At 52.6% G+C, this 140,839-nt stretch overlaps 3 protein-coding genes across 4 annotated transcripts; all 3 read left to right on the top strand.

Annotated features, from left to right (window-relative positions):
- The first annotated feature begins 21,378 nt into the window (after window positions 1-21,378).
- IFFO2 (intermediate filament family orphan 2) lies at window positions 21,379-71,923 on the top strand. Of its 2 annotated transcripts, XM_036853761.1 has the most exons (9): window positions 21,379-23,559; window positions 56,524-56,584; window positions 57,864-57,959; window positions 59,129-59,269; window positions 60,626-60,765; window positions 64,845-64,965; window positions 65,102-65,194; window positions 66,126-66,256; window positions 67,474-71,923. In XM_036853761.1, exons 1-9 carry the CDS (start codon window positions 22,904-22,906, stop codon window positions 67,577-67,579), a joined length of 1,545 nt encoding a protein of 514 aa, XP_036709656.1. In that variant the 5' UTR covers window positions 21,379-22,903; the 3' UTR covers window positions 67,580-71,923. The 2 variants fall into 2 exon arrangements, with proteins under 2 accessions (XP_036709656.1, XP_036709664.1); XM_036853769.1 differs by lacking the exon at window positions 59,129-59,269 and having other exon boundaries at window positions 22,281-23,559.
- A 1,899-nt stretch (window positions 71,924-73,822) lies between these two features.
- On the top strand, window positions 73,823-105,219 carry ALDH4A1 (aldehyde dehydrogenase 4 family member A1). The gene is made up of 15 exons (XM_036868844.1): window positions 73,823-73,927; window positions 83,653-83,746; window positions 84,469-84,561; window positions 90,567-90,614; window positions 91,451-91,606; window positions 93,162-93,311; window positions 93,390-93,464; window positions 94,586-94,773; window positions 97,209-97,282; window positions 99,767-99,963; window positions 100,094-100,141; window positions 100,934-101,086; window positions 101,850-101,971; window positions 102,882-103,000; window positions 103,723-105,219. The coding sequence occupies exons 1-15, from the start codon at window positions 73,866-73,868 to the stop codon at window positions 103,833-103,835; spliced, it is 1,692 nt and encodes a 563-aa protein (XP_036724739.1). The 5' UTR covers window positions 73,823-73,865; the 3' UTR covers window positions 103,836-105,219.
- Window positions 105,220-114,142: 8,923 nt separating this feature from the next.
- TAS1R2 (taste 1 receptor member 2) lies at window positions 114,143-135,859 on the top strand. The gene is given in 7 exon segments (XM_036831771.1): window positions 114,143-114,324; window positions 116,728-117,033; window positions 119,741-120,497; window positions 122,705-122,914; window positions 134,347-134,470; window positions 134,932-135,354; window positions 135,357-135,859. Coding segments are annotated over 7 exon segments (2,505 nt in total).
- The last annotated feature ends 4,980 nt before the right edge of the window (window positions 135,860-140,839 follow it).

Here is a 140,839-nt window from a genome sequence, read left to right as displayed (position 1 = left end):
CTCACCCCACCATCCCCTGTACAGACTTTTCTCATCTGTTACAGCTCCTATAAAACTTCACTGGCTCTCAGTCATTTATGGTTCTGCCTCTTCCACCCCATCAAGGGCACAGCCAATGTCCTGTCCTTTCTGTGTCCCTGGTGTCCTGCACCAAGCAGGAGTTAAGACAGTGTCTGCTGAGAGGATTGACCGAGGGCTTCTAGAGGAGAGCTGGGTCAGGCCAGCAGGGGTGGTACCCAGAGTGCCATTAGTGGAATCACTGGACTGTGGAGAAGAAATCGGAACAGTGGCCAGGAAGCCGAGCCAAGGCCTGAGGTCAGGAGAAAGTAGGCCACACTCTCAAGTGGAGGGCTGAGAGGGAGACGGATGGAGAGGCTGTGGGAGTGAGGGGGAAGGGGATGGTGCGGGGGCGGAGCCGCGTGGTCCAGGACACACGTCTTTGAACACTGAGCTCCTGGCAGAGTGACTCTGCTGTCACCTGGTCCTCATGCTGGGGAGGGGCACAGGCTGCTGCGAAGTCCTTTTCTCTCTGGGGATCATAGACTTCTAAAGGAAGGAGAGATGTGAGGAGTCCCCCAGCCCCTTCATTTTCAAAGAACCAAACATTCCACTCCCAACAAGCTCCAAACAGCCTGTAGGGAATAAGGTCAAATGCGGATCTGCAGGTGGCCTGCAGTGAGGCCAAGGGCGGAGCTTAGGGGTCAGGCTGCCTGTCTCCCCAACAAGCTGTGGTGCTGTGGGCTAGCTGCTCTGCCTGAGCCTCAGTCCTCTCATCTGTAAAAGGGGGATGATGAAGAAGACACAAAACCCAATTAAAAAATAGGCAAAGGATTTGAATAGACATACGTCCAAAGAAGATGGACAAATGGCCAATGAGCACAAGAAAAACTGCTCAACATCCTTAGTCCTTAGGAAAATGCAAACCACAACCACAGTGAGATACAACTCACACCCACTGGACAATAACAAGTGTTGACAAGGGTGTGCAGAGTTGAAACCCGGGTGCGTTGCTGGTGGGAATGTGAAATGGAGCAGTTGCTTTGGAAAAGCAATTTCTCAAAATAGTAAACATAGAGTTAGCATATGACCCAGCGATTCCACCCTTAGTTATCTGCTTAAGAAAAATGAAAACATACATCCACCCCAAAACTTGTATGTGAATATTCATAGCAGCATTATTCATAATGGCCCAAAATGGAAACAATTCAAATGTCCTTCATCTGGTGGATATAGAAGCAAAATGTGGTATTTCCATTCCATAGAATATTATTTGAAAATAAAAAAAAGATTGAAATATTGAAACATCTACAATATGGATGAACCTTAAAAACATGCTAAATGAAAGATGCTAGCCTCGAACGATGACACGTTGTATGATTCCATGTATATGAAATGTCCAGAACAGACAAATCTATAAAGACATAATATAGATTCATGAATGCCTAGGGCTGGTGGGAGGTGCTGTTTGTGGGGAAGCGGGGAGTGACTGTAAATGGACAATGTTCTAACATTAGATTGTGGTGATGGTAGCCCAACTCTGTAAATATAATAAAATACATTGAATTGCACCCTTCAAATGGGTGAATCTTGTGGTATGTGAATTACATCTCAGTAAAGCTATTTAAAAAGAGGGAAACAGTGATGTCTGTTCTGCAAGGTTGTTGTGGGGACTGAGTGAGAAACCGTGTATATGGTACCCGAGTGCCTGGAGCATAGCAGGTGCTCGTAGCAGATGCAGTGGATGCCTCCATAGACCCGCATCCTCACTACTCCACATCCTCACTACTCCACAGTGCTCTGACCCCACTTCCGGCCACTGCCCCTCCAGGTCTCCACCTGGGGGCTTTCTCATGCCGCATCTGTAGTAGGCGTGAAGTGCTGGGGAATTCACAGCTCCCTGCCCCCAAGATACACTAGATGATAGACAGGAGTTAGTGCATAGAGACCCCAGATTTCTCAGCTTGGATTCTACACTGGCTCCAGAATTTCCCCATTGGGATTGAGCTCTAGCTGCCTGCTACTACCTCCCCATTTCCTGCTCATTTCCCCACTCTCCTACTGGCATTTCCTGGGATCACCTCCCCAGTAAACTACGTGTTTAGGTACATGAATCCTTGTATTGGGTCAGCTTTTAGGGGTGCCCTGTCCAAGGCAGTGCTTCCCAGCACTGTGATTATGGTCCCACTGAGGCTGATCCAGTCTCCTGACCCAGCTGGCCCATCTCCATCTGCTCCCAGTGTGCTGTACAGCCCTGGGCTCTCTACTCTACTCCACTTTGAGGAGGGAGGACCTTCCCTGGAAGGAGCTGAGGCCCAGGGAAGGAAAGAGAGGGACCCAAGGATTCTCCAGGTAATGATAACTAGGTGGATTGAAGATTATTTGGTGCCTGGCACTACATGCAAAGCACTGCCCATGTATTATTTAATCCTCACAGCAGCTCTGTGCTTCGTTTGACTGAGTTGAAAACTGAGGCTCAGAGAGGTGAAGTGACTTGCCCAAGGTCACACAGTGTTTAAGTTGTGATATTTGAATTTGAACCCAGGGCCTGAGCTCTTGGCCATGGTACTACCCTGCTTTTCTTGGAGCCCTGCTAAGCAGCTGACCCACCTCCTTTCCATTTAGACTTATGGGGACTCTGGTTTAGGGGAGGTTTTGGTTTGCTCTGCCTGCTGTCGCATTGGCCCTGAGCCCAGCTGTAAGAACACCATTCAGATGTGTCTTTGGTTGGCTGGGTTTTTTTTTTTTTTTACAGATTTATGGTGGGGGGAGCCCACTCTCAAGAGAGAGCCCGGGTGCTGGACGGGGAACAAGGACGCTGGTGTGGCCTTCTTTGAGGTCCCAGTGACTCATGAACAAGGCAAGTGTCAATCTGTTTCCTGGCCCATAAACCAAGTTTATGGGGTACACTCTTCGGATTTGCAAGGGGCTGGAAGGGCTGTTGTGGAGATAGCTCTCAGGGTGGCCCCGGGGAGCCTGGGGCCTGCAGCCCTGGATTTTGGGTCAGGGACTGCTGTGAGAAAGCAGACTTACACCTGGGCAGGCTGAGTGCCACCCCTGGGGCCAGTTTGCTTTGATCAGCTGGGAGCACGGATGGGGGAGGAACTGATGAGGAGGAAGGTGGAGGGAACTCACTTTTACTGAGCACCTAACCCCGATCTGCTGTATCGGGCACAGGACAGTCATGGAGACAAAAGCCGGTACCCGCTCTTGCAGAACCCCCATCACTTGGAGGGCAGGGAAACAAAGAAACTGACAATCACAACCACAGCGCAGTAATAACATCAGACGATGATGAGCCTCCTGTGGGTAGAGGCTTCCCAGGCTTTATCTCATCCAATCCTCACACCGACACCAGGCGCAACCTGCTGTCACTGCCCCCATTTTACAGGCAAAGCAGCTGAGGCAGAGCAAGGCTCATTCAGTTGTGCAATGACACAGAACTAGAGCTGAGAAGAACCAGATTTGACCCCAAGCTGTCTGGCTCCAGAGTCTGCAGGCTAAGCCTCCCCTTCTACTGCCTCACCAGGGGCAGGAGGCATGCGGGAGCCCAAGGGAGGGAAAGGTCTCCTCTGTTGGGGTGGGAGTGGGGTACGCAGCGGTCTCCATACTGATGTCTGGTTGTGGCTTTGAAGGACGGGTAGGAGTTAGGTGCAGAAAGGAGAGGGAGGGTGTTCTGTCAGAAGGAATAGCCTGTGTATAGGTAGGGAGGCTTGAGCTAGCATGATGGGTGTGGGGAATTACAAGTGGTTCAGTACTGCTGGAGCATAAAGCAGAAGCAGGGGAGAGGTGAGGTGAGGTCATACATAGACCAGGAGCAAGGCGTGGAAGACCTGTCTTGTTCTGCTAAATCATTAGGACTTTGTATAAGACACAGTCCCTGCCCTCCAGGGCCTTTCCTGAGCTTGCGGAGATGAGCCACATTATCAGGAAATGATGAATAATCCACCACCATGCAGGGACCAGTGTGGGGAGGGCAAAGGAGGGAGGTCTGCCCTGGGTCCAGGAGGGATGGGCCGTGGGGGAGACTTCCTAGAGGAGAAGCCATTTTGCTGGGTTTAGTAACAAGAAGAGGTGTCGGAACAAAGATGCAGAGGCTGGAAAGAAAGTACCAGGTTTATCTGGGGGACATGAAGAAGATGAAGGGGTGGAAGAAAGATCAGCAAAGCATATGTGATGTTCAGCCCTGCCCACCAAATGCCCCTTTGGAGTCTGACCTGGGTTCAAACTCCGACTTGCTGCTGACTGGCTGTGTGACCTTGGGCAAGTCACTAAACCTCTCTGAGCCTCAGTTACCTTCTCGCCTGTGAACTGGATGGAAACAAATGATGAGGGATTGACTCACTCTGGTACCATCACCAAGATCTTGGCCATGTCAGCCAACCACCTTCACCAGGGGTCAGAAAACTTTTTCTCTAAAGTATCAAATAATAAATATTTTAGACATTGTGGGCTATTTGGTCTCTGTTGCAACTACTTAACTCTGCCACTGTAGCGTGAGAACAGCCATAGACAAAACATAAATCAATAAACATGGGTGTGTGCCAATTAAACTTTGTTTCTGGACTCTGAAATTTGAATTTCATATATTTGTCACGTGTCACAAAATATTCTTCTTTTTTTGAATCTCCACCCCCTTCCCCAGCTATTTAAAAATGTAAAAACAGGGCTTCCCTTGTGGTGCAGTGGTTGGGAATCCGCCTGCCAATGCAGGCAGGGGACATGGGTTCGAGCCTTGGCCCAGGAAGATCTCACATGCCACGGAGCAACTAAACCTGTGCACCACAACTACTGAGCCCGCATGCCACAACTACTGAAGCCTGTGCATCTAGAGCCCGTGCTCTGCAACAAGAGAAGCCACTGCAATGAGAAACCTGCGCACCGCACTGAAGAGTAGCCCCCGCTCACTGCAACTAGAGAAAGCTTGCATGCAGCAACGAAGACCCAACGCAGCCAAAAATAAAAAAAATAAAAAATAAAAAATAAAAAAATAAAAAAATAAATAAATATGTAGCTCATGAACCATACAAAAACAGGCAGTGGGACAGATTTGGCATGCCGGCCACATTTGCAGACCCCTGACCCAGACTATTATTTCTTTAGTACTTTCTTTAGATTCACTTTGTCCTACTTAAATAAATTCATTTGAAAAGGAAACTTTACATCACACCAACACCACTTAACATGAATAGAAAATGACCATGAAAATAACATCAAAAAGCAAACTAGGGACTTCCCTTATGGCGCAGTGGTTAAGAATCCGCCTACCAATGCAGGGGACACGGGTTTGAGCCCTGGCTTGGGAAGATCCCACATGCCGCAGACCAACTAAGCCTGTGCGCCACAACTACTGAAGCCCAAGCACCTAGAGCCCGTGCTCCGCAACAAGAGAAGCCACCGCAGTGAGAGGCCTGCACACCGCAACGAAGAGTATCCCCTGCTCGCCACAACTAGAGAAAGCCCACATGCAGCAACAAAGACCCAACACAGCCAAATATAAATAAATAAAATTAAAAAAAAAAAAAGCAAATTAGCGTAATTAAATTTTCACATGATCCAGCCCAAGGGCCCAAGCCTGGGGCATGTTCTGTGTGCATAAAAGAGACATAGAGAGGTGTTAGGGACAAATAGAACAAGACAGACTTTCTCCTGGTCAAATTCAGGAAAAAAATATGGAAAAGGAATGAACAAGAGGGTATCTCATTATATAAGTCAGTGTTTAATGCTGCATCTTGTACGGCCTAACATCTTCCTGTGGGAGGCGACATTGATGTAATCCCAGAATTGCCAGTACGGTGCCCGGCTGTGGTACTCTAGACCGCTCATGGAGGCATGGTGTCCTGAGTTCTAACTGGGGTCTTTTACTATAAGGGGAGGAAAAACGCTGTCTCTGATCTGCCAGTGGGGCGTGAGTCAACCTTTATAAGTGTTTTGAAATCACCTGTTTCAATCAATGACAAGGTGATGGTCAGTGCAGGGAGTTATTATTGTTAATAAAATACTAATCAAAATAACGGCGATGAATTCTGGCTGATGACAGGTTAGTGCCCAAAGGTCTCTGAGCATTGAAAAGCATCATTAAAATAATAATTAAAATTGCAGCAAGAGTGAGTCAAGGTCATGAAAGCAACTTAGGCCCAGTGGAAAAGGCAACAGAGAAAGACTCGGCATCTCACCTGCCCCTCCAGGCAGAGGCCTACGGGGGTGCTGCAGAAGGCTCGTGAAGATGAGATAGTCAGGCTGTTGGGATTTGTGAGGCCCCAAATGAGATGATGACTTTTGATGTGGGGCCTCTCACTGGGGGTTCCTGGACCTCAGTGGCCTCATCTGAGAAATGCAGATAATAATACTTCACGTGCAGGAGAAAGAGGGCCGGACCAGATGAGCCCTTGCGGTCGTGTTCCTGTGCTGTCAGTTCTTCCCTGATGTGAGACTCAAATCCTGGTGCTCTGGTCATTTCACTGGCCAGGTGCTCTCCACCTGGGAGAAAATATTTAACTCAGGGGTTGCAAACTTGCTACCTGGGGGCCAAATCTGGCCCTTAGATGTGTTTTCTCTCACTGGTGAAGTTAAAATTTATAAAACAACATAATAGTACATATTATGAAGTAATAAAAACAGGCAGAAACATACACAGTACATAATTATATAGCTCAGTGAACTGTCACATAGCAAACAGCTGTGTAACCACCAGCCAGGCCAAGAAAGAGAGCATGGCATGGCAGGCCCCCCCCCCAGGACCCCCTCGTGTCTCCTCCAATCACTTGACACCATTTAAACATTTTTTTAGTTTGACCATGTGATATCTTTTTTTCTGACACCAAATTATGTGGGTTCTTTTTCACACCAATTTTTCAACATCAACTAAGTGTCTAACAATTCAGTTCAGTTCTGACACTAACTACTTGGAATTAGCACAGACCCCACAAGTTAAGGGCTCAATCCCACAAGACTGCACCCCACTTCAGACACCAATCACAAGTCCTGGGGGCCACCTGTACTTCTCACCAACTGGCTATAAATCCAGGGGTAGCCATAACCCCCTCCCTAGGTTTGATACTCACTAGAACAGCTCACAGAACTCAGGAAACAATTTACTTACATTTACTGGTTGTTATAAAGGACACAATTCACGAACAGCCAAGTGGAAGAGATGCACAGGTTAAGGTTATGGGCATAGGTTGATGAGCATGGAGCTTCCTTGCCCCCTCAGGGGGTGCCACCTTCCAGCAACTCAATGTGTTCACCAGCTCAGAAGCTCTCTGAACATGCTGTTTAGGGTTTTTTATGGAGGTTTCATTATCTAGGTGTGATTGATTAAGTCACTGGCCATTGGTGATTGAACTCAATTTCCAGCCCCCCTTTCTTTGGGGAGGGGCAGCTGAAAGTCCCAACCCTCTAATCTTTCTGGCCACCAGCATCCATCCTGAAACTATCTAGGGCTCCCCCTCCATGAGTCATCTCATTACTGTACAAAAGGCAGTAAATTACAGGGTTTTAGAAGCTCCTGGTTTAGGAACCAGGAACCGTGGATAAAGAACAAATATTTATTTTTTATTATACCACAGACAATCTTCAAGCAGGAGCAGGTAGGCTCTCTACTTTGCCACAGACCCCACCAACCCTTATTGTCTTGCACTGCCCAATTCACAGATTTGTGTTGCCTGCTCAGCCTCTGTAGGTATTTGGACTGATGATCCCTGCTTAACAGATGCTCTTTGTCTTAATAATAATAGAAACAGTAGTTGTCGTCATCCTCACCATCCTCATTATCTAATAATAATAATAATAAAGTAGCTATCAATTGTTGGGTATTTATAATATTCCAGGGACTGTACTGAGCACATCAGATACAGTATCTTGTTTAATCTTTACAGAAATCTTTCCAAGTAAACTCTTCAACTCTCCATTTTTTCAAATAAGGAAACAAAGGATCAGAGAATTTGAGTGCATTTCCCAAGGTAACACAGCAAATAGGGAAGCTGATTGAGCCTGGACGTTGAAGTGGGATGGGGTCATGTGGGGAGTGGGACCAGGTCTAATTCTTGGGGAACAGTTTTGTGTTGTGGGAATGGCACAGGTTTGGGGGTCAGATAAGCCTGGGTTTCAACCTTCAGGCCACCACCCTGGACAAGTTATGCAGTCTTCCAGGCCTCAGGCTCCCTATCTATAACTTGGGCACAATGACAGCCACCTCACACAGTCACCGTTAGGACTGAGTGAGATAAATGCTGGGTAGAAACTCCATAAATGATTCTTCACCGCAACCAGCCTAAGCAGAGGGATTGCTGGAAACCGGAGATCCCCATGGATCCATCCCATCTCTGCCTCCTTCAAGACCAAGTTCAAGGCCACCTCCTCCAGGAAGCCTCCCCAGGTTCCCAGCAGCCCCATTGTCCTTGTCTTTACTTTCAAGTTCCCCAGGACTGTGGTTTATGGGACAACATCCCATCCCGCACCTGCTGCCCCTCCCAGCCTGTTGTTCGCATTTTCTCCGCTGAATGGCTTTGACCTCCTGGAGCACTCTGGACCTTGTCATTCATCACTTTTGACCCTCTGTGGGTGTCATTGGTGGGCCTGCCTGATCCCCTCCCTGGGCAGTGGAGGCTCCTTGAGGGCAGGGGTCCGGGGGAGAGTAGACAGTAGGGTCTTGAAGACCCTCTCTCACCCCATGCCTGCTCTGGGGCTCAGCAGAGGGCATGCCTGTTGGTGGTGGACTTTGGTGGGTCTCTTGTCCCTTCTTGTCAAGGAAATGTATGGGGATGACGTTTCTTTTGCTAGAGAATATACTGGGGGTTACACACCTCTCTCATTTCACCTCCCCCGAGTTTTTTTCAGAGGGTATATTAAATTTTTTTTATTTTGGTAAACTATACATAACATAAAATTTACCATTTGAGCCATTTTAAGTGTACAGTTCAGTGGTATTTAAGTACATTTACAATATTGTGCAACTATGACCACTATCTATTTCCAGAACTTTTTCATCATCCCAAACCGAAACCCTGTACCCATTAAATAGTAACTCCTCGTACCCCTCCCTCTAGCCCCTCCTGACCACTCTTCCACTTTCTGTCTCTATGAATTTGCCTATTCTAGATCCCTCACATAAGTGGAGTCATGCAATGTTTATCCTTTTGTGTCTGTCTGGCTTATTTCACTTGGCCTAATGTTCTCTAGGTTCATCCGTGTGATAGCATGTGTCAGAATTTCCCTTCTTTTTATGGCTGAGTAATAGCCCATTGGATGTCTATACCACATTTTGTTTATTCATTCATCTGTAGATGGACACTTGGGTCGTTTCCACCTTTTGGCTATTGTGAATAACGCTGCTCTGAGCATTGATGTACAGTACGTGTTTTAGTCCCTGCTTTCAATTCCTGGGTATATATTCCTAGGAACGGAACTGCTGGTAATTCTATGTTTAACTTCTTGAGAAACTACTAAACTGTTTTCCATCATGTCTGCACCATTTTACACTCCACCAGCGGTGCATGAGGGTTCCAATTTCTCTACATCCTGGTCAACACTTGTTATTTCCACCCCCTCCCCCCCTTTTATTTGATGATAGCCAGCCTCGTGGGTATGAAGTGGTATATCATGTGGTAACACTATAATTTTTTTTTTTTAATTTTTATTTATTTATTTATTTATTTTTGGCTGTGTTGGGTCTTTGTTTCTGTGCGAGGGCTTCTCCAGTTGTGGCAAGCGGGGGCCACTCTTCATCGCGGTGCGCGGGCCTCTCACTGTCGCGGCCTCTCTTGTCACAGAGCACAAGCTCCAGATGTGTAGGCTCAGTAGTTGTGGCTCACGGGCCTAGTTGCTCCGCGGCATGTGGGATCTTCCCAGACCAGGACTCGAACCCGTGTCCCCTGCATTGGCAGGCAGACTCTCAACCACTGCGCCACCAGGGAAGCCCAAGTAACACTATAATTTTAAGGGTAGCTCTTATAGCCCCATTTTATAGTGTGGAAAACTAAGGCTTGGAGAAGTTAAATAACTTGAGGTCACATACTTGTGCTATAGGGAAGAACCTTTGTATTCTATTACAAGTTAATCACTAAAGGGATGTTGCGTATAAGCTTAAATTATACATAATGGCCCATCTCTGAGAACCCTGCCTCCCAGGTAAAGACATTAAGCTCAAATACCTTTGTTTAGCTCACAGGAAACATCCTGACCAGGCCTACCTGTGAACGACTCCAGAGGCTGACCGGAGCCAGGAAATGTTTGACTTTACTCCCTCGCCTTTTAGTATAAAAGAAGCCTGAATTTTAACTCAGGCAAGATGGTTCTTTGGGACACGAGTCCACCGTCTTCTCAGTTTGCTGGCTTTCCGAATAAAGTCGCTATCCCTGGCCCCAACAACTCGTCTCTTGATTTATTGTCCTGTCATGCGGTGAGCAGTACCAGCTTGGACTTGGTAACACTTGGATCTGGGATTTGAACCGGGGGGTTACAAAGCTCACTGTCTTCCCACTATCCCCACCACCCGACTTGAATTCCTTGAGAGTAGGGATTGTGCCTTCCTGTTCCTTTGTGGACACCAAGAAGGCAGGGAATTCTATCATAGAACCACTGAATTGTGGGGGAATGGAAAGGTCCTTGGCGATTGCCTATTCCAACCCCTCACTTTTCAGCTGGGAAGGCTGAGGCCCAGAGAGGGGCGATTCACACTTGAGTGAGCAGCAGGACAGAAACAGGTGTCACAAGCCCTGGGCCTTGACCCTGTGTCCTACTGGCTCCCCCAGAGGCGTCCAGCTTTCCCACTCCTGAGTGTTGTCTCTCCAGATGCTCGCCACCCTCCTGTCTGACCCATGGCATGGCTGTGCACAGGGAGGCGGGTCTGGACTCCAGGTCAGGTGACCAATGTCCGGGTCACAGGGTATATGAGCTGTGCCTCCCCAAAGCCTCCTCCAAAACAGACGTCAATCCTGCCTGTGGGCCAGGTGGTTTGAACCTCCCCGACAGGTAGGAGTGGTGGCTAACCTTGAATGGGACCACCAGAGGAGGGCGGAGATCTGGAGGCTCCTGACAACTGGCCAGACTAGGTCTTTCCCCCAGAAGACCCCAGTGGTTGTCTCCAAAGGAGACCAGAAGGTCCCGAGGATGGATTCCAGCCCAATGGCAGAGGCTTGCCTCGGCTGCACGGGAGGTGGGGACCGTCTGACTTTGGGAAACCAGGGGATAAAGGGAGGGGTCTGTCCATCCACTGTATCGGGGGCTGTGCAAGTCAAAGGGGCAGACTGTGGGGTTAGAGAAAGAATATGGGTTTTGGCTTTTTACGGCCCGAGTTGCAGTCCTGGCTGGACCACAGATTAGCTGTGTGACGTTTGCAAGTCATTTGAGCTTCCTGGGCCTTGGTTTCCTCATCTGTAAAATGGGGATGTGAGCATGTGCTCATAGCATCACATGAGGATTAGATGATTTCCTGTGTGAATAAAGCTGAGGGAAGTGAGTGCCTGATCTTTAACAACTGCTTGGCAAGGTGAGATATGATTAATCGCCATTTTCTGCCTGATCTTGAGCTGCTAGGATTGGGCTGGGTGAGGAGTTAAATGTTAGAGTTATGCCCGAGGTGACCTTTCCTCCCAGTTTAGGCGCTCCTGGGAGAGGTTCTTCCCCTTCCCTCCAAGGCCCCTCTGACCCCTGATTCTCCATCTCTCACTGTTACCTGTGACACCATCTCCTTCCTCTTTGCAAAAGGTCGGCAGGTGGAAACCAGTGGTGTTCCTGCTCCTCCCAGGGATGTTTTCATTTCAAGGGGTCCTTTAAAACCCCTGACAGGCTCAGGCTCAAGGATCAGGCTCTGATGACTTCAGAAGTCTTTGCGGCGCAAAATAATATTAATAACACTAATGGCCACTTATTAACCACCTACCATGTGCCAGACGTTGTTCTGAATCCCTTATGTGCTTTCCCTTACATAATTGTTCCAACAAAAGCATGAGGTTGGGACTTTTATTGTCACCCCACTTTATAGATGAAGAAAGTAAGGCACAGAGAGCTTAAGTAAGTTGTCCCATGTCACACAGTAAGTGGCAGAGAAGGGACGCAAACCCAGGCAGCCTGGCTTCAGAGCCCACTACAGCCTCTATTTAACTGAGCACTCAGTGTGCACCAGGCATGTTTTCAAGATGCTTTATACACATGATTGTCTCTACTTTCTCTGTCTGGCAATACGTTGGATTTCTCTTTTAACCCTCACACCAGCCCTATGATGTAGATATTATTGCCTCTGATTTAAAGGTGGGAAAACGGAGGCCTGGAGAGAGAATTGCTTTCTGTTGCCTCTCCTGCTATTGCAATATTACTTATAAAGCAAGTTTAGAATCAGAAGCTGCTTTGTCCTGAACACCCCTCCCAGCCAGGAACGGTGGGAGTGTCAGAAGTGGGAGAGAAGGCATTGGCTTTAGAGCCAGAGGTTAGGTAGGATCCCATCTCCACTATCGCTAGCTTCACAGCTCTGGGAAAATCCCAGAGCCTTGTAGAGGCTGGATATTTTCGTGAGTACAACGGCAGAAGTTATGCCCACCTCAAGGGCCATTGTGAGCCCAAAATGAGATAAGATGCTCAGAACAGAAGGCACATAGTAGGTGCTAACCAAATTGTTTCGTTGCCCCTAAAGCTACATCTTTCGCTCCATGTCCTCATAACACTTTGCTTGGTGCCTCTCTTGGTCCCACTTACTAGAGGTGAACTAGTGTTTAGTTATTCAGAGACCTGGGCCTGGAACCTTCTTGATGTCAAAGGCCACATCCCATGCATCTTTAGATCTTCCACTTGGCCCAGTGCTTTTTATGTTATGCAATAACTTTTTTTTCAAAGGAAAATAGCTTTTCTATTTTTCTCCTTTTAAAAGTAATAAGTGCTCATTTTAAAATGGGGGAAGAATTTGGCTTTGTCAAATGATGTGAGGCTTAAATGAGGTGATGGTGGTGTCGTCCTTACCATTGTGGCTTGTAACTCTTATTATATATGTTATATATATATATGTTATTATTATTCAGAAAACACAGAAAGGTAGGTAAAAGAACAAAAACCATCAGCTGACGTTTTGGATGTCTTTATAGATTTTTTTCCTATGTCTATACACATAGATGAACTCACAGACATAAGATGAATAGTTTAAAAGTGGGATTTTATAGTTTTTTTTCATTTTCTAATTGAAGTATAGTTGATGTACAATGTTACATAAGTTACAGGTGTACAACATAGTGATTCACAATTCTTAAAGGTTACAGTTACTACAAAATATTGGCTATATTCCCTTGCTGTAGCTTACTTATTTTATACATAATAGTTCATACCTGTTACTCCCCTACACCTGTCTTGTCCCTCCCCACTTCCCTCTCCCCCACTGGCAAACACTAGTTTGTTCTCTGTATCTGTGAGTCTGTTTACTTTTTGTTATATTCACTAGTTCGTTTTATTTTTTAGATTCCACATATAAGTGATACGGTTTTACAGTGTTTTACAGTCTGCTTTTTCACTGCAGTGATAACTGGAGGACCTCTTTCTAAGCCAATGAAGGTAAGTGTGTATTATCCTTAGGATCGCTTGAGTATGACTTCTTATGGATGTGCCGTGACGTACGTAATCAATCCCCAGTTGCTGGACACCGAGGTGATGCCTATCCTCTGAGTTGGGCTGGAAGGTGCAGGGCAGGTGTAGACCGAGGAAGCCTCTGGCTGGCTGAGGTCTCTGCAGTTACGAAATAGCCATCGGGGAAGTCACCAAGAAGGCTGATGTGGTGACTTCTAAATTTAGTTATTTATTTATTTTTGGCTGTGTTGGGTCTTCGTTTCTGTGCGAGGGCTTTCTCTAGTTGCGGCAAGCGGGGGCCACTCTTCATCGCGGTGCGCGGGCCTCTCACTATCGTGGCCTCTCTTGTTGCGGAGCACAAGCTCCAGACGTGCAGGCTCAGTAGTTGTGGCTCACGGGTCCAGTTGCTCCACAGCATGTGGGATCTTCCCAGACCGGGGCTCGAACCCGTGTCCCCTGCATTGGCAGGCAGATTCTCAACCACTGCGTGATGTGGTGACTTCTGTGGCGAGTAATTTCAAACTTGCGTTAAGGACAATTCGGGAGCTGGTCCTGTTACCAGAGTCTGGGATGAGTTCAGACGCATTCCTCCTTTTCATGGCGCTGGAAGCGGCAGGCCTACTGGGAAGAAGGGCTTTGACTCACTCCTTGCTGGCAGTCACCTCCTGGGAGGCGGGAGGCGTCCCCACTGCTGGGATGTCTGTTTCAGCAGAAATAGGACCATGAGGTCACAGAGGACCTGCCTGCCTTCCTCTGAGGGATTTCCCTGACACGTGAAAGTCTGTTTGCAAACCAGAAATCAGAGGTGAGGTACGTGGGGATTTACCTAGCTCACCTCCTAATGGAAGCAAAGCAAGCCAGTAGAGAAGCAGGAGGGTCCCCACGGGGTAAGGACTCCCCTGTCAGGCCTGCCTTGTAGTTTCTGGAACTCCCAGGGCCTCCCTGGCAACAATCCACACATCCTGGTCCCCCATGAAGCTGCAGGGCCCTCTCTCACCCTGAGGTTGGTGTGGATTTTGCAGTATCCAAGCAGGACCTGGCTTAAGGTTTCGGACCTTTGATCTCCAGGCCCTGGAACCAGGCAAAGAATCTAGCTTCTCCTCTCCAAGCTTCAGTTTCTCCATCTGTAAAAGGGGAATGAGGTCCTTCCCTCAAATTGACGAGGTCTGGATAGAATGAGTTGATCCATGTGAAGCACTTATACGATGCCTGGCACACAAACTATTTCTGCTGGAACTGATCTGAGCAGGACAACGCGAGGGATAAGCGAAATGCCACGTGTGAAGCAGAGAGAAGACTCTCAGTACCTGTTGGTTCTTGAGGTCAGGGGCCCATCTCTTTGGACAGAGATGGACATGTCGCATCACGCAGCTGAGCCCTTTGTAGAGCTTTCCGACGATGAGAAGAGCGAGGCCTGAGAGGTCGTCTCCTCTGAGAGAGGGCTGTGGGCTTTAGAGTGACCTCAGAGAGCCATCCCCCTCTGCCAGGCTCCCTCCCAGGAACTTAATAGCATTTCATTTAGCCCCTACCACAACCCTATAGGGCAGAGGTTTCATTCCTATTTTATAGATGGGGAAACTGAGGCTCAGAGAGGTCCTGTACCACACATCCAGTAGGGAGCCATCTTGTTAAGCTCTGGGCTCGAAATTGATTAGGGCACATCAAAGAGAGGGGCCCTGCATCCTTGGGGCTGGACTTCTGGCTGCACTGGCAGAGGGTGAGTGGCCTGGGACTGGGGCGACAGGGTATGGCTTCTCCTTCCCAAGGAGCTCCGGGTCAGATAGACGGTGTCCTTGCCTCCCTCAAGGAGCCCTCCCTTCTTGAGATGAGGGAGACAAGGAATTGGTGGGAATGCTGCAGACAAATGAATCTACAACGGGGAAGAGCAAGAGGTCCCTACCTATCCTGGTTTTGGGGGTGCAGAGTGGTTCTAGGGGGAAGTGCTACCCTGCACCCTAATCCTAACCCTAACCCTTAAAATAAAAAAGGACTGACTATGCTAAATATTTTTTTTTAATGGAAGTATAGTTGATTTACAATATTGTGTTAGTTTCAGGTGTACAGCAATGTGATTTTTTAATGGATTTTTTTCAGGTTATTTTCCATTATAGGTTATTACAAGTTATTGAATATAGTTCCCTGTGTTATACAGTAAATCCTACTTGTTTACCTCTGACTGTACTAAATATTAGCTGGGATTTGGAGCAATCAGAACTCTCATACGCTGCTGAGGGGGGTGTACATTTACAGAGCCAACTTGGAAAACTGTTTGGCAGGATCTGCTAACTCTAAACATACACATATCCTGCGACACAGCAATCTCATCCCTTGATTTCCACCCAAGAAGAACAAGTGCCATGTTCACCTAAAGACAGAGATGAGAAGGCTCACAGCAGCTTTACTCCAAACAGTCCCAAACTAGAAACCACCCAAATCTCCATCCGTGGTTGAATGGACAAATACATTGTGACATGTTCATAGCATGTAATATTACCCAGCAAAGAAGAAGAACAGAATGCTGCCGCACTCAACTACATGGATGGATCTCTTACAGATAAGATTGAGCAAAAGAAGTAAAAAAATTACTGTCTGATTCCGTGTACATGAGGCTAGAAAGGAATCCATGGTGAGAAAAGTCAGAACCTGATCACCTTTGGGAGGTGTCTCTGAATGGGGTCACCAGGGAGCCTTCTGTGTGTGGGAAATGAGCTGGGTGTGGAGTACCCTGGGGTGTGCATACGTAGAAATTTGTTGAGCCATGCACAGAATATTTGCTGAACGTACATTATCCCTTAATGCAAAGTCAAAACAAGACAGCAAATGAAGAAGGAGACTGCTACCAAAGCCAAGAGCTGGAGGATAAGTAAGTGCTAGCTAGTGAGAAGGGGACCAGTGTCCCTGGAGGTGGAACTAGCATGTGCAAAGGCCCAGAGGCAGGAGTGCGTGGTGTTGCTTCTCATCGTGGCTCTGGGCTCATCTGATGATGCTCCTGCCCCTCGCTTCTCTGTGCCCCTTTCTACTCGAAGGCCGCCACTGTGGAACAGGGTGGCAGAACTCACTTCAATGGCTCATTTCTCAGATCAATATTTGACTGTTCCATCTTCCGGTTGTTGAGGAAGAGGCTGGAGCCGGAGCAGGACGGATGGGACTTGGAGTTCAAAGTTGGGTTCAGAGCTCAACTGTGCCATGAATTGTGTGTTTTGGGGTAGGTCCTTCACTCCCTAAGCCTCAGGCTCCCCATCTGTAAGACGGGTCTTTAACACGTAGAGTTTCAGTGACAGAGTCAGGGTAGAGAAGATGTTTAACAGATGCCAGTCATGTGGAAATGAAGGAATAAGGCCTGAAAGCAAGGGCCTCCCCAAATTTGTGGCTCCCTCTAAAATGATCCAGCATGACCCTGCTTAGGCTTCTGGAACCCTCAGCCTTGACTTCCTGCCTCGTGGAGCTCAAACCACTCCCTAGAACGGTGCCCGGCAGGGTGCTGAGGAATGTTGACTCATGACAGCTGGTGCTTAATATATGGTCAGGTGCTGCTTTCAGCTCTGTGGACTTGTTTCATCCTCACGGTAACCCCATGAAGTACTACCATCCCATTTTACAGAGGGAGAAACTGAGGCACAGAGCAGTTGAGTAACTTGCCCACAGTCACACAGTTAATTGATTGAGCCTGGACCTGCATCCCCTGCTTGTAACCACACTGCCATACAGCCCAGCTGGCCTTCATTAGAGAGGCCTGCAGAGGCCTGGAGAAGGTGCTGGAAGCAACCAGGGCTCCCCCAAGGCTGCTGACCAAGATCAGGGATGTCCAGGCAGCCAGGACACTCTGGAGCCCTGACATCGGTGAAACCCATGCCCTTTACAAGGAAGGCAAACCCACCCAGAATAATTGTTGAGCCAACAGGTGGCTTAAGCCGCCTGTAAGCCTGCAGATGTCCAGGAGGGATGAGGCTGGGCAACATGCTGCCGAAGTCGCCCTTTCTGCCAGCTTTTTTTTTTTTTTTGACTGTTTTTATTGTCATTATTGTTTTTGGGGAGGTGAGATGGGCCATCTCAAGAATTTCCCTGTGCCTTGTAAAGGATTAATTTTCACCTGTAGCATTATGGGGGACTAATAACCACTCCCTTTCCTCTGTGCCATCATGTTTTATTGCTTTCTTTCATTTCACCATGAAGAAACCTGATGGGAATATTCTAGAAACTGCAGCCTGGGGGGTGGGGATGGGGGACTCAGGGGGAGGGCAGTTCATTCTCCCTGGCAACAGGACTGGGCTCAGATGCCAGAGAGGGCCACTGGGTGTGGGATCATGGGAGACGCTTATTTTTACCCCTGCTTCTTAAGACATTTATGGACTTTTCACACTGGCATAAGCAAAAAGAATGAAAAAAAATTATGGTGATAATAGCTAATATTTATTGAGCATTTACTTCATGCTGACTTTTTATGCATTATCTTATTTAACCCTTACAACCACCCTCCGGGGTAACTACTCTTATTAGTCCTATTTCCAGATGAGGAACTGATATGCAGAAAAGTAAAGTAAATAAGGTAATGAAAAATTCAAACTACCAAAATTTTAAGAGATTGGCAATAGAAAGGAAGGTCCTACCAATGCCATAATGTGGATGAACTTCAAAAACATGATGCTTAGTGAAAGAAGCCAGACACGAGGGATCACATATTGTATGATTCCATTTATAGGGAATGTCCACAAAAGGCAAATCTAAAGAGACAGAAAGTAGATTAGTGGTTGCCCAGGGCAGGAGGTGGAAACAAGGAGTAACAGTAAATGGCATGAGAGATCATACCAGGAGAGGTGACATATTCTAAACCTGATTTATAGTGATAGCTGTGCAACTTGGTTAATGTACTAAAAACCGTTGAAGTGGGTGGATTGTATGATATGTAAAAAAATGCCTCAATAAAGTTGTCAAACCAAGAAATGTAATTAAAATGTGAAAATCTAACATTTATTGAACACCTCTTAGGCACTTTACAGGAATTTTTTCCAGTGCCAACAGCTCATTCAGTTGTTTACCTAAACTCATCTTTGTTGAGCACCTATTATGTGCCAGGCACCATGCCAGAACATGGGGGTACAGTGGTGAACTGGACCTGGTTCATGTTCAAGATCCCTGCCCTGCTGGAAATCACGGTCTAGCAGGCGTTGGGGGGTAGGGCGGGGGTGGGGTGGAGATGACAATGAAAAAGCCAGCAATGGCAAGAGAGTGTACCTGGGGCTGTCATGTTGTAGGCATGGTGCTCGTAAAGCCCAGAGGAAGCAACCCCATTCAGACCTGGCAGGTGCTGGGAGGACAGGGAGGCTGGGACCTGAAGGATGAGGGGGTAGTTAGCTGGTGAAATGGCAGAGGGGTAGAGTGGGGAAAATGAAAGTTGTTTGACCATTCATTCATTCATTCATTCTTTTGTTCATTCATTCAGTAACTGTTTATTGAGAGCCTGCCAGGGGCCTGGCACTTTGACGGGGCAGGTGGCAGAGGCAGAGGGTATAAAGGCCTTGTGGGTGAAGTCATACCCATTTCACTGATGGGCCTCAGAGAGGTAAAGTGACTTGCCAGTTTACACAGCTGGAGCAGAGACACAAACCTAAGCCAACTTTTGTTCAAAAGCCCATCTCTGGAAGAAGAGGCCAGGCAGGTCAGACACACCGCTGTGAATCTGAGGGCCATGGGTAGGTATCCTGCTAAGAAAACCCATCCTTGATCAGCAAGTGGAGGCTGGCATCCTTCCTGGGGATATTCCTTTGTCTGTTGGAACAACCCCTCCCCCCACCTGGTGAGGACCCATCTGTAGCCCCTTTGGATTATTGATGGGGGAGGTGAGGGTACCCAGGGCTGAAGGGAAGGGACCACTGATTTCACTGTCTGGCTTGGGGTGGTACTGAGCATTGGACAGGGAGTGAGGGCCAGAATTCTAGACCAGACTTTGCCACTAATTATCTGGGGCTAGTCCCCACCCCTCTCTGGGCCTCAATTTTCTTGTCTCTAAAATGGGAGCATTGGGCTTGCTGCACTCTGAGCTCTTTCTGGCTGACATTGATGACCACGACTTCTGGCTATAGAAGTCTCAGGAACTATATGGGCTGGAAGAAGGGTGACCAACTCATCCTGGTTTGCCTGGAACTTTCTGGGTTTTAGCATTGAAAGCCCCACATCAAGGAAAACTCGATCCTGGGCAAATGGGGACAGTTGGTCACTCTAGCTGCAAGGGCATTAGGCTGGCCTCCCCTCTCATCTTGCCCACAAAGAGCAAGATACATAGCATCTCGCTTTTGCACCTATGTGGCCACAGAACTACTTTCTAGCCATTTTGTTTGTACAAATCATGTTTCTAGGACTCAGTTGAAAAGCCCTTCAAGTCCAGGTACCACTTCCTCCATTTCCTTCGGATCTCCTGGCCTTGCTCAGCCATCTCTTCCTGGTCAGGTTTCCCTCCCCTGCACTTCTCCCCCCGTCTCAGGATGGTCCGTTGGGTTGTCTGTCTCCATTAGCTCCCCCAGGGCTCCTGGAGCTCTTGCATTGCTCACGGCTGTTTCTCTAGTGTTAGGCCAGGGTCTGTGCTAAAGCAGGAGCTCAAAAAATAATCTTGGAATGTCTGGGTCTCTCCAGGCCCAGGACAGGGCTGGGTGCCTCCCACCCCACCCCACCCCTCCAGGAGGGCTTCACACTCCAATTCCAGGGCAATGTTGTTGGCAGGACAGATCCTTCAGAGAAAAGACAGCAGGGAACCACTCCCCAGGTGTGGCTTCTTAACCCTTTCTGTGGGTTAAGGTCCCTTAGGCATCTGGTGAAGCCTGTGGATCCACCTCATAATAATTTTTTAAAAATTGCATTCGGACAACAGTGAAAACAATTTTACTAAAATACAGCTATCAAAGTACTAAAAAATTTTGTGATATAGTAACATGTGTTAATACATTAAGTAAGATTTATTGGTGAGTCGAATATGATCTTAATTTCAGAGTGTGGTAGCTTAAATGATACTTTGAGATATATAGAAACTGAAGGTGAGGTGAAAATACCTGTGATTTCTATTAGTGACAAAATCACAGGGACTTCTACTTGTTGCCTGCATTCATGATCAAGGGAAATGCTGAATGCCATTTAGGGATTAGTGAAAATAAAGATATAATTCTGAGGCATGGACCTCTCAGAATTCTATCCTCATCCCCCCCAGGGTCCGTGAACTCCTGTTTTAAGGCAAAGGGTTTTGATTCTTTAGGTTAGATAAACAAGAAAATCACCAAGAGAGGAGAGAACAAAGAGTGAAGAGCAGTGACCACATTGGGTTGGGTTAAAAGAAATGTTTCAAGACAGGTGAGTTTCAGCTTGGAATGTTGGAAAGGTGAGCCTATTTTCGGAAGGGAGCAAGGAACTGGGGTTGAGGGAAGGAAACCTAGGGAGGGTTTGCTCCTGTGACTGAATCAAAAACAGCCGACTAACATCACAGCCACAACCTCACCCCAGAGCATGCCTGTGTCTCCTTTGTGTCTCTTCTGTCACTGAGAACACCAAGCCATTGTCCCTGTGAGACAGGGTACCTGCCCGCAAGCTTACTCACAAAGAAATGGAACAAACACAAAAGTTAATAACAAGACAAAAATTAAATTGCAATTCAAAAAATGCAGCCTGAAGAATGTGGAACATGTCACATATCTGGTTATGTGCACACAGTGCAAGCCGCAGGCGTTCAAAGGTGCGGGTTACCTCCCCTCTGAGGTTTGTGGTGAGGATCCAACGGGGAAATGGACAAGAGGCCACCAGCATCGGTAGGCCGGTTAGAGCATGTGTTTGGGGATGGATAGCTGTTCCTCTGGTCTCAGCGACCTCTGTAAAATCGGGATAACAACTATGGCACCTGACATATACTTAGCACTCAATAATGGGAACTACTATTAGCGTTCAAAAAATAACCATAGATGTTTGCAAACCGGTTTAAGAGACACCAGGAGACTGGAGAACTTCGTCTTTACGGTGGTAAATCTGAAAACAGATTTGAATGAATGAGTGAATGAATGAATGAATGAATGCGTCCTCTGGTGGGCTCCGCCCTCTATACCTGTTCTGCCCTCAAGCTGCCCCCCCAAGCAGTTCGATGACCCGCTCTGGGGTCAGCTGCATCTCGGCGTATGAGTGTGCGGTGGTGGGGAGGTGGTCATTCAGGGCGGGGGAGCGGCAGTAGCCCAGGCTGAGCTTGCGGGTGTCACATTCCGGGAGGGTCTTCGCTCAGTCTCCCCACTCCTGTCCCCACCATCCGTGCGGCGCATCTTTGGACCCGAGGACCAGCGGGCTCGGCATTGCCCAGCCAATCTCGGGATGACGAGGCCCGCAGTTAGAGGCGGGGGGCAAGCGGTAGAGGAGCGCTCCCGGGTCCACCGCGTGGGGGACCTGCCGCTGGAAGCGCTGCCTTATCCTGGGAAGGTCGAACTAGGCCGCCCCAGGCTGGAGTGGGGGTGGGGTGCGGATGCACCTTCGGAGGCTCTGGTTCCCCGGCTCTTCCAGGCCGAGGTCTCCCTCACCCCGTGGTAATCTGGGGCCGGGGAGTTCGGGTGGGGTGGAAGAGAAGCGGGGTCTCCTTGACAGAGGACGTGGGGGAGGGGACTTCCTAAAGGAGGAAACGAGCGCTGCCGAGGCTGCTTGCCCCTTTAAGAGGCCGGGCTGGCTCTGCGGCGGTTCCACCTAACCGCGTGCCTGGTGCAGCTCTGCGGTCTGTGTCCCCGGGCAAAGAATCCGAGCCGGGCTGGACGGCAGGACGCGGCTCAGGGGAGGGAGTGGTCCAGCCCGGAGCTGGGCGGAGCCAAAGCTGCAGACAGCGAGTCCACAGAGCCGAGAAAACGGTGGAGCCCGGGAATGGGAGGAGCCACGGGGCCGTGGGCGGGGCCCGGCGCTGCGGGCCTCGGGGACCCTGCCTCCAGCTTTGGGAGCGCCGCAGAGGAGGGCGGGGTGGGCGGGGCGAGCTTGGGGGCTGGGCCTGTGTCTGCAGTGGGCGGGGCCCGCCGCAGAGGGGCAGTGCCGGCTGAGAGTCCTCTGCGCGCTAATACCGCGGTGCCTCCACAGCGTCTCTGACAGCCCCGGCGCCGGGACCAGCGATCCTCGATACCTCGCGCAAGCCGCCGCGGCCTCCACCGCGGCCCGAGTCCAGTTCCTCGCCTCGGCGCCCATATCCGGGGGCGGTCCGGCTCGCCGTCTCTGCGGAGGCCGCATCTGGCGCGCATCTGGAACCGCCCGGCCCGTCGCGCTGGATCCCGCGCCCTCCCTGGCCCGGCCGCGCCGGGAGCCCTGCCCGGAGCTGGAGCCGCACTTGGAGCCGCGGGCCCGGGGCCCTGAGCCGCGCAGCCGGCGCATGGTGAACTCGCTGATATTCGGAGAGATGGCCTTGGCCTTCGGCTGCCCGCCGAGCGGTGCCGGGGGGACCTGCCCCGGCGCGAGTGGCGGCGGCGGGGCCGGGCCAGGGCCATCGCCGGTGACGGCGGCGCTGCGGGACGACCTGGGCTCCAACATCCACCTTCTGAAGGGGCTCAACGTGCGCTTCCGCTGCTTCCTGGCCAAGGTGCACGAGCTGGAGCGGCGCAACCGGCTGCTGGAGAAGCAGCTGGAGCAGCAGCAGAGCGAGCGCGAGCGGAGGTTGCGCTACAAGACCTTCTCCCGCGAGCAGGCCGTGCAGACCGGGCCCGAGCTGCTGCAGCCACCCGCGCCCGGCGGCGGGCACGGCAGCGGCGCGGCGGCCGGAGCCAACGCCAACGCCGCGGCCCTGGGCGGCCTGCCCCCCTGCGGCGGCTCGCAGCCGCAGCACTACGGCCGCCTGCCCGGGACCATCTGGAGCTACACGCAGGTGCGGCGCACGGGCGGCGGCGGCGTGGAGACCGTGCAGGGCCCCGGCGTGTCGTGGGTGCACCCCGACGGCGTGGGCGTGCAGATCGACACCATCACCCCCGAGATCCGCGCGCTCTACAACGTGCTGGCCAAGGTGAAGCGCGAGCGCGACGAGTACAAGCGGAGGTGAGTGGGGCCCCGCTCCTGCCCCCGCACTCCCGGCTGGCGGGGGGGGGGTCTTCCCTGTCTCCGCGACCAAGGAATGTGTGCGTTCGGGAGGGGCCGGGGGCGGCAGCTGGTCCTGGCAGGTGGGCTGGAAGCTGTGTTTGCAGAACGCCCTACACACGCTTGGAAAACTCAGTTATCTAGTTCCAAGAATGGGAGCGGGTGCTAACTATGGTGGGGGACACATCCGCTCCGTCACTGGACCAGGCACATTGTTTTGTAGGTGACATAATGACCATTGGTGTTTTGCGTGATCTCGTCTAATCCTCATGGCAACGCAAAGTGTGGGGCATTCTTATCCTCATTTTGTAGATGAGAAAACCGAGGCACAGAGATGCCGGTGACTTGCCTAAGATGGCTTGGCTAATAGGTGGTGAAGCCAGGATGTGAACTACTCCCGGCTAGTCTGTCTTCCAGTTTAGGTATTTTCCCAAGGATGTAGGAGGTGGGCTCTCCTCTGTCAATGGGTGAAAAGAAATAACTCTTAAGTAATCCACTGGCTTCTTGTTCCTTGAATTAAAAAGTCATGTGTTTAAGAATGGTTGGATCTGTCCACTGAGGCCAGGGTCTGCTGTCTTGGTCTAGCTCTGTAAGGTCCAGCTGGCTGGGCTGGATAACCAGACCTACATCAGACTGGCCACGAGCTTTTAGAAACAGCTACCTTCACCTCTCTTCTCCCCACCCCCAATTCTCATGGTTTTTTGGACCCCAACAAACTCAGCCCTAAAGGCCCACAGAAGGAGATAACCTTAGGCTGGAAGACTGGGCACTGAATGGACCCAGACCACCGTCTCTGGCTGGAGTGTGGCGCAGACTGCCTGCTGAACTGGCTAGCACATTCCTGCCCAGCCCAGATTACCTAGCTGGGAAACTGACATTGCTTCCTGCCTGCAACCTGGCTGACAGTATTGTCAAATCGGCCTTCTGATAAGAGTAGAGGGGTCTGTCTGTAGCATCTCAGGCCTGGATGGGGGCAGGGCCCTCTGCTGTCCCAGGCATGGGCAACTCTGCATTGGGAGCTGTGGCTCTGAACTTCAGGGCTTGGAGGATGCACTGAGAAGCATCTTTCCTCCATTCCTCGAGTCCTAGCGCTCACATGAGCAGAGAGAGCTGGGCATGGGTCTCCTTCCTTTTCCTCTACTGGCAGGCTGGCCACTGGGCAGGGTTCAAGTGCCAGCTCCATTACCTGCCCGTGAGAACCACTGGCTGAACCAAGTGGTCACTGAACCACTCGGAAGCCTGTTTACTTATCAGAGAAATGGGAATAATAAAATCCATCCACAGTTGCACAAGGCGTGAGTAGGCTGGTGATGCTTTTTGGAAGGTATAAAGTAATCAACTTGACATTATTAAAGATGATTGGTTTTGTCAAGCTGTCAGGGAGCAGTTGCCTGGAGAATCAGGTCTCTCATGCAGGGCCTGGCTTCCTGGGGGTAGGTCTTGGACCTAGTAGCGGGGAGACAAGCTACTCTTCTGGGCTGGTTGTTTCTCCTGAGGACTTGAGAATGGCCTGGTGCCTCGCCATGGGGAGGCCACCTCTCTGCCCCTAGTGGGCAGCTTCCTTGGGGTGGGGCAGAGAAACAGGCACTTGCTCTCGATGGTGAAACTCGGAGGGATGGGCCCTTCTGTCTGCCACTGTTGATGGTGTCGTCATGCCCCAGGCTTGCGCTGTGTTTGTTTTACTGTGTGTGTGCTTTTTGGACCTGGCTACTAAGGAGATGAAAAAACTGTGCCCAGTCTTAGAGGGAGATGGGTCGGCATTGAGCAATGCCCTGTTCAAGTTGCACCCAGGGTGTGGGGTGTGATGTCAGCTTCTGGACTGGCCTGGAATGACATGGGCGCTGCTGAGACAGGTGGAGTGCGGGTGTCTCTTTTCCCGCCCTTCTGGGGTGTGTGTGCACCTTCTCTTCCCCCATTTTTTTTCTTTTCTTGTGAATTGGGGAGACGCATCTATTCTGAAGTTGATTCAGGGCTCAAGTTGGATTTTTTCAAAGCAAGTTTACTCCCTTCTTTGAGCCTCAGTTTCCCTATCTGTAAAAGTGAGAGGAGGGTGGTCTAGAACTGTCCTTGAAGGCCCCGGCTGCCTCAGAGATGCCTTAGGCAGTTCCTTGAATATTAAATAAAAGTTAATATTTAAAAAAATGTTAAAATGGTCATAAAAGTGTGCTCAGTCACTTTTAAGTTCTTACTGTTAACTAACGGAAGTCTACTTAACATTGATTTGTTAGTACTTGGCCTCAGGTTAGAGCCTTCCCCTGCCTTCTCTTTGTCGGAAGAGTACTCTGAGATTACAAAGCAAACTGCTAAAAGCTGGTCCCGTTTGTAGCTACTAATCTGTGTGAGTCAGGATTTTCTTGATACTCTGCAGCCAAAACCAGAGAGAGAATTAAAGCGAAGGTGGACCTGTCATCCATAATCCCAGTTCTAAATGTTAATGGATCAAAATAGCCTCATCAACCTCATGGATTGAATTCAGAATAGGTAACTGTTATATCGTTGAGCCTACAATATAAATTTATACAAGTAACATTCTGTTTTTACTTGTTTCTGTATTTGGGTTTCTCATAAGAATTTTCTTTTGGGAAGAGGGCAGGCATATGATCAGCTTTTTGAAAAGCTTAAGAACCACTGGGTTAGATGATCTCAAAGGGTCTTCCCAGCCTTGACAATATGTAAATCTGAGTTTGAGCTCCCAGCGCACTTCTGATCTCCTGTTCATAAGAGAATGAGACCAAGGTGTTTACCTGGGCTCTTGGCCACTGAAGGCTTCAGATCCTTCCAGGATGTCTAGCATGGAGCCCCAAGCAGTGACCGACAGAAGGAGCCTGTGCCGGGAAAGGAAAGGTTCCAGGCTTTCCTCTGGTCCACCTGGAGGAACTCGCAGCCTTGGAGATGTTCATTCTGCTTCTCCAAAGGGCAACCTGTGTTGTGTAGCTCAGTGTTCTCCAAGCTGGGGACTTTTGGGGTTCCACCTCCATGAACTGTGGCCATATTCATGTACCACCATCCATATTATTACTTATGTAAAATATTTTATATAGCCTTATGGGGTATAATTTACATATCATAAAATTCTCCCATTTTACGTGTACAATTCAATGATTTTTAGCCAGTCCACTGAGTTGTGCAACTATCAGCACAATCCAGTTTTAGAACACTTGCATAATCTCAAAAAAGATCCTTTCTGCCCTTTTGCAGTGAATCCCTGCTCCCACTCCAGACCAGGCACCACTGATATGCTTTCTATTTCTATAGCTTTGCCTTTCCTGGGCATTTCATATAAATGGAATCATACAGTATGTAGTCTTTTGTGTCTGGCTTGTTTCACTTAGATGATGCTTGTGTGGTCCATCCATGCTATAGCTTATATCAGCAGTACATTCCTTTATAATGCTGAATAATATTCCACTGTATGGGTAGACCACATTTTGTGTATCCATTCACATACATAGTCAATAAAATGTAAATTTAAAAAGTCACCTGTGTGCTACGTCACATCATCTTGTGTGCTGTCAGTGCTACAGGATCCGTGCTTTGGAAACACCAACCCAAACCAGAGCCCCTGGCCTGCGGTGACTGGGCCCTGGCCCTGATCACTCCTGCTTTGGTTTCCTTTTGGTCCAATCAGCTCTGAGCTCTTTACCATGAGGGAAATGTGGTCACTGAAACTGTAGCCGACAAGGTTGTCAAGCATTGATTTGAAAACCAAAACAAACATCTCTACCCTGTCACCATGCAGTCATGCCACCAAAATATCCTGTTCTGAGTTTGCAAGCTGGGGGGCCTTTCCCTGGGAGATTCCTACTGAAACTAGATAAACTTTAGACAGGCAGAGAGTTTTCTAAATGGGCATCCTAGAGATCCAGACTCCAGGTCTGGCTCTACCATTAGGCGCTGTGTGACCTCAGGCCAATTCCTGCCCTCTCTGAGCCTTAGGTCCCCCACCTATACACAACACGTTTCCTTTAGGTGATCCCTGCCAGCTCGCTCTACATTTCGGTCTGTGACTTGGAGGGGCCCAGTTCAGGGCTGCTCTTTCTGCTTCCTGGGATGACAGTTTGGCCTTTCTCTGTTCCGGGCCTCCCCCTCTCCTGCCTCAGGCCCCGTGTGGTTTGGAACCAGCTGGTTTTGTTCCCTCCCCTTGCAAGTTGCTGAGTGTCTGTGCCCCTGACTCCAGTCAGCCTGAAAGTCTCGGTTTGTTTTCCCTGGAGCTTTGTTTGAGAGCCAGGAGGACCACAGTGATCATTTAGCATAGTGGTTTTCAAGTGGACTCTTTGGAGCCCTGGAGTCTAGAAGAGGGTGTCTTGGGGTGATTCTGGGGATAGTCCGGGGGGCTGACCACCTAGGATTCGGCCAACATCAAACACAGCAGCTCCATTTTCATGATTCTCAGATTAATATTCTGAGGGAGATTCGATTGGAAACCAGGGTTTTACAGTTTAGAAGAAAAGAAAGAAAGAAATCGCTGATTCAGCTGAATACTTTCCTTTTAGAGATGGGGAAACTGAGGCCCAGAGGGAGCTGACCCACAAAGCCGAGCCAGGCAGAACTTCTGTCTGCCACTGAGAGCTTTCTTTCCTGCCCTGAGGTGATGCCCGCATCATTTGCCTTCCACTGGGGCTTGGCAGAATTCTCTCCACCTTTTTATGTGTCTGCCTTTAAGCATTTTTAAAAAAGCCACTTTCAGGGATAGGAGGGACTTTTGTCACAGCTATTTCTGATCATGAGCCGGAAGCGGCTGGGCTGTTGGCCCGAATGGAGGGCTCCAAAAAGGGCTGGTGGGTGAGCCAGCTGGAGCTGGGAGGCCCTTGAGCAGGTGGGTGCTGGCCCCTAAGTGCCCCAAAGCCACAAGACTGCCCTGGAAAGCTGGTCAGAGGGCTTCGTTCCCTGCCACTTCCATTGTTTCCGAAGCTGCTGATATGGATTCTTTATTTCTGATTTTCCTGGGAGGCAGCCTGGGATGGTGGAAAAAGGGATTGAATCCCGGTTCTGCCACTCTCTGTGTGACTATGGGCAGTTGCTTGGCCTCTCTGAGCTGCCTGAGCCACTGCTTTGTGTAAAAGAGGGAGAATAACACCCCTAGGGATCGGAAAGGAGTAAATAAGCTCTTGTGTTAAGACACATGAAGCTCCCGGGACGTCTCCCATCCCAGAGCCCTTCCCCCGCCCCAACCCGCCCCTGCAATATCTGTTCCCTTCATTTACAAGGATTTCTCAGCACAGCGCTGGTCTGCCTGACACATCCATTTCAGGACCCGTCGTCGCTCTCTGTCCCGTGGAAGGCGCCTGAGATGGTGCTGGGGGCAGAGGGAGAAAGGGCTACTTCTTTGTCCAGCATCTAAGGAGGCTGTTCTTCCTACTCTTAGTGGTTGATTTGTGCCTCCGGGAATCTCTGGCCACCCTCCGCCCTTTCTTCCAACCTCCTTTAAAAGAAACACGCCCCCCGCCCCCCAACCCCGCCCCGCCTTCATTTAGCTCCTCAGTATTCCAAGTCTCTTGGGTTAGGCTGGCAGACTCTTTGGGAACAAATTTGGGAGGGCTTTTCAGAGCCTCAAGCTAGAAGGAGGGGAATGAGGTCCCAGAAAAGAAAAGGAAACAGGAAGCAGGAAGCAGGGATACAGCTGACACTGAAGATTCCTTCTCCCAGGAATTTGAGGCGGGGCTTTTGCCTTGGCCACCGGATACAGGCCCCTGGGCCCCACCAGCTTACATACACTTACACACACACACACACACACACACACACACATATGCACACACGCACGCGCTCTCAGGCTCTCTCTCCAAGCCTGTGCCTGCATCCCCACACGTGTCTGTATTTGAAAGACATAGAAGGGTAGACCCAGAACTTGCACACATCCTTTGCTGCCAAGAGATGCATGAACTTCCAAGGGAATTGATTTGAACCATGCCACGTGTCAGTGATACCGGAGGCTGCGGACTTTGCATGTGGAGTCCCAGCTTTCGATCACATTGATGAGATGCAACCCGGTTGGCGCTCTGTTTGTTTCCCAGGTCATAGATGGCAGGAGGCCCACAGCAGGGAAGGAGGCAGCCCTGTTGTTCCCTCAGGACCAGGATACGTTGCTCTCCCCTGACTTTCTTGCATCGGGCATTCCTGAGCACCCACTGCCTCCCCATCACAGGACCGTACACCCTGAACTGTAACTGCCTGGGATGTATCTGCCCCCTCCACTGACTGTAAGCTCTCTGGGGGCCGGCTCCGGGTCTGTCTTCTTCGTCTTCTACACAGAGTACCCATCCAGGGCCTGGGCAGAGTCCATGCTGAGCGAGTATTTGTGCAGTGAGGGGCACTCTGTGCCCAGCTGCTGCGTGCTGGTAGGCCCCAGTGAGGCTGGGTTGACACAATAACCGACACGCATGGACTCTACATCCGGCGGACTTGCAGCTTGTGGAGGGCAGGGTCTGGACCTGGAGTCAGGAGACCCGTGCTCCGGTCCCAACACATCAGTTCAACAGGTTTGAATGAATACCTGTCTCCTGGTGCCACATGCTGGGCCGCCAGTGCAGGAGTTAAAAGCTGAACGAGCTTGGGCTATCACTTTGCCTCTCTGAGCCTCAGTTTCCTCATCTGGAAAAGGGGGATGCTGAGATCTGTGTCCCAACATTGTGAGAGCAGTAAATGGGCTCACAGAGCTCCAGTACATTGTAGGTGGTGAAGTTCCAAGAGTTACACAGCCAGATTTCACAGGGCAGAAGGGGTGAGCAGTGGTGGCTTTGTGAGGTGGGCGGAAGTCAAGAACGGGGCTTGGACCTGGGGAGAGGGTAGTCCATGACCTTGCTGGCAGCATCTGGGGGTTGTGAAGCCTCTTGGCAGGACTGGTGCTTAGAAGAGGTGCTTAGAAGATTCCAGGCCAGGTGGGAGGCTGGTGAAGATTTCTGATGCTGCCGCCTGCCTGCCAGGGCAGTGCCCTCCCAACCCCAGTGGACACCCATGCTTGGCTTTCTGGGCAGGATGTAGTTTCTTGCTCTAGTTCTTGGTACAAGAGTAGTTGTCACCCAATACTAAATCTGGCAAATGCTTCAGATTCCCTTGAGGGCCTGTGGCCTGGCTGAGCCCCCTGGGGTGTGGCAGGGGGCAGTTAGAGCCCTGTGGAGTCTAGGTCGTGGTCCTGGCTTGCCTGGGGTGTGAGATAAGCTTCCTGTTGCCCACCTGGGAATGGGGACACTGGGAAGATGGGCTCGCCCAGTGCCCTAGGAACGCTGTCGTCTCTATAACTTTATTGGAGTGATCTGGATTCTGTGCACGCCATTTAATCTCTTGCACCTTGATGTGTTGCTCTATAAAATGGGGATAAGTTTTTTTATGCGTTCTGCTTCCCAGGGTTGTTATAAGAATCAGCTGAGGGGCTTCCCTGGTGGTGCAGTGGTTGAGAATCCACCTGCCAGTGCAGGGGACATGGGTTCGATCCCTGGTCCGGGAAGATCCCACATGCCGCGGAGCAACTAAGCCCGTGCGCCACAACTGCTGAGCCTGTGCTCTATAGCCTGTGAGCCACAACTACTGAGCCTGCATGCCACAACTACTGAAGCCCCGCGAGCCTAGAGCTCGTGCTCCACAACAAGAGAAGCCACCATGATAACAAGCCCGTGCACCGCAACTAGGGAAAGCCCGTGCACAGCAACAAAGAAAGACCCAACACAGCCAAAAATAAATAATAAAATAAAATAAATAAATTAAAAAAATAATAATAAAATAAAATAAATCATAGTGAGTTCGTAGCCACCATTAAGTGAGTACCTACTACGTGCTAAGCTCTGATGAATTCTTTAAATAAGTGAGATTTAATTATTAGAGCAATTCCAAGAGGTAGGATTGATTCTGTTCATTTTACAGATGCGAGTTTCAGAAGGGTGAAGAACTCCGCCCCAGATCTCCCAGTGAGTCCAGCCTGGGTCTCCAGACCCCAAGTTCAGTGCTCTGCCCGGCGGAGACGCAGGCTGGCTTCGTCTCGTGCGGCCTGGAGGCTGGTGAAGCTGGCACAGGGTGGAGGAAGCAGGCGGGAGGCAGGCTGAGGTGTGGGTCTCCCCGGCGCCTGTCACAATATTGCCGGGCTGGTGACGGAACAGGAGGTGGCCACCATGCTGGGAAGACTTCCGGCTGTGACTTTAGAGTAATTATTTATGACGAAGCCAATGAATCACTGGCAACGCAAGCAGATGAGCCTCCTGGGCTGCCATAGAGGGCGGGCCAGCCCCCCTGATCTCTGAGGACTGAGCTCTGGGGATGGGGAGTTCCTGGGGTGGCAAATCTAGGCTGGGAGACCTGGGGGTGAGGGTGGGGGAAGGGATGGCGAGCTAGGAACACGAATTGTTACCTGTCAGGCACTTTCCATGTGATCTGATTTAAACCTTGTGACAACCCTGCACGATGGAAACCGAGGCTCAGAGAGGAAAATTAACTTGCCCCAAGTCACATAGCGAAGCCAGGACTGGATGTGGGTCTCAGACTCTAAGTTTCAGTGCTCCTTTTGTCACACCCAGTGCCTGAGCACTCCCAGGGCAGTGGTCAGGGGCTCTCACTGCCTGATGACGAGCAGGAGAGAGCAGTAGACATTCTGGTGGCCGGAGGGAAGCTGGCCTCCACCCTGGGCTCAGGTCTGACTTTTGCTTTCGGTTGGTGCTGTGAACTTTGCCAGGTTATAGGGAACTTGTTACAGTCATTCTGTGCCTCTTGTTGGGGAAGATGAGCTTGCTGGGTGTGGGTGTCTGAGAAACCAAGGTTCTGTTCTCTGGATGGTGGCTGGGCACCCACCGTGTGCCAGGCCCCATGCTGGGCACCGGGGTGAAGCAGACACAGCCCCTGCCCTCAGGAGCTCGGTGTCTGGGGACACAGGCAAATGGGACAATGTCACATGACAAGTACCTGCCCAAGTAGTGCCTATGCATACTAGAGGCACAATAAATAGTAATTAATTTAAAAAATATTTATATACCGTGTACCCTTTGCCAGGCTCCATTCAAAGCAGTTTACGAATATTTAATTTATATGGCCTCATAACAACTCTATGAGTTGGATACTATCATTAGCCCATTTTAGAGATGCTGAAACTGAGCCATAGAGACATTGAGGGAAGCTGGGCCAAGACAGGAAGCGGCGAGCCAAGATTCGAACCCAGGAAGTCAGGCTCCAGATCCAACCTCTTATCCTGTGTGGTACCCAGGAAGGGGCATGTGCATTGCAAGCAGCTTTCCTGCTCTGAGCCTCAGTTTTCCCTTCTGTGTAATGGGGGTAATAAATCTGGCCTCATGAGGCTGTTTGGAAGATTAAGCTAAGTGATACCTGTGGAAGCATCTTATAAACTGTTGAGTGCTGTGCCCGTGGTGACTAAGTGATCGGAAGCCCTGGGCCACACCCACACTGCTGTTTCTTTTCCAAATTCCCATGCAACCTGGGGCTACTTGAAGTTCCATGAAAGGTCTTGTCCTCCCCTTGCCTTTATATCACATCTCCCCTAGATCCCAAGTCAAAGGACAAAAACCTTTGGAACTAAACAGCTCGGAGCAGAGTGTTTGTGTGGAACTTGGAAGCTGGGAAGAGAGGAGTCCAAGAGTGTCTCCACTGCTTATCAGCTCCGTGACCTTGAGAGAGTCCTTGCTTCTTTATCTGCAAAATGGGGATGGATAGGCATATTGCATGGGTGGCATGAGAAAGGGACTGAGGTGACGGCCCTCAGACACTGGCAGCTGCTGTGATGATTTTTTTAATTAATTTTTATTGAAGTATAGTTGCTTTACAATGTTGTGTTAGTTTCTACTGTACAGCAAAGTGAATCAGCTATATGTATACATATATCCCCTCTTTTTTGGATTTCTTTCCCATTTAGGTCACCACAGAGCCTTGAGTAGAGTTCCCTGTGCTATACAGTAGGTTCTCATTAGTTATCTATTTTATACATAGTAGTGTATATATGTGCCATGATGATTCTTCAGTGAGACTGGGGGTCCTGGGGAGAGGAGCAAGGGGGCACTCCGGTGGCACTGGGGCCCTGGCCTGGGCTGCGCTGGGTCGGGGCTGTCTCCGGGGCGGCTCTGAGATGCTTGCTCAGCGCTCTCTGGCCTGCGTGCTCTGACTTCAGGATGTGCAGGTGCACACAGCCCCCTGCTCATCTGCTGCGCGATGGAGAGACACCCCCGCAGTGGAGACACTGCCTTCCACCCTCTTAATTGGCATTTTTATTACTTGGGTTATTTAAGGAGTTTCTTGGCTCGCTGCCATCTGTTTGCCGTCTAGGGGGAGGGGAAGAGCTGGGTCTAAGTGGACCTTGTGAAATTCCCCAGCAGACAGGCCTCTGTCTGGGCAGAGTTGGTACATCTTCCCGGGGCCCACTGGCACCCCCATTTTGTCCCCGCCTGCTGTGGTTAATGGGAAGAAGGCCATCCCGGGGCAGGGTGTGGGTGGAGACTGAGACTGGAATAGATGTGGGGAAAGCTTGTTGCAAAGTCAGAAGAACACTGGACCAGAGAGAGAGCCTTGGAGCACTAGGCGGGACCCTGGTGGGACCCTGTAGTGCCTGAAATCCAGGGATTCTGGAAGACAGCTGAGCCAGCTTAGGGCCAGTCAAGGAAGGCTTCCTGGAGGAGACATCAGCTGAGTTGTGTTTTGAAGGTCCAGTAAGAGTGGAAGAGAAGGGGGAAGGGTGCTGCCAGTAGAGAGAACAGCTTGTGCAAAGACCTGGAGCTGAGATTGCCATGCTGGTGCACAACCCAGGCCCGGGCTGGAGTCAGGACACAGCCAGAACCTGGCCTGCCTGCTCTTTCTTCTCCCCCTTCCTGGCCTACCTCCCTCCTCATGGCCTTCTTGGCTCTCTTTGCTCTGTTTTGCTGTCTCTCCTCCTCTCTCCTTTCCCTCTTTCCCTTCTTTCTTGTTTTGGTCTCTGTTCCCTATGGCTGGAGGCAGGGGAGGGCTGTGAGGGGTCTCTGTCCCCCACCCCCGCCCAATGCCAGGCCTTGGTGGGGGGCCCTTTGTTTGCTGCTGGGGCTTTGTGAGCCCATGCGTGAGCCCGTGGGTGTGCGCGTGTGTCTGTGAGTATGGGGCTGAGAGCCTTTTTCTACCCCCTGTGGACTTGGAGGCTCCAGGGTCAGGGCCCCACCTCTGTCCACCGCAGACCCCTTGTACTACGGGCCTGGGGTCTTGACATCAGGTTGGGGGACAGGGGAGGTTGCCTGGTGAGAGGGATAGCTGCCAGGTTAGAGGTCAATGCCGTCATGGGGGCCTCAGCCTCCCCCGCCCCCGTCAAGGTCTGGGCCTATGATTAGACACCGGTCGGGGAGTGAGCTGGGGAGGCTAGGCTGCTCACCTTACCTCTCCCGCCTGACTGCCCCACCTGCCCCTTCTCCCTCACACCCGTGCCTTCCTCATACCCCCTGGTGGGCCCAGTGGGTTTGAGGCTCTCTCTGAGGTCATTTAATCCATCCCCCTGCTTCTAGGAGACGTCGTTCCCCTGTCATCCCAGATGACTAAATGTGCCTGGTGTCTTTTGAAGAAGACCTTCTGAGAGTTCGTCCCTCAGTGTTTTATCTTTTTCTCTCTACCCCCACCCACATACCCATGACCATTTTACAGATGAGAAAACTGAGGCCCAGAGAAGGAGAGCAGCTCCCTTGAGGTCACACAGCACAGTAGGGGCTAGAACCCAGGTCCCCTAAACAGGGTTCCTTTGAAACCCTTGGGCTAAGGGATCCTTCTGCAGGCTGCTGGTCCTTTAAGGAGGGCTTTGGAAAACTTCCAGAGGCCAGAGAACGTAGAGTGAAGAGGCCTTGGAGCCTGTCAAAGTGGAGCCCACACAGACTGAGCCCTGCCCCTTGGCCAGACATCCGGGTCCTCAGTGCTGCAGATGAGGCTCTCTTGGCCAACAAAAGAGACATCTGAGGTCACCTTGGGTTTGTCTCCTTGTAACAGGAGGCAATTCCCTGAGCTCGGCCTGGCGTTGGCGCCTTGGGGTGTTGACTGACTGGCTGACTGTCCTAGTGTCCCTGTCTGCCAGCCGTGTGCTCAGCTGTGCATTTCTCTGTGCCTTGGTTTCCTCTTGTATAAAATGGGATGACGAGACCCACAGGGTTGTTGATGAGCCTGGCCCACTGAGGGCCATACCCATCCCCTTTTCTCTGGGGTGAGCCCTGGAGTTAGAGGTCTGAGAACTTTGCCCACAGCGAGGAGTTGGGTGAACCACAAAGGCCGATCCCCCAGTCTTTACAAAGACCATGTTTCTTGAGTCCCCAGGCTGGGGCTGGGCCCTAACAAATAGTACGTTTGGATCTGTACACAGTTTTATATGGAAAGTCTTAATATTACATTGCAACTGGTTTGACACTTGCCTTTAAAGAAAGTATTGATGTTTAAAACATCAGGATTTATTCAAGTTGGGAAAACTGGGGTCAGAGCTCACCAGGCTACTGACAGAGCCACGATTAACCTACGCTGAGTTCAGGGAAGCCCCGACGTGTAGGTTGTTCCTTTCTGGGCCTTAAGGCATAATACACCCATGGGGAATTAAAAAGAAATTATTTGTTCACTCTTCCTCAGTTGCATTGTCAGCCTGCAGTCAGGGCCTTCACTTGGGTGGGAGCTCTGATCCTGGAGTGAGATCGCCTGGGTTCCCATCACCACCCCACACCTCAGTTTTCTCATCTGTAAAATGGGGATGACAACCTTAGCTCACGGGTTGTAAAGAGGGTTCAGTGCGATGGTGCATGCCGAGGGCTAAGTGTGGTGCTGGCCCCTGAGCTGTTATTGCTCTGTCCCTTCTGTCTCATCCTGGCCCTCACCAGCTCCCAAGGCCCCACACAGTGAGAACTGCCTCTTCCCTCCCTGTTCGGGCTGCAGAGTGGCCTTTGTGTTCAGAGCACTTCCTTTCCCCAGCAGAGCTGCCTGCTTGGCTGGCAGGGAGGAGGTCACATCCCCTGTCCTCCCCAGCAGACTGTCAGCGCAGGGTCACTGGTAGGGCAAGACCTAGCATTCGAGGCTGTGGCCAGCACAGTGTGTCACCTGGAGCCTGTGGCTTCCAGTGGCCTTGCTGGAGAGTGGTCTTGAGTGGGGAGTCTCTCTGTGTCCCTGCCTCCCTGGGGAGGGGCCCCCTAAGTCCCAGCATCCTTGTGCAGATACGGAGGCAGCCTTGGGACCCATCCCTGGCCTGAGGTCTCACTGTGAGGCAGGGGCAGAGCTGGGATTTGAACCTGAATCTGGTGGACTCTTCCAGAATAATTCCGGCCGCACTCCCAGGCTCTGACTTTCAGATTGAGGAATGGGCTGCATGTTCCTGGCCCTGGCCCTTGGGCTGAGATACAGGAGTTCAAGTCCTATCTTACACCTCAGGGATGACCGGGGCAGCTGTTCTTCCTGAAGGCCATGGGAATATGGCTCCCGGGTTCTTGTCCAGCCTACTGACTATCTCTGCGAGGCCTTGTGGGTGAAGCACCCGCTCCCAGACCTTGGCAGAGAGGTGACGTTGAAGGCTGTCCTGGCATTGTTTTTCCAGAGTTGATGTCAAGGCAGCTGGTTTAGGGTTTTGCCTCTGAGACAAAGGCTGCTTTGTAGCTTCTGCTGGGTTTAAGTCCAGGCATATCACCCTCCCAAAGTAGGAAACGAGGTGGAAGGGATTGCAGAGAAACTCTGGGAGGCTTCACTCACCCTCAGCTCCTCCAAGAAGGAAGCCAGGATCTCATAACCCCATTATACTCCTCTCACCGTTCCCCGAGCACATCCCGTGTGCCTGATGCTGTGCAAAACTTCACGGATGTTTTGAACTGCACAAGAGTCTTGAACCTCGCAAGACTCTTGAAGGGTAGCTGTGGTTAACGCCTACTGTACAGATGAGGAAACAGTCTCGGCAGGTGAAATGACTTGTTGCTTGTCATGGCCAGAAAGTGGCAGAGCTGGCATGTGCACTTGGGTCTTAAAAGATCGTCCCTGGGGTTCCATCACTGTTCAGTCTCATTTCAAACCCAGCTTTGGGAGGGTGCTTCAGGAGGTTGAGGCGCCCCAGGGGGAGGCTGGAGCAGATAGGTCTCATGGCTTTGGGGATCCGTAGCTTCTCTTCTCAGGATTCAGAGTTGGGTCACGGTGCTTGGAGCATGTGTTGCATATTTAAGAAAGTGTGTGTGGGTGTGAGCACAAGTTAGAGAAGGGGGTTGGACGCTGGAAGGTCTACAGTCATGGGAAGGTGATTCCAGGGAGCCCTTGAGGGCAAGTGTAAGGAGTCATCCCAGGGGACACCTAGGACCTTCTGCTCTTCTTTTTGAGGAATTACTCCGCTTGATCATTCATTCATCCATCCATCCATCTATTCATTCATCCACCTATCCATCCATCCATCCATCCATCCACCCATCCATCCATCATTTTTAGGGTGCTTGTGCTTGGCCCTATGCTTGGGCCCTGGGGATGATGCAGCATGGACTGGAAAGGCAGACTCCTGTCCCTAGGGAGCTCGCCAAATGACTGTTAAATCAGAGCTGCAAGAGTCCTTAGAGATGTTCGATTTCTCCCCCAGCACACACTTTTCAGAGGGGTAGTGACTTGCTAAAGGTTACACAGCAAGTTGGTGGAAAACCTAGGACTCAGAACCAGGTCTGTGGATCCCAGCCCCATGTTCTTGCATCTCTGCTGTGCTGACAGACGGCTCCACTCCTGGCTGGCAGCCCTCTCACCTGGCCCTTCCTTCCTTGGCTATTTTGATGTGTTCTTGGGCTTTTCTGGAGTCCTCTGCAGCCTCTCTCCTGAGAGACATCCAGAGATCCTGGTTGGACCAGCGTACAGGCCCCAGGCTGGAGCTGGGCCTGGCTGTGCTCTACCCTGAGATGACACCATTGTCCACTTGGAATGTCAGGTTGGCTGGGCACCCGAGTGCAGAGACTCTGAGGCCCTGCTTTGCTTGTGGACTCCAGCTTGCTGTCCCCAGAGGGTCTCCAGAGGTCATCTGTTCCTCCCTCGCCTTGAGGGTAGGACCTCTGCAGATCCCACTTAAAGGTTTTACTGCCTGGGAAGGACATTGCAGGGCCTTCTAGCATCCTTGTAGGCTTTTCCATTGGGAAATGCTTCCTGGTCTCTAGCCATAATCCCATACGCTGCATTTCCCCGTGCTTAGCCTTCCATCGAGTAGGGGAATGGGTGGGCACTGCCTGGTGAAGACCCTTCCTGAGTTCTCCAGGCAGCATCAGTCCCGCACTGAATCTCAGAAGCTTACCTTCTTCCTGCCTGAAGTTCCTCTTGACTCATATACACGCTCTCGTTGGGACATGCTTTTTGTGTAGAAAGGATCTGGCGCATCCCTCTAGGATTCCACAAGTTCCTGGGGGAGCCGGGGCGGGAGGAGGGGCAGGGGGAGGAGGTACATTCCTTCTCCTGGAGTCACGGAGCCCTCTGAGCCGGAAGTGGCCCTGGAGCCCAGGGATCACCCTGGCCCCACCTTTCCTGATGGGGAAACTGAGGCCCAGAGAGGTTGAGCAGATGTCTGCGGCCATTCAGACAGCCTTCACAGGGCAGTGCTGTTTCTGGGGTTTGGGTCGGGGAGTGGGTTTTCCAGCCTTCAGACCTGGCAGTCCCTGCCCCAGATGGGTGTCCTGGAAGCGAGGCAGCTGGCTTCATTACGCTCCGCAGCTGGGAACCAGTACCCGCCCCGCTCACTCTCTGGGTTGGCAGATTCCTGGCGGGCCAGGCCTCCCCTCAGAGCCGGACGGTGGCACCTCTTCCACTCCCACCTGCTCCGTGGTTCCCTCTCACCCCACTGCCTCGCTGACTCCCTTTTGGCCCCTGGGAGGCCTCTCACCTCCAAGGGTGGAGGGCAGGAGGCCTAGTGTTATGACAGTAATTAAGTTGCCAGGGGGATGTTAGCTCCCATGCTGGGGCAGGAAGGGTTAATAAGCAGCTCGGTCTGCTGGGGCAGGACTCCCAGCTGGTGTCCTGGCCCCTCAGGCCAACCAGGCCATCTGGCTTGGCAGACATCACACCAAGTTTCATCTGTCCCAAGGCAAAGTCACCAGGAGGAAGCCGCCTGCTGCCTTTGTGGGCCTGCTGGGGTGGGCGTGGACCAGCCGTCTGTCCCTAGGAGGCCAGGCAGGTTGGGAAAGGGCCCACCACTGGCAGGATGCCCGGGGAGGTGGGGGGGGCGGCTGGCGGAGGGAGAGCCTGAGCTCCCAGGGATGGTCAGAGCTTCCTTGTGCAGATGGGTCCTGGGACAGGCTGGAACACAGGCAGAGCGGGACTTGCACCCAGGCCCTGCTTGCTGCTCTGCCCCGGGGCTTCAGCTCACACGCTCATCCATTCATCCAGTGCATAAATACCAGTTGAGGGCCTGCATGTGCTGGGTACTTGGTATCCAAGTCTACCAGCCAGCGCCCCAGTCCCAGTGTGGGGGAGAGGGACCCAGAGAATGAAGCCTCTGAGGGACAAAATGGCACATCTCAGCCAAGCCCAGGACCCTGGACCCTGGACCAACCCCCCAGCCCCAGCAGCTGGAAGTGGGGTCTGCTCACTAAGGTGAGCAAAGTAACATGAGATGCTTGGTACTCATGATCTTGTATAATCTTCACAACCCAGTGAGGTAGATACTGTTGTTACCGCATTTTACAGGTGAGGAAACTGAGACTCAGAGAGGTAAAGTCACTTTTACCAGGTCACCAGCTGGGGCATGGCCATGGCTGAGTCTGTCTCTCTGACTTGCAAATCTTTTGAGATAAAGGGGCAGCAGTGGGGCTGTGTGAGTGGCCTCACCCCTTCCCCCAGGCTTCTCCTTCTCGTCCCTCTGTCTTGGACCATCTCCTTTTTGGCTTCTTGCTGAGTCCAGGCCAGGGAGTGTGTGGCTGGAGGACCAAGTCTCAGGGGGAGAGAGGCCCCGATTGGGTTTGAGTTGAGAAGGGAATCTGTGCTGGTCCCTTGGTGGGGCTGGGATTGGTGATCCTCTGCCTCCTCCCCCTGGGCTGGGCACCTGGCAGGATCCAGGCAGCTTGGGGATCTTTAGTGTCTGCAGGATGCCTGCAGGATCCCCTGCCCATCTGAGGGTCCTCGGGGCTGGGCCAGGCCTAGAAGAACCTCACTTCAGGGACCCCTCTGTTGGGGCCCAGTGGGGCCCAGGGTAGGGCCTCTGTGCTTCGCTCTTACAGTTTGGAGGTGATACCACTTGGGGTCCATTCTGATCCCCAGGAGACTGAGGTACACGCTCCCTGACCTTCTCCATCATGACGCCACCTGGCACAGAGAAAGGAGCCTAGGCTTTGGGGTCAGAGAGACCCGTGTTCTACTGCAGCTCCATATGGAGAGCAGAGGCAGGCGAGTCTGGTGGTTATGAGTTTGGGCTCTGGAGCCAGACTGACTGGCTTTAAGTCCTGGCTCCACCACTTCTGAGCTCTGTGACCTTGCACACGTTGCTTCAATTCCCTGGGCCTCAGTTTCCTCATCTGTAAAATGGGCATAATAATAGCATCTACCTCATAAGGCTGTTGTGAGGATTAAATGAGTTGATAGTGCCTATCACATCCTAACATTTCATATTGTTAACTCTTATGATTAGGGAACCTGGACAAGTCGCCTTACCTCTGTGAGCCTCAGTTTCCCCATTGGCAGAATGGGGGTGAGGAAACTAGAGGCTCCAATAAGGTGCTTTGCCAGGGGTGTTACTGTCGCAGAAGGTTCTCTGGGAGTCTGCTATTTTTGACCTCTCTCTCCTCTAGAGGCGTACCCCAGCCCTGTGGATGGATGGGAGGAACGCTGTGTGTGCGTGTGTGTGTGTGTGTGTGTGTGAAGTGCCCTTCCCACTGATTCACATCACGTTGAATGTCAGGGCTGCATGGTGGCAGGAGGCTGGTATTAAGTCATGAGTCCATCCCCTTGAGCTGTGTGTAGTCACTAATCCCGCTCGGGCGCGGGTGACTGCAGTCTAATTACCTGTCCCGCTGTGCCTGCAGCCTTCCCGGCCAGTTATGACACTGATGGCGCTCCACATGCAGGTGGTGCCTGCCATGACCCATCCCTTGTTGCATCAGCTGCACATATATTTGGTTCCCGGGGTCCTTGTCACTCTTCCCTCCTTCCTTCCTGGTGATTGCTCAGGACTGTCCTCCTTCCCTCAGCAGCGGCATGGCAGGAAACACACAGGCTCTGGGCTCCTGTCCCTGCTCTGCCGCTGCCTGGCTGTGTGACCTTGGGCACGTCACTTCACCCCTCTGAGCTTCGGGCTTCTCATTTACAAATGGCCTGGGCTTCTGAGCATCCCCTTCTGAGGTCCTGAGGGCCCATGTTCTGTGATTTTTTTTTTCCCCCATTACGCCTGGAGCCTGATGTGCTTGCCAATCCTCATTTAATCCAAGAGGGGGGGCATTCTCCCCCATTTCACAGATGAGGAGACTGAGGCACAGAGAGGTGACCTGCTCAAGGCTGCAGGGCCTTGGTTTAAACCCAGGATGAGGTGTGTGCCAACCCTTGCCTGGTGGGGTCTGCTTGGTTGCTGACCCCTCATTGGTCCAGGTGTGCTTAGCTCGGAGTGAGTGACATGGCTGTGATGGGGAGATGGCGTTGAGCTGCAGACCAGCAGTGCCGTGCATTTACCTGCAGGGCGGTACGGTCACTTGAAATAAACAACAGAGAGATCCAAAGTGCACATTAGGTTTCCAAAATAGTCTTGGGAGTTGCTGTTTTTCCTCAAAGCTATAAACATATCCTTGGGGTGGGGCTCCCCCAGCCTCCTGGGCACAGACCCCCTGGACCTCCAGCTTCTTGGCCTGGTGTCCAGACCCCCTCCTGGCTTCTGGATTTGAACAAGAGATGGAGTCCCAGAGGCTGAGAGCTGCTGACACCAGGGATGGGGGTTGGGTGGAGGGTCCCTGGGGGCTTGGCCAGGCCTGGGCCGAGAGGCTAAGTCCTGGGGATGGAGAGCTGTGAGCACTAACTTGCCCATCGGGGGCCCCATGAGAGGTAGGCCCAGGCGTCAAGGTGAGGGAAGGGGATTGTTGGAGGAGAGTAGAAGAGCTGGCAGGGATTGTGGAGGTTGTCTGGGAAACTGAGGCTGACGGGGAGGGGCGGGGTGGGCAGGGAGGTCATGTCCAAGGCCACACAGTGAGTTGGTGCTACACTGACTCCAGATTGGGTCTCCTAAGGAAGGCCCTGGAGGGGACCTTCCATGGGCCCTTTATCCACCGAACATTTATTTGGTGCCTACTGTGTACCAGGATCTATACTGCACTCTGGAGTTGCAGCTGGGAGCCAGAGATGGGTCTCATCCTACAAGGACTGAGTTAAGTAGAGGAAACGAACAGATGAACAGATAACCTCAGTAGCAAGTGACCAGTGCCTTTGGAGTACAGAAGAGGGGCGTTTGACCCTGACTGAGGAGCCAGGGAAGGCTTCCTGGAGGAGGGGGTATACAAACTGAGGCCTGAAGTTGGCATAAGCTTCAGAAAAAGCTTCAGAGAAAGAAATGACAAAGTGGCGTGTAGAGCGAGCCTTCCAGGCAGAGTATACAGCACAGGCAAAGGCTTGGAGGTGTGATGCAGCTTGTCAGGCCCGGGGCTGGAGGTGCCCTGGGGGATGCTGTTTTATCTTGCCCCACCCTAGCACGTGGCCACTTGCTCCAGGGCTCATCACACACCAGGTGGGAATGTCTACCCTTTTGGAAGAGAGGTGACGGGGCCCATTTCTCATATAAGCCTGATCGCCCAGCCCTTGCTCCTTGGGGAAGGCAGAGTGCCACCCAATGAGGGCGAGGAAGGACAGTATTTATGGTGGGGTCTTCCTCTACCCATGGGAGTGGCAGCCTTTTGACTAATGGGGAAACCGAGGCACAAAACAATGTTGCTGCCAAGCTGGAGTCAGGACCCAGGGACCCTGCTTTTCCTTGGCTCCCTGGGTGGCTTTTGAGCCCCATGAGAGTATAGCTTTGTCACACCCAGCGCTTTTGAGGGGCACAGAAGCCTTTTCCATGTCCATACCCTTGAGACAGTAACCCACTCCATGGAGGTAACTGGACAAATATGCAGATATGTATGTACTAAGATCCTCTTCGCAGTGTTGATTAGATTGCCAGGACTTGGGAATGACAGTGCAGGACCCATTAGATCAATGGTGCCACGGCCACCCGCTGTATCACCTGCTGGGAAGGGGGCTTGCTATGTGTTGTTAAGTGGGAAAAGCACACTTGAAAATCGCACATGGTCTGATCCCATTTTCACTATTAAAAGATCTCATACAAGAACAAAAAATCTCATAAGAAAGCACTGGGAAGGATGTGCAGCCAGTGTCAATGGCGATTCTCTCAGGGATGGAGGATTGGGTGGGTTTTTAAATTCTTTTTTTGTTTGTTTGGCTTACCTGATTTTTTTTTTTTTTCTGTTTCTTGTGTAATTGTAAAATACTCAGGCAATTTAAAATAAGGGGAAAACGAATGGGTATTTTTGTCTTAATGGCTTTGGTTTTTTTGACTGGGAGATACATTACATGATTCGAAATTTAAACGATACAGAAGAAATTTGGATGCATGCTACAACCTGGATGAACCTTGGGGACATTATGCTAAATGCAATAAGCCAGTCACAAAAAGACAAGTACTGTGTGATTCCACTTATATGAGGAAACTAGAGTAGTCAGATTCCTGGAGACAGAAAGTGTATAGAATGGTGGTTGCCAGGGGCTGGGGGGAAGGGGGAATGGGAAGTTACTGTTTAATGGGGACAGAGTTTCAGTTTTGCAAGATGAAGAATTCTGGAGATGGGTGAGGTTTACATAACAGTGTAAATGTACTTAATGCCACTGAACTGTACACTTAAAAATGGTTAAAATGACAAATATTATATTATGAGAATTTTACTACAATTTAGAAAATGGTACAGAAGGGGACAGAGTGATGAGTCTCCCTCCCACCCTGTCCCCAGCCACAAGGCTCTCCCTCTGGAGGCAACCGCTGTTTTCAGTGTGGTGGTGGAGACTACTTGCTTTCCTTCCTCCTGCCCTGGGTACCATGGGCAGGGGCAACTCGGATGAGGCCCCTTCACTGATGGGCAGAGCAAAGATGCCTTCCACTCCAAGAGCCTGGGATGAGCACCCCCTCCCATCCCCACTTCCAGGGCACGAGGCAGCGGTGCCCAGATCTTCTAGCCCTGTTGGGTTGGGGGATTGAGGACCCAAGGCTGTGGGGTGGGGCAGAGGTCCTGCCTGGGGAAAGCCCCGGAACTCGCTGTCCCTCTCGCGGTGGGAAGAGAGTGCTCTTAATTCAGTCCTGTGCCTCTAAGTGGGCACTTGGGAAATGTTTGTTGAATCTGTCGTGGGGGAAAGAAGACGGAATCTAAGCCAACAGCCAGAGGGGTTGGGCTGCGGTGGACGCTGAGGCTGCTGGGCTGGGCGTCCCAGAAACACCCCACACTCACTCACTGGTGCGTCCTCGGTGCCGGGTCTCATGCCAGCGCTGGAATGTGGCGCTGGATTGGACATGAGGGAGGTGAGACATCCTCCTGAGATGAGACAAGCCTCCAAAGACTTGTTTGACGGCCCCATGTGTCACCAGGTGTTGAGAGCAGGGAGTCTGGTTTGGTACCCGGGGATGCTGCCTGGTGCCTGGGGCCCTGGCCATCCACTCAGCAGAGCTGCCACCCCAAGCTGAGCTGCCCATTCTCCATGGCAGGAGAGACAACATAAAGACCACGTTCCGTGGCTAATCAGTGCCCACCTATTGAGCGTTTACTAGGAGCTGAGCTCTGTGCTAAGCGCGTAACGGATGCCGACTCATTTAATACACCAGCCCCACAAGGCAGGTGCTTCCACTGGCCCCCACCTTAAAGATGGGAACCAGGAGCACAGGAGGTTCAGTGCTTTGCCTCAGCCGTGTAGGGGTGGGACGGGTGGCAGTGATGTGGGCAGGTGTGTCCTGGCCAGTGGAGGTGGAACACTAGGGCCTTTCTCCACCTGGGTTCTAGGGCCCAGGAAGTGAGTAAACAGGCAAAGCAAATGCCCTGGCTAAGCGGCTCTCTTCCAAGTCAGTGACTGTGACCCAGGGGTACACATCGGTGCTGACCCCGGCAGGGTAATTTGGGGGTGTTTCCTGAGCAGCGTACTGGGAGGCATGGTAGGCAGTGGGGTTTACGGAACCGATGAGATGCGCTGACTACCGCGAGGCTGCTCAGACTTGGGAGTCAGATGGACCTGGGCCTGGAGCAAGTCATTTCACCTGGGCCTCGGTTTTCTCACCCGTAAAGTGGGAAGGATAACGCCTGGTTCACAGAGCTGTGGTCGGAGTAAAGTGACTAGACTAGCACAAAATAAGCATTTTACAGTGAAAACAAGTCCTCCCTTTCTCCAGGAGAGCAGAGTCTGATGAGAGAGGCAGAGAAGTGAATATTTACAGCACCTGGATGCCATGAGGAAGGCATGTGCTGGGGCTGGAAATACTAGGATGGGTGTAGTGACTCATCCTGGGGAAGTCCTGAAGGGCTTCCTGGAGGAGGTGATGAAGGTGTCGCAAGCCTAGAAGAGGTTGGAAATGGTGCCCCAGAAACTTGACGGTGGCCTGCACTTTGGGACACAGATTCCTCCTCACCATGAGATGCTCACTGAGCCACTTTCCTTCTCGGAGCGGCCTGCTTGGTGGGGGACAGTGCCCACTTGGGTGTGGTTTCTAGACAGAAGCACTGGAAGGACGACAACCTAACCCTCCCCCCTCCCCACCCAGAGTTCTGGGTTACCGGCATCCACAGAGCTGCCGGGTCTCTAAAGGGGCTTTCAATAAATGACACCAAAGTGGGAGTGATGCTGGGCACCTGGGCAGATATGGACACTGGGTAACTGGAACGGAAGACTGGTGTAAACAGCTGGAACCTCAGATTGGCATTGGGACAGGTGACCATGGGCACCTCTGGGGCTGGGAGAATGGCCTTCAATGCCTTGTGCCTGCTGGGGTGGCCCCATGAGAACAGCTGGGCGCTGGCTGGCGGGACCCCTCCTGCCTTAGTCTCATCTGCTGTCATGGCGGCCCTTGTCAGGACAGACTTTAAAGCCTGAGCACGTGCCCATTCATTCTTGGGGCACGTCTGGGGGCATGGAGGGCAGAAGCAGGACACTTGCTGGGTTTTGCTGGCAGTGGAATCGGCGGTGTCAGCATCTGGCTCCCTTGGCCACCCCCACCCCCCTGTGCCCATGGTCCCCCAGCCAGGTGACGGTGGCATCTAGCTCTTTCCCATCATCATCATCAACATGATGGTTATGGCAGCATAGAGGCTGTGGGGTCAGCCGGTCCTGGGTTCAGGTCTGGCCCTGTCACTTGCAGTGTGGTCCAGGGCCATTCTCCCAGTGTCTCTGACCATCTGCTGTTGGGAGGTCACGGGGGCGAGAATGATGTCACTGACTGCACCTGTCATACACGAGTCCACTGACTATTTGCAAAAACCCTGTGAGGTGGGTGGTCTTACCGAGGCTCAGAGAGGGTCAGCAGCTTGCGCCAGGTCACAGAGCTGCAAGATGAACAGCTGGGGTTTGACCCCAGGACCTTGTGGCTCCAGAGCCCCTGCCCATCCCTCCACTACACACACTGGTTTGAACCCAAAGGCTGATGTCCCAGCTGGCTTTGATACTCTATGGTTTATCAGATAGCTTTGCCGTCAGCATGGGGTGTTTATCCAGGCACTGTGGAAATTGTTTTCTGGCCTGGCTGGGTGGGCCCTTCGAGTTTATCCAGTTTGACACCATTGCATTAAGAATGGGAAAGTGATGCTAGAGGAGGGGAAGGGACTTGCCCAAGGTCGCACAGCAAGTTAGGGGCAGAGATAGGACCAGATACAGGGCTACCTGCACAACGCCGGCTGCCTCGTTGCCTGAGGGGGTGTGGGTCTGGGGAATGCGGTCCAGGGACAGGCTTGCGAGTCTCTCCCTCCCTCCTCTCTCAAGGCCTGGTGGCTCCCCGCGGAGAGCCCCAGAGGCCAGCCAGCTGCCCTGTAAAGGGTACCCGTGGTCACTGAAACAGGTAGGGAGAGTGGGGATGACTCCACACAGCTCAGCCCCGCAGTCCATTGGCCAGGCTTGCGATCAGCAACTTGCTGGGAAAATTCATTCGCCACCTCTCTCAGTTGCTTCTAGATCCCCAGAGGGGCAGGGCAGGATGGAGAAGTGTCCCTGCTTAGGTGGTCCGGGCCTTACGCACCCACCTGTTCCTGCCTCCCCCAGACAGGCGTAGGCAGGGCAATGCCAGTGATGAGAATGGCCGTCCAGCAAGGGCGCCTGTGTACCTTCGCTTGAGCTCGTTTAATGTCCATGAGCCCTGCAAGGTAGGATTGCTACCCCCATTTCACAGAGGAGGAAATTGAGGTTTCTAGCTAGGGGTAAGCAGGCCTTCCGGGGACCACATAGTGGCAGACGGCTTTCTCAGTTTGCTGCCCTTCTCAGTGGGGCTGGTGGAGGCTCCTGTAGCCTTTGATTCTATCAGGCCCGAGCAGCTCGTGGCAAGTGCTGCAGAACCAATCATGGAATGAGTGAGTGGACAAACGTTGAATCAGTGCATGCTGCCATCCCACCCCCTGCTTGCTGGTCACTGGTGATGAGGGCAGGGGCCAGCGGCCTGATGCTGTTACCCAGGGTAACTCTGGATGGCGGTGGCGTCCCTGAGGCTGTCTCCTCTTTCGGGCTCCAAGGAAGGGCCACATCCAGGGTCTGCACATCATATCCAGAGGGACTCTTAGAGATCATATTACAGATGGGGAGACTGAGGCCCAGGTGGAGAAGGGTCTTGCTGGGGTTGTGCAGTGAATTAGCAACAGAGCCGGGACTTGAACCAGGATCTCCTGCCCCCTTGCCCAGAACCCTCTCCTCCACTGGGTGCTTCCCTATGGACCCTAAACCCCCACGCACCCCGAGTATCCTTGCACAGACCTCTCCGCTGGGATCCCTGGAGGCGCCTGGTGTTTCAGGTTGAGAGCAAGTCCGTGTGTGTGCGCGTGTGTGCGTGTGTGTGTGTGTGTGTGCGCGGTGGCAGCATGCTGGGAGAGGTGCACACTTGGTACGGTGGCTGCTCAGCCCGGCCCATCACCAGCTCACAGCCTGTGCTCGGGCCTGCCCGGGCAGTTCCTGCCCGCCTGTAATGGAATCGGCTGCCCTGGTTAAGTGTTCACATTAAATTAATACCTCCTCTGCAGAGACAATCAGCTGGCATTTAATTTGTGTTTCCTTCCGAGCAACAAAGTACAGCTGGGCAGCTGGGCCTCTGATCGGCATGTCTGGGAGGAGTCCCTTCCCCGGATGAGGGGCTGGGTGCCGATGGGAGCACCGGAGTCCACAGGGAGGGGGCCGGGAGGTACCCGTGAGAGCGGGGCTCGGGGGGATGGAGGGCCTCTCCGCTCACAGGCTGGGCGGCCCGGCCCTCCTTTTACTGGAGAGAGAAGATACAGCAAAACAGATGAGAGGAGGCAGTCGGGAGATGAGGCTCCACGTGTTTCAGCGATGGGCTGCCCGGGAGGAGGATCTCCCTCAGAGAAAAGTGGGTTCTCACCATGTATCCCTGGCTCCACCCCACTCCCACTGCCCTTTTGCTCATCTGTATTTTTTTATTCTGCCACAAACAAGAACTGTTTGTGATTTTCAACAAGGGTGGTGGCATGGAATGAGCAAGTTGACCCAGTTGTGATTTTTAAGCTCTCTAGGGGGGCTCAGCAGAAGCTAAGGGGTGGGGGCCCGCCGAGTGCCCACTCTGATCTGTTACCCATCGGCTTCTGCAAAACTGCATTTGAAGAAGGGTCCCCCTGGTCTGCCTCATCCTCCAGCTCGGGTGTAAGTCTAGAGAAGGACCTGCCAGTCAGGGCCCCAGCTCAGCCCCAGCTCTGCAGCGAGGGTGGGGCAAGGCACGTCCACGCCGGGAGGGGAACGGCACCTCTGCATCTGTGGGTGGGCTCGCACAGAAGCCAGGGGCAGCGCAGAGCCCCGGGGACAGGTGGGCGGAGTGGCTCCAGCACAACCCCTGGCAGCCTGCAGCCGGCTGTGCTGCTGTGGGGTGAGCTCCCCGTGCCCGGGTGAAAATTGCCCTCCGCCCATCTGCCCTCTGCCAGAGGCAAGACCCATGCTTGGCCCAGAATGAAGTTTTCCGCTGACAGCTCTGGCCTAGCCTCACCTGAGTTTGCTTTCCATCACCTGAGTGGGTCGGCCTGGGCGTGCCGGCGGCTCACCTTCCCTGGAAAGGTGCGTACCATTCCTGTGGGGCCCGCCCAGCTCTCTGTGGTCTGGCCACTGGAGCCAGCTGTGGGATTCTGCAGTTTGAATTGAACCTCGGAGCATCAGTTGTCTGCTATGTGCCAGAGGTGGGACTGGGTGTTTTCACCCACACCACCCCACTTCATGTAGTTCTCACAACCCACCCTCGAAAGGGGTGGTGTGCTTCCCATCTCACAGATGAGGCAACTGAGGCCCAGAGAGGGTAATTGACTTTCTCAAAGTCACACAGCTGGGAAGCGGCAGGGGCAGTATTCGAACCCAGTCTCTTGCTCCCCAGGAGTCTCTAGGACTTTCTCTTCAGAAGCCCCAGGGCTATTCCAGGAGCCTAAGTTGTTTTCCTGGGGCTGCACCCACTTTCCTCTGGAGCTAGAGCCCCGGAGCTTCTTTCTGTGAGTGCACAGGAAGTGAAAAATCTGTGAGTCAGTCCCGCTGCCAGTGACTTCAGCTTGGCTTTCCGCCCCTCAGTAGGCCAGGCTTTGTGGCCCCTTTCCGGTGGGCTGTGTGTCATCCTGAGCTGATGGGGGAGGGGAGACACTGGCCCTGAGTGTTAGCTGGGGGTGGGGGCTGGCAGTGAAGCTGCCGATCCCCTCCCCCCAGTGGCTTGCAGAGACTTCTCGTCCGTCACGTGGTCCAGCGGTGGCTCCTCAGGAATGCGGGGAGACCACATCTGGCTGAGGCGGGGCAGCTACCTCCCCCTCCTGGCCACCTCCTCACACATGTGCTCCTTCTGCTAAGATGGTGGCTGAGCCCCGCCGAGATCTCGGCCGCGGTGTAGGGCTGGGGGGTCATTTCCTCTCCCCGCTCATTGCCCTGACATCCCTGCTTTCCCATCCCGGGCCTGGAGCTGTGGGAAGTGGGAGAGGGAAGCTTTCTCCTTCTCCCTGCCCGCTTCCTGCCCTGGCCCGCCCTCCCGCTGGCCTGGCCTCTCCCAGGGGAGGCTCAGGAGCCGAGTGGACGGAGCAGCGGAGTCCCCCAGCCGGGGCTGTGCAGATTGAGGATGTCCAAGGGGCCCTGGCTGGGGAGGGCCAAGCAGGGGGGCTGAGGAGTGATTGCTGCTTGGATCATTCATTCATTCAACAAATCCATTCAATAACTGTTTGACTCCTTAGCAAGTGTGGGTGGGTTTAGGTGTAGGGAGAACAGCAGTGAGCACAGAAATGGTAATTATAACCGGTTCTCCGGCTGGGGGAGCGGGCAGACCCCCAGCTTTAGACCCGACTCCTCCAATGGCTTGTATGGTGGCAGCCATCCTGTGCCCCTTTTCCCACCTAGAACAGGTGTCTCCCCCATGTTTCCTCTGTGCTCCAACAGGCCAGGGCACCTGGCCTGGGCACCAGGGTGCTACCTGCACCCACATTCTCATTCCCGATTTGTGGGCTCCGCAGTCTGAGCCCCTGCTTGTCCTTTGCATTGGCACAGAGGCCCTCCAGGACTAACCCTTGTCCAGCACTGCCGTGTCGTGGATCACACCCAGTGGATTTGGACACTGGTAAGCAGAGGGATTGGGGTGACTGAGTCCAGGGGCAGGAGGCTGGGCTGGGGCCGGGAGGTGGACCCTGGGCTCCAGTCCAGCCAGAACCAGCCCGTGACTGGGGGCCAGTCACATGACCGTCAGAGAGTGCGGGAACAGAATGGCTTTTCTGGAGCGAGCCTGGGGTATGCTGGGCTCACACTGTGTCTCATTTACAGATGGAGAGATCGAGGCTCTGAGTGGGGGAGGCAGAGCCGGGGGTCAGACTCGTGTCCTTGCACCTCGCTCCTCATGAGCGCTGCTTGGGCTGGGGGAGGGGAGGGCACTCTGCTGTCCACTCCCTGGGTGACCTGCACCTCAGTTTCCTTATCTGTACACTCAGAGGCGTGGTCTAGGGGAACTCTGGTCCCCTTTTCAGCCTTCGCTTCTGGAGATTCTCTGAGTCTCTTGTTTCTGTAAAAGAGAAACAACCCCCCCTTGCTGGCTGTGTGATTTTGGGGGAGGTGCTTCATGCTTTTGGACTTTAGCTTCTTCATCAACGACATGGAGGTAATAATAACCCGACTTAGAGGTTACTGTGAAACTAAAATGAGGCTCTGCCTGTGAAGCCCCCGAGGACGGTGCCTGGCACATCGTAAGCACTCAGTCTGTGTTAGCTGCCCTATCACATCATCATCAGCATCAGTATCACCACCACCATCATCCATCCCACCTGCTTCAGAGGCTGGCGTGAGCATCCATAGACCGAGAGCATTTGGAGGAGCTGGCATGCGTACAAGGCTGTTGTTGAAGGGTGTCTGCAGATGGGGGGAGAGTGAGAGGATGCTGGGGGGACATGCTGGGGGCGAGAGAAGGTCCCTGTGATGTGGCTGGGGCACGAGCTAGATCTGGGGCCTGAGCACTCTTTGGAGGTAGAGAAGATGGAGGGTGGTCCGTCGCTGTCCCTGGCATCGTGGGCCGGCTCTTTGGGTGAGAGCCATGCTTGATGAGATGCCACAGCCAAGCCGCCTGGGAAAGATGGCATCCTGAGGTCTGCTGCCTCAAGCCTGAGCTCAAGGAGGGAAAACAATGGAAGTGGCTTCGGAGGCTCAGAGAAGAGATGACATTTGAGACAAGCCTGGGAGAATGGATAGATTTCAGGAGGCTGAAGAGGAGGGAGGGAAAGGGGAATCGAGTTACCTCTGATTCTCTGTTTTCTCATCTGCAAAATGGGGACCATCCTTAGGGGAGGGTTAAGTGATATTTTATCTTTTTTTATTATTAATTAATTAATTTATTTTTGGCTGCGTTGGGTCTTCGTTGCTGTGCATGGGCTTCCTCTAGTTGCGGTGAGCAGGGGCTACTCTTCGTTGCGGTGTGCGGGGCTTCTCATTGCAGTGGCTTCCATTTGTTGCAGAGCACCGGCTCTAGGTGCGCGGGCTTCAGTAGTTGTGGCACATGGGCTCAGTAGTTGTGGTGCACGGGCTTAGTTGCTCTGCGACATGTGGGATCTTCCCGGACCGGGGAACGAACCCATGTCCCCTGCATTGGCAGGCAGATTCTTAACCACTGCGCTACCAGGGAAGTCCCTTATCTTTTATATGTATATGAAGGCCCAACATGGTGAACACCACCCAGAAGGTGACCAATAAATGTCCCTCTCTCCACTCCCTTCGAGAGAAAAGAATCTGGGGACTTCCCTGGTGGCGCCCACCACCAGGGAAGCCCGCACACCACGATGAGGAGTAGCCTCCGCTCGCCACAACTAGAGAAAGCCCATGCGCAGCAGCAAAGACCTGATGCAGCCAAAAATTAAAAAATAATAAAAATAAATTTAAAAAAAAAGAGAACAGGATTTGGAAGTTTTATGAGCTGGTGGGTCAGGGCGGGCAGGGGTGGATCTAAGTGATTCAGGCTGTCTTGGCCTTGGCTAGAGCTGTCTGTGTGCACTGGGCCTTCATTTTCCCACCTGTAAAATGGGGAGGAGGTTTCTCTGCAGCTTCACAGACGCTGTGTGAGCTCCTGTGCTCAGCAATGGGCCACACATGAAAGTCAGGAGGGCAAAGGCTTAAAGGACATGACATCCACCAGCCCCTGACCCATTGTAGGTGTGTCCCCTCTTGGTGGCAGCTGGCTACTCCCTGGCCTTCCTGCTGGCCTGTCTTTGCTTATGTTGGTCCTGCTGCCTGAAACTTCCATCCTGCTGAAACCTTACTCCTGTGGGCAGATCCAGATCAGGAGAGGGGGCCGTGCCTGGGAAGCAGGTTTTGGAATGTCAGAGCCCACAACTTGGTTGACCAGTTTTTGGTTAAGCTGCATGCTCCCTCTCTCTGGGCTGAGTTGCAATAAATGCAGGGCATCTGGGGCGCCTTAAGAAACATCACTCATCCATCCTTTCACCCCAGTCAGCCAGAGCAGCTGAAGGGCAAAGCTTTTCTGCACTGTCAACATTGAAGCTGGCAAAGCCAAGCTTTCCCGCTGCGGCTGGGAGGGGAGGTCAGCGTAGGCAGCGGGTTTGGTCTGTCAAGCCAGCTGCTGTCAACACACAGGGGTCCTTCTTGGGTCTCCTGGGGGCAGGTGCACTGGCTGCCCACCCATCCAGCTCTGGTAATAAAAGGCCCATGAAGTCATTTGTGCAAGCTCATCTGGGGTGCAGCTTAGAGAGGCGAGGGGGCCACCAAAGTGCCTTCTGCAGGGGAGCTCGTTAGAAATGAGCCCCACCCCAGACGTGCTGAATCCGGGTCTGCACGTGAACAAGCTCCCCGGGTGATTCCCATGCAAATCACAGTTGGAAACTGGATGCTTTAGAGCATGAGCTTGGCTTGAGTCCCATCCTTGCTGACTAGCTGTGTGACCCTGGACAAGTTACCTCACCTCTCTGAACCTCAGCTCTCTCATCTACAAAATGGGTTTGGGGAAAATTTCTTTACCCGAGAGTGTTAATGATTCGCATGAAAGCCGATGAGATGTGTACAAGGCACTGAGCCCAGTGCCTGGGACTCAGACTGTGCTCGCCAATCAGTGGCTGCTGCTACTACAGCTAATGTGTCTGGAGATCCAAAGACGTGGCTTAAGTTCTCGCTCTGAGTTGACTTGAGACAAGTTGCTTTCCTTTGCTGGGCCTCATTTTTCCCGTCTGTTCAATGGGTCTGTTGACCCCTGCCCCACCTTCCTCACAAGAAGTTTGCTTAAAGGAAAAGTGAGGAGGGGCTGGGCCTTATCCCCAAAAGCCCGTCTTGGAAATGGGTGTGTGTGGGGGAGAGATGTCCCTGGGTGCCTGCATCTTCAACCCTCACTGCCCCCTCCTCTGCTGCCCCTGGTGTTGCTGCAAGATGCAGTAGTGAGGCTGGCCTCAGGAGCCAGGCTGCAGCCAGGGCCACACCGGGCTCTCCCTTGTCCCTTCTCTGCTCAGCGGCTTTGGAATTGAGCCCCCTGCCCCACTCAGGGCAGCGTGGCCAGTAAAGATGGTTCAGCTCGGGACCTGTGTTCTGGGCCTTGGCCTCCCTTGAGGGGAGCCCCAGATGCCCCATGCTGCTGGGCGAGGTGAGGGCAGCCTTGAACTTCTCCCCACCTGGGATTCCTGTTCCCCACACTGGGCCTGGGGCTGGACTCAGTTTTCCTATTTGTACAAAGAGGGTGTTCAGTGAGATGATCCCACCTGGGTTAGATCCTTAGATTCTCTTGCTGCCCCTCCTTAGCTTCCTCTGTGTTCCTCATCCCTGCCAGGACCCCTGTCCCAGCCCCACTGCCCACTGGGTTCTGAACTCTGCAGCCCACAGAAGATCTAGGCCTGGCCGCCACCACTGGGGGCTGGTAAAGACCGAAGGGAACGGGGGATGGGGGGTGAGTGGCGAGTGTGTCCTCTGGGAGCCCTGGCCAGGGCCGTCGTGTCTCCTGTGGGAAAGAAGAGGAATTTTCCTCTGTGTGTGCAAACAGTATCCGTTTTCTCTTGCTTCCAAAAGCTGGTGACGTAACCCACTCTTCAGCCATCCCTCCCCTCTGGCCTATTTTTAGCTGGCCCCGACAGCATCCTAAAAGGCTTCCAGACCTGCCTGCTCTGAGGCCATGTAGGGAGGCAGCCGTAGGGTGAAGAAAGAGAGAAACTCCTGGTCTGTCTGTCCCAGGATGGGGGGTGGAGAAGGACCTGTCCCTCTGGGGAAGGAGGGGCATCTGGGTGGGAAGTGGGTTAGGGCTCTGATGGGTCCTGGGTCTACAGGAAGCCTGGCAGGGTTACAAGCACTCAATCTGGAGTCTCCAGCCTGGGTTTGAGTCCTGGCCCCACTTGTCCTCACCCTGACCTTGGGTACCTGACTCTGCCTTGCTTGCTTCACCTGTAACGTGGGGATCATGGTGGCACCTAGGCTAGAGGATTGTTTTGAGGATTGAATTACATCACGTAGAATGGTGCCTGGTACAAAGTAAGCACTCAGTTAAGGTGGGCTGGTATTGTTGTGGTAACTAATTATTATCATCCCATCCTGCCTCCGGTTAATGCTGGAGGTATACTCAGAGCCCCCATGTGCCTTCTCCCCTTTGTCCTTTCCTGTTCAACTTCAGCCCACGTATGCACAAACAAGATGACATATGTAACGCCCCTGGAATAGAGCCTGGCACTTAATAAGCATTAAATAAGTGAGAGTTATATTTATTTTTTGTTTTAATGTAATAAAACAGACCTGGGTTTGAAGTCCAGCCCCACCCCCTAACTAGCTGTGTGTCTTTGGGGAAGGTGTTTAACCTCTCTGAGCCTCAGTTTCCTCATCTGTAAGATAGGGATGATAGCAGCTAGGTAGGAGATGTCTTTGTTGGTTAGGGTAGGTGGTAGGACAAATTGACTCCGAGATTGCGATGGTTGGCACGATGAAATTTGTTTCTTGTGGTTGCAAAGGAGAGCCTGAAAGTGGTGCTGGCTGCAGCCTTGCTCCTGAGAGCAGCTTCAGTACCATGTCTTACAGGAACGGAAAGAGCAGTAGCATTTGTACAGTGCTTCACAGTTTGTGTGGGGGGCTGGCGGTCCCTCCTGCCGTCATCTCCCGGTGGTGCTGTGCTCATGCCTGGAGCCTGGCACCCGTCACCACCACCTGGTATCATGGGTCACCTGGCTGTCCCACACATCTAGCTCCCTAGACTGGGAGTTCCCGAGGGGCAGGCGAGGATGGAGTCGCTGCTGCACCTTCCTTGCCCAGCCCGGGGACGGGCCCAGGGTGGGTGCTGGCATTGTGTCTGAGGCTGGACTGGCCTGGGGAGGCCACCCTCTGACCACCTGTCCCTCTTGACTCTTGCAGATGGGAGGAGGAGCTCGCCAAGCGCATGAACCTACAGACCATGGTGGACACGCTGCAGGAGGTGAGAGGGCCCGACCAGCAGAGGCTCGCGGGAGAACCACGTGGCCAAGGGGCAAAGCCGGGGGCAGTTCCCAGCACAGACTGTGCTCTGCTACCTCCTGCTGCCTCAGTCTCTCCTCGATGGAGCCGGAGGCCTCTCCCGCCTCCCCTCCTTCGGGGCTGGGAAGGCACCAGCACAAGAGTTGCAGAAAAGCTTGGGCACAGGAATCCTGGTGCTGCCCCCGGCGTGCAGGAACGGACTCGGGGCTGAGTGCCCTGCAGAGGGCGGGTGGCCACATCATCAGGTGGGCTCCCAGCCCTGGCAGGTGCTCAGCAGCGGGCATGAGGACATTGTTTTGCTCTTCTGGCTCGGTGGCTCTGTGTTCTGGGCCCTGCTTCTCACTCGCCTGCTGTGTACGCCGGGCAACAAACTTTACCTTCTCGGCCTCTGTTTTCCTCTCAGCCAAATGGGCACAAGAATGGCAAGCCCATGAGAAGGCATGGAAAGCTCTTTTAAAAAAGAGCTTTAAAAGCATTTTAAAAAAATTGCCTTCTGATATTTAAAGTATTGATCCTCTAAATAAATAAATAAATAATTAATAACCAAAAAAAAAAAAAGAAAGAAAGAAGAAAGAAAGAAGATAAACACTGATCTTCTAAGGAAGTTAGAGCCAGATTAAAATAATGTCAATATGCAGAAGGAAAAGGATGAACGTCCCCCCACCCCGCTTTCTTTTATAAGAAAAGTACTTTTTGCTTTACACACATAACATGCTCATGGTCAAATACCTGGAAAATTCAGAAAAACACAGAGAAGAAAATAAAACTCACCTCCAGTTCTCCCCCCTCCACTGTTGATAAATTGGTGTGTGACCTTCTGGTCTTTTCTGTGCAGACACACACAAGCCCGAGGTGGGCATGTTTGGTTAGGCTGGCACATGTGACATTGCCATTCTGGAGATCGGAGATGGTCAGATATTTTGGCAGTTTCACGTGAATTGACCTACTACTGGGATCCCTTTTACATCCACGTTTTCTCTTAATGTCTGCCATGGATTTTTCCATACAATAAATAATCCTTGGAGAAGTGTTTTAGGCTGAGCGATGCCCTGTGCTGAGCGAGGGCTGAGTGGGGACCCAGGCTGGGACGAGGTCCTTGGCACCCCTTCCTTCCCTGGCACAAAGGCACCCGGCTTGGTTGGATGTCAGGTGTCCGGGGCTCTGGACCCAGGTGTCCATCCCCTCCCCTCCAACAGGGAGACCAGCCCCCCTAAAACCTCCCCCATCTCCATCCCCCGTAGGCAGCGCAAGAGGCAGAAGCCATCCAGGAGGAGATGAACGAGAAGATTGAGCGTCTCAAGGCCGAGCTGGTGGTGTTTAAGGGGCTCATGAGTGACGTAAGTGCCACCGACCGCCACCCCCAGGCATCATGACTTCCGCCCACAGCCATCATGCAAAACGCTTCATTCACTCCAAGGCCCCGGAGCTCGGCTTCTAGTTAGAATCCTGGCTGGCTGCGTTTGACCCGTGAGGATGACGGATGCATCGGAGACCAGGCCCCCCTCCCTGCCCCCTCCCCACTTCCGCTTCCCTTGGTCTGAGTAGAGATGCATTAATCCGCTGCTTTAACCCATCCCGCCCTCCCTGGGGCTCTTCTGATGGTCTGTGTGCATTTGCTCCATCTCCTGCCAGCTCACCACGGTGAGGGCGGGTGGTGGCCATGGGCCTCTGTGTCTGGGCACAGTGGCGGCCAATGGCAGGTTGAAGGAGACCCCGGGTCTGATCTGCGCCGGCCTGAGAGGCTCCCCGGGCCAGCGGCCTTCAGCAGGGTTTGCTTTGTAAAGTCGGGACAGGCCAGTGTGGGCATCCTTGGGACGATCGGAGTCCCTCTGAGTAACCGTGGGCAGGGGCAGCTGATGGCAGCAAGGGCCTCCTTCCTACTGGAGACCTGGTTTCCTGCCACCTTCAAGCAGCGGGTAGTATGTAGAGAGAGTCTCCACAAAGGAGAAGGAGCCCAGTACAGGTGACTCAGCCTGGAGCAGTTCTGGTCCTGAGAGGCGTGGAGCTGGGGTGGCTGGAAGAGGCCATGTGGCTTCCCCTCACCGGGGTCCAGGGGACCCCCCCCATCCTAGGCAGCCCCAACCATCAGCCGTGGGAGGAACCTCTGTGTGGGGGACAGGTGGAGCAGGCCCGGTGGGAAAGCAGGGGGGTCTTTCAGCAGTGGGACTTGTCTTTCTTTTTTCTCTGCTCTGACAAAATAAACACTGACGCTGTATCTGCTGAGAGGATGCCTTCCAGCCCTTAGGGTGACCGGCAAACACACTGTCCACTCGGCGCCGAAGCCCTAGGCTCCCACAGTCCCTCCGCCCCCTGCCCTGAACCCGAGCAGCTGGCCCGACCCTTCAAGTCCAGAAAAGGCTCAAGGACCCCCTTGGACTGCGGGGCCTCCCGCCTGACACCTGGGGGTCTCCCCACCCCTCTATCCAGTCGGAGCCTGGGAGTGCCTCCCCACCCCCATGCTTGCTCCATCCCTCGCTCACGTAACCCCCTGCTGTCCTCCCTGCAGCCCATGACAGACCTGGACACAAAGATCCAAGAAAAGGCCATGAAGGTGGACATGGACATCTGCCGCCGAATCGATATCACGGCCAAGCTGTGCGATGTCGCACAGCAGCGGAACTCGGAAGACGTGTCCAAGATCTTCCAGGTGACTAGGGCTGCCCTGCTCACCAGCTGCCACTCCCAGCCGCCCACCGCCCTCCACCCCTGCCTGGCCACCCAACCCCCGTTTTCCTCGCACCCTGCCCACGCCCCTTCCCCCCACGAGGTAGCGTTTGCCCAACCCTCTGGCCTCCCCAGGAGAACGTAGAATCAGGGACGCATAGACTCATAGGCACGTCTGACTCCACCATCAAGGCTGACCGCTTCATCCAGTGGCTGAGGACACCGCTCACCCGGGCGGGGCGGTGGGCGTGACAGGCTCCAGGACGGACATGGCAGAGCTGGGAGTAGGACTCAGGTCTCTGGACCCTCCAGGGCTCAGTCCATCCATCCACCCTGGGTCCACTGCCCTGCTTCCTGCCTCTTCCTCTGGGAGCCGGAGCTGGGTACAAATGCCATGGTCGGGGATCCCTGGCCAGGCTTTGGGAGCGCTGGGTGAGCTGGCCTGAGCCCTGGTCCACGAGCCTCAGAATTCAGAAGAGGGGCTGTTGACTCTTTTTCAGTCCCACATCGAGACTCACTCCACCCCCCCTCCCCCCGTCCAACCAGCAAGCGTGTGTGTCCCAAGCGAAGGCGGTGGGTTAGCACTGGCAAACGTCCTCCAGGGAGGGCCTGGGGGCTGGTCCAGCTGCCCAAAGGGCGTGCGTCATTCTCTGAAGGCTGCTTCTTGAGTTTTGGGTTGTGGTTTGGCTTTTGCTTGAGCCCAGGGCAGTATGGCGTGTTGTCGCTTTAAGTATGTGACTTTGGATGGAGTGGGGTGAGGTCTGGGCTTCCCTGGGGCCCATTGTCCACCTCGTGCCTTCTTGCTGCCCCTTTGCGGGGAAGCAAGGGACCATCTCAGCCTTCGTCTGGTTTGTCGTGTCTTGTCTGCTTGGAGTGGAGGAAGCTTGTTGAACCTGGGGCTGCCTGCCTGTCAACTTTGCATGGGAGCAGGAGGGCTCTGGGAAGCGTGGAGCCGTCTGCGCCTCTGTAAGGGGTTCTCCGTCTCTCTGGCTGCCTCTGAGACATACCAGGCGACTCAGTGCCCCAGTCTGGCCCGCTCTTCTCCCCACATGATGGGGCTGCCTCTCTGGTGAAGGGGTGAGCTGAGCCAGCCCAACCACCAGGCGTCCCAGGGCAGGGAAGGGTCCAGGCCATCTGTTCCTCCATCCTGCATGTCTCCCCACCTCACGCTTCCTGCTAACGCCGCCTGCTTCTTAGAGGACCCGGCATCTTTCCAAGCAGTGGCTGCCCCAGCCATGCTCCATCCATCCTGTGGGACGCCGGCTCCCTTCCCCGTCCACTCCGCCCTCCATCCCAGCAGAGCCTCCCAGTGACCTTGATCTTTTCCTTTCCGGGTCAGGTGGTCCCCAAAAAGAAAGAGCGTAAGGTGGCTTCGGACGATGACATCTCTGAGCAGGACGGGGAGGTGAACCGGTTCTCGGATGACGAGGTCGGCTCCATGAACATCACAGACGAGATGAAACGCATGTTTAACCAGCTGTGAGTATCCCTGCTGCCTGGGGGCTCCTCTCCGTTTCCCCAGGTTGGGCAGGGCCGGGGTGGCAAGCTGGTGACCTGGGCCGGAAGTAGCCTGCAGATGTTTTGTTTGGCCAGCACGGTGCTCCGAAAGAATTTGGGTTCGGAGTTTCACATTTTCAGAAAGGGTCAAATTGGTAATGGTGGTCATATTTGTGGGCAATTCTTTTTTTTTTAATTGAGATAATATAACTGACGTGTAACATTCTGTTAGTTTCAGATATGCAACATCATGTTTTGGTATTTGTATATGTTGTAAACTGCTCACCACACTAAGTCTAGTTAACATCCATCACCATACAAAGTTACAGTTTTTTTTTCCCTTGGGCTGAGCTGCTGCCCGGGTTAGTGGCAGAGTTGGGCTGGGTATGGTCCGTGGTGGGCTGGAGCTGGCTCGCACCAGCTTGTGAAAGCTGATTGTACGCATGTCTGCCCACTCCAGGTTTAGCGATGGCACATCAGTAGCTTAATATTTGCCACGATGGGAAATTGTCAGGTGCTACCAGTCTGGGCAGCCCTCTCCCACCCCTGCGGACAGCCGATTTACTAGAACCTGGCTGGGTACAGTCATCTGGGGCAGGGATGCGTTGTAGCCTTGGTGTACCCAGTGCTATACTTGCAATCCTGATCCATCTTTGGCTCTAATCCGTAGAGTATCCCGGTGTGGCTTGGGGAGGGTAGGGGTGCAGCTGTGGGCATTGGCTGACTCACCTAAGGGCCTTGAGTCAGAGAGCAGGCTGGGACCGGGTCTCTGGAGTCCACCTTTCTCCCTGCCCCACTGGCCTGCTCTTGCCTGCTCTTTCCCCTGAGCCCTGAGGACTCAGCTTTTGCCCAGGACTGGAGTCCTCCCTCTCCACCCCTACCTCTCCCACCCCTTGCGTCTGAGTCTCAGGGCCCAGCACACTTTCTGGCCTGATGTCCGTTCTCTGGAGTCCTGAGTTTCCAGCAGCAGGGCTGGCTGGATTCGAGTGCTTGCCTCTGGTGAGCCATCACCGACCTTCCAGGCCCCTCCAGGAGGGCACCTCCTATTAGCAGGTGCTCCTGCCATCATACTCATTTCAAAAGCCAGGGGCACAGGCCTCTCCTAATGCTTCCTACAGTGCTCGGGGCTGGCCTAGCATGGTAGAGTCCCAAGATCACTCTGCCCAGCCCCTTCATTGCACAGGTGAGGCTCAGAGAGGGCTGGGCAAGTTGGGACAGAGCCGGGCCCCTGACTACCGGTCCAGCACTGTCTTCGTGCTCAGAAGAGATTTCCCTCTTCTGTTTCCTTGCCACACCATCCCCACCCTGGTGACTTGTCAGGAAGACGGGAATCGGACCTGGGTGGGATGGGTTTGCCCAGCACTTACCTCTACTTGCTGTTCCCTTGAAACAGCATTGAGATGGGGCTGTGTTTGGGACTTTGCTGTTTTGAGGGTGACAAGGAGATTCCTAGACTCTCGATTCATCTTTCACCATCTCCCCCCACACCCAGTTCTCATAGTCTCATCTTTCGTTGATGAGAGGGGCTTTGGAAGAGAACCCTTGGTCGGGTCTAGGTTTTCTGAACGTTGCTGTGGGCATTTCTGAGTGTAGGGCAGGGTTGTATGCCCCAGAGACCCAGGCTGGGTTCATTTGGTTGAATTAAAGGGCTTCTTTGAAGAAATTGTTGTCCCTGGTTTTCATAAAGTCACCAGGAATCCATAGGCTGCCCAGGAAGTGGGGTGAGCTAAAAAACTGTGCTCCCAGGTGTATGAAAGGGCTTTCTTTCCAATGCTGCTAAAATGGGCACCTGAGCGTTGACAGGTCTGAACTGGGTTCAGTATCCAATTAGGTTGATCTGGTTGTAAAGTTGCCTAGTTCAAAAAAAAAACGGCCAACCTCTGATCACCCCTCCACCCTTGTAGTTCTAGCCAAGGCCACGCAGAGGGCACCAGGGCAGGGCCCTGGCCCCCTCCCGCTGACATCTCCGCGGGCTACGGGCTGAGACCCAAGCCAGAGCCCCCACCGCCCCGGGCCAGCTCCTCTGAACTCCTTGAATAATGCACCCGTGTCAGGGCTGTTTTGTTTTGATCAAAATCAGTTGCTTGGGCTTCAGGCCGAGAAGGGGAGAAATTTGCTACTTTCTCTGCACAGTGGCCAACCCTCCTGCTCAGCCCTGCCCTCCAGATCTGGGGGGAGGGGCGCGCCCTTTCTCTTGTGCAGGCAGCTTCCTATCCTTTCTAGTTCCCCATTACTCAGCTGGGGTTTCCTTCTTGTCCCAGCCGCTGGGAAGGAAGTGAGGTCAGCAGTCTAGTATGTGAGGTGGTGATGGGTCGACGACGCTTGACCCAGGGGCTCGCCCTGGAACTGTCTTGCTGGGGGGGTGGGGTGGGGGATGGGCAGCGCCTCACCCTGCAGCCCTGCCCCAGCTCTGGTCCCTGGATGCAGGGAGCCACCTGCAGGCTCCCGCAGGAACCGCTTCTTGGTGGGGAACCTGGCTCCCGGGGGTGCTCTTGGGCTCTGCCGGGTGGCTCCAGCCTGGTCCATTGTCAGCAGGTTGGGAGCAGTGCCCTGTAGGATCCAGAAAGTAGTTGAAGGAGTGAGCGTGGGCAGTGGGGAGAGCCCTGGGATGGGAATCAGGACTTGGGACCCACATCTTCCTCTGCAGCTGATTCACTGGGTCAAGCAGTTTAACTGCTGCAGGCCTCAGCCTTCCCATCTGAATAATGGGCATATTGGGCTGAATGATTTTTACGGTCCCCTCCAGTTGGGGTAACCAGTACACCTCCAGAACCCCTTCAGTCCCAGGCACACCTGTATGGTCCATCACCCTACTTCCAGTTCTAGTGAATAGGGAAGCCCAGAAATCACTCAGGCTTTGCATTCAAATCTGATTTCCAGCATGTATTATTCTAGAAGTCCACCTAATCCCTCTGAGCCTCAATTTCCTTACCTGTAAAATGGGACTAACAATCATGCTCACCTCACAGGATTGTTGTGAGGATGGAATGAATTGCATTTTAATACATGCATGGTGGCCTGTCCCGTGCCCAGCACATAATAGGTGCTTGGTGATGTTTTGATGGGCAGGAAAAAGCCATAGGAAACAGAAAGATCTGGCTTTCAGCCCTAGTTTCTTTTTTTTTTTTTTTTTAATTTTTATTGGAGTATAGTTGATTTACAATGTTGTGTTAGTTTCAGGTACACAGCAAAGTGAATCTGTTATACATATACATATATCCACTCTTTTAGATTCTTTTCCCATATAGGCCATTACGAAGTATTGAGTAGAGTTCCCTGTGCTATACAGTAGGTTCTTATTAATTATCTATTTTATATATAGTAGTGTGTATATGTTAATCCCAATCTTCCAATTTATCTCTCCCTCCCTTACCCCCTGGTAACCATAGTTTGTTTTCTACATCTGTGACTCTATTTCTGTTTTGTAGATAAGTCCATTTGTACCCTTTTTTTTAGATTCCACATATAAGCGATATCATAGGATATTTGTCTTTCTCTGACTTACTTCACTCAGTATGACAATCTCTAGGTCCATCCATGTTGCTACAAATGGCATTATTTTGTTCTTTTTTATCAGCCCTAGTTTCTGGTACAGCCTAGCTTAGTGTGGCTTTGGACAAGTGAATTATTCTTTCTGAGCTGCAGTTTCCTCATCTGTAAAATGGGAATAATAATAATACCCACCTTTCCAAATTGCAGAAAAGGTTATATGAATCACCTCAGGCATAGCAGGGGCTCCAGGAATGAGTTATTAAATGAAAGGAAAACAGTCACAAGATTGGACTCGGGAGGAAAATATCTTTAGTCTCCATTAATGAAAGCCTGGCATCTTTAGGAATATACATTTTAAATTGTATAAATAATATGTAAATAAACTCTGCATTTGAAAAGAGTTAAACTCCAAGGAGAAGGCATGTGTCCCCTTTGGCCACCGCCCCTGCCTTTTTGGATGGCCACCTGGCAGGAGCCCAATCATCAGGGCAGTGTCCCTTGCTCTCCCCTGTCCAGGCCCCTGGAGCCTGGCTCTGTTCACTCATGCCCTCCTGTGTCCCCCCCAACAGGCGGGAGACCTTTGATTTCGACGATGACTGTGACAGCCTGACGTGGGAGGAGAATGAAGACACACTTCTGCTCTGGGAGGACTTCACCAACTGCAATCCGAGCATTGACCTGCAGGGCGAGGTGAGCCGGGCATGGCTTCTTAGAGGCTGGGAGGTAGGCACCGGGAGCACCTCCTTTCCACGATCCCGCATCCCCCACTCTTTCCCTGCAGCCCTCACCGCCCAGCTAAGTTGTCCCCTCTGTTCTGTTTCCCCAGCAAGAGGAAAACCTGGGCAACTTGATCCATGAGACTGAATCCTTCTTCAAGACGAGAGACAAGGAGTACCAGGAGACCATAGGCCAGATCGAGGTGAGGCGTTAGCTTGTTCACATCACCCGGTTGTGACCCCCGAGACTCACGGTGATTAGGTGCCCATGTGGACAGGGGCTGGGAGAGCGAGGCAGACACAGGATCGGAAGTCAGGAGATCTGCTGATTCCCTGCCTAGTGCTGGGCAAGTCACACCCCTCTTAGGGCCTCAGTTTCCTAATCTGTGAATTGGGGGTGGTGATCCATGTTTGCCCCAGAGAGGTTTTTTTTTAAAGTTATTGACTGAGATGATGATCTCAAAATAATGAGAACTGACATTTGAGTGACATCAAGTGACACTGGGCACTCAGCCCTTTAAAAATACACCCTCCATGGTATCCGCATACCCTATGTATGTACCTAGAGGGACCTGGGTGCCTCCACGCTATGCAGTAGGTACTGTGTGCCCCATTTTACAGAGGAGGAGATGAGGTTAAAAGAGGCCAAGTGACTTGCCCAAGGCCCCCCAGCCAGGAACCAGCCTGTAAGCCCAGTTCTTCCAGCTCTGGAGCCTGTGTGCTGGGCCACATCTATCAGTGAGAGTCACTGCTGTTGTCACGCTGGAGAAAGAGAAGGCCAGCTCCTTTCCTGGGGGATGTATCACTTGGTAGAGGAGAAGGGTCAGAAACACGAGAGACTTCAGGACTTTTCTAATCCAATCCACATAAAGGACTGCAGGGATGCCGGACAGGGTGGAGTTGCTAGGGCTGCCCCAGTGGTTGCTAAGCAACCATTCACCTTCCAGCAGAAGTGGTTCTAGGGGCCCTGCACCAGTATGTAGAGAGCAGAGAGCAGAGGGAGGGCCCTGAGGGCGTGGTGTCCTGGGGTGGCCCCGATGCTGCCACCACCACTGAGGACGGGAGGTTGCTGAGTGGTCTGCCATGAGGGAGGATGCCTTGGCCTCCCCTTTATGCCATGTTGGTTCCTCTCAGCTGGAGCTGGCCACGGCCAAGAGCGACATGAACCGACACTTGCATGAGTACATGGAGATGTGCAGCATGAAGCGGGGCTTGGACGTGCAGATGGAGACCTGCCGCCGGCTCATCAAAGGCTCCGCAGACAGGTACCCGGCCTTGTCCTCCCTGGCAATGCAGTGGTGGCATCCTTGGGGTGGGTGGCGGGATTTGTGGGGCTGCAACTTATAGCCTGGTGGTTTCACCTGCCCAGGCCATTGGTCCATCCGTCCATCCACCTGTCTGTGCATCCGATGACTATTAGCCTCCTACTGTGTGCTAATGCCTTAACACATCTAATCTCACGTGACCGCTCACAACAACCCTGTCCCCATTGATTCAACAGCTACTGTTGAAGGCTTGCTCTGTGCAAAGCCATGGGGATACAGTGATGAGCAGAACATTCGCAGCCCCGGCCCTCCTGGAGCCCACGCCCCACTTCCTGCTGAGCTGGTGGGTGGAGGAGGTGGCCGGGGCTCACCTGTGTCCTTAGGAAGCCATTTTCCTTCCTTTCCCGTCTTCCAACGCAAGGCCATATGGGTCTGTCCCCGGGAGACTGACATGCATCAGGCCTCTTTTATTTGCTGAGGGACACCAGAACCAAGACAGAGCCCCTGCCCTCAAGGAACACTCAGCCTTTCGGGGAAGACAGATATGCTAATAATAAAATGAGATAATACACATAAAATGCTTGGCATGAAGCACAGATATGTTAATTATAATTGTTTCTCTTATCATGACGATATTCTTGCAGGCTGTTGTTTGGGCTGTAAGAGAGGGAGAGGCAGGGGGAAGTTGCGTGTGTGTGGCCCTGGGCTTATTAGCATGTCACCTTTAGCTCATTGATTCCCAGAAGCCACTGTTGTTATTTCCATTGTTTGAATGGAGGAGCGGGCCCGTAGGCAGGGAAAATAGCTTGCGCCAGGCCCCCCAGCTCAGCAGTGATAAAGTGAGAATTCAAAACCAGTGCTATTAACCACTGTCCTGTGTGGCCTCCCTTTGGGCTCTGAGTTAATTGTCCAGACGTGTGTTAGGTGATGGGAGTGTAAAAACTGAGCTTGACCTGTGGTTTCTGCTCCCAAGGAGCTCTCAGCACCAAGCAATTAGAGAGGCGGGTGCAGGGCCTCCCAATAGGTCTCTATAGCCACGTTCAACTCCTGGGCTTTGAAGATTCTAAGGCACGTGGTGCAAGGGCGGGCCTCGGGGCAGGATCCCCCTCTGAGGCTAGGTTTTCCAGGAATGGCTGCTCCGTCTTTCCAGCTCTTTGAATCCCTTCAGAGGTCCTCAGGCTGCCCTCTGATGTCCCCCATTCTCTTGTGCCTTCCAGGAATTCACCGTCCCCTAGCTCCATGGCCAGCAGCGACTCAGGAAGTACAGACGAGATCCAGGATGAGTTTGAGCGGGAGGCGGATGTGGAGCCCATGGTCAGCTGATGACTGATGTCCCCCAGCCCGTGCCTGGTGGTCTTGGTGATGGGGCCTCTGCCCGCCTCTCCCCACGGGGCCAGGAAGTGGGGCTCCAGCCCTCGCCACGCAGACTTCCTATGCCCTCCCTTCTCTGGAGGCCCCAACGGACCGCTGCTTCCTTCCTTCCTTCCGCCCACCACCAACCAGTGCCCCTTCTCCATCCCCCCACCCAAGGAATGGTGCTGTCAATTTCTATTGTTCTCCACATTACAAATGCAGACTTCTGTCCGGATGATGCAGTGTTAACTGTGCCTTTTCCCTTAAGCTGAGCCACTTTGAGCTCCAAAGAATTATTCCTAGCAGGTGTTTTTATACAAAACTCTAAGGTGAGGGTGCGGGGTGGGGGGGGGCCCTGGCGTGGTACAATGCCGTTTTCTACCCTCCCACCTGCTCCTCTGATTGGCCATAAGCTCTGCCCTCCCTCCTCTGCTGGAGTTGGACTTGGGATGGCCCACCTCCCCCCAGGAAGGAGCTGTTTGCCTTTGCGAGCTTTCCAGGCCTGGGTGGGGGAATTCCTGAGGGTTTTTCACTTACTGAAAGAGAGAAAAGATGGAAGGAGGGAGGGAAGACAAATTTTTCTTTTCTTTCTGGATCGAGTGGCAAAGCAGAGGGCCAAGGCACTGTGGGGGAAGGCGGAACCTCACTGTGTTTAAACTACTATGCAAAAAACAAAACAAAAAAAAAAGCAGCTTGCCTTATACCATTGTGGAAGGTAGACCCTCTCCTAGATCCCTGGTTTTCCCCTGGAGCTGGGAGGGAGGCAGAAGCTAGGGCGATCTCTCTCGCAACCTCTGAGGGTGAGCACTGACTTGGGAGGGAGTTTGGTCAAGGTCGTTAGCGAGGCCTGGGCCCCGTAAGGCCCTCGGCCACCTGACTGCTTGCTTTCTTGGGACCTCTGTGGGTTGGGGTTGGGGAGCGGGTCTTTTATTGCCCTGATGACTTGATGTTTTTCCCAGCCAACAGTAAGGGGTTATAGATCTGTAATTTCTCTGTGAGAAAGTCTGGAGGGGGCCAGGCCTGGTATCTACCCCCTCCACCTCGGAGCTGGGTCGGTACCGCCCGCCGCCATCTTGGTTCTCCACTGTGCCGCGGTGGCCCACTCTTTGGCCACTGGCAGGCATTGGGAAGGGAAGGGGAGGGAGCCAGCGGGGGCTGCTGGCAGAGAGGAGGTGGTGAGAGTAGGAGCTCGAGTAAGAACCGTCCTTGTTCTGCTCATGGACATAAGCTCACCTTTTTCCATAATTCCCTGATTGAGCAGTTGGGGAGTTCAGCTGAGCCATATCTCCCCAGACTTGAGAGGGCCTGAGTCAAAGGGCACTGTGTGGCGGCCACCCCCAGATCTCAGCTTGGAGCCAGCAGAGCCAGCTTTGCTCGTTTTTTAAATTTCTTTTTGGACCCACTACTGTGGGTGTGATTGCCGATTTTTGTTTTGGTTGGCCCAGGAGCTCCCCCTGGAGGTCAGAGGAGCAAAATGTGCCCAAGGACCAGAGCTCCTTGCTACCCACTGCTTGTGTCTGCAGGCAGAAGGGGAAATCTGGCCTTGTGTAGATCAGGCCCCCTGTCTTTCCTCCCAGGGTATCAGTGATCTGTAAGGACCTCCTCTCTCTTCCGTTTTCCCCCACCTGTTTTGCAGTCTTAAAATCATTGTACATAATATTCATATTATATAAATATATATATATATATATGGAGAGAGAGGAGATTGTTAGTGATTGTGTGTAATTTTATTTATCAGAACTTGGTGGCCTTTATTGTGAGTTTTTTCCTTTTTTGTTGTTGTTGTTGTGGAGGAACCTCCTGCTGTTTCCCTGTGAAAGTCTGGCTGAAAGTCTTCCATTCCCAGAATCTCTTATTAGCCAAATAGTCCCTTGTTGGGTACGTGGAGGGACGAGGTTTCGGAGGAGAGATCACCCCTTCTCCTCCTCCTCACTGACCCTTGTTCTCAAGGTTACAGGGTTCAAACATATCAGATTATTATTGTCGTTATTGTTATTGTTGTTTTAGTTTTAGTTTTATTTTAACCAAAGGTTATCAGAGCCAGTTGGGCTTGGACCTCAGCTGCTGAAAAGATTTTCCGTTTCTGGGAGGCCGGGAAACTGGCCGCCTCTCTGGCCTCCTCTGCCCAGGGTGAGGGAGGCATTGAATGCCGTGGACAGGTAGGCAGAGTGGAGGCCTGCCCCAGGTTTTTCCTCAAGGTGGTGGGAGGGTGACAGACCTATCTTTAGAGTTAAGACAGTTAGGCAACAATGTAAGTATTTGGGGGTAACTAAGGTTACCATGGTGATTGCTGTCCAATGGTATTATTTTTGCTTTCCCCCTTGGATACATAGGATATTTGTCTCTGGGGACTAGCGTACTCTGAATTTATCTGGGGAGTATGGAAATGGCAGGAGCCAGAGTCAGATGCTGGCCAGAAAGATCCGTCTTGCTGGTTTTCAATAGCTGTTCTTGCTGGGGAGCAAGGACTTGGGGCTGTTGGATGGGGGGACAGCAAGAGTGTTAGTGACCTGCCTTCAGGGTGCGGTCCTGGTTTTGGCCTGGCTGCCTCCCTCCCCACCAAGTTCTTTTTTGAGTTAGTTGCCAGTGGGCCCCGCTTGTACCCTTGCCATGGGCCCACAGCTTGCCGAGAAAGACCCCAACGCTTGCTGGGGCAGCACCAGGTCCAGTTGGGATGAACTGATCCATCCTTTGTAAAGATGTAAATACTGAATTTTGGTTTTCTATTTCTCAGCCCAGTGTCATATTGACATTGGTATTTTAGAATTGGTCTCAGATGGGCTCTCCTGTGCTGCCCTCTCTCACTCTCCTATTTTGGGGGGTTTTATAAAAAGAGAGGATTGGGGAGGGACAGGGAGAATAGCTTCCTTTGGGCTCCCTGTTTGTGGAACACACACACACACACGCTTCTCTGAGACTCTGAACAGGGAAAAAAATGATTGGCAAGTAAACACATTTTGTTTTCTTGTGGCAGTATGTCTAGAGGTCTCTGACAGGCCTGTCCATCATGGACTTAGCTCTATGGATGTAGCTCAGATGACCTTTGGAGAATCAAACCACTTTGGCTTGGGATGGGGGAGAGGGTGTGGGGCAGGGGATCATGTAAGGTGTAACTTAAGCTAAATGTAATCTATTTATAAAGCAAGAGACTCTCATCTATTTTTATGAAAGGAAAGTTTTTTTTTTTAAATCTAGGGTAGGCAGTTATGGTAGCCCAGCATTTTTCTGTGGACAGATGCATGTTGCTGCTGGATTTAATGTAATCAGTACCCCTCACCTGTCTCCGCATCCTCACCACCTACTCATCCACACCCACGAGCGGCTTCAGCAGAGTGTAGGTCACCCCTCACCTCATTTCCTTGTCCCTTGATCCCCCAGCTCCTTGGTCCTTTGAAGTCCAGGGGGCTGGGCACTTGTGGGAGTGGGTGGGCAGTGGGGAATTCAGAACGGAGGTGGGTGGTGGGAGGGAAAGGGGGCACTAGGTAGGGGACAAGCTCTGCTTCAGAGGGTGGGCTCCGATTAGTTGCTCAAACTCTGGTCTGCCAAGATCCATTGCCAAGTCAGCTGTGTTTGGAGAGAGCTGAGAAGCAGTAGGGTGTGGGTGGCAATGGGCTGTTGGTTCATGGAGCCCACAGCTTCCTTGGGGCCTGGGCCTCAGTGGGTCCAAGGTTGTCAGGCAGCTGGAGCAGGAGTGCAAATGCCGTGAGATGCCTACAGCCCAGCCCTGGCTGTGCCAACCCCAGGCCAAGGCCTGGGATGTAGTCCTTGCTGTGCTCTTCCAGGGACCTGGATGAGGAACTAGGGTGCTGGGAGCTTCCTGGGTCCTCCACCTTGAGACACTAAGCTCTGGTTCTAGAAGGGCACTCTCCTAGAGTGGGGAGTCTGGAAGCAGCCAGGTGGGTGTCGGTAAAGGCAGATTCTCCCTGGAAGGGAATTTTCCATGAGTGGAAGATTTCCAGGCTCAGGGTGGGCTGTGTGTTAGTCTCAGGCTAAATCCCTCACCATTCCCTCTGCCAAGCCCTCAAAGAGATGAGGCAAAGGCAACCCCACCCACAGACCCCTTCGTGGACATTTTAGCATCTACCTGATTTTTAGCCCCATCCAGGGGGACTTTCTATTCCGAAGTCCCATCCCACCCCACTGTTGCTGTTTGTCTGCCAGCTGGGTCTAGCGTCAAGGGGAAGGGGGGGTTTATATTCATTGAAAGACTACTGATCCTACCGGAAACCAACCTGTTTACTGTACTGTTGTAAATATCATGCCCTTTATATCCTGTATATTGGCTTCTTTTAAATAAAGTGAAATGTCTTAGAACTGATGGTGCCTTTTTTTTAAAAAAATTAAGGATAAAAAAAATTAAGGATAAAGAGGTGATGGGGAGGGGCAAGAGGACGGTGGGCCACATAACCACTAAAACAATTAGCTGATTAGTGATCAAATAGGGAAATTTCACATCACCTGTTATATTTGCATCTCACAATAAAATCTTTGGAAGTAGTTAAAGCAGGAATTATTATACATATTTTACAGAAGGGGAAGAGAGCCAGAGAGATCACAGACTGAGTAACTGGCATAGCCTGGTTTGGAGTTGAGGTCCTGTTAATCACATCGACCCCATTTCATAAACCTCCTCACAGTGCCCTTGAAAGGCTACCTCCTAGGCTCTGGATTTGACACTGTCCAATATTCTAGTTTCTTTCTGTTAATGGCTGAATTCAGGGAGACATTGACCTGTGTGAACTGGGCCCATGACTAGGGTTTTCTTCAAGGATGAAGAAAAACAGCCACTACCAATTCCAATTAACGTTTTACCATCTCTAAGACTTGTGCTTAATGTACAAACGGCTCTCCGAATCTGCAAGTTTCTCATCCTCGGATAGGGAAGGCTGACTGTACTGTGCCATCTTATGTAAGTGACTTGAGCATCGTGGATTTGGTATCTGCAGGGGCTGCTGGAACCAATGCCCCACCAAGACTGGGGGACGACTGTAGTTTCCTTTCCCACTCCCCACTCTGTTTAAATTCTCCAAAGTGCCTTAAAGAGTGTGCCCTCCTGGAGAAAGGAGTAGCATGAAATAATGAGGGCGTTCTAAGGTGGGTATTATTACCCCCACTTTACAGACTTGGAAACTGAAGCCCAGGAAAAATTACGTATTTCGCCCTTGTCATAGGGAGAAACCATGATCAGCAACTGAACTCTGACTCCTAAGCAAGTTCTTGGTACACGCTGCTGGAGGAAATATAAACAGATATATTAGAAGAGAGCGTTAGAAAAGCTATAACAGTACTTTAGGAATCGAATGGGTCCCTAAGATTCCATCCTCTGGAAGACTTCAGAATCTGAGTTTTAAATAACGTTCACGTGTTCATCATGCAGAAAACTTCCCCGAAACTTCAAATTTTGGTGCGGGGCACAAAAATAAAGCACAGGAGCAACTGGTTCCGCGTCCATAGGCTTTGAAGGAAAGCGTGAGCATAGACTGGCTCCGGTTTTATCTTTTATTGATCGTAATTTGCAAAGAAGCAGGCTGATTTATCTAAGCGCTAGGCCTCAGGAAGCTGGGTGGCCCCGCGCCAGGCCGGGAGGTGGAGGGCGGCTGAGTCCCAACCAGGAGGCTAGAGCCAGGGGCAACAGGCTCACTCCAGGGGCTGCAGCCCCCGAGTTGAGGTAGGAGGCTGGCCGCTATGCGGCCCTGCACGGTCGAATATTCTGGCAGCCACTGGCCAAGGACAGCGAGAGTGGTAGGGCTGGAACTCCAGCTGCACCTGACTGGCAGACCCACTGCCCTTCCGCGCCGCCTCACACGTGTCCCATTCCCGCTCTCTTATTGGCTGCTTCAGCCCCTCTATCCCGGCCTAAGAAGGCGGCTACATGACCGCCCCTCTGATTGGTCCAGGAGCTTCCATGTATCATTCTGATTGGCCGATGGAGCTCACTCCCTTTTGCCCTCGGCCCCCTTTGGAGGGCGACTGGGTCATACCATAAAGAGAGGAGGGGGAAGTGCGTACATTTCAAGGCTTCTCTTTTGGGCAATTTTGCCCTATGTCACATAACGTCCTTTATCATGCCCTCAAAAGGTAATTATCTTATTAGCAGAAGGTAAATACAGAGGCGTTTCGGTTGAGCCTGGCTTGGAGGACGGCTGGGGTGACATGTTCCCCCCGCCAGCCGAGGTGGTGCGCTCAGGGCGGGGCAGCGCAGTAGAGCCGCTCCGGGGACGAACGGTCCAGCGAACTGCAGTGCCGAAAGCTCAAGATGCTGCTGCCGCGGCTCGCGCTCCGCGGCGCCCTGCTGGCTCGCCCGTGGAGGGCTGCCGGGTGAGTGAGCACCGGGCCTGGGGAGGCCCCTTGCGGCGCCTGCTGGCCCGGGATCCCGGGAGTCACTGGGCGCTCCCTCGCCCCCGAGCCGGACTCCCTCCCTGCCATACCCTCGCCGGGTTTCCCAGGGTCTCCGCTCCGCCGGGGGTCACGTCCTCTGATGCCGTCCGACCCCCACGCAGGCCTTCCTCCCATTGCTATCCCCCCGTCTTCCAAAGGTCTTCCTTCAGCTAGGGGGACCCCCTTCCCGAATCCTGCAGCGGGGTGGGGTGCCTCGGTGCCCTGTTGGCTCCCACGCTTAGAAAGTAGCCGCTTAATCACTCGTCCTTCTCCTGATACTGGATCTTCGAAATTTGCCCACCGCCGGAGTGCAGTGCCTTCCTCCCAGGGCACCTCTTTTTAGCACACCCCGCTTCTCACCTCCCCACCCTCGGTCTCACATTCAGGACCCTACCTGGGTCTTCCCTCTCTTCTGTCCACCGGCATTTCTATTTCTCTCTTTTCTCCTTCCCCTTTTTTCAAGTTAAGTGTTGGGCAGAAAAAAGGACTCCTTTCTTCTGATAGGTGGAATAATAATACTTATGGAGTGCGTTGAACGTGCCAAACCTGTGCTACGCACTTGGGGTATGTGCCTTATTGTGATGATTAATAAATAAGTTGCTACATGTAAAGTGCATTGAACAGTGCCTGGCGCATAGGCAGTGCCCAGTTGCTATTAATCATGACCGTCATTATCACTCTTATTTAAACTTCTCCTGTGGGTAGCTGTTATTCCAAATTACAGATGAAGAAACCAAGGTGCAGTTTCAGAGTGGAGCTGCCCTGCAAACATAGATTTGCAAACCCCCACACTGTGGAGTTGGGTTCCTGGACCCTTGCTCACTCAGCGACAAATGTTCTCAGAGCCCCTTTCTGCCTCTGGGCTTGGTGGAGAAGGTAGGTAGCACACAGATCCTGCCCCAGAGGGGCTCACAGTCTGGAGAGGCTGCACCCCTATGGACCCGTGTTTCTGTCCACCTCCCTCTCTGAGCTGGGCAGCTCCTGCCCCCAGTGTTTGCCTGACCTCTAGGACTCACCAGTTACATCTCGCCTGCTGAGCTATGCCCTTTCTGAGTTAATCAGTGTCCTAAGGGATGGTGCAGGGGTGCTCTGGGCACGGATGAGTCCCAGCGCTGCTGTGTATTCTCTGTGGCGGGGTGGGATAAGGAAGAGGACATGGACAAGAAGGGCTCTTTTTCCAAACTGAGGACGGGGGCCACGCTCACTACACCCTCAGCGTGGTCCCATTTGCAGGCCTCTCCCTGCACTATGAGACCATCCCTCTCAGACCCTAGATGGAAGCCACATAGATTCACCTGTTTACTGAGTACCTACCGTGTGCATGTGCTTTGCTAAACACTGCAGGAGGGGGGGTACCCAGGGGATTTACACGTGGATGGGAGCCTTCCAAGAGTTTTCAGTGTAATGAGGAAGAAAGCCTTAAACATTAAAAAAACAAACAAACCCTCTAATATCTGGTAGAAAGAAATCCCTATTCTGAAAAAAAAAAAATAAAAGCTCATAACAGCAATAGTTATCAAGCAATCAAGTACCATAGGCCTGATTGTGCAGATAAGCCCTGTATTATTACCATTTTACAGATGGGAAACTTATCTGTCTGTTAAGACAAATGTGAGACTAAAATCGCAGTCAGACTCCAGACTCATGCTCTTAATTACAAAGCCTCCTGAGTGGAGAAAAAGCATTTTGCAATCAGAGAAAGCGTTTTGCAACCAGATCTGCCGGTTCAGGTTATTTCTTTGGATACAGCAGCTGACCCGCTGCCCCAGACCGGGTTTCCAACCTCGGCAGTATTAACATTTGAGTCTGATAACCCTTTGCTGTGGGGCACCGTCCTATGCATTGCAGGATGTTTAGCAACATCCCTGGCCTCCACCCACCAGATGCCGTAGTATCCCCCAGTCGTGACAACAAAATAATGTCTGCAGACATTGCCAAATGTCACCTGGGGGGCAAAATCACTCCTAGTTGAGAGCCATGGTTCTAGGAGAACAGTTTTGGTGTTTGGTCACCTGTTCATTTAGTCGACAGATATTTAGAACACTCCTGTGGCATGCCATGTCTGCATTTATGGAGAAACAGCTTTAGGACGTTTTCAGTGATATCTCTCAGTGTCCTGTACGAGAAGATCTAGTGCTGAGAAAAACCATCTCTTGGGGAACTGGCATGGGTGATGTTCTGTAGTGTTTCCCTTTCTGCCTGGAGTGCCAGGAATCTCAACCAATTTTTAAACATACTCTTGATTGTGCATTTTCTTTTTATTTAATTAGTAGGTGTCCATTGTACAAAGTACAGATAAAGCAAAAAAGGGTTACAAAAAATCGCCTGGCAGCTCACCACACAGAGGGAACCACTGCTGTCACTTTGATTACTAGCCTTTTAATATTCTAGGAACATATATGCTTTAGAAAAACAACATAAAAATGGGCTCCCCTGCAAATCCATTTTTGTAGCTTGCTTTTTCACTTGAGACTTCTCTACCATATTATATGTCCCCAGGGCCTAGAACTGTGACTGCCACCTGGGAAGCCCTCAGCAAACATTTGGTGAATGAAAGAACGATTACGTGATTCCTTCCTTGCCAACAGAGATTTATCACAACCAGTCTGGGAGACAATCACGACAAACACCTGGCCTTTACGGATGGCCCGGGGATGGTCACTAATGGCTACCATTTACCTTTTATGTGGATGATGTTACTTAGCTCCTCAGCAACCTATGCTGTGGGTGTTACTATACCCACTTCACGGATTAAACAGCTGAGGCCTGTGGAAGTTAAGGAAAACTTGTCCAAGGCCTTAAGCTGTAAACACCAGACCTCCCAATTGATTGCCTTTTGTCTCCTTTGGCCCTGACCTGCCTGCCCTTTTTTCTATTTCATTAACTTTGTCATGGGTGTCCTCTGCAAATTGTCTTTGGAAAGAGCCACAATACACATTTATATATAAATTTCATAAATAAAAGAACTAACCCAGGCTCATAGGAAGCTTACAATCAATGTTAATTTTTGTCCCTTACATACTCTTGTATCAGACCTCGCTGGGTGCCAGGGTCCAGAGGTGACTCCAGTTCAGCCCCACCCCCCAATGTCAGGGGGCTTGCGGGCTGGAATTCCCCTGCAGAAATCCTGGTAACTTTGGACCCCTCTCAGCCCACCAGCCTGTCTAATTTTCCCAATTTCAAAACCCCCCAGTGCTTGTCCCAGCCTGCCCGCCCCTGGGATGGGCAGAGGCTGTGCTGGGCTGGGGCCTGGTACCTCCCACCATTCCCTGGACATACTCTGCCCTTTCACTCCTCCAAGCGGTGGCCAGGGCAGTGCCTCTTGCCTGGAATGTCCTCCCCTGGTGAACCCATGCTCACCCAGCACTTTGTGGCCTTGCCAAGGCAGCTCTCCTTTGGCCCTTCAGTGCCCTGTCTGTAAAACGGGAATAATCCTATTAACAGGCATGTAGCACAAGGATTAGAGATGATGTGACAAGTGGCTTGGTGGGGGCCTGGGACTCAGTGTGCGCTCTGTGAATAAATTGAGTAAAAGAATAAGTAGAACCTACAATGATCATAATACTTGCTTCTAAAGGTGTCAAAATCCCCACTCAGGCAGCAGTCGGCACCAGCACACGGACCCTGGGGAACTTGGCTTCCGGTGCCTAGCACCTGGCTCGGCACACAGCAGGTGCTGAACAGTTGCTGTTGGAATGGCCCACAGGACAGCCTGGGGTGGATCCTGGCTCTACCTCTTAGCAGCTGTGTGGCCCTGGGCAGGTTGCTTGACCTCTCTGTGCTGCCTCTTGTTCCCACGTGGAAAAGAAAGATAATAGTCGCTACCTTGTGGAATTGTCTTGGAGAGTAAACGAATTCATACGCGAAAACCACTTTGAAGAGTGGCCAGCACCTAGAAAACTTAATAAGTGTTGCTTCAAGCATTATTTTGATCCCCTCCCCCACTAGCGGGCATTGTTATGCAGTGAAAGCCCTGAGCTTCACTTCCCACCTCAGGGTGGCCTCTTTGCTCAGGTGGGAAGAGAGGAGGTGCCAGCTGGGCGGTGAGGAGGATGAACCTGTCCCAGTCAGCTGGCCAAAGGTGTCTGAGATGCTTCCCATGTTTCTGCCAAAGCGTGTCTCCCAGGTGAGGAAACCTGGGTTCAGATCCTGCACTGTCACTCCACCAGCTGTGACCATGAGCCCTTAATCTCTGAACCTCAGCTTCCTCGCTGTACAATAGAGGTAATAAGAGTTTGCAGGGTAATATATTTGTAGGGTGGATTCAATGAGGTCATCACTTAGCACTATGCCAGGCATGCCGTAAATGCTTCAGAAAAGTTCTTTGAACTGGGCTTCAGGCCCCTCCCTTCTGACCCTGCCCTGGGCTCTGTACTTTCTCTCAGCTCACCTCCATCACTGGTCCCTTATCTCAATGATAAGGAGGATTGGTCTTGTCAGGTCCCAGATAACAGCCGAAAAGCCCGGAAGCTGCTGAACAAGCAAAGGCAATTTCCTTTCTAGTCCTCTCCTTGGCCTTGGCTGCCCTGACCCCAGCCGCTGGGGACCTGCATCCAGCAAGAGAACATTGGCCTGGGAGTCCCATCCGTCCCGGGGGCCTGGTGTCCACTTGTGTGTTATTGTTTTAAAGGTATTTCTCAGATGCTTACTGTGGTCTGGGCAGTGTGGGAGCACAGACCATCAGAGCTCTGTAATGAGGGTTGTCACCTGTGAGATGATCTGATAGGGATCCCATCCAGGCAGGGCAAGGCTGGTATCCCCTGCAGAGGGAGATGGGGGTGGGGTGGAGTGGGGAGACCAGGGTGGCAGGATTGCAGCAGATGAGGTGGGAGGGGGTGGGGGGTGATGGGAAATGAGTCTGGAGGCCTCAGTAAGGATTCTGATTCTTTTCTTTTTTTGGCTGCGCCACGTGGCATGCAGGATCTTAGTTCCCCGACCCAGGGATTGAACCTGTGCCCCCTGCAGTGGAAGTGCGGGGTCCTAACCACGGGACCGCCAGGAAGTCCCAGGATTCTGATTCTTTATTGTAGAAGATATGGGAAGCCAGTAAGTTATGAGCCGAGCACTTACCCTCCGTCTCTCTGTGTTGATCATATTTTCATGTTAAGACTATGAAAACCAGTAGCTGCTACCTTTTAAGCTTCTGCCCTGGGTGGGACACAGGACTAAGTTTATTCCAGCAGTTTTGAGAGGAGCTTGGAGTCAGTGGAGCCAGAATGACTGTTGTAGTTGTCCAGGCAAAAGCTGATGGTGCCTTGGACCAGGGTGGAGGCGGAGGGGCGGCCTGGGAGCTCAGCCCCTGGCAGCTCAGCCCCTGGCAGCAGCCCCCTCAGTTTTCCCCTTTTGTAAATTTCAGAGCTTGCAGGCTCTGTAAATTTCACCCGTTGCAGGCTATGTTTTGGTGTTGCAGCCTTTTAAGCTCAGATCCTGGTACCTGCCGAGGGTGGGGAGGGGCAGCTGGGGTCTCAGACCCAGGCCGTGAAGTCCCCAGGTGCGCAGAAAGGGCACCCCGGGTTGTTAGGGGAAACTGAGTCAACTTCATACTCTGCCTTATGCTTCTTTCCTGAAGCGGGAGGGCTGAGAGCTGCCCTAAGAAGGTTGGGTTGGATTCACCTCTGTGTCCCAGAGCCACGCACCTGCCAGGTGTGATGAACACACGGTTTGGGTGAGCCGTTTGACCTCATCTGAGCTATCTCTGCATCCTTGCCATGTGGGATAGATATGTGCTGACTGACTGACTGAATGAATGAATGGGAATACAGTCCTGCCTAGAAGGGCCTCTCAGATCCTTGTAGAGGCCCCAAGTCCTGTGAGTGGTTCACGCTGCCTTTCCCTGAGCCAGTGAAAGGGTGCTCATGTTATCCCAAAGGGCACATGAGCCAAAAAAAAAAAAAAGAAAAAGAAAGTTTGTCAGGCATCCTTGGATTATTTTTGGCTCTAGTTGACTCAGGCTGATCTTTGAACTAGTCTCTGTTCCCTAAGCTACGTTCGGACTGGTGGACAGTGGGGCCAGGGCCTGGAGACTTTCCAGGCAGAGAGAAAGCCACAGGGGCATGTGATCCTGAGGTCACAGTGGACCTCTGCCCTGGGGAAGGTAGGGGGAGACCTGTAGGATTTCTGTTTCTGACGTTGCTTGGGAGGGAACAGGGAGAGGAGGGCTGGTAGCTGCTACCTTTTGAACTTCTGCCCTGGTGGGACACTGGGCTACGTCTATTCCAGCAGTGTTTGCTGAGCCCCCAGGCCAGCCCCTGATCCTCGGGGGTGTCTGGGAACCAGTTTGCCTTTGAAAGCCTGGCCTGGTGGAGTAAACATTCTGGAAGACCTTTACAGTTTCTTAGGAAAACCTAAGAGCAGGAAGGGTGAGGAGAGGCAAGGCTTGTCATCCTTACAATGACCCTGTGAGGAACATGGTGTCACCCATTCTTCAGGTGAGGAAACAGAGGCCTGTGGAGTTTGTAATAATGTGCTGAGGTCTCAAGCAGGTGTGGGGGTCCGTCCGGGCTCTGTCTGCTTCCAGAGCCTTTGCTTTTCACACCCGCCAGGACATGGGGTCAAGAGAGGGCTTGGGCCGCCCCGCTTCTGGCTCCCAGCCCAGCACGCAGCAGCTCTCTCCTGGCTTGAAGAGGACCAGGTGATATGTGATTCACTGCTTTGTGGTGGTGTGCTGCTACTGAGGCCGAGAGAGAGGCATCTGGAACCTTCCAGATGGTAGGGGGTGGAGGAGTAGACGCCACCCTCCCCTTTCCTGCCGGGCTGTTGAGACCTGTGGCCACTGAAATTTTCTGGCCTCTCCATTCTTCCCCACCGCAGTAGGTGGAAGGGGGCCGTGTGGATTTTCAGTTTTTGGGCACACGTGTAGCTTTGCGTTATTATTTCTTCAGATCTCCAGAATAACCCCAGGAGATGGGTGTCTCCGTGTTATACCAAGGAATCCAGCTGAAGGTCACACAGCTCCACAGAGGGTGAAGGAGCCTTGCATTTCTTCCTCTGTTTGGGGAAGGGTGGGGCCTGAGGCTTGCTGGCTTCCTTGGGTGTGGTGGGTAGGGCTGGGGTGGACCTGGAGGGAGGAGCAGGAGAAAGCCCCAGGGCTCACTTTGCCCTCCTGGGCAACCGGCCCTGCTCCCTCCCCCGTCCGTTCCCTCCCCTTCCACTGCACAGGCCCCTTTCTGCTCTTCCTGACTCAGGCTTCCTGCTCTGGGCCTTTCCCCTTGCTTGTTCCTCTGTCTGGAATGCTCTTCCCAGCTCTTCTCAGACCTCCTTCAGGTCTCTGGCAGAGGTCATCTCCTCCGAGAGGCCCTCCCTGACCACCCCCGCTGAAGCAGTCCTGCCCTTCCCGTTCCTCATTTTCCTATCCCCTTTGTCACCGCTGTGTTCCTTTCTTACCTGCGTCCCCCACTGGAGGTCAGCTGCATGCAACCACAGGCCTTGCTGTCTTGGTCACCGCTGTGTCTCCAGAGACGGAGCAGGTGCCCAGTAACCTTGTAGAATCAATGAAGGACCCGCCCTCACGGTCCCCACTTTTGTGTCCTTCCTCCTGGCCTCCCAGGCTGGGTCTTTGAGCCCCCAGACCCGGTCTCAGTGAGAAAGAAAAAAAAGTGCCCAGTACTCGTAGCCGTTCTGTTTGGATCTCTTGGGCATAAACAACCTCGCAGAAACCCAGCCTCAGACAAGGTCACCGGAGGCCATGATGAAATGGACAGAACAGGCCCTCTTTATAGTTTTGTCTAAGCACAGAGGTCACCATGCCACCCCCAGAGTACCAGGCATCCCCCCACTCTCGCCAAATGAGGAACTGCTACTCTTTCACCCCACCGTAGAATTGCCGAGCTTCCTGATCCAGAGCCAGCCCCAGCTTCCTTAACCCTCCCCAAATCACCCTACTATAACCCAAATCCTATGACAGGTTCTTTCCAACACCTTCATCCCTGGAGGTCCTATGGTCCCCCAGGTGTGTGTCCTCCCTACCTCGGCGACCAGTTATCTGACTCGTCCACCCACAGGTGCTGCCTGTGGGGTGTTGACACCAGGGGGAGATAGATCTGGGTTTTTCTGGATTCAAATCCAGGTTTCTCTTGATCTTGATCTTGATCTTGACCTAGTCTTTTTACTTTTAGGATCAAAATTACCTTATTTCTATCACGGTGCCACTGGTGAGGCCCTTCGGATGCCACGATGGCGTTATCAAATCTGATGTGCCCTAGGTGGGCTTTGTCCTCATTATTTTCCTCATTTACAGATGGGGAAACTGAGGCCTGGAGGAGAAGTCCCACCACTGGGGTTCCTCCAGCTCTGGAATGACTGACTCTTTTTGTTTTGTTTTGTTTTTGAAAAATTTTAAGGCTGTATTTACAACTCTTTTCATTTAAGTATATGTTATTTTGTTTATATACCATTTTCACCAGTATTAAGACAATAGAATATTGTGTGGCTTATTTGGGATCACTTGTGAACAATAATTCTTCATTAACAAAAAAATTTTTTAATTGAAGTATAGTTGATTTACAATGTTGTGTTAATTTCTGCTGTACAGCAAAGTGATTCAGTTATACATATATATACATTCTTTTTTTAAATATTCTTTTCCATTATGGTTTATCACAGGATATTAAATATAGTTCCCTGTGCTCTACAGTAGGACCTTGCTGTTGTTTATCTGTATATCCATACGGTAGCTCACATCTGCGAATCCCAACCTCCCACTACATCCCTCCCCCAACCCCCTCCCCCTTGGCAACCACAAGTCTGTTCTCTACGTCCATGAGTGGAATGACTGACTCTTACCCACCTGTCCTCCCACCTTGGGACCCCCAGACACATTAGGGGTGGAGGCCACTGGTGGGCACTAATCAGTGAGGTCATACAGGTTAAGATTGAATGGGGTCTGCAGAACAAGGAGTTCTTGGAGCGCAGTACCCAGGAATCGGACCCCATACCCCAACAGCAGCTCTCCCTGTGTCTGTAAACCGAGCTCAGAGCACTCCTCCAAGTTCACGGCCCACCTCTTGGCCCTTCTTGCCCACCCGGAGCTCAGCTCTTTGTGCCAGGGGAGTCTCAGCTGTTTCACTTTCTGATGAGACTGAGCTCTGGAATGCTCTGACTCTCCTGCTTAGAGAAAGAAGTAACTCGGGTCTGTTTGGAAGAAAGTCTGCATCGTGGGGAAATAAAGGGAGAATAAGCCTTCTCTATGTGCAAAACACTAAGCCATGGTTTTGCACCTATGAATTTAAACTTCAGGCAACCAGGGACTTCTCTGGTGGTCCAGTGGTTAGGACTCTGCGCTTCCATTGCAGGGGGCACAGGTTCGACCCCTGGTCGCAGAACTAAGATCCCATGTGACGTGCAGTGCGGCCGGGAAACAAAACAAAACAAAAGAAAGCAAAAAAACTTCAGGCAACCATGTGAGTTTCTATGATTATTCTCACTTGATAGGTGGAGAAATAGGCTCGGAGGAGGCAGGTCACATGCCCGAGGACACAAAGTGGCAGGATCTGGACTTGAACTTGGGTTTTGGATCCCAAGGCTGGTTCTCGTCTCCCAGTTCTGTAGTTGCCCTGGATTTCAAGATGCTGGGCCAACCTAGGACCCCCTGTCGGAGATAGAAGGGCTGGGGCTGGTGGTGGCCGCTGCTGACCTGCCCACCTCTGTTCCCCACCCCCGCTCCCCAGGCTGTGTTGGAAGCACGTCTCCTCCCTGAAGGTGGCCAACGAGCCCATCTTGGCATTCACGCAGGGCAGCCCTGAGCGAGATGCACTGCAGAAGGTAATGGGAGGGTGGGGGGCACCCAGTGGTGTAGGGCCTGGGGAAGAGATGGCCTTCAGCAGCCCCCATGATACCTCTCCGTGCCGACAGCCACCCACGCCCTCCTGCCTCTGCTCCCAGCCCCGGGAGGAAACTGGGAATCTGGGGAGAGCTGTGCATCTGGAGGGGGGTGGGGGACCTGGGAGCAGCAGGGTGGCAACCTGGGTCTCTTTGGGGTGCCAGGTCAAGGGTCATAAGTCCACAGATATTTTATGCTTAAACACATTCTCCCGGGAATTCCCTGGCAGTCCAGTGGTTAGGACTCTGCGCCTTCACTGCCGAGGGCGCAGGTTCAGTCCCTGGTCAGGGAACTAAGATCCTGCAAGCCGCAAAGCCGCAAGGTGCGGCCAAAAAAAAAAAAAGAATTCTCCCATTAATTGCCAGTGTTCTAAAATTGTGAGATTTCACATAAATTTCAGACACAGGTTTTTAAATCTTTTCTCTAATGGGAAGACCTGGCAGCACTGGCCTTACCTTCCTGCAGGACAGGAAGTGACAGTGTGGGAGCTGAGTCTGCCCCCGCCCCTGGGGAGGAAGCACAGCGGCTCTGACCACAGACCCCGCCCGGCCCCCTCCTCATTTCTGTTCCCTCCTGGGCGTCCGCGTTGGCAGACTGCATCGGGGTTTTAGGCGGGAAGTAGAGGGGAAGGAAGTGCTCATCTGACCTCTCGTCCTCTCCCCAGGCCTTGAAGGAGCTGAAGGGCCGGACGGAAGCCGTCCCGTGTGTGGTGGGGGACGAGGAGGTGTGGACTTCGGACGTGCAGTACCAGGTGTCGGTAGGTCCAGTGGGCGGGCAGGGCTCAGCCTCTCCCCTGAATCTGGGGTCTGTCTCTCAGGCAGCACATAAACATGCAACATGAGGTCTCTGCCTCCAAAAGGACTTAGAGTCCCTGCAAGATTTTGAATTCCGTGCACCGGTATAAAACTTCCAAAGGCAGTCTTAGGGGACTCTCGTAAAAGGTGCCGACATCGCGCCTGCCAAGAAGAAGTTAAAAACAGCAGCTGCCCCCAGCTTTGCCATCGCTTTGGAAAAGTTGACCCACTCACCAGCCTAGGGAGTAGGAAGCAAGGATAGAATGTCAGAATCAAGGAGAATCCTTCCGTTAACAGATACACACTACTATATATACAGTAGATAAGCAGCAAGGATTCACTGTCTAATACAGGGAACGATATTCGATATCTTTTAATAGCCTGTAATGGAAAATAACCTGAAAAAAAATATGTATAACTGAATCACTTTGCTGTACACCTGAAACTAACACAATATTGTAAATCAACTATACTTAAAAAAAAAGATAATCCTTCCAAAGAAAGACAGTCACCAAAGTCCTGGTCTGTATTTGGGAACCAGTGGTCTAGCTGACAATGAGCTCAGCAGAGGTAAGCACCCAGGGCGTGGCCAGGTGTCACCTCCTCCTAGAAGCCCTCCTGTTGGAGCCCGGACTCCATCCACAGACACATCTGTTGAGACCCTGTCCCCTCTGCACAAGCTCCTCCCTCAGTCCCTGCCACCCCTCTTGGAGGCTGGAAGAGCAGGAGGTTAGCTGCCCATTTTACAGATCAGGGGAGAAGCTCAGAGACAATCAGTGACCCTCCTGGGGTGGCACAGTTAGATACGGAACAGGGATGATGGATCCAGTTTCCCCAGAACCATATCCCCTTGATTTTGATTCAAATGAATTCATTCACACCCTGACTATTTCTAAAGGGGATTTCAAAGCAGAGTGTTAATTAGCATATGGCAGCAAGATAATATTCTTGCTGTGACCTGCTGGTCACAAAATCCTGAGGCCCTAGGCGCTTGCTGGAGATGGCCACAGACTTGCCTTTAGGCCTCCTGGTCTGCAGCGGAGAGGCGAACACATCACTTGCCCTAGTCAGAGTGTTCCTGAAATAAATCCCCCACTGTGTGGTAGGAGAAGCACAGCCATTTCTGATACTGGGCCCAGAGAGGAATTCCTCCTGAAAGTGCCAGAAGGACACAGTGATGTGACAAGTCCCCACAAGAGTCACACATCTCATGCACGGATGTTTCGTGGGGCTGCTTCTCACACACTGTCGTGTGGGCCGAGGATGTCATCAAAGCCCAGTGCCTGAGGATGCCCAGAGGTCGCCCTGCAGGCCCCATGTCCACTGCTGGGGTGGGTTTTCCATCCAGAGCTCAGGCTGCAAATCGATAGCTGGTAGCTTTGTTTCCAGAACCTAAACATGGGGTGATTTCATGTACAAATTCAAATGTCTGGCTTCTCTTGAGAGAAGGAAGATGTGGCCACACAGGTGGCCTTCCTGTGAGCCCCCATGTGGGGTGACCCTCTAGCGGCTCCAGTCCCCAGCCCAGCCCTCTCCACTCATCCCTCTTGCCTCTCTGGCCCTGGCAGGCCTCTCAGAGCCCCGGCCAGAGCAGTAGCTGGTCTGCCTGTTCCTCCTGCATTCTCCTTAAGTCTTTCTCTCAGTGGGGATTTTGCTAGATAATGAGACAGTGATAAGACAGCCTGCCTTTCCTAGCAAGTCCCTGGGAGGCATCTAATCTGGCTTGACAGTTGAGAAATGGCACCCATACCGGTGCCTCAACTGTCAGTCTGTTCAAGAGTGAGAGTGACATTCTTTGGTGAGAGTTGGGGATCTTGACCAGGACTCACGGCTGAATGGAAGTCTGCAGTGCTTCCCCACAAGGTGGCCTGAGGGTGAACCCCTGGGTCTGCTCCAGCCCCAGGCAGAGGCACCACCCCATCCCTTTTTATCCCTTGTTATGGCCATGACAATTTTAGCCCAGAAAGGCTTAAAGCAAATATGCTCCTTGGCTATGAACAAAAGGGAAGTGTATGTGTGTCTTTGTGTGTGTACACATATATATACGTTTTGATGTTATGGATACATATGGAGTTTCCAGCTTTGTGCAAATGCAACCAGTTGCAAAATAAATGCCACGGTATGTAAACGAAGTGGTTTACTCTATGGCATTATTAGCTAGAAACCTGTTTAAAGTTGGAAAACAGTTTCTAAAAGGATGACTTTAGCTCTTTCTAGGAGGGGTACTTGTAAATCATGATAGTAAAACCCACCCATCCATCCATTCATCCATCGAAGCCTCCTCGGCCCCAGACCTAGGGCTGGATGCTGGGACACAGCGGTGAAAATGGCACATGGCTCTGCCCTCACGGTGCTGACCTAGGGGAGAGTGAGATTGGTGTACATGTCAGCAAAGAAACAAACAGAATTCCAGATGGTGAGAGGGGCTGTGGAAGGCACAGGTGATGGGCTGGAGATGTGAGGCCACGTAAGGTGAGGTGGTCCACAGGCCTCTCTGAGGAGGTGACATCTGAGTTGAACCCCAGGGATGAAGATGGGCTGGGGACTCATCGCCAGCAGAGGGGTCTGCGGGTGCAGAGTCAGGAGGGGGCTGGGTGAGCTGCAGAACAGAGAGGAAGCCAGTGGGGCCAGAGGATTCCGGTGTGGTTATTTATTTATGTGTTCGTTTGTTTATTTATTTTTGGCTGCGGGGTCTCGTTGCTGCACGCGGACTTTCTCTGGTTGCAGAGAGCGGGGGCTACGCTTTGTTGCAGTGCATGGGCTTCTCACTGCAATGGCTTCTCGTTGCAGAGCACGGGCTCTAGGCTCGCGGGCTTCAGTAGTTGCAGCACGCAGGCTCAGTAGTTGTGGCACACGGGCTTAGTTGCTCTGCGGCATGTGGGATCTTCCTGGACCAGGGCCCGAACCCATGTCCCCGGCATTGGCAGGCGGATTCTTAACCACTGCGCCACCAGGGAAGTCCCACGTGTGGTTCTTGTTGGCTGTGGTTAAGAGCCTCTTCCAAGAGCCCAGGGAGCCATTGGAGGGGGTTAAGGAGGGTGAGACTTTCCGAAAAAGCCCATTGCTCGCTAGAATGCTTTCTGATATCAGGATAGAGGAGGGATTAGGAGTGTGGGCTTGGCAGAAGAAGTGAGTCTGGACATAGATGTTTGGAGGGCCAGGTGCCCGTGGGCAGCCAGGGAGCTGGGATGGGAAGGTGGGTGGAGGGCCACGATGAGGAGTCCACAGCAGGTGGGGGGCCTGGGAGGCCGGGGAAGGCGTCGTGTACGAAGCCGTGGGAACAGCTTGGAACAAAGCACTGAGGATTCCATGCGAGGTGGAGAGGCGCAGTGGGCGTCTGGGGGGGGGGGCGGTGTCTGCTCAAATTGATGAGCCCCTCGCCCGCCCCCACGCGGTGAGCCAGGGCAGCCTTTGAAATCGTGTAGTGCTGCTCACTGAGGGATGCTGGGTCCAGGGATGGGCACCTGACCCCAGCTGGGCCAGTCGGAATTACCTGCCCTGGAACTTGGAACCGGCAACAAGCATCTTTCTTTGCGGGGCTGGGAGCTGTGGGGAGGGCATTGAACACCTCCCCACAGAGGACGAGATAAACTAAGGAAGCTGGTCTGTTGAAAGATGCAGGACACCAACTCTCAGAGGAGCAGAGGCAAAGGAGAAGGAGCCTCAGGGTTTTCAGGCTGGGCCTCTCGAATCTTCCTAAGACCCAGCTGCGTCCCACCCTAGTCACCATGAGGAGGCCCCTTTCTGCCCACTTGCTGGTTATGTATCTTTGAGCTGCTTGACCTCTCTGTGCCTCAGCTTTCTCACATGTACAACGGGGTAACAGTCACGCCGTGGAGGGATGTTGTCAGGGTTCAACGGATTAATCCGTGTCAAACACTTGGTGCCTGCACGCAGGAAACTAATGTTAGCTTTGACAGTAACTATCACTGTTCCTTAACCAGGGGCCTGCAGCTAGTTCATGTAAAAAAGAGCTAGTTAAAAAGAAGGGAGAGGCAGAACTGTTTTTAACCACTGGAAGTTGTTCACTACCTTGTCAAGAGACTTTCTGCTAACCCACCCCGGTTCTCACGCAGGTGCCATGTGGGGTTTTGTGATATCACTGACTGAGTCCTGTCCACAGGCAAGAAAGATCCTGAGGGGTCCACACAGCACCTTCCGTTATTCCTGATGGATTTCTCCACAAGGCGGTTTAGGGGCTAACGGTGGGCTAGGGTGGGAAGCTGGGCTCCAAGCCCCATGATGACATTGGCCTAAGAAACCCACCTGCTTGGAGTTTAGGAAGCCGGGACCTGGCATGTGCTTTGGACGGATCAGGAAACTCACAGGTCCCTGATTTAGGGGAGTGAAGGGCTGGCCCTTTTGCAAATGGGCTGAGCACACATCTGTCCAGATGGAGCCCTGAGCAGCACGTGCAGGGTTAAGGGGGCGGGCCCAGGGCCCCTACTCTGAGGGTTCCGAAGATGGCCTGGGGCAGGGGTCACCCACAGAGGCATCCTAGAGCCCCTGCGGCTGGATCAGCAACCGGAGGGCCCACACCTGGAGTGTCAGCACAGCCTGGGGTCCGCAGGCTCTGCAGGTCTGCACAGGTGTGTGCCAGGTGTCAGCCCAGAGCGGCTCCCACGGCCTCGCTCACCTGGTCTCTGTAACCGCCCAGAGCCCGACCTCACCTGCAGCTCCCCCGGCCTCCATGGCCACTGTAGCACCTGAATATTTTTCCAGACACTGGGATTTTGATAACCCCCTGGTGGGCACTTCTGGTTTTCATTTCCCATACCACCTCACTGACCTGGCCACGTGTCATCCTTGGAGGCCTGGCATTTGGGGCCGTGGCGGCGTGAGGGCAGGAGCTCTGTTACCGGGATGTATTGCTGACTTGGGGTGTCCGCAGTCCACTGGGATTGGATGTGCTGAATCGAAGGGCCCGGGTCCCCAGCTTCTCGGCCCCTAAGGGTCACAGGCCAATCTCAGGTATAGACAGGATACAGGTGACCATGCCAGGGGGGGCCACTTTGCACTCAGACCAGACCAGTGCTGCCCAGTAGAACTTTCTGAGATGATGGTGGAAATGTTCTGAATCTGCTCTGTCCTCTTCGGCAGCCACCAGCCCCACGTGGTTATTGAGCACATGAAACCTGGCTTGTGCCACGTGAGTTGAAGCTCCAGTAGGCATGTGTGACTAGCGGCTGCCTCATTAGATAGGAAGCCCCTAAACATTCCATTGGAAGACTTACAGGTGGCGAAAGTGCTGATAATTATGGTGTAAAAAATAGGTCGGGAAAGAAGTGGTGTTCCCCCCGCCTTGTCGCCCAGGCTGACGTTCAGCACTGCCGGGTTCTGTTTGTAAACGTCTGTTGGGCTTCATCCCTTTTAGACAAGTTAATCTGGGTCCCAAGCAAGAGGCTCGAGAAGCAGTTGCTCTGTTCCTTTAGGGCCTTGGGGGGTGGCAGAAATCCTGAGTGTTTCACGACGCAGTGCATCGCCTAGGGCCTCCCGTGGTGACAGCCCACCCCCGAGCCTCACGCCAGACCCAGGTGTAAGGGCAGGATCTATGTTGGGGAACTTTTCACCTGTGACCCCATTTGGTCCTCCTCTCCATGCTTTCCCTGATGGGGAGACTTGGAGAAGGAAAGTCAGTTTACAGAAAGCTGCACAGCTAGTAAGGAGGGGGCAGAGCCGGGATTCGAACCTGTGTCTGACCAAAACGTCCATGCTTTCCCTCTAAGACTGTTCTGTTCATACCTTTCTCCTGCACTGTGAACCTTCCAGAGCTCATCAAACAGCAGGTGCCCCCATAACTCTCAAGGTGGAGAGGTCATCGTGGGCCCGGGAGATTGGAGAAGGCATCATGAGGATTGGAGGGCAGAGAGCGAGTGGCCTGGAATGCCAGCTCTGAGCCCGGCTCCATCCCCACCTGCCCTGGCACCTCCCTCCTGGACAGCGGCCTCACTCTTCTCTCTTCTTTCAGCCCTTTAACCATGGACACAAGGTGGCCAAGTTCTGCTATGCAGACAAGGTGAGTCCCTGGCGACTTTGGGGTTGGGGTGCTACCCCGTCTTGTCTGGTTAGTTGCTGACATGGGGGTAGAGGTCAGTCATTGCTCCCCTCTCGGGCCATGGAGGGTGGGGGCGTCTGGGGGGCGGCTGGCACTGAGGGCGTCCCCGGGCACGTGTCTTTGACTGGGCCAGGCGTGCCGGGGTTAACTTGAGCCTAATGAGAGCTGCTTTGTCCAGGGCTGGGACATGCCCGCACATGCCCCTTGTGAGGCTACCCTGATTTAGGGAGGGGGAGGGGGTTCTGGAAGGCTGAGTCAGGGAAATTGGAGGCATCGTGGATGGAAAGCCAGGCAGAGACTTGGCATCAGGGAGGGCCAGCGAGAGGCCACGGCGTCAAGGCGCTGGCGTCACGTGGTGATGAGGGCAGTTGGCAGCTGGGATGCCAGCGGCAGGTGTCTGTCTCTGGCTGCAGTTCTGGCCTGGCAAGGGCAAGGTCAGACCCAGACCTCAAGGGCTGGAGGCTCTGGACAGCGTGCTCAGGAGCACCAGGCCCCAGGAGTAAGAGGAGGCCCTGATGAGACCACGAGAGAGAACGGAGCAAGTCCTTGGCCTGTTGCCCTACCTGGCAGGCCCCTCGGACTCCTCCAGACTGTAGCAGGGCAGGATCGGAGCCTGGGGCAGCCCAGCTGGCCATGGGACATGGCGTCTGCCGCTGTAGGGGGAGGGGGCTGAGGGCCGAGGGAGCCAGGGGTCTTCCCTGGGTGAAGAGTGACCTCCAGATCTCTCCTCCCTCCCTCGCTCCTCTGGGACCCTTCCTGCTGCAGGAGGAAGCCCCCAACCTTTCCCTCTTCATCAGGCCCTGCTCCACAGAGCCATCGAGGCCGCCTTGGCCGCCAGGAAAGAGTGGGACCTGAAGCCTGTTGCAGACCGGGCCCAGGTCTTCCTAAAGGCGGCAGATATGCTGAGTGGGCCACGCAGGGCAGAGATCCTGGCCAAGACCATGGTGGGACAGGTGAGATGCCCACCGGCACAACCGGGGATGTAGGGGAGGCAGTCGTACCCCATCCAATTCAGCAGGCGTCAGCTGAGCGGCTTCTGGGTGCCCACACCTGCTCTGCGTGCGGGAGCCCAGGAGGTGTCCTTGAGGGACCAGGCCTCAGAGAGGGGACAGACCTATATACTTTGTAGACAAGGTGGATTGAACTACGCTTGCGTGTCCTGCTCTGGAAATGGCCCCTCCCATCCACTTCTGTCCCCGCCCTGGACCAGGCCCTTGTCGTGCTTTGCCTGGACTGACAGTTGCCCTACACGGTCCTCCAGGCTCCATCAGACCTCTGCAGCCCTTAGAGCGGTTTCTGTGACACCTCCAGCAGGTCACTCTAGCCTTATGAACCACCGAGATCTCTCTCTCTGGCTGAGGGTCACGTCCCAAGTCCTAAGCCAGCCCCCAGAGCGCTTCCATTCCCACCTCTGTCCAGCTCACCAGCCGCTCTGCCCTTTCCTGCCAGGCCATCCCGCCCATGTGTCACCAGCCTGGACCTAGCAAGGCTCCTGGACACCTCAAACATCCCATCTCCTGCCTCTGCCCCGGGTCCCCTGCCTGGAATGCTCCCTGTCTTCTCTGCCTCATGAACTCTTAACTGTCAAGGTCTAGCCCAGATAGCACCTCCTCTGTGAGGCTTCTAGAACCTTCTTAGTCCATAACGATCTGTCCTACCTCTGTGCCCGCCCCCCTTCCCCAACATGCTGTTCCTCTGTCGGTTATAGCTCAGATTCCATCGGGGTGTAATGACTTCCTTTGTGTTTGTTTCCCCTTTACAAGTTTTTTGGGCATTGTAATCACATGTTAGTGTTCTCTTTCTGCATCTTGCACCGTGTCTTCCTGGAATCACAGAAGTGCCTGATAGATGTTTTTTGAGTTGAATGCATGTTGAGCCAGGGAGTGGCATTAGCAGTTGAGAGAGGGTTAGTTTCGCCTTAGGGGGTTTGGGTCACCCCAGCGCTCTTCCGGTTCGCCATCATGTAGTGAGAGCGCCCTCTGCTGCACGGAGCTGGTATGACAGCTCCACACCCGGCTAAGTGTCTCCTGATTCAGCAGAGCCCCTGGGGTGGGTGTCCGGCTCCAGAGTGTCCCAGGTGAGCCACACCTGGGCAGGAAGAGGCGCACACACTCCAAGACCAGGTGAAGGTGCCTCTTTATTTGCCTTAAGACTCAGGAGCTTGTAGGAAGCATGGTGGCCACGCAGAGCAGGAGGCAGTGCATCCTAGCTCAGCTTCCCCTGCTGTGCGTCCTGAGCAGAGTGAGCAGCTGCCAGTGACCCAAGGAGGGGCCGCCCGATCCGAGAAAGCCCGATTCTTGCTGCCCAGAGTCCCTTCCCCACGGCTCACGTTCGCCGTCAGGAGGATCAGACAGTCTAAGGAAATGTTTACAGTCCTCAGGTCTCCTGGTTCTTGGCCCAAATGCACCTGCAACCCAGTGTCACCATGGGCTCAGGGTCCAGTGTCAGAAGAGGGCTATTGGGAGGCACGTCCTCCACCACTGACCCCCTGGCCCTCCCGCCTCACAGGGGAAGACGGTGATCCAAGCAGAGATCGATGCCGCGGCCGAACTCATTGACTTCTTCCGATTCAACGCCAAGTTTGCCGTGGAGCTGGAGGGGGAGCAGCCCATCAGCGTGCCGCCCAGCACCAACAGCGTGGTGTACCGGGGGCTGGAGGTACTCCCCGGTGGTGGAGGGGGCGTTAGGGGCTGCTGGAAGCCCTGGGCTTGGCCTCACCACCTCCTCCCTCCCCAGGGCTTCGTGGCAGCCATCTCCCCCTTTAACTTCACTGCGATCGGCGGCAACCTGGCGGGGGCGCCGGCCTTGATGGTGAGCTGTGGGCAGCAGGCGGGCGTGGTGGGAACGGGTCATCACTCCCCTGTCAACAGACAGGAGGCCACGTCAGAGCCCCTGGGGTCCCAACCCTAGTCGCAGGGAGAAGCACAGAAAGTGGAGGCAGCTGGGGGCTGTGGAAAAGGCTTGGGGGTCAGAGGCTGGTCTGGGTCCCAGCTTTGCCCCACTCTGTCTGGGGGACCCCAGGCAAGTCCCAGCCCTCCTCTGAGGCAGTTTCCTCATCTACAAAGTGGAAGTAAAAGAAAAGCTTACATTACAGGGTCATGAGGAGCAAATGAGACCATGCTTGTGACGCATCTAACGCCAGGCAGGTCTGGCCCAGTGCAGGCTTAGCGTTATATAGGGGCTGCTACTAACGATGATACTTATAGCTCACCTTTGAGTGCTTGCTCTGTGCCTGGTGACTTATTTTTCAGGGTTGCAAGGCTAGCAAATGACGGAACAGGTACGGATTTGGGCTTGGTCTGTCTCTGGGCAGGTGGTCTCGAAGTCGATGGGCTCCACTCGTTATCAGGGTGAAGGTGGCCATCGGCTCCCAATCGATGGGGGAGATGCAGCCCTACCCTCAGAGGTCCTGGGTGGCTCAGGGCGCAGCAGGAGGAGGGCTGACAGCTGTCAGGGGCAGCTGGGTGATCTGGAAGGGTGCTCGTGCACAGGGCCATCCTCGTGCATCTGCACTCAGACAGATGCACACACACCTGGCACCCACGTGCCCTCGTCCAGGACACGTGCAGACAGAGCCCTGTGAGCACTTGCCCAGCCTCGCCCCGTGAGCACCCAGCGAGTTGGAAACACCCAGAACAGACCTGCCCGAGGGGTGCTGGCAGGACCGGTGGGCACAGACTTCCGGAGGAAGGGAGCCTTTCATAGCCAGAATGTGGGAGCAGACAGGGCAGGGTGTGAGCTCACTGACAAGGGCTTCTAGGGCCTGGGGTGCAGCACCTGGGCACCTGTAGGAATGGGGTTGGGTAGGGGACATCCTGGCCTGCATGGGGTCCTGGTGGCTCCAGGTGAGGGATGACCATGCTTCAGGGTAGGGTGGGAGTTGGGGCTGGTGGCCCCTGACCTCATGAGTCATCACCGTGCCTCCCGGGCAGGGCAACGTGGTCCTGTGGAAGCCCAGTGACACTGCCATGCTGGCCAGCTATGCCGTCTATCGCATCCTCCGGGAGGCCGGTCTGCCCCCCAACATCATCCAGTTTGTGCCAGCTGACGGGCCCACGTTTGGGGACACTGTCACCAGCTCGGAGCACCTGTGTGGCATCAACTTCACAGGCAGCGTGCCGTAAGTCCCCGAGGTGGGATGGGCAGGGTGGCCTGGGGACGCTCACCAGGCCTCGTGACCTCTGTCCGGGAGCTGGGGCTGTGAGCCCAGAGGTCAGGTGCTGTGTGGCCCTGGGTGAGCCACTTCACCTCTCTGAGCCTGTTTCTTCACCTATATGACAGTAGTCATGATTCATACCTTGCAGAGTAATCGTGAAGGCCAAACTAGTTAATGGACAAGAAGGTGTGTGACAGGCTGGAAGCGGCCTACAGGTGTTTGGTGATATGGATTTCGATGCCACCACTGTCCCTGGAAAGGGCACAAGGGAGCTTGGGATAAATTGGAGGAGGAGAGTCAGGAAGGCTTCCTGGAGGAGGTGGCATCTAAGCAGACGAGTAGGCCAGGCAGAGGTGGAGGAGAACGTTCTAGGAGGGGGAACAGCATATGCAGAGGCATAAGGCTGAAGCTGTTGGGCTCTGGGTGGTGGACGTGGTCCCGTGGGGCTGGAGTGTGGAGCTGGGGGCCGAGGGTCAGAGGGTGGGGGCAGGACATGGTTCAATCACAGCTGCTCATTCACTCACTCACTCACTCAGCTGGTGTTGATTGAGCCCCCATGTGTACCAGGCTCTGCCGGTGCTAAGATTGGGCAGTGAACATGTGGAGTGGACAAGGTCCTACCTCTTGGGGGATTTAGTCTTTGTGACTATAAGGCCCCATGAGCCTGCTAAGGTGTCTGGACTTTATCCTGAGGATGATGGCAGCCACGGAAAGTTACATGCAGGGGGCGTGGCTTAATCAGGCTTCTTTTGTTTCAAGCAGGGATTGCAGATGGTAGCTCTCCAGTGGGCCCTGGCAAGTGGCTTTGTGTTCTTTGACTCCTAATAGGGGTGGACCAACCTTGTACCATTGGGACAGTTTCATGTAAAAATCCAAATATTGGGCCTCTTTTAAGAACCTGGTCCCACTGGGCCTGCATTTCCATGTGGCACCATTGGCTGGAGGCGGGCGGGAGGTCTCTGGTTCCCCCCGTCCTGACAGGCCCTGGGTCTCTGCCTACCTGGACGGCCTCACTCATTCTCTGTCCGGCCCCTCCGGGCCCCTGCGTGTGCAGCCTCTGATCTAGATGATCGCTCTGGCTACTCGGAGCACAAGTCTCCAGTGGGTGGAAGCAGGAGACGGGTTAGGAGGTGTCACGTCCGGGGAGGGATGGCGGGCGCCTAAACTCGGTTGGAGCCGTGGGAACGGGGAGAGGTGGGCTGATTCAAGTGAGGCAGTAGCGGGAGGCTCGATCGCCTGTCCGTGGGGTCAAGGTCGGGGGGTTCAGTGGGAACATCCAGGCTCGGGGCAGGAGGTGGGCATCGTTCACCGAGGCGGGCAACCCAGACTGCTGGGCACCTGGGAGCCTTGGGGAGAAGATGAATCACACGCTGGTCACTTTGAGTTTGAGGTCCCCATGGGTCATCTGGGTGGAGATGTTGGGGTCTGCACTCCGGGCCTTCCAGGTGTCCTAGGGACACCTGCGGTGGCTTCTCGCCCTCTCTGCCTGGCCTCAGGCTCCCCTGCAACAACAACCCCTGCTAAGGTTTGCCGGGTGGCGATGGCAGCGTTAGAATTGCTGAGGAGGGCTGTTTTCCAAAAGGCCCGCTCTGCCAGCCACGGGCCGCATGGGTCTCTGCCTGTTAGCGGGCGGAGCGGGCCTGGCCCCCATTTGCCATGCTCTGATGCGCAGCGGGCTTAAAGGTAGGAAAGTCATAAATTAGTATTAGCTACTGTGTCGCCAGCTCCCTGGTGATTAGCATTTTTATTGTTTTGTGGCGCTGAGGTTGGTCACACTTGGAGCCCAGGGAGGAGGTAGGGGCCTGAGCTGCCTCTCCCAGGACCCTCCTAGGTTCTCTGGAGCCTGGGCGTGAGCTCGTGGTGCCCCTCGCAGACCACGGTGGTGCCTGTCCCCCATCAGGCACCCATAGCATACCCAGCACTGTCCTAAGCACTTGACTCACATTAGAGCCTCACAAAACAGCCCTGCCAGGTGGAATTGTTCTTTCCAGTTCCCAGATGTGGCACAGAATTTGAGGCTCAGAGAGGTTAAGCGATGGGCGCAAGATCACACAACCGTGTATGCCTGAGTCGGGACTCGAACCCGGCATCCCCGGGCCTCAAAGCCTGGCCCTTCTCTGCACTGTCTTGCCACCAGGCCTCCCCTTGCTCCCTCCTTGTAGGCCCGGAGTGCAGCCCATTTCCAGCTGCTACCACCTACTCAGTTCCCCATCACCATCACCACCACCACCACCGCTGTGACCCCTGCCCGCCTCCTGCGGGGCTGCTGACCCTAGCGCTCCTCCCTGGGCTTTCCAGCCTCTTCCTCTGGTAGGGCCTGCTCCCTACCCCCCAGGCCCCTCACCCTCTCAGGAGCCTGAGCCCGGCTCCCTAGTCACTGCCCTGTCCTCTGGTTTTAGCACCTTCAAACACCTGTGGAGGCAGGTGGCCCAGAACCTGGACCGGTTCCACACCTTCCCACGCCTGGCCGGAGGTAAGGGCCCCTCTCCCCGTGCCCTGCCCTACAGCCCTAGGGACCCCTCCCTGCCCTGGCCGCCATGAAAGAGGAGGAGGCGGAGGTGATGCCCCCAGAGGTGGGGCGGCCCTGCAGGCGCAGAGAGCTCCTTCAGGGTGGAGCCCCTGCTCTGGCACTTATACAGAGCATTTATGCCTCAGAGTGTGCATTTTTTCTTTCATTCATTCATTCATCTATCCATCCATCATTCAGCAAGTAAATTATTAAGTATGTTCATAGGCACTTTTTGGACACTGGGGATGCAAAGGATGATGAGACCCAGAGACCCAGCCGTTAACGAACCTCTATTCCAACAGCGGGAGGCAGACAGTAAACAACTAGATAAAAGATGTCAGGGAGTGAGAAGGGCTGTGGATAATTAAAGGAGGGCAAAGAGGTGACAGGCAGGGACGCTCAAGGGCTGGGCGTGGTGGGTGACTGTGACTTAGGGTGGCTGGTGGGGTGGGGAGCCTCTTCAGGGAGGGAACGTTTGCGCTGAAACCTGAGCAATGAAAAGAAACCAGCTTCGCAAAGGTCCGGAGGATGGACCATCTTGGGCACCCGTACTGTCCAGTAGAACTTTCTGTAGTAATGGACATGGGCTGTATCTGTGCTGTCCAATAGTATAGCCACTCGCCACGTGTGGCCGCAGGGCACTTGAAACGTGGCTGGCATGGCAGAGGAAGTGAAGGTTTTGTTTCATTTAATTTTAATTAATTTGAACTTAAATAGCCGCGTGTGGCTGGTGGTTACCCTGTTGCACAGCCCAGATCTAGGCCGAGGAAATGGCAAATGCAGAGGCCATGAGGTGGGAATGAGCTTGTGTTTGAAGAGACAAGGCCAGTGTAGCTGGGGAAGGGAGGGAGGGGGGGTGGCAGGAGATGGGGCTGAGAGGTCAGCAGGGCCAGGTCTTGTCAAAATAATAATTTTCCCATAAAGAAACAGTTTCATGGTCAAGGTCATTTGGCGTGCACTGTGTTTAAAGTAAAACGGATTCCTCACCTGCAGGACTTCTCAGAGCCTTTAATGCACTAATATATGCATTGCTTACCTTCAAGAGCAAAGGCTGATGTGCATTGTTTCCCAAACTCTTTGGACTACACAACCCTGTTTTGACAGAGGACCCCCTGGACCATGTTTTTCATGGAACACACTCCGGGAAAATGCTGAGACCTCTCGAGAGGGAGGGCTGTCCAGGGTCACACAGTGCAGTAATGGCAGAGCTGGAGCTGGTGGTTCAGCGTTCTTGCTCCTGGGGGTGAAGGGGGGGGTCACGGGGAGACTGGACCCCACGCCTGAGCGGGTGGGAACTTTGTAAAATTTTACTGAAGTATAGTTGATTTTATAATACTGGGTTAATTTCCACTGTACAGCAAAGTGATTCAGTTATACATACATATTTTCTTTTTCATATTCTTTTCTATTATGATTTATCACAGGATATTGAATCTAGTTCCTTGTGCTACACAGTAGGACCTTATTGTTTATCCATCCTATATATAATAGTTTGCCTCTTAAGCTGGTGGGAGCTGTGATGGGGGTGTCAGGGCAGGTGACGCTCCTCAGGGCCAGCTGTTGCATCTCCAATTTCCAGTTCCCCAGTGTGCCCCAGTCCAGCCTTCATGAGATGGGGGACAGTGAGTCCCTTGTGTGAGCTCTCCATGGTTTTCTGTTCTGTCTCCTTCCCACCATCTCCCTGAGGGAGAGAGACCGCTACTTACTCTACCACTTCCCCCCTTGAGTATGAGACTTTAATCTCTCTGTGCCTCAGTTTTCTTGTCTTTAAAATGGGATAATAATGGGAGGTTGCTGTGAGGCTTCAGTGAGATGGAGCTCAAAGTGCTTTGACCTGAGTCTGGCAGTTAGTGCTTTGTAACATGAGCTGCTGTTAGCTGATGTTTAACTGAGTGAGGAAACCGAGGCCCGGAGGGTGGAGTGATCTGCCGAGGCTCCCTCATGCCAAGGAGATCGAGGAGGGGTGTCCCCACCGTGGATCAGGAAGAGGGGCCAGCCCTGGCCGTGGACCTGGGGTGGCCCCCTCTCCTCTCGCTGGGTGGGGGTCAGGGGAAGGCTCAAAGGAAGCCGTGCCCACTGCAGGGAGCGGACCAGCTTTGGGGAGCCTTGGGTTCTGGTCCTTCCTCTGCCTTTATGTTGGGCAGCACCCCCAGGGCTCAGTTTTCTCATCTGTGAGATGGGCGAGCTGGTCCTGATGCCGCCTGGTGCCCTTCGCCCTTGCCTGGGCCTCCGTTTTCTCATCTGTAGGGTGGGAGGACAGGCCTGGCTGATCGGTTTCTGGGAGGTTGTCGGGCTCCGACTCTGCCTTCTCATGCCCTTGTCCTCCCAGTACTGGGGCTGGTCGCAGGGCCCTGCGGACGGGTGGAGGCAGTGCGTTGGGCCCCTGGGCTGGCCTGGGGAGCCCACCCCCTACTCATGCTCCTCCACCCCCCCGCCCCACCCCTGAAGAGTGTGGCGGGAAGAACTTCCACTTTGTTCACCGCTCGGCCGACGTGGACAGCGTGGTGAGCGGGACCCTGCGCTCAGCCTTCGAGTACGGCGGCCAGAAGTGCTCGGCCTGCTCTCGCCTCTACGTGCCCCGCTCGCTGTGGCCGCAGATCAAAGGGCGGCTGCTGGAGGAGCGCAGCAGGATCAAAGTGGGCAACGTGAGTGGCGCAGGCCTCCCCGCCACGGCCCAGCGGGGGGCTGATGGGATTGGAGGCTGGGGGGTGTGTGCGGGGAGGGCGCTCCCTTTGTCTCCGACTCTGTCTCCTCCCATGCCTCCCTTGCTTCCAGCCTGCAGAGGATTTTGGGAGCTTCTTCTCCGCCGTGATTGATGCCAAGGTATGAGCAGGAAGCAGGCCGTTCCCGGGGTCCCGTGCCTGGACTGGGTCGGAGGGGTAGGGACAGCTATAGGGGCGACCCAGACCTGCTGCTTCGAGCAGGGCAGCCTGATAGCCACGCACCACCCCTGCCAGCTCTGAAAAGGGCAGAGGCATCCGTTCCCGAGGGCAACTCGCCTCCTGCACACCCTGCCCCAGGCTCGACAAGCCCCCTTTAAGTGCCTGTGTTCACACGCACACATACACATAGGCCTGCACACCGCGTGCATCAACCGGAACACGCACGTACATGCACAGCCGTGAACACGTTCATTTAGATCTCTGAGCGGGAGCATGCCTGTAGATTCACCCACGTAAACACACGCACACCTGCATGCACACATGTCCTATACAGAAACATTTGTGTACAGGTTCATACGTGTATATAGGCACGCTGTGGGTCTGCATGCCCAAGCACATACACATAACAAACATCCATGTAATGCAGGCATATGTGTGCCTACGTACGTAAACCTAAAAATTCATGGCCATACGTTTATATGTGTGTTTGTGATGTTTGTAGTTCTAACACACACATACAGACACACACACAAGCGTGCACATCTGCGCTTGTCTCTGCCCTGGCTCAGCCAGGCCCCGACTTTTGCTGTCAGGGCCCCCTCCCCCGCCTCCCCCCACTTCAGAATTTGGGCCCTTCAGGGACAGGTGTTTGGGGTGAGTGTGTCAGGGGGCTGCTGCTGGGAATGGCCTCCAGCCAGCCCTTGACGCCCCCTACCCCCCCCCACCCCCCCAGTCCTTCAGCCGCATCAGGAAGTGGCTGGAGCACGCCCACTCCTCGCCCAGCCTCACCGTCCTGGCCGGGGGCCAGTGTGACGACTCCGTGGGCTACTTCGTGGAGCCCTGCATCATCGAGAGCAAGGACCCCCAGGATCCCATCATGAAGGAGGTGACGGGACGGGCGGCCCGGGGCCGGGAGGAGGCAACCTCTCCCCCGAGCATGGCACACGCACAGGGTCCTGGTGCTTCACGGGGCGTCATCCCATCTCACAGATGTGGAAAGCGAGGCCCTACAAGGGGACCGTCTCACACCCGGTGAGAGCAGAGCCAGGCCCTGAGCTCGGGCCTCCTGACCCCAAATCCAGTGCTCTGTCTTCGACACTGCTGACCCGGGCTGGTGTCATGGCACTTGCGCTGTCCACAGCCACCGAGGCCCCTGCGGCCATCTCAGTGGCTGACACTTGTAGACTCTTAACTGTGGGCCGGGCATTCGACAGAGATGAGGTGGGCATATCGTTCCCATTTTACAGATGAGAAACTGAGGCTCCGAGAGGTCAGGGCGCTTGCCCAGGAGGACAGTGCAGGGGTGGGGGTCTTCCTCCAGCCCCTCGATGGCAGAGGGGACGGTGATACCATCGCGCAGTTCCTGGGCCGGCTGTTGCCAGAAGTCTCTCCTTTCCAAGGGCCTGGGCCCTTGGCTCTGGGTGTGGGTCTGGCTGGCAGGGAGGCCAGAGACCCCTTGGATCTTCTGCCAGGCTGGGGTGGGGTGGGCCGGGTGGAAGCCATCCCCGAGGTCACCCAGCGGGAGGCAGCGCCTGGCGCGTCCTGCAGGGGCTGAGGAGGGGGTGGGGAGAGGCGGAGGCCACAGCAGGGAGATGGAGGCCTCGGGGTGTTGGTCCAGGTGGGGCCTGACCCTGGGGCTTCTCTCCCAGGAGATCTTCGGGCCTGTGCTGACCGTGTACGTCTACCCGGATGACAAGTACAAAGAGACGCTGAGGCTGGTCGACAGCACCACGAGCTATGGCCTCACGGGGGCAGTATTTGCCCAGGATAAGTGAGTGGCCGCAGCCCCTCCACTCTAGTCCCGGTGTCCTGTCCCCACGGGACCCTGCTGTCCCCGGAGACTGCCCTCCTGGGCGCTGATCCTAGTAATAATGCTGCCCTTGCTTCTCTCCATTCTCCTCACCTCCGCCCTGACCGGCAGGTAGACACAGGCAGTGGGCTCTTTGTTAAGATGCAGATTCCGGGGCCCCACTGTTGGCTGCTGAATGTGGGTGTCTAGGGGTGGGGCCGGGGAATCAGTGCCTTTGACCTGCTCCCCGGGTCTGATGGGGCTGCAGAGTGGAAGACAGAGGCTCGGGCCCAGGTGCACTGCTTGTCTGGCAGAGGCAGGATTCCAACTTGAGCACCGGGTCACTAAACCTGAGGCTTTGCCCTTTCCTTTCTCCGTGGTAGTGCTTGTCTCCCCGTGTCTGCACTAAACCTGAGGCTAAACCTGAGGCTTTGCCCTTTCCTTTCTCCGTGGTACTGCTTGTCTCCCCGTGTCTGCACTAAACCTGAGGCTTTGCCCTTTCCTTTCTCCGTGGTACTGCTTGTCTCCCTGTGTCTGCCTTTAAGAATGGAGGTGGGATTGGAACCTGAGGGGCAGGCTGGGGGTCTGGAGGTTCCCCAGCTCCCAAGGGCAGGAAAATTGGACCGAGATGGGCCACTCCCTCGAGTGCATACAGCCTGACCCTCATCCAGCCCTCACAGATGCCCTGCGAGGGAGGCGTGCTAACCCCCTTTTCAGAGGAGGGGGCTGAGCCTCAGAGGCTCCCGGGAGCCTGTCAAGAGCCCAGAGCTGGCGGCTGGCCTCATGCTCACCAGGGTGGCCCATGTGGGCTGGGACGGGGGTGTTGGAGGTTGGCCCTGGGTCTGGAACGAGGGTGAGCTGGCCGCCCTCTTACCGCTGCCCTGCCTTGTAGGGATGTTGTCCGGGAGGCCACAGAGATGCTGAGGAACGCTGCCGGCAACTTCTACATCAACGACAAGTCCACTGGCTCAGTGGTGGGCCAGCAGCCCTTCGGGGGGGCCCGAACCTCTGGTGAGTGGGTCCCCCTTTCCAGAGGGGGGCCGAGTTCCTGGCGGGAGACCCTCGGTCCTTCATCTCAAGGGTGTTAAGAGGAACAGCAGTAGCACCATTTACTGAGCACTGTGGGCCAGCCCTGTGCTAACTCAGAGTCCTGCCAACAGCCTCCTGAGCTCAGGTGCTGCCATTCTTCTTCCCATTTTATAGAGGGGGAAACTGAGGCCCAGGGAGGTGAAGTGACTTGCCCAAGGGCACATGGCTAGAGAGTGGTGGAGCTGGGATTTGGGTCCCAGCGCCCACACCTTTTACTGTCATACTCCAGGCCACCGTAGTCCATCCCCCTCCTGTTTACAAATAAGGAAACTGAGGGTCGGCGAGGGGCGGTGACTTGCCAGAGTTCCCAAGGGCCGGACACCAGGTCTCCCGACTCCCAGTCCAGTGCCCTCCACGGTGCTCCCCTGCCTCCCGGACACCTCTTGCAGGTGGTGTGCAGGGACCTGGGGAGCATGGGCGTCCTGCCTGCTCGCCGGCTCCTGCCTTGCTCGACCTCCGGCTGAGTGCCCTCCGCACAGATGCGCTCGGGAAACCCTGGCCGCTGTGACTGTGTTAGGGTTGGTTTGGCAATTTGCTGCCTGTGCTGTTGCCCCATTTATTCCATCAGCTCCTCCCCACTCCTTTTCCCTCTGCCCAGAGCCGTTGTATCTTTTTGGAGATAAACAGAGCTGTCTTTTCCACAGGAACTAATGACAAGCCAGGAGGGCCCCACTACATCCTGCGGTGGACGTCACCCCAGGTCATCAAGGAGACCCACAAGCCTCTGGGGGATTGGCGCTACCCGTACATGCAGTGAGCCCTGCGCGGCGCCTCTGCCGTCCACTCGTCTGTCTGTCCAAACGACTGACCTCAGTGCACTGACCCCACCCCAGGCCCTCCACCCTGCTCCCCACGGGACGACCCCCTTTCTAGGGCCGAGGCCTGCCCCCTGCCCGCCACTGGCCTTACCCACCCTTGGAGTCAGATGCCGGGCTCTGGTTTGAGATCATGCTGTGGGGAGAACAAGGCCGCCACCCTTGACCCCATCGGCTGTCCTAGAAATTCCATCTGGTAGGTGTGACCTTGGTGCCCTGCTGGTTCTCCATCTGTCCCCTTCCCTTTCCTCTACACTGTGGCCCAGTGGCTCAGGGACCTGAGGAATGGTGGTAGAGTAGCTCACGGATCCGTGGAGGAAAAGGAGGCAGCTCTGGGGCCCCTGGCAAACCTCACTACCCACAGAGGCCCCGGCCTTGGCCCCGGCTTCTCCGGGTCTCCAGGATTACGTGTGGCCACAATGGCCTACAGGGCTGGCAAGTCGTGGCTGCAGGGCATGGGGGCACCAGCTGGCCTTGCCCTCTTTAGTCCGGGCGGTTCACTAGCACTTTGCCCAGATACGTCTGTACCAGCAGGTACCTGTGCCCAACCAAATGCCTTAGACCCCGTGTGCCTTGCTCCAGAGTGCCTGAGCTCACCTGAGACCCACGGATTCCTGGCTATCTCCATTTGGGGGTCTGGGGGGACTGCTGCAGGCCACCTGCCAAGGTGTGGGATGTGCTAGTCCTTCCTGTTTGGGCTGTGAGATTGGCAGACTTTGGGGGGCCCTTCCTGCTGCTTCCCTTAGCTCTCGGGTCCTGCCTCTAGAGCCTGGGGTTTCCTGCAGGAGCTCAGCACCCACTGGCTGTGGTTGAACAGGCCCGGGTACATGTTGCTCCCACCTTCCCCAGCACCCTGAGACCTCTCCTTGGGTCCCCGTCCAGCCCGGGCTGAGGCTTGCCTCTAGAATCATCCCTCCTTTGCATGTTAGTGGCTCTGTGTGGACTGGCCCCTAGGAGGCCTGTTCCTTGACGCAGCCAATCGGTAGACACTTGCAAATGCATCCTGGGTAGATTCTGGGTGGCCAGGGAATGAGAAGTGGTGACTTTGGAGCACAGTTTTTAGGGGGCCCCGAAAGGGCTGGGCCCTCCTCAAGCACAGCTGGCATGGGGCCCCCGTGGGGCTGGAATGGCCATTCCCCAAGTGCACGGTCACACACCTTGGCCCCCGGTCAGGGGTGGGTCCTGATGCTGCCTGGGTTGTTTCCCACAAGGGGCCAGGTCAGGCGGCGGGGGCCGGAGGTGTTCCTGATTCTACTGGTTCTACACTGTGAGGTGGCAATAGGATCTGCCTGATGCCACCTAATAAAATGCCTCTTACCTAACCAAGTCGGTGGTCTTCCTGGTGGGGTTGGTGGGGACTGATCACCTTCTACGTCCGATGGAGTTGCCAGTGTGTCATTAGGTGTCGGGAGGGCAGCGTCCTTGGTGTGATGGAAGGAGGGGTGAACACTGATGGCCGGAATCCCTGCTGTGGGTGGCAGGAACTCTGGTGCCGGAGGGCCTGGGTTCAAATCCCGGCTCCAAAAAGTTGTGCAATCTCTCTGACCCTCTGTCTCTTCGTGTCTTAGATGGAAATAACCACACACACACACACACACACACACACACACACACCCATGCACGTGTGTGCACTCACATGCACACAGGTTGTCTTGAGAATTCAATGAGTTAATTCATATAAGTGCTCAGAGCAATGCCAGCTAGGTAATTCATGATTCAACAATGTTACCCATTTACCCATTGTTATAACAACCACTGTTATGTGCTGTGATAGTTAAGTTTATGGGTCAAGTTGGCTGGGCTGTGGTGCCCAGGTATCTACTTAAGCATTATTCTGGATGTTTCCATGGAGGTGTTTTTCTGGATGAGATTAACATTTAAATCAGTGGACTTTGAGGAAAGCAGATGACCCTCCACAATGTGAGTGGGCCATATCCAATCAGTTGAAGGCCTTAACAGAACAAAGGCCGGTCTCCCCCAGGCAAGAAGGAATCTGCCAGTGGCTGCCTTTGGACTCAACTGCAACTTCCTGCGTCTCTGGCCTGCTGGCCGGCGCTACAAATTCTGAACTTACCAGCCTCCATGATCACGTGAGCTACTTTCTTACAATAAATCTCTCTCCCTGTATCTGTCTCTCTCTACGCCTCATAGAGGCTCCGCTTCTCTTCAGAACCCTGAGTCATACACGTGCCAAAGAGTATGCATATGTTTTTTTCACTCACAAGTCTTATGAAGGAAGTACTGCTGTGCTCCCATTTTGCAGATGAGGGTACTGGGGTGTAGAAATATGAAGGGACTTGCGAGGGTATGCTCTCAGTGGGGTGGAAACCCAGGTCTGTCTGATTCCAAAACCCATTCTCTCTCTTCCACATGGCCAGATGTCCACACGTGGCTCGCAAAGATCTGCTCAGTTGGCCAGGTGACATGGCAGGGAGCAACCGTGGCCAGTTAGCTTGAGCCTGGAATCCGTGGGTCCAAACCCACCTGGGCCAGCTGACTTGGAGGGGAAGACACGTGTGTCCTGACCTGTCTCCACCCACAGATAATGTAAACAGAGCTGGTCCTAAACCACACAGACACCACCCTGTCCGAGGGTCCATTGCTTAGGGCTGTTGGCTGGAGGATCTCAGAGCTGTGGGAAGGGGAGGGGACTCAACCCCGGGCAGAGCCCCTGCCCTGGCTCACCCAGGAGCTGCTACTGATTTGTGCCAAAGGGGGCTTGAGTCAGGGACAAAGGGCAGCACCCAGAGTGCTCTGGCTGGAGCTCACGGAAGGGAAGGGAGGCAACTGCCTTTTGTCGTAGGGGGATACATAGACCTTGTTAACCTTGCTGAATGGAGTGACTTACTCAAGGTCACACTGAGACAGCCGCAGAGTTAGTTGGCTGATGACTGGCCAAGTGTTTTACCTACCTAGTCTCAGAGCCTTGACATTGACCTTACCAGGTAACTATTACAGCATTCTATGGAAGGGCGAGTGGAGGTCAGAGGTAGAATGATGAGCCCAAGGTCACATAGCTGGTTAGTAAAGGGCCGGGTTAGAACCCAGGGCTGTGGGTGCCACAGCCCATGCTCCTCACCACCTGCTCCATCAGGTCCCCGACTCCCAGCTATGCCTCTACCAGCGTCATTTTACCCTGGTGCCTCTGACTCCACTGAACGAGGTCAGGGGGTGGCTCCAAGCTATCGTTCACTCCGTTCTGTCTGCCCTCCCTTGTCCCCCAGGCTTGGGGCTGGTGGCTCCCGAAGGCCCAGTGCCCACCCGGGTGCCCGAGGCCTCTTTGCATGGTCACCGCAGTAAGTCCCCATGTCCACGGTGGCCCAAGGAGCCTCTTCATTTCCCTGCTGTGGCCGGGGGCCCCGCCGCAGGTCTGGGCTGGAGCGTGAACCATTTGACTGAGGCTGGATGTCCCTGCCACCGCGGTGCCGCCAGTGGGGTGTGCACGCTAAGGAAATGAGGGGCCACCTGTGCCCCGGTCACCAGGCAGACCTGGAGCTCCTGGGGGGCAAGAGGAAGCATCAGGGTGCAGACCCACGCTCTTCACAGAGTCACGCCTTCATTTTCATTAATTCCCCTACCGACACATTCGTCATCAAAGTTCCTGTAGGTCCTCTGTCTAGAGGTGGCGTAGGAAATAGTAAGAGTCACCATTACTTGAACGCAGGCTGTGTGCCAGGCATTGTGCTAAATGCTTTAAACGTCACACCGTCGGATTCTCACCGCAACCCCTGAAGGTACATTCCATTAGTCCCATTTTACAGATGAGGAGACTGAGGCACACATGGGTGAAGTAACCAGTGTACCAGTAGGAGATGACTGCCTGGGTTTCTGTTCCTCATGTCTGCCTGCCTGGGCACTGAGCACAGCCCTGATGTCCTGCCTTAACCCCTCTTACCTGTGCCTTGGCCTCCCCAATCTCAGAGTTGACGTTTCTGTGGGAGCTGGGGATCGAATGACATGTTTTAGAGCAAAGTGCCAGGTCCCGTGCCCTGCACAGAGTGAGATGCTCAGTGAATGAGAACTTACCTTCACCCACCCTCTCAATACCCTCATCCTGGATGCCTGTGCCCAGGAAGGAGATGAAGCTGGGCTTCCCTGAGCACCTATCCATGGGCAGGTGCTCCTGCTAATTAGCTTGGACCACACCAGCCTGGGAGGGAGGTACTATTATCTTGGCCCCATTTCACAGATGAGGAAACTGAGGCTTAGGGAGCCTCAGGGAGACTTGTTCAGTAAGGGACAGGTACAGGGGCAAGAGCTGGCTATACCAGCACCCCCTTGTCCTGGTCCCTCGAAGGAATGCAGCAGCTTCTGGGTGGGAGCCATCCAGCAGGTGGATGGGAGTAGGTATGGCTGACACTGGCTCCAGACATAGCCAGCCTTGTCCCCCTCCCCCGGGTTGTTGACAGCTACCCTGGATGGTGGAGCGGGTACCATATGACCCTAGGTGCCGGGGTACATGAGCTTTCTGTTCTGGGGCTCTGCCATGCCCTCCCTCCAGGCCCCAGGTGCCCGGCAGGTACTCCTCAGCCTCCCGAGCATTTAGCACACAGAGGCCTGGGAGAAACGAGGGAGCTGATGTTCTGCTGGGCACCTGCTTGGTGAGGTGCATCCGGGCAGGTGTTGTCGGAAGGAGAGTGAGGCTTGTGGAGAGATCTGAGTCTTAGGAAGGAGAGTCATACAGAATCATAGACCCTAGCCCTTTACTGGGCCTAGAATCGAGGGTCCCATGCCAGTTCCATACTAGGGCAAAAGCCATCAACGCTGTAACGTAATATTCACTATCATTTATTAAGTAGGTGCTTGATGTATCCATCCCATTTAATCACCCTTGTTTGAGGTGCCTGTGTGCATTTTACAGGCGAGGAAGCTGAGTGGAGTCAGGGCCTGCTGGTTGGCCCCTGTCCGGTGGTGCAGGCGGGGCCCTCCAGAGCCCCACAGAACAGGACCAGCCCCCTTCCCCATCCCAGCCCTTTATGCTCCCTTTAGCCACTATCACCTTTTTGGCTCTTATTGGGCTTGTGGTCATTTGGAATCTTCAGATCTTTTTCTGAATGAGACACAGCTGGCTTGAGTGGATCTCTGGACTCAAGAAGGTGTCCCAACCACAGCAGAGTCCCTCCTTCAGGCCTTAGCTGACCCCTAGTTCCCCAGCTTCTAGGGGTCACCCTACCCACTACACTTCTGACATCTCAGAGGGGTGACCAGTGAGGCTGGGTCCTCTGATAACCAGCTCTGAGGCCTCCCCTGTGCCCTCTTCCAAGGTGTCTCTGAACCAAGCCAGCTGGCTCAGGGGCTGTGCAGCTCCCAGACCCTCCTTGGGGAAGCCCTGCCTGCCTACCCCTGCTCTACCCTCAGCTGGATTGGAACTAGGTTTCCAGCTGCCCAGTTTTGTCCTGGAGGAGGCAGTACTGGTAGGAAAGAGACAGGGGAAATGGGGGGGGGAGGGGCAGAGAAGCAAACAGAGGATGTACAAAGGTGGGGTAGGGGAGAGGAGCCGATGCAACCCCCAGTCCCTGGGGTCATGCCCCTCTTGGGGGCTCCCCCCTGCGCTCCAGGCCCCTCCAACCACCATGGCAGGGGGAGGAAGGAAGTTCAGGGCAGCCCCCTCCAGCCTAGAGCAAACATGGCCAGTTCCTTTCTGTAAGCACCCAGGGAAGCAGATGTAAGGCAAATGGGCAGCATCTCCCGGGCCCCCATTTCCATGGCTCGCCCCTGCCCCATGAACTTTGCATAAGTCTGTCATGGTTCTCCATCACCTTGGCAACCAGTAGCCACACAGGTGTGATCATGGGGACCTCAGGCCCTGGACTGGGCCATGAGGATGGCAGTGTGTTCAGCCTGGGCCACCGTGGGGCATGTGCTCTGGGTGCAGCCCTGAAGGAGAACTGCAGGGCCTTGGTGTTCCTGGACGTTTGTTCTCAGGGCAGCCAGTGCCCTAGCCTCACCCACTTGCCCTTCTTAGGTGATGTCAAGGCTAGAGGGGACCGCGGAGATCATCCAGCCCAGGACATCTCAAGGGTCACGGACTGAGCCTTGTGTCATCCTGGATCTGGGCGCATGGCTGCATTTGTAGGCGTGTGCATTAGTGTCCAGGGCTTTCATCAGAATCTGAAAAGGATCCTTGCCCCTGAAATGTTAAGAAGCACTGAGTCCATTTTACAGGTGGGGAGACTGAGGCCCAGAGAATGGAAGCCACTTGTCTGAGGGCAGCCTTCAGGTTGGGGCGGAGCTGAACCAGAAGCCAAGACTTCTGACTTTCCATCCAGGGCTCCTTCTTCAGATTTTAGTCTTCAGAGAAGATCATCCATCTGGACTAATAGCCCCCACTAAGCAGGGGGACTCCATCATTCCTTCCTCATTGGAGCGCCTTGGTCAACACCATTCCCTGATTCCCCATTAGGGTCTTGGATTCCTCCAATCCACATACTTGCCACGTGGCTTTGAATAAGTTACTGTCCCTCTCTGAACCTCAGTCTCCTCATCTGAAAAATGGAGAGATAATAACAGCACCTCAAAAGGTAGTGAGAATAAAATGGGATGGCAGCCTGGCGTAGAGTGAGCCCTCCAAACATGTTAATGATAGAAATAACTTGTGCTCATTATCACCATCCTCCTCCCATGCTTCGTGGCACAGACGCTGCCTCCCCCATGGAGCTCTTGGCTGGCCCACGCCTTCCCTCCTCCTTACCCCTTCTTGGCGGCCAGCACAGCGTGGGTCATCATAGAGCTGTCCCGACATGCTTTTGACTTGATTGGAGTCCAGGGGAAATCCACCTGCCTTTCTGGCCCTTTGGCGACTGACCCTCTCTGGGCCTCAGTTTCCCCATCTGTATAATGGGTAGGTTTGTGGAGCTCTGCAGGCCCTCTTAGTTCTGATACAGTACGCCACACTATGGATGTCCCTGGTGCCCCTGGCATCTTCCAGCATGTGCTGCCTTCACGAGGGCCCTGATTTCTGTCTCCAGACCGCAAGCCGTATCCCTTGTGTGTCCTGGCTGTGTCTCTTGTGCCCCACCCAGCCCTGGCACATAGTGGGCTCTGCTAGTGCCCTCTGGATGCATGGCTTTCTCAGCCACTCTTGTCCTCCACAACGCCACACCCAGGGGGCTCCAGTTAATGCTTAGATGCTCTTTTTCTCTACCATCCCCTTACCCCCAAGCTTTGCTAAATAATCTGAGTTGGCTGGGAGTCTCCAGAAGATTCCAGGGGCACCCAGCAACTGGCATCTTTATTCTCCCTCTTCAAACTGACGCACACACTCATTGCGCCTGGAACTGGTCCTTCACCAACACCTTGGCCTTGAGGTGGGACCTGCATTGGGAGAGGGCGGCACCAGTCCCCACCCCGGTGGTGGGTGTAACGGTGACAGCTCCTGAGGGCAGAACACACCCGAATCAGACAGTACAGGGTTGAGAGCTTGGCAGCCTGGGTCTAAATTCTAGTGTCATTGGGAATTCCCTGGCGGTCCAGTGGTTAGGACCCAGTGCTTTCACTGCTGTGGGCCCGGGTTCAGTCCCTCGTCCGGGAACTAAGATCCCGCAAGCTGTACAGTGCGGCCAAAAAAATTAAAATAAAGAAATAAATAAATTCTAGCGTCACTACCTATTAAATGTGTGATTTTCGGCAAGTCGCTTAACTGTTCAGCCTCAGTTTCCTCATTTTAAAAATGGGAGTAATAATGGCTGCTTTGCAAGGTAGCTAAACGATATGATGCATAAAAAGTGCTTGGCACCATGCCTGGCACATAACACACCCCAGAAAAGTGCTATTTAGTTACTGTCCTCACGACTCCCTAAGTAGCTGGCAGGGCAGAGGACACTGGTCTCGGGGGCTCCTAGAACGCCACCAGGGACCGCGTTCCAAGGAGGCCAATGTGGCTGTAGTTTGGGGCACACAGTGCAGGAGAGAGCCGGGGGGAAGGATGGGTGAGCTGGGGTCAAGCTGGGGAGGTCTTGAAAGCCAAGGCCAGGGGCTCAGCTGTGATCCTGCAGCAATGTGGAGTTGCAGGGGGTGTTAGAGCCAAGGAATGATAGACTCAGAGCTGTCCTTCAGGGATTTAAACTGTCAACCTGAGGCAGACGGGGAGGTCCAGACAGGAAGTTATAAGGGTCTGAGCTTGGGGTGTGGCAAAAGGGGGAGGAGTCTGGAGAGAACCGATAGACACGGTGAATTAGTGCTGGGGCTTTTGACCTGCTGACACGGAGGGTGAATAAGGGCAGTCCAAAGAGGACTTCCCCATTGTACAGATGAGGAAACTGAGGTCAGGAGAGGGGAGAGCTAGGACCAGAACCCACACCTCCAGACACCCCGTGCAGGGCTCTTCTTTTCATTCTATGGGTTGGGTCTCCCCCACCCCCCACTGGTTTACATACACCCAGAGAGGGCCAGGGCCAGGCCCCAAATCACGCAGCAAATCCTGCATCTTTCCACAGCACCCAGAGGCCTCTCCCTGTTGTTTTCAATGTCTGTGGGTTGACTCCACCCTGGGGGAGGTCAGGGGCGAGGGAGGGGGTGCTCCCTCTGGAGTTGCTAAAGACACAGCCAGTATCTTTCAGGGTAACTTCGAGAAGATTTGGGCTCTTTCAGCTGGGCTCAGAGCCTGGGGTGCACCCCGGGGCAGTTCATTTCATTACAAGAAAGGACAATCTTGCACTCTGGCAAATTCACCTTTCTCCAGGGTCTGCCCTGCGCCCCGCAGTTCACACATGCCTTTTTATTTAATCCCCACACTGATCTCATGAGGCTAGAATTATTATTCCTATTTCAGTAGCAAACAGAGGCTCAGAGAGGTTAAGTAACCTGCCCATTCTCACACAGCACACAGAGCTGATGTCCAGTCCAGGCCGGCTGGAGTCATGCTGCCTCAATGTTCCTCGAGTGTAGACACACACGTCAGCAGGAGCTGGTCAATGATGTAGGTCCGTTACCAGGGGCGCAGTGCTGATACAGATGGAAGAGTCACTGCAGCGCAGAGCAGAAGTGGTTCCCGTGCACTGGGGCCAGGAAAGGGCTCTAGGAGGAGGTGAGGCTCCAGCTGGCCCTTGAAGGAGGATCAGGGCTTGGCAGGGGTGGGCAGGGGGACAGTACTGGGTTTCCAATCCCCTTTTTGTCCTTGGAGCCTCCTCCCCCCATGAGCCTGGGCCCCAGGAGCAGCATTCAGGCCTGTGACATATCCACCTAGGCTGGGCATTTTATAGCAGGCCCCCAAGGCTCCTGCTAGGCCATATTGTTGGGGCAGGAAAGGACCAAAACAGCATTCCGTGGACAAGGGTCTTTGATTAAAACAGGTCCCTGATTTGCTGGAGCCGTCTCCCTCCATTCCACTCCTTGGGGGCAGTCACCTTCAATGTTAGGAATTTTCAACTTTCCTTTCTGCCAACACCCCTGCCCCTGGGTCCTGGATCCAAGGGGGGATACCTAGAGGGGGCTCCCTCTGCGGAGGTGATGATGGATTATTGGGCTGACAGATGGCCCCCCTCCCCCACTCCCACTTCCCAATCTCTTTGCTGCTGTTCTGCTGCTTTTACCAAAAGCAAGGTGCTCGCGATGTAATATGGCATGGAGGTTAAGAGCCAGGCCCTGAGGTCTGGCTGTGTGATTTGAATCGCAGCTCTGCTGGTTGTGCAACCGACACTGAGTTTCTTAACTTCTCTGTGCCTCAGTTTCCTCACCTGTGAAATGGGGTTAGTAATAGTCCCAGTTATTGTGAGTGTTAAATGAGATGGTGAGTGACAAGCACTCAGCGTGATGCCTGGTTCTTAGTATCAGTGGCTGCTGTTTTGAAACAACTACTATGGGTCAGGGGCGGGACACATGACCACGTGCCAGCCCCAACTTGGTCAGGCTCTGGAGTGTGGGCTCCATTTGCCCCCCGGCTCTGTCTCCTGATGGGAGCATCTATGTCCTTTACTCCCAAATGTTTGAAACATCAGGGAGATGTGACCTGATCTCATCTAAGTGGCAGAAGGCGTAGGTGTGGCCAGGTTAGCAGGACATGCTCTGTCTACTGCCAAATGGGGTTCTCCTGGACCACCCAGGCTCAGCTGTACCCTAAGAAGGGATCATCCTAATTCCAGCCTCCTCCCCTTCCTCCAGAGCCCTCAAACCTCTCTACCTGTGCCAGGTGCTTTCCTGCTCCACGGACAGCGAAAGGACCCATATGTAAATGTCTGTGCAAATCCCCTGGTGTTAGGTTGCCAGCTCTCCAGGGAGGCAAAGCCACCTCTGGGACCTCTACTTCCCAGCCATGGGAGCCCAGGGCAGGGTGGTCTGTTCCCTGATCTTCCTGCTGCGGGCCCTGGCTGAGCTGGCTGAGAACCCGGAGTTCTACTTGCTTGGGGATTACCTCCTGGGTGGCCTCTTCACCCTCCATGCCAACGTGAAGGGCATTGTCCACCTCAACTACCTGCAGGTGCCCAAGTGCAAGGAGTGAGTCTCCAATGTCAGGCTGGAAGTGATGGTGGGGGCGGGGTGGGAGCCGAGGCTGGTCCTGTGGCCCTGGGGAGGCCAAGCCAAGACCAACGAGTCAGAATACGTCTCCTCATTCATTGCCAAACCCCCATCCTGGATGCACTCCACTGGCTCTCAGGGAGGCCTGGCACACTCCATGTTATGAAAATCTATGGCGACTATGTCCTGAAATTTTGAAACCTGGTGTCTCAATGTCACGTCTCTTACTAAAGAGTTATGGGATGTTTGAGCCTAGAGGGGTCTTAGAGACCATCAAAACCAACCCCCTTCCCTCTGGCAGCAGCGGGACTCCCAGTGAGTCCATGCCAAAGCCCGGCTGTTATACCTTTGGGAGGCAGGTTCTCAGACTGGAAGGAAGGTTTGTATTTTCCCAGGGCTGTGGTTGGGTGGGCAGGGTGTTTCCAGGACCGGGGGGCTTTCCTCTGCACTCCATCCCCTGTGAACCCACTGGGGTGGCAGCATCATTCAGAGATTGAGTGGGCCACCTTCGGGCAGGCATGAAGGCTGGGATACTGGAGCCAGCCTGGGATTATAAAATAGTGATCTTGTGCAGAGAGGGCGAGGCATTCTGAGAAAGAGAGAGAAAGGAAGGAGAGTACAAAGATGATTAAAGCCTGACTGTAAGAAATGAACCATTTATAAGATGTTGGGGAAGATTATACGCTGGCTTGAGAATGGTGAGGGTGATGGTACTAAGCATGATGTTGGATATTTTGATGCTTGTGATGATGGTGGAGAGTCTAGTGAAATGATGGTGGTGATAGAAGTGATGGTGATGTTGATAATGTTGGTAGTAGTAATACTGGTGATAAGGAAAATGGAGTACAGTGATGATGGTGGCGGCAGTGGTGATGGTGATGGTGGTGGTGGTGGTGATAGTGAAGGTGGTGGTGGTAGTGATACTGGTGATGGTGGTGGTGGTGGTGATAGTAGTGATGGTGGTGGTGGTGGTGATAGTAGTGATGGTGGTGGTGGTGGTGATGGTGACAGTGATGGTGATGGTGGTGATGGTGATGGTGATAGTGATGGTGGTGGTGGTGATGGTGATGGTGATAGTGATGGTGATGGTGAAGTTGATAGTAGTGATGGTGGTGGTGGTGGTGGTGATGGTGATGGTGATAGTGATGGTGGTGGTGGTGATGGTGGTAGTAGTGATAGTGATGGTGGTGGTGGTGGTGGTGGTGGTGATGGTGATGGTGATAGTGATGGTGGTGATGGTGAAGTTGATAGTAGTGATGGTGGTGGTGGTGGTGGTGATGGTGATGGTGATAGTGATGGTGGTGGTAGTGATGATGGTGATGGTGAAGTTGATAGTAGTGATGGTGGTGGTGGTGGTGGTGATGGTGATGGTGATAGTGATGGTGGTGGTGGTGATGGTGATAGTAGTGATAGTGATGGTGGTGGTGGTGATGGTGATGGTGGTGGTGATAGTGATGGTGGTGGTGGTGATGGTGATGATGGTGGTGGTGGTGGTGGTGGTGGTGATGGTGATGGTGATAGTGATGGTGGTGGTGGTGATGGTGATAGTAGTGATAGTGATGGTGGTGGTGGTGGTGGTGGTGATGGTGATAGTGATGGTGGTGTTGGTGGTGGTGATGGTGATAGTAGTGATAGTGATGGTGGTGGTGGTGGTGGTGGTGGTGGTGATGGTGATAGTGATGGTGGTGGTGGTGATGGTGATAGTAGTGATAGTGATGGTGGTGGTGGTGGTGGTGGTGGTGATGGTGATGGTGATGGTGGTGGTGGTGGTGGTGGTGATGGTGATAGTGATGGTGGTGGTGGTGATGGTGATAGTAGTGATAGTGATGGTGGTGGTGGTGGTGGTGGTGGTGATGGTGATGGTGATAGTGATGGTGGTGGTGGTGGTAGTGATGGTGATGATGGTGATGGTAGTGGTGGTGGTGGTGATGGTAGTGGTATTGATAATGATGGCCACAGACATGGGGTGACTGTGATGGCAGTGGTGATGATGCCCATAATAGGAATAGTAGGTGATGATGGTCACAGTGACAATAGTGATGATGGAGGCTATGGTGGTCACATTGGTGGACATTGATAGAGTGATGACGGAGGTCATAGGGACGGTAGTACTTGTGGCAGTGGTAGTGACTGATGGTGGCCACAGAGATCATAGCGTCAGAGGTGGTCATAGGGACGATGGTGATCTCAGAGCTGTGGGATGGTGAAAATGATGTGGTAAAAATGCCAGAACCCTCTGGAGTGGTTCCTTCTTGGGCGATGCCTTGGCTTTCCTACTGCAGGCAGGAGGAACAGGCTGGCCCTCCCCTCCCCTCCCCTCCCCTCCCCTCCCCTTCTCACTCTGGACCCGTTGCCCACTCCACCCTACTGCGGCCTCTCCAGGTACGAGATGAAGGTGCTGGGCTACAACCTCATGCAGGCCACGCGCTTTGCGGTGGAGGAAATCAACAATGACAGCAGCCTGCTGCCCAGTGTGCTGTTGGGCTACGAGATGGTGGACACCTGCTACATGTCCAACAACGTCCATCCTGTGCTCTACTTCCTGTCCCATGACGACTATTTCCCGCCCATCCAGGAGGATTACAGCCACTACGTACCCCGCGTGGTGGCCATCACCGGCCCTGACAACTCCGAGTCCTCCATGACCGTGGCCCACTTCCTCTCCTTCTCTCTCCTTCCACAGGTGAGGCCCCTGGGCCCTGGGAGAAGGGGCTGGGCAGGAGGGCAGCCGAGTGCTTTTCCTGAGGGCTCACCACCCCCACCCGTCCCGGGGGTGTTGGATCAGGGAGCGGAAGCAAGGTCAGGACATCCACCCCAGCCCTGGCAAGGTAGCCAGCCTATTGGTTCAGAGCTCAGGCTTCGGAGGCAGAAGGACCTCGGTGTGCATCTTGCCTCTGAGTCTTGGCCATTGTGAGACCTTGAGCCAACCTCTTAACTTACCCAAGCCTCAGTTTCCCCATCTCTAAAATGGGAAGATAAGAGTCCCATCCTTGGACTGTCTGAAGATCAAAGCATTCAATTTAGATAAGAATTTCTAGTGCACAATAGGTAGTCAATAATGTTACTGTTGTTACGTAAAGCATCTTGCGCGAGAATAAAAACTCAGAAAGCGCTCAATATTATCCTATATAATTGCCTAGCACAGAATCTGCCTCACAGCAGGTCCTCAAAAAAGTGCTATAGAATTACTACTGCTATTCTAACTATTTTCACCATCATGGTCAAAAAGGCGTAGTCCAGAACTGGCATAAAATATCTGCTCATCAAAGAGCAGCTAGCGGGACTTCCCTTGTGGTCCAGTGGTAAAGAATCTGCCTTACAATGCAGGGGACGCGGGTTCGATCCCTGGTCAGGGAACTAAGATCCCACGTGTCACAGGCAAATATAAATAAATAAATAATAAATCTTAAAAAAAAAAATAATACTTCAATTAAAAAAAAAAAAAAAAAAGAGCAGCTAGCATAAGACTCGGCCCACAGTGGGCAGTTACAAATACTGTAAGTTTTGCTGTTGTTTTTATTATATCAAGCACCAAGGATCTGACTCATAGTAGGTGCTCAATCAGTGTTAATATTCTTATGTGAAGAATCTAGGCCAGGACTGAAGTAATTCTTTCATTCATTTAACAAATATTTATTGAGCACCGACGGTGCCAGGTATTGCTGTAGGTGTTGGGGATGCCGCTGGGGAAATGCACAGAAATTTGCCCTCATAGAGTTTATCTTCCAGTGGGGAGAGACAGACGATTGATGTAAATAAGTATGTGAGATAGGATGATGGGAAGTGAGAAGTGAAATGGATAAAAGGAAAAGTCAAGTCAAGGTTAAGGGAGGTGGGGTGCGTTGGGGGGCCGGCGGAGTGGGTACGGGGAGGTTGGATGGAGGCTTGAAGGAGGTGAAGGAGGAAGAAGAGCATCCATGACAAGGGGTCAGCAAATGCAGAGGCCGGGAGGTGCCCGGTGTGTTCATGGAACCGGGTGAGCAGAACTGGGACTAGTGGGAGAGAAGGAGATGAAATCAGAGCGGGAAGGGCTGGGGTCAATGATGGCGCCCCTTAGGGACCGCCGATGGACTCTGGCTTTTCCTGAGTGGCATTAGGAACTGTTGGAGGGTCTTGAATATGTGACTGGTGTGTGTGTGAGCAGGATCGCCCTGGAGCCACGCTAAGTGTAGATTGGAGAGGGCAGACGGGAGAGGATATTGGGGTGACTCATAGCAGGAATGATGGTGGCTGGACTAGGATGGTGGGGGGGGGTGTAGGCACTGAACAGACACACTGTGAAGGTAGATCCCATGGGATGTGCTGATGGCTTGAAGGCGGCATGTTTGAGAGAGACGAGCCAGTGAGGAATCTACAGTTCTGGCCTGAGTAACTGGAGGGATGGATTCACCATCAGGGGAGATGGGGAGATTGTGGGCAAAGCAGGTTCAGGGGAGACAGGAGTTCAGTTCTGGCTACGTTAAGTTTGAAATGTCAAGGAGGCAGTTGCAGGTATGAGTCTGAAATTTAGCAGAGAGGTCCAGGGCAGGGCTATTGGGAGTTGTCAGCATGGATATGGTATTTAAAGCCAGGAGCCTGGATGAGATCACCAAGGGAAGGGGAGCAGATGGAGAAGAAGACACAAGGGCTGAAGGCTGAGCCCTGGGGTCCTCCAAGGTCAAGAGGTCATAGAGGAGAGGAGAAGAAGCAACCAGTGAAAGGGGAAGAAAACCGAGACTGTGCCATCCCAGAGGCTGCGGAAGGAAATGTGACTAATCTGAGGATGATGATGGTGAGGAGGAAAGCTTTATGCTCAGGGGCACACAGTAGGTACTCAATAAATGTTACTAGATCATGAGAATGATAATGATGGAAATCACCTAGCCTAGGGCTTAGCACACACTAGGTGGTCAACAGTGTTGCTAAAGGATGAGGTGGGGCTGACGTCGATGAGAAGCATCTTGCCCAGGGCCTGGCGTGTGGTGGGTGCTCACGAAAGGCTACCATGCTGATGACCATCGTGAGATGGTGTACATCACTTAGCCCAGGGCATGGCACACAGTAGGTGCTTGGTAAGTGTTACTACAAGGATAATCATGATGATGTTAACGTAAAGCACCTAGCCTAGGGCCAGGCCCATGATAGATTCCTGTGAAATGTTATTTCAGTAATGACCATGGTGATGATGGAGCAAACCACCTAGTTCAGGGTCCAACACATAGTAGGTTCTCATTCATTGTCATTACTGTGATGTCCATGATGATGGTGGAGTAAACCACTTAGCCCTGGGCGTGGCTGGCGCTGTGTGCTCCTCAAACGCCATAAGGATGATGGTGGTGGGTGGAAGCCCCTTGGGGGTGGGGGCCCTGTGAGGCCCTCGCTAGTACCTGCTGGACCCTACCCTCCGGCGGATCATCTACGGTGCCATCAATGACCAGTTGCGTTTCCCAGCGGTGCTGCGCACGGCGCCAGGTGTGCACCACCAAATGGAGGCCATGGTGCAGCTGACGCTGCACTTCCGCTGGAACGGGATCCTCGTGTTGCCAAGCAGCGATGACTACGGCCGCGGCAACAGCCAGCTGCTCAGCGAGCGCCTGGCCCACCATGACATCTGCATCGCCTTCCAGGAGACGCTGCCCATGCCGCAGCCCGACCAGACGATGACGCAGCAGGAGCCTGAGCGCCTGGAGGCCATCGTGGGCAAGCTGCAGCAGAGCGTGGCGTGTGCTGTGGCCGTGTTCTCGCCAGACCTGGCCCTGTTCGACTTCTTCCGCGAGGTTCTGCGCCAGAACTTCACGGGCGCAGTGTGGATCGCCTCCGAATCCTGGGCCATCGACCCGGTCCTGCACCACCTCACCCAGCTGCAGCGCACAGGCACCTTCCTGGGCATCACCACCCAGAGCGTGCCCATCCCAGGCTTCAGCGAGTTCCGCGTGCGCCGCTCCCAGGTCAGCCGGCCCGCGCTCAACAGGAGCAGGCTGGGGGCCACCTGCGACCAGGAGTGTGACACCTGTATGAACACCACTGAGTCCTTCAACACCATCCTCACGCTCTCCGGCGAATGCGTGGTCTACAGCGTGTACTCTGCTGTCTACGCCGTGGTTCACGCGCCGCAGAACCTCCTGGGCTGCAACCAGACCGGCTGCCACAAGGAGGTGGTCTACCCTTGGCAGGTGAGGTCTGGCCTGTGCAAAGCCAGGGCCCCACGGAGCAGGTGCAGAGTCCGTGGTTGCCATGGAGACCGCAGAGCTGCCCACTGCTCTGCTCTATCCTCCCCTTCCCTTGGTGGGTTCTGGGCAAATGGGTGGGAGAGGCCATGGATCACGCCCTGCCTCCAGACACACAGGAGCCCTTCGTGGTGACAAAACAAAATTCCTTAAAAAAAAAAATTAACTTAATCATCTCCATCCATGATAGTCTGTCCTTGGAGATTTGGGTGAAATTCCCTAGAAGGAAGCCCCGCAGGCCGGAGCCCCAGGTCTCCCCGCAGCCTCTCCAGGGTGGAGGCCCTGGGGATGAGCTTGTGTATTCCCATCAGCTCTCAGGTTCATCGTCCCAGTTCGGCATCACCTTGATTCAGGCCTGGAATTTAAAGCTGCGTTTTCCTGGTTTATGCACAGGCACACACACACCCTACCTTGGGCCTACGGAAGGTGTAGAAGGTTTTACTGAGGATCCAGAGGAGCAGAGGAGATATACACCAGAGACGTATGCTTTCTACTCGTCATTAGACATCTCTGCTTAAATAGTTCACTGACTTTTTCATAGTTTGGAACCAGCTGCCTACTCTATTGCTCAGTCACCCCCCACCCCCGTCTTTATCCTCCCCTGATACCCCTCAGGCATCTCTGATACAGCCCATCCGTTAGGAGGCAGGTGGTGATGATCTGAGCAGAGCTTTGGAATCAGGCAGCCTGGGTTCAAGTCCCAGTTCTGCCACCACTAGCTGTGCAACTTTGGGCAAGTTATTTAATATCTCTGAGCCTCAGTTTTCTCATTTATTAAACACAAGGAGTAATATGTATGCTGCTGAGTTATTATGAGGATTAATAATAACGTATGTACATTACCTGGTGCAGAGTAGAAGCTGAGTGTCTCCTCCTCTGTTTCTGACACCAGTGTCTGGCCTTAGGAGAGAGGGTGGGGCCTGGGGTTAAAGCCACTGCTGGGGTTGGGGGTGGGGCTAGGTGAGGAAGGGGAAGCAAGGGTCAGACCCAAAAGGGGAGCCAGGAGAGACCCAGGCCCCTGCCAATAATAGGCCCTGCCTACTCAGGAGAATTACAGGGATGTGCTTTCTGGCCCCATGTATTGGAACCCTGGAATCCAGGCTGCTCAGCCCAGCTTGGCCAGGTCGCTGCAGGGGTGTGACATGGACACAAGTGCTGGCTCCCCAGGGGCCGTTGCCATCCTGATCCTCATCCTCAGGCTGACCACCGGGATGGAGCCTCCCCAGTCTCAGCTCCCAGGACCATTGCTCTCAGACCCAGCAACCCGTGCATATGCGAAAGAGACTTCAGCCAGGTCCTCACTCTCCCGGCAGGGCAGGGAGAAGGCTAGAGATCAAATCCCTGGGCTATCTGTCAGTTCCTGAGGTGAGGTGAGGTGTGCTCTGGGCCCCCAAGATGTAGTCCAATAGTCTCTCTCATTTATGGAGGAAAGACCTAGGAGCCAGCTTGATTTGATAACTAAGCAGGAAGCCGTTTTGGGATCAGCCCAGAGAGGTTCAGTGACTTGCCCAAAGTCACACAGCAAATTTAGGACAGAGCTAGGACTGGAATTCAGGCCGAAGGATGTCCTAGCATGTTCTAGTTCATACCAGCTTCTGCATAGTGAGAATGATGGGGGATGGGGCGGGGAGAGACTGCAAAGAGAGTTGGCTCCAAAGTGTGGGGCAGCAGGCAGGACCCAGGGGGCAGGGGAGACCCCAGTAGGTGGGAGAGACAGTGGACTCTGGACCCCTCATATTGGATCCCAGAGGGATGGCCGAAGTGACTTCCAGGGAAAAGGAATAATATTGACATCTCAGTAGGAGGTGAGAGCTGACTATTTTCCAAGCACTGTTCTGAGCCCCTAACAGAGATTCACTCATTTATTGCTTCAGAGCCCAGAAGGTCAGGCCATTTTGGCCCCCACTTTGCAGAAGAGGAATCTGGGGTTTATAGAGGTTAAGTGCCAGGTCCAAGGCCTCACAGCAGGTGGTAGATCTGATGCCTAAACCCAGGTGCATCTGACTCTAAAGCCAGAGCTCTCAGCCACTGCCTCCAAACTGCCACATTTTTCAAAGTTTTGGAAATCAAGGCCCGTGGGCTGGTAGCATTTCTCCCAGGTCTGGCCCAACCTCTGATGCCAGCTCCACTTCCCTTCCCTCCGGCTCCTTTAGCTACTTCCGGAGATCTGGAAGGTCAACTTCACCCTCCTGGGCCACCAAATCTTCTTCAATGAGCAAGGGGACCTGTCCCTGAACCTGGAGGTCATCCAGTGGCAATGGGACCTGAGCCAGAACCCTTTCCAGAGCATCGCCTCCTACCAACCGTCGAAGAGGCAGCTGAAGGACATTTGTGACATCTCCTGGCACACCCCTAACAGGACGGTCAGCTCTCAGGAGTGGGTGGGGGAGGGGGCTGGAGGCCAGGCCCCAGAGCTCATGCTGGGGTGGCAAGGACCCTTTTACCTGGGATTCGTTCTCGACAGCTGGTGGTGTCTGTTTGTGGGTGTACTGTCTGGGGTCCCAGCCTTCCTCCTCTGACGGAGAACTGTACAAGTTCAGGGCTTTCTGGCTTCTCAGGACCGAGGGGCTCAGGACATGTGTGTGTTAAAGACTTCAACTCTCATGCCAACCCTGGGAAATAGATGCTACTCTTCTCCCTATCTTATGCGTTAGAAAACTGAAGGCACAGAGTGGTTGCGTGACCTGCCTAAGGGCACACAGCTTGTCCGTGTCTCTCTATACAGCATTCAGGCTACACCCCATCAAGGAATACTCACATTTTGGGGGATGATAGCTCTGCTTTCCACCGTGTCTGACATCTGTCAGTCTAAAGCTCCTTTGTTTTACCCTCTTTCTATAAAAAGCTGTCAGAATGTTGCTGGGGAGGGGAGGATAGAGACCCAGCCCTGTGGGGTGAGGGAGGGAATCTAAAAACTTTTCAGTCTTCATCACTCTCCCCACCCCCACTTGACCCCTGTTCCAGAGGCATTTGGTGCTGCTAGTTTCTGAGCTTCTGGGGGATTTTTATGGAGTACATTGTGTTGGTGTCTTTATTAGTTTGCTAGGGCTGCCATCACAAAGGACCACAAACTGGGGGGCTTAACCAACAGAAACATATTGTCTCATAGTTCTGGAGGCCAGAAGTCCAAGATCAAGGTGTTGGAGGGTTGATTCCTCCTGAGAGTTGTGAATGAGACTGTCCCAGGTCTTTCTTTTGGCTCCTGGTGATTTGCTGGTCCTTGTTGGCTTTCCTTGGCTCCTGCTGCATCACCTGATCTCTGCCTTCATTTTCACATGGTGTTCTCCCCGTGGGTGTGTCTGTCTCCAAATCTCCCCCTTTTATAAAGACATCAGTCATATTGGAGTCGGGACCCACCCTCCTCCAGTGTGACTTCATCTTAACCAATTACATCTGCAGTGATCCGATTTACGAATAAGATCAGATTTTTAGGTCCTGGGGTTAGGACTCTAACATAGGAATTTTGAAGGGACACAAGTCAACAAATAAGTGTCTTAGCCTGGCTTTCCCCCCGAAAGCAGTGCCTGAGACAAGGGCTGATGTGCAGATGGTTTATCCCAGGATATGATCTGGGGGAACAGGAGTAGGAGGCTGGGGAGTATTTAACAGGGAAAGAGGGAAAGGGAATGTTCTCAAGCTGGACGCTGCTGTGAGCAATGGGATCTCAGTCTTACCTGAACCTTCTCAGGAGTCACTTTAGAACGGTCCCCAAGGGTGGGAAGAGGATGGCACTGATCCGTTGGCTCCGTATCTCCCAGTGGTCAAGGGTTGTGCCAGGGGGTATGAATTCCCTGGCATTTCCAGGTCGCGCTCGTGTGATGCCCAGCAGCTCCCTGTGGGCGTCTCACCCTGCAGCCCCTGGGCAGAGAGCGGTCAGTTTGGTCTCTGCACGAGGGGAGTCGAGTGAACCCAGCCACGGGTCCTGCTGCTGCCCTGGGCCCCGGGTGGACCTGATTCATCCCTCTCTTTCTGCCACTGTCCATTCTGGATTCCCTCGCCCTCAGCCATTGGCTGCTCTAGGTCATTGGCATGTGGGGCGATCCAGACATTCATCCCCAAGGTGTCAGAGGCTGTTGTCACCTTGTCCTTGCTGGCTTGTGGTCCGGTGGCTGTCTAGTAGCAGTCATCACTGGGCTAGAAGCACCAAGTGCCGCCTTGGGGAATCGCCTGGGTCCCAGTCCTACTCCTTCCTACCCCTAGCAGCACCCCTAGCCCCTCCCGCTAATCCAAGTCATTTACCTCTCCTTTCTTGGCTTTCTCGTTCGCTGGCATGAGACCCCCTAAATGACCAGGTGGTAACCATAGAGCCCTATTGTGTCTGCTGGTGGGAGTATTCCCCCTTTGGAGACCATGCTTTATTCTAGCAGAATCTAAGGTTCTGGAGATGAGAAGCCCCGATTCTACAATGGGCCTCTGCAAAGAATGGTGAGTGTGGCCAATCCTTTTTCCACCCTGTGGTTGCTGGACCCACGTCTTCTAGAATGATCAGGTTCCATGTGCATTCTGTCATGACAGACAGTAGCACAGCACACAACTCTGCAACAAGGTAGTGAATGTGATTTGAGATCTTTCTTTTTTAATGTGGGCATTGACAGCTAGACACTTCCCTCTAAGTACTGCTTTCATTGTATTTCAGAAGTTTTGTTACTTAAAAAAATTATCTTTAATTATGGTAAAAAAAACCCCACAAATGTTACCATCTTAAATGATTTTTCCCAATGTTTTAATTGTGGTAAAATACACATAACATAGGCTTTACCGTCTTAACCATTTTTAAGTTGACCGTTCAGTAACATTAAGTACATTTATACTGTTGTACAACCATCACTGCCATCCATCTCTAGAATACTTTCATCTGGCAAAATTGAAATGCTATGCCCATTAAACAGTAACTCCTCCTTCATTCCTCTCCTCCAGCCCCTAGAAACCACCATTCTACTTTCTATCTCTGAATTTTTTTTTTTTAGATTTTATTTATTTATTTATTTATTTATGACTGTGTTGGGTCTTCGCTTCTGTGCGAGGGCTTTCTCCAGTTGCGGCAAGCGGGGGCCACTCTTCATCGCAGTGCGCGGGCCTCTCACTATCGCGGCCTCTCTTGTTGTGGAGCACAGGCTCCAGACGCGCGGGCTCAGTAATTGTGGCTCACGGGCCTAGTCGCTCCGCGGCATGTGGGATCTTCCCAGACCAGGACTCGAACCCGTGTCCCCTGCATTGGCGGGCAGACTCTCAACCACTGCGCCACCAGGGAAGCCCTCTATCTCTGAATTTGACCGCACTAGATACCTCATATAAGTGGAATCATACAGTATTTGTCTTTTTTATTACTGGTTTATTTCACTTAGCATAAGGTCCTCAAGGTTCATCCATGTTGTAACATGCATCATAATTTCCTTCCTTTTTAAGGCTGAATAATATTCCATTTTATGGATATATAATATTTTGCTCATCCACTCATCCATAAATGGACACTTGGATTGCTTCCATATTTTAGCTATTGTGAAATTAATACTGTTATGAATAAGAGTATACAAATATCTCTTCAAGACTGCTTTCATTTCTTTTGAGTATATACCCAGAAATGTAATTGCTGGATTATAGATTAATTCTATTGTTAATTTTTTGAAGAACTACCATGTTTTCCACAGTGACTGTACCATTTTACATTTCCAGCAGTGCACAAAAGCTCACTGTTCCAATTCCTCTACGTCCTCAGCAACACTTGTTATTTTCTGTCTTTTTGATAGCAGCCATCCTAATGGGTGTGAAGTGGTCTCTCACTGTGGTTTAGATTCTCACTTTCCTAATGATTACTGATATTGGGTATCTTCTCATGTGTTTCTTATCCATTTGTATATCTTCTTTGAAGAAATGTTTGTTCAAGTCTATTTTTTTCATTTTTGAATCAGGTTGGTTTTTTGGTTGTTGTTGAGTTTTAGGAGTTCTCTATATTCTGCGTATTAATCCCTTGTATATCTTATTTGCAAATATTTTCTCCCACTCTATAGGTTGCCTTTTTACTTGGTTGATAGTATCTTTTGATGCATAAATTTAAAAATTTTCATTAAGTCCAATTTGACCATTTTATTCTTTTGTTGCCTGTGCCTTTGGTGTCATCTCCAAGAAACCATTGCCAAAGTCAGTGTCGTGAAACTTTTGCCCTGTGTTTTCTTCTAAGAGTTTTTATAGTTTTAGGTCTTCCATTTAGGTCATGGATCTGTTTTCAGTTAATTTTTATATATGGTGTTAAGTACAGGCCACTTCATTCTCTTGCCTGTGGGTATCCGGTTTTCCCAGCATCATTGGCTTAAAAACTATCTTTTCCCCATTGAATGGCCTAGAAACCCTTGTCAAAATCATTTGACCATATATGTGAGGTTTTATTTTTGGACTTTATTTTATTCCATTTGTCTGTGTGTCTCCTTAGTCTGGTACCACGCTATTTGATTACTGCCACTTTGTAGAAAGTTTTGAAATCAGGAAATGTGATTCCTCCAGCTTTGTTCTTTTTCAAGATTGTTTTGGCTATTCAGGGTCCCTTGAGATTCCATATGAATTTCAGGATGGGTTTTTGTATTTCTGCAAAAAAACCTCATTGGAATTTTGATAAGAACTACATTAAATCTGTAGATTGCTTTGGGTAGTATTGACATCGTAACAATGTTAAGTCTGCCAATCCGTAAACATGGGATGTCTTTCCATTTATGTATGTCTTCTTTAATTTCTTTTAGAAATGTTTTGTCATGTTCATTGTACAAGTCTTTCCCTCCTTGGTTAATTCCTAAGTATTTTATTCTTTTTGATGCTATTGTAAATAGAATTATTTTCTTAATTTCCTTTTTGAGTTATTCATTGTTAGTGTGTAGAAAACAACTGATTTTTGTGTGTTGACTTTGTATCTTGATACTTTGAAGAGTTCACTTATTGGTCCTAACAATTTTTTTGCAGAATCTTTAGGATATTTTACATATAAGATTATATCATCTGTGAGCAGTTAATTTTATTGATTACTTTCCAATTTAGATGACTTTTTTTTTTCTTGCCTAATTGCTCTAGCTAGGACCTCCAGTACTGTGTTAATAGAAGGGGTGAAACTGCACATCTTTGCCTTGTTCCTGATCTTAGAGGAAAAGCTTTCAGTCCTTCTCCATTGAATATGATATTCACTGTTGGCTTTTCACATAGAGTTTTTATTATGTTGAGGTAGTTTTCCTTTACTTCTTGTTTGTTGAGTGTTTTTTTATCATGAAAGAGTCAAATACTTTTCCTTCATCAATTGAGATGATCATGTGTTTTATTACATTTATTTATTTATTTATTTTTGATTGAAGTATACTTGATGTACAATATTATATAAGTTACAGGGGCACAATATAGTGATTCACAATTTTAAAGGTTATACTCCATTTATAGTTATTATAAAATATTGGCTATATTCCCTATGTTGTACAATGTTTCCTTGTAGCTTATTTTATACATAGTAGTTTGTACCTCGTAATCCCCTACCCCTGTATTGACCCTCTTCTCTTCCCCTTTCCCCACTGGTAACCACTAGTTTGTTCTCTATATCTGTGAGTCTGTTTCTTTTTTGTTATATTCACTAGTTTGTTGTATTTTTAGATTTCACATATAAGTGATACTATACTGTATTTGTCTTTGTCTGACTTATTTCACTAGCATAATACCATCCAAGTCCATTAATGTTGTTGCAAAGAGCAAAATTTCATTCTTTCTTATGACTGAGGAACATGTGTTTTTTTCCCCTTCATTTTGTTAATGTGGTGTATTACACTGATTGATTTTTATATGTTGAACTATCTTTGTATTACAGGAATAAATCCCACATGATCATGGTGTATAATCCTTTTAATATGCTGCTGAATTCAGTTTGCTAGTATTTTGTTGAGAATTTTTGCATCAATATCCATAAGGGATATTGGTTTGTAGTTTTCTTTTCTTGAGCCTTTTTGACTGGCTTTGTTATCAGATTGATGCTGGCCTCATAAAATGAGTTAAGGAGAGTTCCTTCCTCTTTAGTTTTTGGTAGAATTCACCAGTGAAGTCATCAGATCCAGGACTTTTCTTTGTGGGGAGATTTTTTGATTACTGATTCAATCTCCATACTAGTTATAGGTCTATTCAGATTTTCTATTTCTTCATGATTTAGTATTAGTAGATTTTGTGTTTCTAGGAATTTGTTTCATCTAGTTTATCCAACTTGTTGGTGTATAATTGCTCATAGTACTCTCTTATAATTGTTTTTATTTCTGTAGAATCAGTAGGAATGTCCTCACTTTCATTTCTGATTTTAGTAATTTGAATCCTCTCTTTTTTTCTTAGCCATTTTAGCTAGAGGTTTGTCAATTTTGCTGATCTTTTCAAAGAAACAACTTTTGGCTTAATTGATTTTCTCTAATATTTTTCTATTTTCTAATTTGTTTCACTCTGCTTTAATCTTTATTATTTCCTTCCTTCTGCTAGTTTTGGGTTTAGTTTGATCTTCTTTTTCTAGTTCCTTAAGCTGTAAAGTTAGGTTGTTGATTTGAGATCTTTCTTGTTTTCCAATGTAAGTGTTTATAGCTTTAAATTCCCCCCTTAGCACTGCTTTGCTGTATCCCATGTTTTGGTACATTGTGTTTTCATTTTCATTCATCTTTAAGTATTTTCTAATCCCACTTGTGAGTTCTTTGATTCGTTGGTTGTGTAAGAGCATTGTTTAATTTTTACAAATTTGTAAATTTTCCAGTTTTCATTCTGTTATTGATTTTTAACTTCATCCTATTGTGGTCAGAGAAGATACTTTGTGTGATATCTATCTTTTAAAATTTATTCAGACTTAATTCATGGTTTAACATAAGGTCTGTCCTTATCTGGAAAATGTCCCATGTGCACTTGAGAAGATGTATATTCTGTTGTTGTTGGGTAGAGTGTCCTATGTATATCTGTTAAATCCAGTTGGTTTATTGTGTTGTTCAAGTCCTCTATTTCCTTACTTATTTTCTGTCTGGTTATTCTATCCATTATCGAGAGTGAGGCATGGAAGTCTTCAATTATTACTGGGGAATATTATGTGTTGAATTGTCTTTTCTCCCTTTACTTCTGATGGTCTTTGCTCCATGTGGCTCTCTTGTTAGGTGCATATCTGTTTATAATATATCTTCTTGATCTATTGACCCTTTTATTGTTATAAAGCTCCTTCTTTTTCCCTAGTAAACATTTTTGTTGGCATTCCCCCCACCACCCCCCGCCCGGCTTCTTTTGAGACATTATCTTTGTTTTTTTACATTTTGAATATTGTATACCTAAGAGTAATTTTTTAAAAGTATTTATCCCACTTGGTGTTCTCTGAACTTCCTGGATCTGTGATTTGGTATCTGTCATTAATAATTATAAAATTCTCAGCCTATATTCCTTCAAATATTTCTTCTGTTCCTTTCTTTCTTCTCCTTTGGGTATTCTCATTATATGTATGTTACATATTTTGCAATTGTTCTATAGCTCTTAGATATTCTGTTCTCTTTTTTTCACTTTTTTTTTCTCTTTGCTTTTCACTTTGGGATGTTTCTATAGAGATATCTTCAAGCTCACTGGCTTTTTCCTCAGCTGTGTCCAGTCTACTGATGAGCCCATCAAAGGCATTCTTTATTTCTGTTACCATAGGTTTTTAAAAAATGTGTTGCATTTCCTTTTGGTTCTTTCTTTCAGTTTCCATTTCTCTGCTTACATTACCCATCTTTTCTTGAATGTTGTTCACTTTTTCAGTTACAGCTCTTAGCATATTAATCATAGTTATTTTAAATTTCCTGTCTGATAATTGCAAAATCTCTACCATATATGAGTCTCATTCTGATGCTTGTTTTGTCTCTTCAGACTTCCTTTTTGTCTTTTAACATGCCTTGTAATTTTTTGTTGAAAGCCAGACATGATGTATTTGTTAAAGGAACTGAGGTAAATAAATTTTAGCATGAGGTTTTATGTTTATTTGGGTAGGAGTGAGGCTATGTTTACTCTTTGCCATAGCTGTGGTGTCAGAGGCTAAAATTTCCTCTAATGTCTCCCTTTTTGGGTCTTCCCTGCTGGCTTTGGGTTTCCCTAGGGACTCCTTCTTAAACAGAATTTGAGACTTGCAGTTCTTTTGGTTGTAATCCCCTGTTATTATACAGGAGCCTGAATGATGTGGTGGTAAGATGTGGGAGGAGGGGAAGAATTCTGGAATCATCTATGACCAGGTTTTATTCTTTTGGTAAGCCTGTGCCCTGGGCTGTGCCCTCCACAAGTGCCTCTCAGCTCTCCCCACCTTCGGTGAGACAGGAAGGCTAGAGGGGGGGCTGCAGTTGGGTACTTCCTTTCCCCTATGTCAATTCAGCTGTGGTAAAATAGTTTCCCTTGAGGGCAGGCCTTTGTTAAGGAGAACAGAATGCTCTGGGTGTATTTCAGAATGGTTGCTTTTTCCTCTCCCCTTGCTGGAGAGCAGTCTTTACCCTGAGAAGCTGGTGGGACTCCTGAGGTTAAGGATGCACCCCTAGAGGTCTCTCTCAAGCTAGTCTGAGCTCAGTCCCAGCAACTGGTCATTTGCTGTCTAGCTGCTCCTACCAGTTTCTGCCTCCAGCAGCATTTCCTGCTCCTGCTAAGCTGTGACTGTTTGTGTGCACCTGTCTCCCCAGTTTTGGGATCTGTGGTTTGCCCCATGACCCCAATTCTCTGATGGACCTAAGAAGGGTTGTTGATTTTTAGCTTGTTCAGCCTTTTTCTTGTTGTGAGGATGGAGGAGATGACTTCCAAGCTCCTTACATGCCAGACCAGAAACCAGAAGTTCCCCATTCTCTCTTGAACCTACACCAACAAGGCTTTCCACCACATCACTCTTCTGAAACTGCTTTTGTGAAGGTCACTGATGTCTAGATATTGCCAATCCAACCATCATCATCGTAGTCAACCTGTGAGCAGATGTGACACAGCTGATTACGTCCTCTCTTTGGAAACAATATCTTTACTCGAATTCTGGGCCAGTCTCTCTCTTGGTTCCCCTACAGCTATGACTACTCCTTCTAAGTCTCCTTTCCTGGTCCCTCCTTATCCCCTTGACCCTTAAACCCTGGAGGGTACAAGAGTTCAGCCAATGGACTTATTCTCTTCTCTGTCTACATGGTTGGAAATATGATCTATAGGTTTATAACTTCCAATTTTATATCTTCAGACTGGACTTCTCCCCTCAACTTTAAGTCAAATATTCACCTACTTACGCAAAGTTGCTCCCCCAAAGTCTTCCCATTCCAGTAAAAGGTAACACCATCTTTCTGTTGTTTGACCAAAAGCATTGAGTCATCCTTGACTCCTTTCTTTCTCATCCAACCCAGCAGTAAATCTTGTCCAGCCTACTTTCAAAACACATCCAGAATCTGACCACTTCTCACCTCTTTCACGGCTCTCTCTTTAGTCAGAATCGCCACCATTTCTCAGCTGGGCTATTACAATGACACCCTGCCTGGTCTCCTGTTGTGCCATTACCCCTCATGATCTATATTCAGACAGGGCAGTCCTGTTAAAACGAAGGTCAGATCCTGTCACTCCTCTGCTTGGGATCCTCCAGTAGCTTCTCATTTCATTCAGAGTAAAAGCCAAAGTATTTTGACTCCAACTCTTTGAACAGATCCGCTGTTCTTCCTCTTGCTCATTCTGCTTGAGCCACGCTGACCTTGCTGCTCCTTGACTTTGCCAAGTCTCCCAACCGCAGGACCTTTGCACATGCTGTCCCTTCTGCCTGAACAGATATCTTCATGACCTGCTCCCTCCCAGCCTTTACATCTTTGCTCCAATGTCACCTGCTGGATGAGGCCTTCCTTCCCCTCACCCAATGTGAAAGTGAAATCAGCTCCTCCATCATTTTCCATATCCCTTGCATGGCTTTATTTTCCTTCACACTATATATCACCATCTGTTGTATCACAAATTTATATGTGTGTTGTCTCTCTTCCCCATGAAAATATTCATTTCATAAGAACAGAGACTTTGCCTCATTTGGTTCACAGCTATATTTCCAGTGCCTGGCATCGGTATGTACTCAATACCTTTTTGAATGAATGAATGTGTGAATATCAGGTTGAGACTCCATGGGTAAGAGGTAGGATTAATTTGGTTACTTAGGGGCTCAGAGTTAGTGAAGAGATGAATTTGGAGGAGGGGGAGAATACATGGCAAGGGAGTGGTAGGGTGTAGGTCTGGATAAGGTGTGTGTGTGCGTGTGTGTGTGTGTGTGTGTGTGTTGGTGTGCATATGCCTGCACATGTGTGGCCCCACAGGAGGCAGAAAAGACCACAGAGGGAAGGCTGGCAGGGGATCAGACTTAACTTGGCTGATGGAGAGGCTCGTCCATGAGGTTTCAGGGAGAGAACAAGACATCCAGAAACATCATCTGATGCATGTGCAAGAGAGACTAGAGGGGTGGAACAGGAAAGCAGGTGATCTCTGAGAGGCCAGAAGAGAAGGGCTCTGAGGTCGAGTGGTCCTACCACGGCTCCTCGTGTCTGGGCCCTGGGTCCTTTATCTGTGTTCTCGTGCAACGCCCTCCTCATTGGTTGTCAGAATGATTTTTATACAACCTGAATCTAATCAGGCTGTTCCCCACTCAAGAGCCATGGCTGCTTCCCACCGCCCCTACATTTTTAGTGTCATAGTTCAGTCTTCCACCCTCCCCATGCAGCCTGACTTCAGCCAGGCTCAGACACACCCTCTTCCCAAGAATGCCACCCCCATCCTCTCCTCCACCTCATTGCTCTTACTGTTTCCTCTACTTGTAATTCATTCATTCATTTAGTAAACAATCATTGGAGGCCTCCTCTTTGCTGGGCACTCTTCTAGTTTCTAGAAATATAGCAGGGACTTCCCCGGTGGCACAATAGTTAAGAATCTGCCTGCCAGTGCAAGGGACATGGGTTAGATCCCTGGTCTGGGAAGATCCCACAGGCTGTGGAGCAACTACTACTACTACTACATGTGCCACAACTACTGAGCCCACATGCCGCAACTACTGAAGCCTGCACACTTAGAGCCCGTGCTCCGCAACAAGAGAAGCCACAACAATAAGAAGCCTGTGCACCGCAATGAAGAGTAGCCCCCAATAGCCACAACTAGAGAAAGCCCGCGTGCAGCAATGAAGACCCAACGCAGCCAAAAATAAATAAATAAATAAATAAATAAATAAATAAATTTATTAAAAAAAAAGAAAAAAGAAATATAGCAGTAAAAACAATAGACATGGCCACTGGCTACCTGCTCTTGCTCACCTGAAAACCCCTGCCCCTCCATAAAAGATGTGTTAATTGGGACTCTCGGTGGTAAGTGACAGAAAGCAATATAAGCAAAAAGTTAGTTTATTGCCTCACATCATTGAAAATTCCAGGAGTTGACCTGAAGGTAAAGCTTCAGGCAAGGCTGGATCCAGGGTCTCACTCTCTCCATCTCCCAGATCCTTCCTCAGGCATGTTCTCCCCCCGGAAACCAGCGGGCTGCTAGCAGCTCCAGAGTCATATCCTATTCACTCAGCAACCTCAGAAAGTCTCCGTCTCAACAGCTGGGTGCTGTTACCCGAAGAAGGTGGATTAGGTCTTTGCTGGGCGAAACTAAGAAGGTGCCTACAAAGGTCCAGTTCTAATGGCAATCCCAGCACCCCTCCCCCTCCCAGACAGAGGCCAGTTCCCCTCCCCTGAGCATCCTGCTGGGGATGAGTTAGAGAGGGTAAGGGAGCCCCCAGAGAGTGGGAGAGAGGACTCAGGGTCTTTTGTTCTCCTCCCTCCAGATCCCTGTGTCCATGTGTTCCAAGGACTGCCAGCCTGGGCAAAAGAAGAAGCCAGCTGGCATCCACCCCTGCTGCTTCGAGTGCATTGACTGCCTCTCTGGCACCTTCCTCAACCGAGCTGCAGGTGTGATTCATGGGCCCACATGTTGCCTTGCCACTGCCCTGCCCTGGGAGGGGGGTGGTCTCCAGGGCCCTTCGCCTTTGGCAGGGTCTCTGGGGTCTCCCCCATGGTACATAAGTGTCCAAAGGCCAAGGATTATGTCTTTCCCACCAGAGGGTGAGGTCTTGGGAGGGAGGAATTATAGTTATTAGACTCTGAGTCAAGGAGACCTCGGTTCAAATCCTGCCTCTATAACTTCCTGGCTTTGTGACTTTACCTGGCTGGGCCTCAGTTTCCTCATCTGTGAAATGGGGTTGTTGTGAGAAGTTGATGAGCCAGGGGGTGTAAGGGACTCAGTGAGCATTGGTCGCCCTTAGCTCTCTCTCTCTCTTTCTCCTGCCGGGGCCTGGCCCAATGCAGGCCCAGAGGATGTAGATGCTGAGAAGGCAGGTTCAGCTGATGGGAGCTGCTGTGGGGTCTTGCAGGTGAATTCGACTGCCAGCCCTGCCCAAGTAACGAGTGGTCCCGCAGGAAAGACACCTCCTGCTTCAAGTGGCAGCTGGCCTTCCTTGAATGGCGTGAGGCATCCACCATCATTGTGGTCGTGCTGGCTGCCCTGGGCTTCCTCAGCACCCTGGCCATCTTGATAATCTTCTGGAGGAAGTTTCAGACGCCCATGGTTCACTCGGCTGGGGGGCCCGTGTGCTTCCTGATGCTGACGCTGCAGCTGATGGCATACATGGTGGTCCCTGTGTATGTAGGGCCGCCCATGGTCTCCACGTGCCTCTGCCTCCAGGCCTTCTTCACGCTCTGCTTCACCGTCTGCATCTCCTGCATCACCGTGAGCTCTTTCCAGATCATCTGCATCTTCAAGATGGCCAGACGCCTCCCACGCGCCTACGGCTTCTGGTCCGCTACCATGGGCCCTACGTCTTTGTGGCATTCATCACGGTGCTCAAGACGGTCATCGTGGGGAGCAGCATGCTGGCCGTGACCACCAACCCCACTGCCCGCACTGACCCCAATGACCCCAAGATCACGACCCTGTCCTGCAACCCCAGCTACCACCAGGGGCTGCTGATCAACACCAGCCTGGACCTGCTCGTCTCCGTGCTGGGCTTCGGCTTCGCCTACATAGGCAAGGAGCTGCCCACCAACTACTACGAGGCCAAGGTCATCACCTTCTGCATGACCTTCTACTTCACCTCTTCCGTCTTCCTCTGCGCCTTCATGTCTGTCTACGAGGGGGCGCTGGTCACCATCCTGGACCTCTTGGTCACTGTGCTCCACCTCCTGGGCATCACCCTGGGCTACTTCGGCCCCAAGTGCTACATGATTCTCTTCTACCTGGAGCGCAACACGCCAGCCTACTTCAACAGCATGATTCAGGGCTACACCATGGGGAGGGACTAGCACTCCTATCATCTGCCCATTGGGATGAGGGCCTCAGCGTTGGGAGATGGAGGCAGGGGCTTGCTTGTTCAACTCCAGATGGATGCAAGGAAGCCACCCCCAACGATTACCACCGTGCCCTGGTATCTGATTTGGCGTTCCTCCGAGGTTCTCTGCGTCCTGGCCATTTTTACCCACCTAGCGATGGATGCCTAGAAACATTTGCCCTTTGTTCCTTTCCCTCGAGCTGTTTAGCTTGCCAGGCAATGCCACCCCGTTCTAGAAAAACAACCCAAGGTGACCTATTGGTCTCCAAGGACGGAGTCCCGTTTGGCAGCCTACAGCCGCCATCTGGTGGTCACTGTGGGTACCTGCAGGTTCACGGTGAAGGGACGCCTGCTGGAGGGCTGGGCTGGGGTTGGAGGATGTGAGCTCAAATAATGCTGCCCTGCCTCATTCACTAGCTGCCCGTGTGTCCGCGTCTCATCCCCGAGATTCCCCCAGAGCACGAATCCCCGGCTTCTCTGTTGTCTCTGAGTACGGCTGAGCCCATAAATGCTCGGGAATAAACCTCGCTTGGGTGAAACGAATGAGATTCCTTCTTGTTTTCCGGAGGTCCCCTAAGAAGATGTGGACTCGGAGACCTCGGTTTGAATCCCAGCATTGCCACTTCCGAGCTGTGTACCTTGGGCCAATTATTTACTGCCCCTGAGCCTACACTTCCTGGTCCCTAAAATGGGAACATTGAAGGATCAGAGATAAGGGGTGCAAAGTGCGTATATTAGGTACTCAATAAATGCCAACCATTGCAAATCCACACGTCCCTGGAACCATCGGGGGCAAAATAAGGCTGTGCTTCCTTTTTACACCCTGATGTCCGTGGCATATCTTCTAGTCCATGGCACTAGCCTCTGCTGGAAACTGGCCCCAACCCAGTAAATTCTGGGTGTTGTTATGGGGGTGCTCGAGCCTCTCATGTGCTCCAGAGCCACTGTGTACCATGGCACTGCCAAGCCTGGGAGAGGCTGCTCTGCTGGGTGTGGCCGTGTGCATGTCCACCACCCCCGATGGTGGCCTCCAGCTGCAGGAGGGGCCCTGCCTTCCCTGTTCAGGGGCCAGACCTGGCCTCTGACAGCTCACCAGGGAGCCAGAACTTCCATACTGAGGCCTCCAAACTGCTGCCTGCCCAGAGAGGTTGAGCGACTGGCTCAGGTGCACCCAGCTCCAAGTTGGGAGAGGGAGTGTCAGAGCCTCAGTGCACTCAGGCAGAGAGATGGGGGCCCTGAAGAAGCCATAACTGCGGTGACATGGTGGCCTTCTCAGAAATCCCCTGGGAGTGACTGAGAGCTTGGCCAGCGCCAACCCCGGCAGGAACAACTTCCCTAAGCTTATTTGCAGCTGGGAGGGCAGGACTGACTCCTCCTTGTCCTGAATTTACCTCTTTCATGCTTCAAGGTGGTGGTTGGCAGGATCTTGGCTTGAACCATCTGGGATTTGGGGTAACGGCCTTCATATTTTGGGCCACTTCTCCATGGACGGTCCCTGTTTCTCTTCCCTAAGCCTCTTTTTGGAGCCTGGCACAGAGCAGGTGCTCCATGGATACTGATGAACCGCTAAATCACTGTCGGCTTCCTCCACCATCCCCTCCACCACCCCTTCCCCAAACCATCACATCATTCATTCAGTTCATCCTTCGTGGCCTTGGGTACTGGAAGGACGCAACAAATATTTGTACTTACAATTGATGAGGACAACAGCTAACATTTATTGCCCTCCCTAAGAACTGTACTGTAATTTTATCCATTTATTCCTCACCAAACTCTATGAGTTGGGTGCTGTTAGGGTCCTTATCTTACAGATGGGGTAAAAAAGAGACTCAAAATGGTTATGAAACGACCTCAGCCCCACACAGCTCACCCCCGGAACCACAGCCCTCTGTGGAGTGAGACCCAGACAGCCCTGCCTGGAAAGCTGGTGCAGGGGAATAGCAATCATGGTTGCGTGGAGGGGATGCAGTGTCCCCACCAGGGCACTGTGGTGTGCTGGGGGGCTTCAGATTTCAGAGAGATGACTGGTGGATGCAGTGACCAGGGAAGACTTTGGGGGAAGCTGGTATTTGAAAAGAGCCTTGAAGGACAGAGAAGTTTGGGAAGGCAGGAAGTATGAGTGTTGGGGGAGGAGCGGGGGTGGGGGAGGGGTGGCGTGGGTGGGACAGGCAGCAGAGCAAAGGCAGAGTGGAGGGAGGCCCGCAGGAGCAGGCGGCTGAGGGTGGCTGGGTTGTAGAGCCAAGCGTGGAAGGATAGCTGGGGCTACACGTGGGGGACCCTGACCTAGGGATCTGGACCTTGTCTTCCCTGGTGGCCACTGTCGGCGTCCCCTGCACAGGCTGGCTTGCCCTGCTCCTGGGGTTGCCTGAGGTGCTGTCCCTGGATGTCCCTGACCTCTGTGACTAGCCTCCTCTCTGGCTCCATCCTCTTCCCACAGTCTTGGGTGTTGGCCTGGTGGGCTGGAGACTTGCTGGGACAAGACCCCAAGGACGGACTATTGGTGTGACCATCCCTTTTCTGTCCCCTCTGCTTGCCTCGCAGGGGAGCCCGGAGCCTCGGCTGAGACCCCATCCAGCCCTGAGTTTCTGGGGAGCAGCTCTGTGCAGTCTGTTCCTGGATGTGCCTGTGTTCCGTCCCCCTCGCCCTTGGGACCAGCTTGTCAGAGGCTCAGGGAGTTTTAAGCTCTTAATTCTCTTTTCTTGCAAGCTTCTGATGCCTTGGTTTAAACATTTTTTTTTAAGAGATAATGACCTCATTTTCCTGGTTCTGCCTCACAGACCACCATTAGAGAGAGAATCCTGGAATCCCACTGACCTCAGAGACATCTGCTCCGCACCGCCTTCTATAGCCACCCCGAGCTGAGAGCTTAATCCCTTCTTGTTCCCCTCCAGTGACGGGAGGCTCACTGAGGACCACGCCAGTTACTATGTTGATAAAATTCTTCTTAGATTGAATCAAAACCTAACTCTCCAGGATTTTGAAACATCTGTGGCCACTAGTTTTATTTTGGGGGACCACAAATTAAATCTCATTCCTCTTTCTCATGAAGGTCTTTTATATGTAATAACAAAAAGCATACTGCCTTTGAAGGAGCACCTACTGTGTGCCATGTGCTTCATACACATTATCTCTAATCCCCAGTATGACCCTGCCTGATGGGTACCTGTGACCCTCGGTGGCCACGTGCTGATACCTCCCAGCATCCCCTTCCTCCCTCCCTCCCTGGCAGCCCCTGGTCTCCCAAGGGAGATCTATGTGGTTATAGGGAAGCTGACTCCCGTGTCCTGGCTCCAGGGGATGGAGCAGGTGACCCAGGCCAAGCCAATCCACACACACCCTTCCTTTGGCTGCAGTGATTGGCTCAGGGGTGGGCACATGACCTGGGTTGGTCCAATCAGAGCGACTTTCAGGATGCTTGCTGGGATAGCTTCTTTCTGAGGAACCAGCAAGGCTGTTGACCCAGGAGCTGGGGGCAGCTCTTGCAGGACCACAAGGCAAGTCAGCCTTAGAGGCAAAGTGGAGGGATGGAAAAACTGGGTCCTTGGAAACCTTTGAGATGATGGATCTTGCGGGCAGGCAGCCCCACCTCTGAAATCTCCCATTTCACGAGTCCATTAATGTCCACTATTGCTCAAGACAGTTTGACTTGGATTTTCTGCCCCTTGCAACCCAATGCATCCTTACCCTAGGGAAGAGGAAACTGAAGCTCAGAGATGCTGATTAACTTGCCCAGGGTCACCAGCTCATAAGTGAGGGAGCTAGGATTTGGGTTCAAGGGGTAATTGGGGTGGGGTTCAGCTATTGTGCTCTCCTCAGATCATTTCTTTTTTGGTCTAAAGGTTCTCAGTTGCTCTTAGGACCTGATTGTGACCACCGACCTGGACCTCTCCTTTGGTCCTCTCTTTACTCTCTAACCCGTAACCATCTCTCCTAGAGCACCTCTCCAGCTTTCCTCTCCAAGGCCCCTGTCATCCTTCCCAAATCCACACTCTGGCCAGCTGATTGACGTCCCCTTATTCCAATCACAGTCACAGGTCTGCCCTGCTCAGAAACTTCTGCGGCTCCCCAGTGCCTACACGATCCTGCTCCAACCCCTTCGTGTGCCAATCAGATCCTTCAAAATCTGGACCCTGCTCGCCTCTCCAGTAGGCCCCCAGCTAGTCCCCAAACACACTGCTTGGTTTCACACCTTTATTCAGACCCTTCTGTCTTTTCCCCAGTGGACTTACATTTGTCCCCTAAGGCCCAGTTCAAATGCCTCCTCCCCTGGGAAGACTTCCCTGCCTTAGGCAGAGGGCTTCCTTTGTGCTCCCATAGCTGCTTGAGCTTAACGTCTGTTGGTCCAGCACTTGTGACATGGCTACTGCTTTTCTGGTCTGCGACCACCTGCGGGGGAGGGCAGGAACTGTTCTCTGTGCAGCCTTTTTCTCCCCTGTGGTCTCATCTCCAATGCTTTCGATGCTCAAGGCATTGCTGCTGAGCAGTGAGATTCCCCGGGGCCTTACGCAGGGCTGGAGTGGACCTGGTGGGAGCTGGCTGTGATCTGGGGCCGGGCCAGGAGAAAGGTGCTGCTTTCCCCGGTGGCAGGGGCTGCGGGGGGAATGGAGAGGGTGACAGAGGGCAGCCAGCAAGCTGGAACTGAGCCTCCCAGGCAAGCACGAATCTCTAGTGCTGCCGAGTCTCCAACAGTTTACTTATCTCAGGTATACGTTATGTAACTCTTAACTTGGAAAGAGAAAATCCCAAAGACTAAATTCCATTGTTTTAAGAAAGAAAAAGCAAATATCTGTTCCAGTTTCACCAGTTAACAGTTTTACTTGGGAAATTTCATAGAAATAGTAGGATATCTTTCTCTAAATCTCACTTTTTTTTTTTTTTATAGTGGGTAATGTGAAGACTTCAGATGAAATAGATTGAGAAACTGATTGGAAATTGAATGCAAACTAAGACCACT

The sequence above is a fragment of the Balaenoptera musculus genome, chromosome 1 (genome assembly GCF_009873245.2).
Source record: "Balaenoptera musculus isolate JJ_BM4_2016_0621 chromosome 1, mBalMus1.pri.v3, whole genome shotgun sequence".
NCBI classification, from domain to species: domain Eukaryota; kingdom Metazoa; phylum Chordata; class Mammalia; order Artiodactyla; family Balaenopteridae; genus Balaenoptera; species Balaenoptera musculus.
Note: the sequence above shows the minus strand (reverse complement) of the source record. Positions and strands in the feature narration are given on the sequence as shown.

Bases quoted from the DNA above. Each gene is read 5' to 3' on its own strand.
- ALDH4A1 (XM_036868844.1), top strand. From the start codon at position 73,866: ATGCTGCTGCCGCGGCTCGCGCTCCGCGGCGCCCTGCTGGCTCGCCCG. The intron at 90,615-91,450 runs GTGAGTCCCTGG...CCTCTTCATCAG, and splicing joins AGTTCTGCTATGCAGACAAG to GCCCTGCTCCACAGAGCCAT. The intron at 93,312-93,389 runs GTACTCCCCGGT...CTCCCTCCCCAG, and splicing joins TGGTGTACCGGGGGCTGGAG to GGCTTCGTGGCAGCCATCTC.
- IFFO2 (XM_036853761.1), top strand. From the start codon at position 22,904: ATGGTGAACTCGCTGATATTCGGAGAGATGGCCTTGGCCTTCGGCTGC. The intron at 60,766-64,844 runs GTGAGTATCCCT...CCCCCCCAACAG, and splicing joins AAACGCATGTTTAACCAGCT to GCGGGAGACCTTTGATTTCG. The intron at 64,966-65,101 runs GTGAGCCGGGCA...CTGTTTCCCCAG, and splicing joins GCATTGACCTGCAGGGCGAG to CAAGAGGAAAACCTGGGCAA.